The following is a 144,179-nucleotide window of genomic DNA, read 5'->3' on the forward strand; positions in this document are numbered from 1 at the left end:
CACTAGATCTGTTTCAGTAATGAGGAGGGTTTGAACCAGGACTATTCCAAAATTAAACCAGAACTAAACCAGAACTAAACCAGAACTAAACCAGAACTAAACCAGAACTAAACCAGAACTAAACCAGAACTAAACCAGAACTAAACCAGAATGAACCCAGACCTAAAAGAAGTCTTTAGCAGAATGAAACAAGGACTAAACCAGGACCATACCAGGACTAAACCGGTAAACAAGAGAAGATATATTTTTTAATATCTGGATTATGAGCCACGGACAGATCAGATCTTTAGGTGGACCTGGCCTAATTCAACGCATAGTCTAACTCTGTACCATACTTCAAATCAAACGTATCTACCCTGCATTTGTTCAATTACAGGAATCTAAAAATGCATTCGTACTGTGAAAATGGCAAACAATAATAAACATATAGTCACAGCTTTAAAAAAGGCACAATGAACCAGGACAATTGCACTTTATCTCACAAAGATTACAAATGCAGAACATCTTATATAGCACATCTTATATTACAGATCTGAAACACTTTTGTCTTTCAGATAGCACATTTTCTGGTGCGTTGGCCTATTTTCCTCCCCGTTTGCAGCAGGTGGTGCGGAGCCAGCCTTCTCTCAGCTCCACTCTGGACATGGAGCCCTGCCATATTTGTGTATCGTGTATTGATCCTGAGGTACAACCCTTTGGCTGTAAAGCAGAGATAACACAAGTTAGGCATTAACTCCTCATGACTGGGGTCAGTGTGAGCCTCTTTCACATCCCCACACCTGCACACAGCACGTCGAAGGCCTCTGTGCTGGACTCTGGAATATTGATTTTCCTCTATTCACTAAAAAAGGCAAAATGGCGGCGGCGGCGCTTGCACACAACATTTGGCGGTGAGAGCAGATAGAGCAGCCGCATTCCTGTTGACTCCCTCTCCAAGGCTACCGGCCACTCCGCACCTGTCAGACGGACACTGTTTTTGTACAAAGTCTCGTTTTGGCACTTTCTCTGCACACAAAACTCCCCCATTCTCCAGTTACAAGATGGAGCAGACAATAGTGTGTTGTAGGGATTTTCTATGTATAAAATGCACTAAAAATGCAGTAAACGTCTACAAAATGATCACTTTATGTACAAAAGAAGTTTAATAGTAGCAGAAGTTAGTAGAGTTTGTCGAGTAAAGGCACAAGTGGTGGAGTTAGCTCTGGTGTTGATTAAGCAGCAGGCCCATTGTTCTAAGACAGAGGGAGAAGGTGCTCACATTAACACACTACTGCCACTGAAACGTCTCCTCCAGGGCAAGTAACATGGACTTTTAACCATAAGGACAGAAAACAAAATGTGCATCTAAGAAAAACAAACAACACTATTTTAGTTGCACTTTTCATTCCAGGGAACTTCTGAATGCTACAGAGTGAAAACAATGATGCTACAAAGTAACACAACGGTGGTTTGATCCCGGCTCGGACAGTGCAGCCGTGGTATATGTCATAATGTACTCAGTATTGACAGTCAGTCCAACACATTTTTACCATCACAAGGTTTGTAAAGTGATGCATGCTCCTTTCAGTCATATGCACAGCTGAACAACAGTTTGAGCCTAGAAACATTTCTAAACTCATGACTGAAGTCATCGTCTTTGGGCCACAGTCATCTCCATTGTCTCGCTCTAGAACCCACAACCTGAGACATTCAGGAGTAACAATGGACTCAGATTTGCACTTTAGTGACATCAAATCAACAACATCAGCAGCTTTTTACCATCTGTAGAGCCAAAATCAAAAGTATAGTGTCCAAACCAGATTTGGAGAGACCTTTGGAGTAGATTAGACTACTGTAACGGCCGCTCACTGGCCTCTCCAAACGAGCTGTAAAACAGCTGCAGTACATCCAGAACGCTGCTGCTCGGGTCCTGACTAGAACCAGGAAGTATGATCACATTAGTCCTGACTAGAACCAGGAAGTACCATCACATTAGTCCTGACTAGAACCAGGAAGTATGATCACATTAGTCCTGTTCTCAGGTCTCTGCACTGGCTCCTGTGGCTCAGAGAATAGACTTTAAAGCAGCTCTGCTTGTGTACAAGTCTCTCCATGGCCTAGCACCAAAGTACATCTTGGATATGTTAGTGCCATATGAACCATCTCGGACTCTGAGGACCTCAGGGACCGGCCTCCTGCTGGTGCCCAGAGTCAGGACTAAACATGGGGAATCTGCGTTTCAGTTTTATACAGCTAAAATCTGGAACAGACGGTTCTTATTAGCTGTGCATATGACTGAGGGAATTTCTATTTGACTATTTTAGTACTATTTTAAATATATCGTAATGTGATTATTGATGCTTTTATTTTGATCTTTGATTCATATTATGTTGAGATTTTAACTTTGGGTTACATTTTGATAGATTTGAACATTGTCAGAGAAGAGAAGTGGCTCACATCTTTTAACCTTGTTACAACAGTGTTTCCTCGCAGTCATCTTACTCAAACTTACTTTGATTGATTCATACATGTTTGAATAATTCTGTATTATCCTGCATTGTCCTGTATTGTCCTGTATTGTCCTGCATTGTCCTGCAACTGAGGCTCAAGTGCCCAGAAATGTCTGTTTTTCACCTAAAAGGTCAAACTCGTCACGTCACTCAAAGCGCTTTACATCCAGGCACAGGCACACACACACACACACACACACACTGGGGGAGAGGCGGGTAATGTGTCGTGCCCAAGGACACAATGGCAGAATTCAGGTTGGTGGTGCGAGGATTCGAACCGCCGACCTTCGCATCAGAAGCCGAGCGCTCGACCACTGAGCTGAGCATGAAAATGTCACATAGCCACAAAATAACAATTCACTGATAAGGCGGGGCTTATCAGTTCTGCAATTTTGAACAGGAAGTCAATGGACCCGTCTCTATTACTGAGCCGTTTTAGGTACATTTTGCGGTTTACAATAAAAACAATATAAAACTATGATCTACATATGTCACAGTTCAATACTAAGTACCTGGAAAAAGCACAATATGTCTCCTTTAAGAAAGAGACAACGGGCTCTTCTCTCTTTGAACAATCCTGCTGCTAAAAAAACTGATTTAATTCACAATGACTTCATCAGTTTACGCCTTGTGCTCTTTTACCTCTTACAAACCACTAATTACTGCTGTCCATCACCTCCAATGTTGTTATTTCTAATGGAGCCAGGGAAATTAATAGCTGCCACGGGCCCATCAGGAATCTCTCTAATCAGTGCATCAAACGCTTTACAGCCCGAGGCAAAGGTTGAACTGTGCTCCTTTATAGAATTATTAAGTAAGCAATTATGATAACCCTCTGTTTTAAAGATAATGGACGATAAGCTTTGGCTCCAACACTGCAGAATTGCCTTTTGTCGCTCTGCCAGAGGACAAAAATCAATACATGTCCCCCAAACTAAGCTCCCCGTTCTAGCTTTAATCATCATTTTGCCGGCGCAGAATACAAATTAGAGGTATGGAAAAGGTGCTACAAAGTAATAAGTGCTTAGTTGATGGCATTTTATCAACGCTCGTAAACCCTGAATGACTATATATTGATAAAGGCTGTTTAAAGTGTCATTGGAACGATAACATTTGCACTGTAAATGTGGCTACAGTCTCCAATCAAGCTCCGTGTGATAAGGACAGTGACTACAGGCCTGCAGCAGCCGTGTGCGCGGCATGCACCGCTTTACATATTTGTACTGCTAATAACCAGCTAAAGTTACACAAAAATATTGCAGTTGCTAAATAGTAACAATTAGTAGTAGAAAGGACTGCCACCAATAATTATTCAGTAGTCAACTAGTCAAGTGATTATTTCTATTGTGCATTTAACTTTTTATATACATTTATAACCAAATAAAGGTTGAGATATGGTGATTGAAGGCTTCTAAATACAGGATATTTGCGTATATAGTGTTTTATTGAATGAAAATCTGATATTGTTTATCATTTTTGGACATTTTGATTTGATAGTCATTTCGTGTGTGTTTTAGAGGCTGTAATGTCCATATAATTATTGCAATTATCAAATACGACTACAATATTATTATTTTTATTGTCGACTCGTCACGATTAGATGAATCATCGCTGGAGCCCTGGTAGAGACTTCTAATAAAACACTTGGTGAGATAGTATTTTGTGATGAGAATGTATATATATTATGAAAAAGAACAGTCTTATTGGTGGAAGTAGTGGTGAATGTTTAGTACATTCAGTTGTAAGCGGTGGTAGCTCTGTAGTGGTTGTAGTACCACTTTAGTACCTTTAATATCTGGGTGCGTTCACACTTGTTATTTGGTCAATTGAGCCCGTTTTTGTCCTGATGTGGACTTGGTTTAGTCCTTATCTATTCGAGTTCGGTTAGTCCTGGTTTAGTCCTGGTTTAGTCCTGGTTTAGTCCTGGTTTAGTCCTGGTTTAGTCCTGGTTTAGTCCTGGTTCAGTCCTGGTTCAGTCCTGGTTCAGTCCTGGTTCAGTCCTGGTTTAGTCCTGGTTTAGTCCTGGTTTAGTCCTGGTTCAGTCCTGGTTCAGTCCTGGTTTAGTCCTGGTTTAGTCCTGGTTCAGTCCTGGTTCAGTCCTGGTTCAGTCCTGGTTCAGTCCTGGTTCAGTCCTGGTTTAGTCCTGGTTTAGTCCTGGTTTAGTCCTGGTTCAGTCCTGGTTCAGTCCTGGTTCAGTCCTGGTTCAGTCCTGGTTCAGTCCTGGTTTAGTCCTGGTTTAGTCCTGGTTCAGTCCTGGTTCAGTCCTGGTTCAGTCCTGGTTCAGTCCTGGTTCAGTCCTGGTTTAGTCCTGGTTCAGTCCTGGTTTAGTCCTGGTTTAGTCCTGGTTTAGTCCTGGTTCAGTCCTGGTTCAGTCCTGGTTTAGTCCTGGTTTAGTCCTGGTTCAGTCCTGGTTTAGTCCTGGTTCAGTCCTGGTTCAGGACGTGGCGTAGAATGTGGAGAACTGTATTATACATTTAGTACTTTAAAAAGCTGCTCCACAGTATGACATCAAACTAATCTTGTATTTATTCAATTAAACACACCACACACACTTACAACCTTGCATCCTTACTGTGAGCGAGAGCGCCTCTCCACAGATCTGACTTAGTAGTGGGAAAACTTTAACGCTGGAACAAAACCAGAAAGTGACACTTTTCTGGCAGCTCCAGTTTGGTAAAGGCAGCAGTACGTGTGATAGTACAGACTCTGGGAACAAGTTACTGGTGGTGACATGACACAAGAACTGTTGATATGGCAATAGCACTTTTATATTAGCCATTGTGGTGTAGTCGTGGTGACAATGGTGAACGTAAAAGCAAGAGTTGTTGTTGTTGTGGTGAAGGTTTTAATACATATCGAGTGCTACAACTACGACTCGCTCCAACATTTAAATGCTGACTTTGTACAAACGTAATACAAAAAAATATTAATTTTGAGTGTTTTTTTTGTCATCTTTTTAGCTTCACGGTGTCTAAAAGTTTCTGAGTACGTTTGGTAATTTGTCCCGTTGTTTGTTTGTTTGTGCATGTTTTCCAATTTCCCTTTAAAAAAAAAATTAACATTGCTTTTTCAACATTTCAATCCTGCACATTTTAAAGAGCAGTAAACAAATAAAACATCAGCATTATCTCCATGTTGTAATAGTTATGAGCACCGTGTTTTTCTAGTACAGTATTACAGGCGCTGGAGGATCCCTGACTGTGAGAGATGAATGAGTGAGGGACTTGACACTTTGCCCTGATCAATATCAATAAAGCAATCAACACAAGGCCCGTAGGAGCACAGCCACTGATTTATGACTTTACTGTCGGGGTGGAGCCACAGCCATGAGGTTCCACTTAGCAAAAACACAGAGTAACTGTATAGCATTTAAAAACATCTATCCTTTTGAGTCACGTATTTGTAGAAAAGTCTTTGCTTCGTTCGTAGTATTGACTGTGGCTTGGTGCAAAGTGTAGGCAGTTGAAGGCCGCCCCTCCCTCCTCCCTCCGTCTTCTGGTGCAGTGTGTCCAAACAGGCTCCCTGCACTTTGGTCGGGCCTTGTCATAAAGAAAGACAATAAATTCGACGTTCTGAACTGGATGACTTGAAGAAAAAAAAAAAAAAGGGAGGAAGGACAGAAGAGAGACCTTCAGACAGGGTGAGATCAATGCTTCCAACACGGCAAAACAACACAAACGAGAGGCGGAGAGGTTCATACTACTTAAATGACGTTTCTTCAAAAGTACAAAGATACTTTTGTTTCATGTCAAATGTGGTAAACGTATTCCCCCATGGCTAAAACTGAAGACAATAATGAATCTGTTATGAATGACCATTTATCACTTTTGAAAACTTAGTTAGTTCTTATCTTACTAAGCCTGAATCATTTTTAACTAACTATTTGTTTATCATGAAATCAAATTGTGTTCATGCTTTATCATGGCTAATCAAGATGTAGTTATTATACAGTTTTACAAAATATTCTTATAAATTGGTTTACTTTCCTAAAAAACAAAAAACAACAACATTTTAATCATCAATAAATAATGTTTTTGAAAGATTGTAATTGAACTTTCTTCATAGAAATAACGCCCAAATAAATATTTCATAAAAGAATTGTGAGGATTTTTGGGACCACAAAACACTATAAATGATGGTGGGGAAAAAACAATATAAAAATAAAAAACATTTTTATTTGTGTAGCGCAGTTCTGAACCTGTTTTTTTGTGGAGAACACCAATTAAAACACACTTTTAAATAACGTGCTGAATAAACATTTTGTATGTAGAATATTTCAAATAAATACATACATATAAATACATGCCATGTTCCTTGTTGGTGCAGTGTTACTGGATTATATCTAAAATATCAAACTGGAGTTGTTGGATGCAGCGCCCTCTTGTGATAACCACGGGAACCTGCACTTCAGAGCTATGGAAATATAGAAGCAAATATTTGTATTTATATATCTATAAGTTATACTTATATTTAGACTTAGACTAAGACTAGACAAACTTTAATGATCCACAAAGGAAATTACTTGGACACAGTAGCTCGCACATTCCAATGTAGAAACAAAGAGTAATAAATAAATGGTAACAAATGGTAATAAAACACACAACAAAGTCAGATAAGAAAAGCTTTTTGTCTTTTTGTCACACCTTTGCAGAACAGAGCCCTGTCACCACTGACCTTTTACTCTGACGTCAGCAGAGACTCGTAGGACAGTGGCTGTGTTTTCTCAGCACGGCGGGGGGTCCGGCCGGGATCTATCTGCTGCTCGCTGAAGCCTGGAGAACACAGAGGGGCACGTCCCTTGGATTAGATGCCCTCCTGGAGCTGGAGGAGGGACAGGTTTGAGATAGGACCCCGTCTCCGGCACCTCTGCAGCAGGACCACTGTCTGACATGGGACAGGGGCAGAAGATGCAGGAGCAGGGGCAGGAACCACTGTATGACATGGGACAGGGGCAGAAGATGCAGGAGCAGAAGGAGCAGAAGGAGCAGGGGCAAGAGCTGAGGCAGGAGCAGATGAGATAAAAAGATGATGTCATCAATACGTTAAGATGGAAAAACAAATCAAACTTTTTCCCAACATCCACTCAAATGCTATGAATTGATTTGTTGAATAAGAATCAAATGTGTCTGTAGTTTTTGAGAGTGAACTTACCAGAAATAGAGATTCAACCATTTTCTTGTTGGTTCCAAACTTCTGTCAAATTCAAATGATTCACTTTATTCAGGCTGAAGTCAACTGTGATTAAAAATGTGTTTGTAAATGAAAAGGGCAAAGCAGCGACTGAGCAGTGAGAGCGTTCATCTGCAACTGTCTAAAAGTGTTATTTATGTTGATTTTATCCTCAAGTTTATTTATTAATTAATTTTGTTCTCTTTGCTTGAAATAAATAGATAAATCAATCAATAAAAATACAAAGAATAACTGACACTTGAATAATCACATAAATTATTTGCATTTCATATATGTCATTTTTTTGTTGTTGGTACATTTATAATTTTAAAACTGATTTGAATGAGAATGAAGGTGCAAAACATGTTTTGTTCAAATTAAGTAATACAATATGAGCCTTGGCAGTGTTGGAAAGTAACAAAGTACAAAAGTTAAAGTAGTGTATTTAAGTAACATTTTGGGGTATCTGTATCTTACTCAAGTCATTTTTACAGCGATGTTTTACTTTCTCCTCCTCTACATTTTTAAATTTAACTAAAAAGTAAAAACCAGTAGTACTAGTACATTCACGGTGACATTCTGCGTATAAGTTTAGAGTTCAAGCCCCAGCTCTGAGGAAAAGAATAAACAGGAAAGGAAGGAAATCGATTCAAATTACTGCTGTTGAGCAAAAATCACTACATTTAACACTTCTCAAATTTGTGCAAAAGACAAGGACTTTTGGCCCGTGGGCTTCAATGGACAGGACAGGTGAGCGTGAACGGGGGATGAGAGAAGGGAGGACATGCGGTAAATTTCCAGTGTCGGGATTCAAACTCACAACACTGCGGTTGCACATGGAGCCTGGAGCGTGTGCTGCACATTAACCACAGTAAAATACTTTATACTATTAAAGTACATTTTTAAAACCGGTATTTCAGACTTTTACATAAGTAGATTTGTTGATGCGTTACTTTTACTGAAGTAGATTTTTTGATGTGTTAGTTTTACTGAAGTAGATTTTTTGATGTGTTAGTTTTACTGAAGTAGATTTTTTGATGTGTTACTTTTACTGAAGTAGATTTTTTGATGTGTTACTTTTACTGAAGTAGATTTTTTGATGTGTTACTTTTACTGAAGTAGATTTTTTGATGTGTTAGTTTTACTGAAGTAGATTTTTTGATGTGTTACTTTTACATAAGAACATTTTTTGATGTGTTACTTTTCAAAAAATCTACTTAAGTAGATTTTTTGATGTGTTACTTTTACATAAGAACATTTTTTGATGTGTTACTTTTCAAAAAATCTACTTAAGTAGATTTTTTGATTACTTTTACTCGAGTACTTGATCACCTCTTCCACCACGGCCTGTGTCCAGTGTCCGTCAAACACTGTCTTTTGCAGTGTAAAGTGACTTGTGAGGACTTTACAGCAGTGTAGTGATGTCAGTCCCTTAGACCTCGCAGTATAAAGGGCCCCAGTCTCTCCTGTGCTCTTCACTGACAAAGAGAGGAGGGGGAAAGAGGAGAGAGGGAGAGATAGAGCTGACAACATGATGGACGAGCGGGACCCGGGCCGCCGCAGACCTGAGACCGGCCCAGAGATCTGAGCCGTCCACGTTATGAATGGACTAGTCAATGAGCTGGAGCACAAACGGCCCTCGGTTATAATTTGGCGGCGCTGGGGAGATGTCCCGCTGTCACGCCGCTCACCGGGGAGAATACATCACATTATCAGCCGCGAGCAGCTCCACGACCGCAACTTTACACAGGGATTTTCAACGAGCAAGTCAAGTGGACTGAGAGTTCGAGTGCGTCGGCTCTGTGGCCTCTGTGAATCTAAGACAAAGGCAAAGATGTGTCGTTATGTGCTGTAGTTTGTATTTGGCATGTTCTTTTAATTGTTGGATGTACTCTGGGATCACTAAACAGAATATATGAAAAACTTGAGATACTCTTTGATCATTAACATATCAATAGTGTTAACATATCGTGTAGCATATTCCAAGCTCCTTCAGGTGACGTTCTGTTCAAATATGAGCTGAATTTAGAGCCAATTTAATTTACATTTTCGTCTACTTTTGGGTTAGTCCTTGTTTAGACCGGGTAAGGCAATAGTGTAGTCCATTTTAGATCTGGTTTAGCTCTAATTTAGACCTGGAATAGTCCGGTTACAAACCTGGTTGTACTCTATAAGCACTCTATTGTGATTAAAAGGTGCATTATGGAACTTTTCAGGTAGTGTCCAGCACATGCTCGTCTCCGTGGATGGAATGGCGCTTTTTATTTCTTTTTCATTGCCATGGAGACCAGCAAGTGACACCACCAAGTCAATTAACTGGTCAGATCTGTGAAGAGGCGAGCTTGCTCACAGTAAGAATGTATGTTTTTCAGGTTTTTTTTGTGTTTTTTGTTTTGCAATAATTACTGTAGAACATTCTCTGCAAAGCATCATCTCGAGCAGGTGATGGACCCTCACACCAGAAAAGTTACACAATGCATCTTTAAATAAGGGATCACATATTAATTACACGTGTAACAAATCCAGATCCAGATGACAAAGCCGTAATGCAGGTATAGAAATAACAATCTGATACTGTGAGAAACACATAATAATGAATTAAAACAGTCAAGTCTTAACACAAAAGAAGCAGTGGATTAATGCAACAGTCCAAAAGTTGTTATTGCTGAAATAAATTCTAAATAACTGTTTTGTCACTGGGCTTCTCTCTACTGTAATTATGCTTCTTCAGGGCCTTTTTCTGGAATAAAATAGATTTTCTAAAACATGTTACTTTGCTGTGGTGGAAGAACTTATCAAATGTTTTACTTGAGTAAAAGTACAGATATAAGAGAAAAAAAAAACTTGCATTAAAATTCTATACCTAAATGTTGTAATTGTGATTTTAAAAATTGTCCTGTTATTGGTCAACAGTAGCAATTCTAATCAATTTCTCAATTATTCTTTTTCTTTGATCAAATCTGTCACTGGGAACAAAAAAGAACCCCACAAAGCAAATGAAAAAAAAAATAGAAAATACAGATTCCTGCTCTCAAATGTGATGAAATGTAAGAAGTATCCACTAACAATGAATTACAGTACTTTTACTTGTGTACTTTGTCATTTTGCAAAGCTCAGTGGGCAGATTAACACGACGCTGTCCCTCCGTCTCTGTTGGCGTTACCATAGCGTGCTCTCACACACCGGCGCTGACTCATAGGTGTTCGCATTTTCAATTACATTACAGTCCCTCCTCTGCCACTCCGTCCCCCCTCGAGAGGCAGCCGCCGCCCAGCAGGGGAAAAGAAACAAGATGCTAATGTCCTGCTTATACGCGGCTAACTACATCTCGACTCCGCTGGAAAAACCAAACAAGCTCCGGGCTCATTTACAATCTTAAAGCGTTAGGAAAAATAACAGGTTTCTTTGATTTGGCGTGGTTCATTTTTTGTTAGCGCTTTATTCTTGCCATATGCTAGTTTTGAAAAGCACTTTTGAGAACTACAGATCCGACTGTTTGTACTGCATATGTCCACATTCATGCCAAAGAAAATACGATGAATACATTTGTGACAAGTTACAAGTTTTGAACATAAAGTACAAAAAAAAGGCTTTCTTTTAGACAACCGAACAACACTATTTTAAAGCGAATTAGTGCTTCTAGCTTATGTGTTATCAATAAAAGTGTTTCTTTCCTCCAGAACGAGAACAAAAAAACAATGTTAGCAGTCATAATTTTATCCATTTTACAAGAGGTAAGGCAAGTTCTGTCTCAAAAATCATTAGCTTTCCTCCCGAAAACAAGCAGAAGATACAACAAAATATATTCATTTCACAAACAAATAAGACCTACAGTATTTTTTCTTTCTTTTTTCTTCGTAGTAAAACGTTTCTACACATGATTGCTAGGAAGCTATTGCAACACAATAGAATAGCAACAACAAAATATCATAATATTACAAAAACAAACTTACATCAAAGCAAAAATGTAAAACTTGAGGCTACATACAGTTTTAGGAAGGCAGTGAATCTATAAATCCTATTTTTGGGCAGCGTTAAGAAATAATTTATTCTATACCTCTTTCTTTGTGTATTATTAGATTGTACTCTCTAGCTCGATAAAGTTTGATTTTGAAGAGTTAAATAATAAATGGTGCAAACACTTTATCGCCGTACAAGCTGTTTTAACGGACTTTTGGAAGCAGATGGCACTGAAGTCATCGCATCGGTGAATTACAAATTGTACACGCTCGTTTCTGCGCCACGACAACACGCACAGTAACGTTGGTGCCGCGGCCATACTTTTGAGCGTGATGTTTGCATAATGTGGTTTACAGCAGCGGATGTGGGTGATCGGTATTGGAGCGTCGATGGAGTGAAGTCCAAGGAGCTGTTGCGACATGGCGGTCGATGGCGGCCGGTAAACAAAGTACAAGGCGTGGCGCAAAGTGGAGGCAAAGACCGTTTTTTTTTTTTGGACTGACAAGGCTGTTTTAGGACCAAGCATAACATTATGACCAGACGTGAGCATCGGCAGGAAGAGGAGCCAAGCCAAATGAACAGGAAACACTCGTGAGAAGGTATTAAACGTCTCCTCTTCTCATACGGAGACACGCACGCAAATGAATAGAGGTGGGAAATCAAGTTTAGTAAATATAGTTGTGAATAGATGCGAAATTTAAATAGTGAGCGTATCATTTATGGTGGAAAATGCTAGTTATGTTCAAATAACAAATCATGACGTTTCTGTTGGAATCTATATATTGAAACATTCATTTGATCAATCTTGCTTTAAATATTTAGGCAATATTAGAGTCGTCAAAAAAAAAATGAATACCCAGATATTAATTTCATACAAAATCTAGAATATTGATACTGAAAATACATTTATAAGACCTGGATGGACTTTTCCTGATTTGTTTAAAAGGATATAACGCTTCTTAATACGTTTAGTTTTGACCTAGTTTCATTAGTTTAGCGGTTCATATCGGAGTCTTTTTCTGGAGTATTCTTGGCGTTTACGATGTGCATAGTGAACTCGTCATTAGCTGATGGTTGTAATGTTATGCTTGAGGTTTATGGTCTCAATACCAAACCTGACCATGCAAAGTCTCGAACATGTAGTGTAAACGCGCCACACCGTCACGTCAAACATTAATACATTATATCAGCTGGATTTCAAAATACCATTTAAACTGCGGGTGACTTCACCGCAACAGATGCATAAAAGGGAAAAGGGTACGATGACGACGACCTCTACGGCTTCTGCACTTCTGACATTTTAAAGTCTATAGACCACAGTGAACACAGAGGTGAACTGGTAATCCACGATAAACGTCCACGTGTAGATGTGTAACAGGAATCCATCAGTTTTTAAGAGCGGTGAAGGTAAGACCACGGAGATCTCTGGGACAGAGGTGCTGAGGATGAACACGCGTCAGGTCAGGCTGGTGTAGTAGTTTTTTGGATGTGCTCAGTTCAGGTGGAGGAGGGTGAGCTTCAGTAGAGGAGGATGCGGCGCTCGATGGCCTTGCGGCAGATGGGACACTCGCTCATGCGGTCTCCACACAGCTGGCACGTGCCGTGGCCACACATGAAGATCATGTTTTTGAGCCGGTCCAGACACACCGGGCACATGGTCTGGACAAAGACACAGAGGCAGTGTTGTCATGACACTAACATCTCAAACTCCATTTTCAAACTAAGAAAGTGGCTTGATGCTGCAATTACTACACCACAATGGTAGTTTCTTAAAAACACCAATAGACAAAGACAAATAGTATTTTCTTGACTTTGTTTGTTACTACGTGGTCTTAATCTTGTTCTGATAAGGCTCAACTCATTCTACAGTTGTTCAGGAAAGGTCAAAGTTTGTCCTGTGTTATTGATTTGTTTTTGTTATACTTTTGACAACCCGAGTAGGATGAAAACTTAAACTTTGACGGAGCCAGAAACTAAAGAAATTTTGTTCTGCAAAACTGAATTTGTCCAAGAAAAAATTAAGAATGTAAAATTACCCCATACCAGATGTTTGTAACAATTTAGGAGATGTAATTACATCATCCGCTGATGAGCTTTTGTACTCTGCTCAATACTGCTTTTCTGAGATATATGGCAAAAAAAAACTCAGAACTGACTTCCAGAACCAAATGGAATGGACTAGTACCAAAGTCTAAATGTTCCTCTGGATCAATAAGCTCCAGTGCTAACGGTGCTCTTAACGGTGCTGAGGAGTCGCACAAATGTCACGCAAAAGAACAGGAAACGGTCTTTCTTTCATTTGACCGTGAGCCACACGAGGCATCGAATAATTTCTGTGTCTATGTCGCTGTGTCTGAGCGAACTGTCCCACTGGGCGCACTGGGCGGTCGGAGCAGGGCCGACAGGTCACACATGGGACATATCTTATGAAAGCCGTCAGCAAAGAGCTGTGATACACGGGTCGCTATGACGCGTAATCATCACATCATGTCAAAAACATGTAACAGAACACTGACTGACACAAGATCACACGGAGAATAAGCACCAAGAGAAACTGAGTGTTGGCATTTAGCCTATATCATTAAAGCTGGCTACTACATGTCCTACATTGTAAATAATTTTAAAATAAGTTTGAATTAGTTAGTAATAGTTAAACAACTTGCTTATTTGAATTTCATGCATACATGTTTCTGATGGGGAGAAAGTTGTTTATTGTAAATTAATCATTTGTATTTTTTGTCAGTGTAAAAGTACTGATAAGAGAACCGTTAAAGTACCAGATCGATATGGAGTATTGATAAGAGTTGTAGTACTGATAAATCCTTAATAAAATCCTACTACTACGAATGACTGAGGGAAATGTGTCATCATTTTATGGTTTTAAATGGATTTTAATGTGATTATCTATGCTTCTATATTTTTTGTACTGCATTTTTGATGCATTGTTATTTTAATGTACACTTTTTTGAACGCACTTTGAAATACATTTTGTATGAATTGTGCCCTAAAAATACATTTTGATTCCGCACCGCTATTTTGCTTATTGAAAGACTGGACTTGTTTGCACTGAAACTTAAGTAACTTTGTGTCTGAGGCAATCAACAGATCTAAATATTTCGTAAGTGTCATTATATATCTGGTTGTGCAGCTGCAGTTAAATTAAGAATATGCTCTTTACCTGCTCCTTGATGTCCTGCAGCTGCTGTTGGAGCTTCTGAACATCTGCGTTGACGTTTGTGTTGTCTTTGTCTCTCTGTAAAGCCGGGATGTTTCCACTCGCTGCGGGCGCGACAGTGACAAGTTAGAAGTTCATTTCAGATTTTACAGCCTTATAAAATGTACAATAAAATTCAGCCAAAAGCATCAAAATACATCTACGTAAACTAACACGGGCTATGTTTGCATACTGATGTGAGTAATCAGCGAGACCATAATCAGAAAGATATCAGATCGCTGTTTACGTGTCATTATAATCGTATAAAATCGGCAGCCACTGAGTGCAAACCATTATCTTTGGTAGATAAACATGTCTTCTTTAATTGTGGCTGTCCTATGATTCTTTAACTAAATAAGACAACATGGCGTGAACTTTATTGTACCGGCCGGTAGAAACAATAGTAAGCAAACATGCACATTATTCAAAATACATAGGCTTATTATGGTGTAAAAGCAAAAAACAACTTGGGAACTAATTTAAAAAAGTAATTCAAAAAACGCTGATTAAGATGCAATGTATTCTTATATTATCCTAGACGTGTGCGTGCAATGCTACGGGACAATGATGGGTTTAGTCTTACGGGTTGGGGCCAGGGCAGCACTGCGGGGAGCTCTGTTATCAAGAGGGAGGGTTGTTCATGGAGGATACTTACACCAACTTAAAGCCAGATTGTTGGGCTGGAGAAGATCTTGGGACCCCCCTGCCATACTGTTAGAGCTCCCTGCTGAGAATAACCAGTCACATCGTTACAGAAGGAGTTATCCTCACTCACATTTGGCCTAAAGGGAGCAGAGCTACTCACTGAAGCCTCAAGAGGGAGGATCAGGGAGAGAATTTAGTATCAAAGTGAAGCGGTGTTAAAAGGGGGGACAGAGGCGAGGGAGAAAAGTGTGAAAACTGTTATCAAAGTGAGCAGGTTTGGGTTAAATGTTAATGTCACTGAGAAATGCTGTTGATGCTGCCCCTGCATGACAGTGTTTAGTCTGTGCTATACAACACAATGGAATATAAAAGGAAGACTTCAAATTAAGATGGGCTGCACAACATCCAAACTAGAGGGTAAAATACAGCCTGGCTTTTCATTTTGCATTATTATTATATTACCAATATACATTTTTCTATTACAACACACTGCTTTATGTTGAAGGAAGTTCCTAGATCGTGAATTGTTCATTGACAAAGGCAATAAAACTGATTCTGATCATTTGTTCTACTACTGACCGCTAGAGGCTCTCGACTGAGCTAAACTGACCTCTGGCTGGATTTACATTTAAGACTGAACTTTATTCATTACATCCATAGACTTATAAATAGGACATTTTCTCAGAATGCATTTTTCTCCCACATAAAGATCACCCTTAAAGTAACACCAATCTTTACAATGTTGTATTGGGTTTGTTGAAATCTAATTTTAAACTTAATTTTATTTAATTGTATTCATGTGGCCCAAATATGAGCAATGTTCCTTTATTGTTATTATTATTATTATTAATAATATTATATAACAAAATAAAAAACAAACCAAAACAGCAACATGTGAAAAAATGTGATACATTTAGGCCGTAGTTATTTTATTACTTTGTTTACGCATTTTTAAATGAATTATATTGAACAGGGGGATAATAATTAATTTTATTTATATTTTATAAAACAATAATCTAAGTGCGGCGGATCCGTAAACCAAGTAATAAAATAACCGCAGCCTTAAGCTACGTACAGATCGCAGCGGCCTAATTGCGCCCGATGCAGAATTTGAGCGCGTGTACATTTGAAAGGTTTACGCACCGGACGGCGTGCTCGAGCTCTCTTCTGGGGTTGTTGTCGGTGTGGCCTTTCATTGTGTAAAATTGCAGATATCGAGAGTGTTGTTTTCACGTTTTTGGTTTGTTTCTGTCTCTGTATTCCACCGTGAATACATCGTACAGCTCCTTTCTCCCACAAACGGCCACAATCAGTCTTTCGTCTGCCATTGTTGACGAGCAAGGAAAAAGTGCCGCTTCTTGGGGAATTCCACGGGGAATACCAGAAATGCGAGGGGCAATACGTACGTACGTCACTGGAGCGTCAGCTCTGATTGGCTGCTGCGGCGGCTGCTACGCTTCTGCTGCAGAGACTTCAACATATCTGAACGCGTCGCGTAAGCTGCATTGGCCGCCTCGGCTGGCTCATACGCGCGCTCAAAGCGTCGAGAGCGTAAGAAAACGCACCAATCGCGCCGCAAAAACAAAGAAATCGCGCCGCGGATAACGCACTACGCGCTCGACGAGCGTTTACTATAGACTTTGAATGTAAACTGGACGCTTCGGCCGCGGCGGTGTGGAAGCCGCTTTATATATATTTGCAAAGGACAAATATTATGCATTATTTTAATTGTTATTAGCCTTTAGACATGCTCTTGAGTACCTTTAGTTTGACCTCTTTTTTAAAACTAAAAAACTAAATTTAATTTAGATCTCTGTTATTTTCCCCAGGCCTAACTGAGATTTGGTGCCATCTACTGGCTTTACAGGAAATTACACACAGTTTAAGAAGAACATTTCAATGCATTTCAAGTTGGCCTCTCCCATCCTGGTCCCAGCACGCAGTTGTGATTAGATGGGAGAAATTTACAGAACGAGTCTGGCGATGATTTATGGACTTACAAACAGCAGAGAAGATTCTCTGAGCCATGTTTTCTGAGAATGTTTTTGGCGCTCGGAGGGGAGAGGATTTTCTAACCTGGATTCATCAACCTAGTGTGAAGGAAGCGAAATGCACCTCCAGGTGTGTTTTTGATGAGCTCAAAAATCTCAATCAGCACATCTCTCCATGGCCTAGCACCAAAGTACATCTCTGACATGTCAGTGCCATATGAACCATCTCAGACTCTGAGGACCTCAGGGACCGGCCTCCTGCTGGTGCCAGAGTCAGGACTAAACATGGACCGGCCTCCTGCTGGTGCCAGAGTCAGGACTAAACATGGACCGGCCTCCTGCTGGTGCCAGAGTCAGGACTAAACATGGACCGGCCTCCTGCTGGTGCCAGAGTCAGGACTAAACATGGACCGGCCTCCTGCTGGTGCCAGAGTCAGGACTAAACATGGACCGGCCTCCTGCTGGTGCCAGAGTCAGGACTAAACATGGACCGGCCTCCTGCTGGTGCCAGAGTCAGGACTAAACATGGACCGGCCTCCTGCTGGTGCCAGAGTCAGGATTGTTAAAATAGGGCTAAAAACATTTTTGTTTAGCTGTCCATATGTCTTTTCTTTTATGTCTTAAACATGTTTTCCTGTTGTGTGAAGCTCTTTGAATTGCCTTTAGTACAAATTGTGCTCTACAAATAAACTTGCCGTACTAACCAACAAACCAAACTAAAGATTAAACTTAAATATAAAATAGTTTCATTCAAAATCAACTATATCATTACTTTGAAAATATTGTGCAGCCCGGAAAAACTAAACACATTTATCCCAGACAAATGAAAGGTACAAAATTAAAATCAATATTCACTGTAAAATCAATGGAGTAAAAATGAGGAGCTCACTCACTCAAAAATGCAATGGAAAAATAAAACTTTATAAATGTTGATTGTGTAATCTACAGTGTTTTATTGTTGCCACGGTGACACAGTGCTTTTTTTTAACATAATGCAGGCGTGTCTATAGGGTGGTCTGAGTAATTATATCTATGCAATAGTGTTATGTTAATTCAAATGAGCAGCGCTAATAAATAAATCATATGTGTAAAACGTATGACCCTGTAATATTCAACGTGGGCGGCACAGTCATCTCAAAATGTCTTCTAGCTTTTGAGAAATGATTAATACAAATGAAAGGTGCAAAATCCCGCTGCAAACAAGTTTCAAATTTGTAGAAACTTGAAATGTTACGCGGAAAACGACATCGTAAACAATAACACAATGTGCAAAGCAAGATGGGAAAAATGTGAATGCAAAGGAAAAGATGGGAGAAAAGGTGAAAGCAAAAGTAAATTAAAGCAAAAAACGTGTGGAAGATTCACTCACTAAGGTCATCATCATCATCATCATCATCATCATCATCATCATCATCATCACCATCATCATCATCATCATGAGCGGCATCATCCTCCATACCTTTCCCTCCACAGCACAGAACGAAAGGAGTGCGGCGTTCCACCACAGCCCGGCACTGTACGCACTTCTTCATGAGGCTGGCACAGTCTGACGGAGCAGAGAGCAAAGCATTATGGGTCAGAGGGTGAGAAGTAAGAGGGGGAAATAAACACTAAAGGAAGGTTAGGTTTCAGCGGCGTGACATTAGGACAGTTGCTTTAGCTGTGGGGCTGCGGAGATTAATCGTAATAACTGTGACTAATAAAATATTACTTTTTTTCTTTTTCTTAACCAATTCAGTAACTGTTATCTGAACGATACAGACGGTGAAAGACGTGCCAGAGACAGCAGCGTTATTACAACAAAAGAAGGAAAAAGTGTCCTTCAATAATACACTTTTTACACACACACATTTTATGAATATTCTCCACCCAGAAGCCTATTTTTACCTTCGTCCAGTCAAAAACGTATTACCGTATTATCCGGACTATAAGTCGCACCTTTTTTCATAGTTTTGGCCAGCCAACTTATACTTATATTTATACTTATACTCCGGAGTGACTTATAGATTATATTATTTGTTATTTTTACACTTGCAAACACATTTCATACTCCAGTGCAACTTATATATGTTTTTTCTACTCTATTATGCATTCTTTTTTTGGCTGGTGCGATTTATACTCCGGAAAATACGGTATTGTTTGACAAAAAAAATCTAGTTTATTGTTATAGATAAAAAAAATATATATACAATATTCGCTGACTAGTGGAATGCTAAATAGTTATTTGCAGCCCTATAATACACTCAACAATAAAATCATCCCTGGAGGGTCAAAAATCCTCAAAATGGTGTCCATCAAGACAATGTAATTTTACTAAAATATACAAATAGTACTTTAGCTACATAAAATATTGTATAAAGCACTTCACAAAACTGTAATATCCACATTGCAAGAGCATAAAGTGAAATGCTGGTTTCAACTTTGGCCAGCTCACAGAGTTCTTTACATCTCCCAAAATATGTTGTGATTTTTATTCATAATCTCCCTCGTTCTAATCTGGCCTTGTTTTGATCTCGCTTTAATCTCTGTTGATGTTCTTTTGACCATTTGACGCCTTTATGTACTTGAACACACAGTGACATAAAATATTGTTGTAGCCAATAACATTTTTCTTGACACAACAAAAGTAAGTGTACTCACTCTCACAAGCGCACATGTGACCACAGGGCTGGAACAACACGGCTGCTTTTTTGTCAGAGCAGACCACACACTCCTCGATCTGCAAAGATAATTGAACAAAAGCAGATGAGAAACAAGAAACATACTATAAAAAGTACAGTATGCAGAAAATGTGTACAAGTATATAGTCCACTGCAGGATGTATCTGTCCTTTGTCTTCCCAAGTACGTGTGGTGAAGCGGCCTCTTGTCTTTGACTGGTGAACATGGCCATGAAATCAGAAAAACTTATAAATAAATGAAAAAGTAAGGAATGTTTGGGTTTGATAGTATTTTGTCACAATACTCACATTTTAAACTTTTGATACACAATTATAAAAACAATTGGGTCTCAAACTGCGCGGTGTGTTTTGGGGGCTGCGCGGTGTGTTTTGGGGGCTGCGCGGTGTGTTTTGGGGGCTGCGCGGTGTGTTTTGGGAGCTGCGCGGTGTGTTTTTGGGGCTGCGCGGCGTGTGTTTGGGGCTGCGAGGTGTGTTTTTGGGGCTGCGAGGTGTGTGTTTGGGGATGCGCGGTGTGTGTTTGGGGCTGCGAGGTGTGTGTTTGGGGCTGCGAGGTGTGTGTTTGGGGCTGCGAGGTGTGTGTTTGGGGCTGCGAGGTGTGTGTTTGGGGCTGCGAGGTGTGTGTTTGGGGCTGCGCGGTGTGTGTTTGGGGATGCGCGGTGTGTTTTTGGGGATGCGCGGTGTCTGTTTGGGGATGCGCGGTGTCTGTTTGGGGATGCGCGGTGTGTGTTTGGGGCTGCGAGGTGTGTGTTTGGGGCTGCGCGGTGTGTTTTTGAGGATGCGCGGTGTGTGTTTGGGGCTGCGAGGTGTGTGTTTGGGGCTGCGAGGTGTGTGTTTGGGGCTGCGAGGTGTGTGTTTGGGGCTGCGAGGTGTGTGTTTGGGGCTGCGAGGTGTGTGTTTGGGGCTGCGCGATATGTGTTTGGGGCAGCACAGTGTTTGGGGCTGCGCGGTGTGTGTTTTTGAAGCTGCGCTGTGTTTTTGGGGAATCCATAATGAAGTTAGCGCGAGAATTTATGAAGTAAAACAAGAGCGCCTCCTGAGACGTCTCCTCACAGTTTCTTACACAGCGCGTGCTCTTGATGCAGAGCAGTGAGGGTTAAGGTAAACTAGTTTCATTAGTACATATGGTATAGATTTTTTTTCTTACAACCCCTAGTATAGTAATAATTAACTAGTCGTACAATAAAGATCGTTCAAATGACAAAAACGTTTTTTTTAAATGGTAAATTTAACCACTAACCTAGTCCTGTTGATGCCTCGTGTATTTACTGTCATTCTTTACTAGTTTACAGACTCTCCTCTTTAACAGGAGTGTGGCTGTAATAGGAGTTTATTACTCTGCTGTGTTACCATGGAGAAACACAGCACGCCTTCCCCTGCCTCATTTATCTCCACTTTGTTTTGTCCCAAACTTTATTATTTACCATCTTTACTTGCTACTTTAAATGCTACTTTTCTCTGTATATCCTGAGGAATCGATAGCATATTTCAAGATGAATCATGTTGGACGCACTCAAACCAGGTATTTCAGGAACTGTAAAAGTCCACAATTTAGACTATCGATATTCTAAGTCCAGTGGTGGAAGAAGAACTCAGTTTTGTTACTAAAGTAAAATTATACAGGGGGGAAAGTAAGTATTAAGGCAAAAAAATCTACTTCAGTAAAAAAGTATTTCACACAGATTTGAGAACTATTAGAGCTGGGGTACCTGACTTTTTTATGTAAATAAGTACAGTTCGTGTTTTCCCCTGAAGAGTATATGAAAGAGTAAATGAGGCCGCTTCAGCTGTTCACATGTAATAATAAAGTATTTTATGTCTCGTCAGCTGAAAGAAACACTGATTGGCAGCGCTTGGGTGGTCCACTCCAGTTTCACGTTACCGTCTACAAAACCTTTCCTAAAACGGTGCATACACCTCAAGAGAATGCATGTTAACGATGTGCCAATGGGTTTGTGAGAGCTAGGAACTACTTAAAACAGATTTAAATACTTACTTCCTCCTTTCGCGGTGTCAAAATCAAGTACCTCAGGTTTAAAGGGTCAAATGTGGTGATCTTCATGAAAAGAAAACAAAGGCTACTAAATCGATAATTTATCTCTTATCTAGTTGTTCTTATTTATACATTTGTTTGCTCAAAACCTTTAGGCAAAATGTCATCATGAACGTGACAACAACAAAAACATGGTCATTTCCGGTGGTCTCAAACCCTACAGATAAGTACTTTTTACCTTTCAGTTCAGTTAAAACGAAGTGAAGTAGAAAGTAAAAAGAACATTTGGCTTAAGTAAAGTACAGATGCAGGAAAATTACTTCAGTGCAGTACTTTTACTTACAATTATTAAATCACAAACTTGCTCATAACTACATGAAAGAGCTCTTGAATGTCCAATAACTTCTCATTTTGCATTCTTGTTTTTTCATGTGCAGTCATTTCTGGGTTACAGTATAATTCCTGTATAATGTGTATCAGTAGAAGTATATATATCATATACTCATGTCCGTTTTCTGCACCTAAATGCATAACCTTGGAACAATACAGACGCTAACTGGCTAAATGGAGGCACTGCTCTGTCTGAAGCTCTGAAACTCAAGACGGTTCACAGTCTGGGCCGTGTTTTAACAGAATCCGACTTAAGAACCCACTTAGGACAACAGAAGGCGAGTGGATTTATACTGCTAAACGAGACCCTCAGTTAACATTTAAGTCACAAGCTCGTATTTGTCAAGTCGATGTTAGTCCAACGCAAACACTTAAACTGGATGCTCATATGGATCACAGGCTAAAGAAAATGTGTAGTTTATTGTCATTATCATCTGTGTTTGGCGTGTGTGGTCGTACCTTGGTTCTGGACTGGACCTGCTCTTTACAGATGAGACACTTCTTGACCCGTGGCGAGCACAGGGAGCAGGTGGCGATGTGTCCGCACGGCCCAAACAGAGTGTCCCGCTTCATGTCCGAACACACCATGCACTCCTCCAGAGACTCCATGTTGCTGTTGAGAGAGGGGCTGCGCGTGCCCACCTGACTGCTGCACAGGGAGGGACAGAGAGAGACAGACACGAGGTTAAAATAACACAGAAAAGGTAAAAAAAAAATAAAGGAGGAAGAAGCATTTGAGGAAAGTAAAAGGAAATCAATACGGCAGATGCTAGTCCAAAAATGGTGCTGTCCTGAGTCTTGTTGCTGTAACTGTTTTGATACAAACTTTTTTTCATGTACATTCGATACAGGGCTGTAGTACATTAAATAAAGTCTTGGTCGACTAAAGGCGTGCTGGGAGTTCTCAAAACTATTTAGTATCTACAGTATGATGTGACCCAAATGCTTAAAACTTAAACTTAGAAGATGCGACAGCAGAGAAATACTTCTAAACAGTGAAAAGGTATATTAATTATGTGAAAAGGTATATTAAACTCACAATTCACTCCTAAAACTCCAGCTACTTCACTCAATGCCCTCTACATTCAGCTTTTTTCCATACAAATCCTTTCAATAGCAATAAAATAAGGATTCGATTAAATAAAATGTTGGTCAACAAAGACACAATCGACCAATTAATCGATTAAATGACGAAAGGCTTCTCGCTCTAACTCAAATCCTGCCCAACACCATGGTAACAGAAGAGCGAGAAATTAAATATTAGATGTAATTTGAGCCTTGCGTTGTTGCCTATGTGATTACTAACACTCTACTCAAAAAAGAAACCACAACATTTTTAACATTGAGCTGTGGTAATATGCATTAATTTGACGTTATAGTTAGAAAATCCTAAAATGAATCCTAAAAAAATCTGTTTTTAATATTTTAGAGTCAGGCCCAATTAATAAACAGAAACTGAATGTAAGTAGCATGAGTATTTTCCCTTAATATCCACAAGTTTCAGAATAATTAGAAAGTAGGATAATTGCTATAGCGATTACCATATTTTCCGGATTATAAATCGCACCTTTTTAGATAGTTTTAGGCCGGGGTGCGATTTATACTCCGGAGCGATTCATAATCCGGAAAATACAGTAACAATTAAAAACAATATATCTATGAACGGAGAAGGTGTGCATACAGGAATCTGAAACGAATGAATATGAACTATAGTAAGCATGTTTCCATCCGTAAAATGACTTCTTTTGTCTTTACTTGTCGGGGGCGCCCTGTGATGAGTAATTTCACATATATTATTCTTGGGTCACTAAATCGACAGGACGACCGCAGCGCTCTCCTGCTCACCTGCTCTTCTCCTTGTGGCATTTGGCCAGAGCTTTGCAGAGACTTGGATCTGGACAAAGGTCTAGAGGGGACTGGCCCTTTTTGTTACGAATGGTCAGGTCCGCTCCGTTGGCTGCCAGGAAACAGGCGATGGATGCGGCGCTCTTCTTCTCCGCCCCCTGGGTCCCCAAGCCCATGATTAACTGCACGGGACAAGAAACACAGCACAGAGAGGGACATCAGTTTGGGGATGTTTCCAAGGTGAACTGCTAGAAAATACAATACTGTGCAAAAGCCAGAGACAGCTTTATGGGAAAGGCAGGGAACAAAGGATGGGTATTGTAAACTGAATCAAATGGCAGAAAGTAAAATAAAACAGGATGGGTATTTGTAATGTTGCTCGTATTATATTGGCTCATTGGCTCAAGTAGTAGTATAGTAGTATATACGATGGGTATTGTATTGTAAATGCCAGCAAAAGAGTGAAAGAAGAAAAATAATTTAGAGTTAACCATTGGTGATCCTCAAGTTAGGGCTTCAACTAATGGTTTAGTCGTTTTTAGTGGTAGTAAATATTAAGTAGTAAGTAGTAGTATACAAGTCTTGGTTAGTAGACAAGTCAAATTTAATTTTACGTTTAGATTTTTACATAGTTTTAACCACATAAAATACTAGAAAAAAAAAACCGAAAAACTGCATTTGTTTCATTATGTTTTGCTATTATGATTGAATACTTAAAAAAAAAATTGTATTGTCTACTAGTCATGAATTAAATGTTTTCCCCATTAACGGTCGTACCCAGAATAAAACTATTCGAGTTCTTGGGTAAATGCAGTTTCTATTGCGTCTTAAGTCCCTTAAATCTCCAATTTTAAATCCATCTACACAGCATCTGGAAATTATTCCCCCACATTGTCATTATGGGGTAATTAAAAATAATTTTCAGGCAAATATGAATTTAATCCTTTTTGGAATACGGCTTTAACACAACAAAATGTATGTAACACAATTGTATCATCAAATCTACATAATTATTTGTTAGCTTTGCTGCATATCTCAAACTGATTACGACTCTTTCCAAATCCTGGCTCTAAATAATAATCTTAATTCAAACAACATCAAAATCTTCTGTACTTGCCTCTTTTAGTTAACACCATTCTTTACACCTCATTTTAACTTGAGCACATCATTATATTTCTTGCCTCCATTTGCCACAACAATACACGGGTCTTTTGTGGGCTTTTGGTGTAGTCCAGATGGGATTTCTGATTATCCTATTAAAGAAAGAGGTCGCAGGCAATCAAGGAGGTGCTTTCGAATGGCAGTGCAATACCTCGATGCCCACACCGCACAACCCTATTAAATGTACCACCTCAGACGCTCGCGCTTGTCTGGCCTGATTCAAAGCCACTCTCTGTGTCTGGCAATTTGGGCTTCCCTTGTCTGATTGTCTTCAACCAGTAGCTTTTACATCTCGTCTGATGGAGCCACCGGGCCGGCTAATTCAATTCTCGTTTCTGGGAGAGAGTGGGCTATGGGAGAGTGACCCGGCTGCACGTATCTCAATTAGACCAGCTGTCTCTAGTCCGTTACGCCGGGGCAATAGGGAAGTAGACGGGGAACGACGAGGTAAAAAAAAAAAAAAGAAAAGATCGTACAGTTAAGATGGCAGATGGACTAGAAGGGATGCGTTGTTAACGTGAACGCCTCGGGGTTTGACAGGTTCCCAAAGATGTGTTCATTCAGAGCGGTTATGAAGCGACTAAGGCCCGCTTGAGCGCTGGGTGTTAGTGTCAGGTAACTGTCACCGTGATGGGCCTTGCAGATACAATTTGACCACTGAGGCAGACGACAGGGGACTAAGGAGCAGCTGAACTCAAGTCTGACTACGATTTAACAGCGTTTTTATGGACATGTTAAGGGCATTTATTGTAGCGAGACCAGTAGGTATAAACTCTGGGATCTGCATTCACAAACTACAGTCATTTACCATCCGCCAATCATGCTAATCTGTGAAAATTATTCTTCTTATACACTTGATATTTTCATAACTTTACTAACCTAAACTAAGAAATGGTTGAAAATCTTATTTGTCAGTTGTATCCTTAGTCTGCCTTCATTTAGGTTAAATTGAGTTTGCTTTTTTGTTGTTGTATTTAACGGACGTTTTGTTCCGACTTAAACTGGGAATCACAGGGAAAACTATAATTATATGAATGCAGATTATATATCGATACAATTAATAATAGCTGTGTGAAATATACTGTATAATAATTGTTAGCAACTAAGAATATTAAGGACATGTTCTGTAATAATAATACGTTGCATCAAAGATAAATTCAATAGATAAAATTACTACTATTTTAAATAAACAAAAAAACTGCAGTATAAGCTTTCAAAAATGAGATAGCATATTATTATATTAAACTAATCTAAAGAAATAGCAAAAATGGCTTGTCTGATGTTAATAATTATAGTTTCTATGTTTTTTAGTAAACCAGGGCTCTATGCATGAATTGTATGACTACATTTAAATTTTTAATGAATCCGTCGTACTAAACGAATGTAGTAATTTTATGCCAACTGCGTGAGTGCGAATACTGAGGTCTATTGTAAAGTTGTAAATTGGTGTCGAAAGAGTTGCATGTATTATCAGCACTGCATATATTGGACTATGACCCCTTCACCCAAGGACTGCATATGGAAATGAGCTGTTAAGTTACAGTCTGGTACACTCATCTCTGCTTTTACGCTTAATGCGATTGTACAATGTCCTGATAAATACATGAAAGGATAATAGTCCATGGTTAATCCCAGGAAATACTGTGTGGATGTGTAATTTAAAAGGCCAAGTATACGCTACTAAATCCTAAACAGCATTACTTTCAAATTGACAGCAAACTCCTGGCTCAAATTGCTGTTATGTGGTGTTAATAGTGCGTTGTATAAATTATGCATAAGTACAGTGTTCTTGGATGGTTCCCAGGGCTCCACTTTGCTGACGTCCTGCATGTCTTGAAGTTGTCGCAGTTGGGACAATGTGTGATGACGCAGTGCTTCGTGGAGGGGCGTGTCTCCGTCCTTGTCCTGAACGTCAAGTTTAGCCTCCGCTCGCACTAGCAGCTGCAAAGAGAACACATCAATGAAGAAAGACTAAACGGATAACTGTAGACTGTATACGCCATAAAACAATTTTAATTTAATGTCACAAAACAAATGTCAAGTGCTGGTCCACAGTGAACAGCTCCAGTGTGCTAATTATCAGGTGCATTTATTCTTGAGCCCACAAGAGGGCAACGTGGCAATCTTTATCCAGCACAACAGCTACAGACAAGGAAGCTTTTCACAACTAACATATTATATATACTGTGGAGTATTTAGGAAGTCAAAAGATGTTTTTACTTTGTGCAGATCAAAAAGCAGGACTGGCACAAACAATATTTATGTGGCAATGCACTTTGGATTATTACTAAATAGAAAATTATTATTATTAGAGTAATTATATTTTCTTGTAGTTTTAATAAAATTCTTGAAATTAAGGATGATCTTACCCGAACAATCTGTGTGTGTTGGCGCTCTACAGCCAAGTGTAAGGCTGTCTGCTGGTTCACGTTCTGGATGTCCAGGCTGGCGCTTCCCTGTGAAGAGGAATCACACACAGTGTATTTTGATAAATATAAAGAAACACTTTTTTTTATTAAGTCTGTTGAGAATATTGGCTTTGAAAAGTAAACATTCTGTGCAAGTACACTCTCTTTTTTTCATCCAACTGACAAAGTACCATCTTTAAACGCATCCTGCTAACAGTGTTGCATGTGATTGTCATTTCCAATTGCAAACACCTCGGCTGAGGAGATGTGAGGGGGAGATAAGCATTGTGATCAGGCAGTGTGTGAAATCCCCAAGTAATAAAACTGACGGACTGGTGCGCTGGCAGCAGATCTGCAGTGCACCTTGTGTGTGGTGCAGTTTCTGAATAGAAAGCTGAGCCATCAGTGTGAACTAGTCCATTGCAGGGCCTGGTCCTAACACACCCCTCCAAAAGGAAGCAAACGCTCATATGTTGGGGCAATGCACCATATCCTAATTAACCTGCTTCCTGCTTGGTCAGGTGACTTTTGTCATAAACTCCAGTATGGTTCAGTCCTAAGGGACAAAAAACTGCAATTTCAAATGGGAAAAGAGCATACACCTATGACGGCAGGAGAAGATGTGAGGGCCAGCAGCACTAAAGCAGAGCCCCCTGGAGGCTGTGTGAACCGTATGGATTCAATAAAAAAAAAAGCAGTTCTACTCAGTTCAACTGGTCTACAGCTCGCTGGCTGCAGGGACTGCAGTAGGAGCGCGTCTTAATGGTGTGTAGTCAGGAAGATCCAGGAGGACAAGAGCTGATGCAGCAATGCTGGGCCACATAATGAAGGGTATCTCACATTGCATGAATAATGGCATTTGTGTTCTCAAGTCTGTGATTAAACATGTGTTAAAATTAGCCCCTTATGTTTGAAGGTACCTGGTGCACCAGCAGCTCGGCCACCTCCACGTGGTTGTTGAGCGCTGCCAGGTGCAGCGCCGTGTAGCCATCGTCCTTCTTCTCATCCACAATCCACGGCCTGGGCAGTTTGGACAGCAGCACGCGCATCGCACTGCAGAGAGCACAAGGAGAGACATGCAAGTGTGAAGACGGGTCAAGCTATTTGATAAACCCATGTCAAAATTGGCTGCCAAATTTAATCTGTGAGTAAACATCTCGCGCAGTATGTGATCGCCTGCAGCCAGACAAGCTGTTATACGCAAACACATCACAAGGTCTGGGCTGCTGATACGCACTGCATATTCCAATACACCTTTCTCTTTTTACAGCAGAGCAGATCCCATTTTCACACATGGGGACGAGAATACAAAATCAACTTAGGGAGGCGCTGCTCTTAAACACACTCAACACACAATTTACATCAGACTTTGAGGAAGACTGGTATTTTTCTGGAGAAACTGCGCTCTACAATCTCCCACAATGAAGTGAGAAGTGCTTAACTTACTGAGGCAAAACGGTAATTATTCAACATTTACAAGCATTCACTCAAGTACTCTGAGATAATGTAGCAGTCCTGGCATTTCAAAAGGGGAAGCTGATATGGTTTTAAGAGCCCCTGAACTTAAGAGGTCTGGGTGTATCCGTTTTGCTCCAAAGAAGGTCGTATGAAGGACATGTGCAACAACAAAATGGTGCTGCAATTTCTGCAAATGCATCTGTGCATTGGGACACTGGACTTTTCGTATTTTCAGAGATGAGCAAACACAATACGTTATTCTTCATCTGCTTCTAAAGTATTTTCGTTTAATTTCATGGTTCATATAATTTTTCAATTTCTATTTCAATGCATTTTTAGACACAAGAATCAACGATTGAGAGACATATACAACGATATGCAAGCTTGTTTTATCCGGTGGCACAGAACACCAGTGACATTAGTTTACCGTCCTCGAATTAAGAATGTATTAAATTAAAATGAAATACACAGTGTACCTTTCAAACACACTGAAGCCCAGCACTAGAGAGAGCAGTGTTGACCTTGATTAACACTGAGAACTTATGCATAGAATATCTGTGAACTGCGACATGAAGCGCCAGCTCCGATCGGGACACGGCTGAACTGCTGCTACTCGAGCGCTGGAGTGTTTCCGTCCACGAAAGTAGAGTCAAAATGGTCTGGACTAGTGCTGGTATGGACAACACTAGTCCAGACTTCACCGGACTATGAGTGGCCATAGAGGACAAATTGAAAGCACAGTGTTAACTATTAAGACGGTCAAAGAAGAGAAATGCAAATGAACACAGTGTCAGGCTTTGAGGTGGAGGGTAATCAGTGTAGCTGCTTCCCTGTGGGTTTTTGCTCAACCTACAGCTCGTCTGGCTCCTTCACGAGTAATGAAAGTGAGCATCATCAGCAGAGGCTCTGGAGAGCGGCAGAAAAGGGCCAGAGAGAGAGGCAGGGGGCAGGCATCAGCAGCCTCCACTCTGCTGCAGTGATGAACAGCGCAGCACACTGATCCAGCCTCTGCCTCCTCACGCACACACCTGCATCGCTTGCAGCCAACACTTAATGCAGAGGAGCAGTGCTTAACCGCGATAGCAGCCGCGCCCACTCAACCTAATCTAACATTCACACTGTGTTGCTCTTGTTACACTCTTACACTATTTACTTGGATACAGTGGATTCAAACTCTCATGGGGCCTTTTGCGTAATCTCATCTGTGAAGATCCCACCGTGTAAAAAGAGGAGACTTGACATTTAACAAGCTAATTATCCAACACAAAAACACAGGAGAGTCTTGCTTAAGGCAAAGGTATAAAACTGAGGGTGAAACTTTACACTCTAGGGAGTAAAATTACTGAAACAAATTACAATTGAAAAAATTACCATTGTGCTTTGTTCTTGCTGTTCTCAAGTCCTACATCTATTCTATATATACACATTTACACACGTGGGATTGGATGGTAATATGCCATATACGTAGAGCAACCAGCCAATCAGAGCATGTAAGGATTGGCGCCTCCTAGTGCCTGAATGCATCAGAGACATTCTGGGCTGGACCATGGACTCTCTCCAGAAAAAAAGTGGACTAATGGCAAAATGGGTAGACATATAAATATTAATGCCCCATAGTAGCACAGCTGCATTGCAGTTAAGCCAATTGTGTGAAAAGATCAACTGTGGTGTTTTTATTGTTGTGGGTAAGTGGTTTTGGCGACTACTGAGGCTAAAATGAGACATAAGAGCATTTTTGTGAAGGACACAATAAGGGAAGATAAGAGAGGTATGTGTATCAGTAAAGACCATACAGAGACTGTTTAACTGAAGAAGCATTCACATCAAGCCCAACTTACGACACAAGTATTTAACGTGTCCTTGTTACTCGTTAAACTAACCACTCAAAACCACACGGTGTAGAAACTGCTGACCGGAGACCGTGGGTGAGAGGAGGAGGATGCAGAGGTGAGAGGAGGAAGACGCAGCGGAGACAGGAGGAAGATGCAGAGGTGAGAGGAGGAAGATACAGCGGAGAGAGGAGGAAGATACAGTGGAGAGAGGAGGAGGATGCAGTGAAGAGAGGAGGAAGATACAGCAGAGAGAGGAGGATGCAGCGGAGAGAGGAGGAAGATGCAGCAAAGAGAGGAGGAGGATGCAGCAAAGAGAGGCAGAAGCTGCAGCAAAGAGAGGAGGAAGCTGCAGCGGAGAGAGGAGGAGGATGCAGCGGAGAGAGGAGGAAGATGCAGCGGAGAGAGGACGAGGATGCAGCGGAGAGAGGAGGAAGATGCAGCGGAGAGAGGACGAGGATGCAGCGGAGAGAGGAGGAAGATGCAGTGGAGAGAGGAGGAGGATGCAGCGGAGAGAGGAGGAAGATGCAGTGGAGAGAGGAGGAGGATGCAGCAAAGAGAGGAGGAGGATGCAGCGGAGAGAGGAGGAAGATGCAGCAAAGAGAGGAGGAAGATGCAGCGGAGAGAAGAGGAGGATGCAGTGGAGAGAGGAGGAAGATGCAGCGGAGAGAGGAGGAAGATGCAGCGGAGAGGAGAAGGATGCAGTGGAGAGAGGAGGAAGATGCAGCGGAGAGAGGAGGAGGATGCAGCAAAGAGAGGAGGAGGATGCAGCGGAGAGAGGAGGAAGATGCAGCAAAGAGAGGAGGAAGAAGTGTTGAGAGGAGGAAGAAGTGTTGAGAAGAGGAGACAGCGTTGAGAGGAGAAGGGAGTGTGGTGGAAGTGGGTCATCCTGTGAGAGCTCTCCAGAGCCTCCAGAGAGCTCGCTGCGGCCTGTTGTCTGCGGCTGCCATTTGTCATTGAGCGGACGCTGCGTGACGCCCGGAGCTGCGGCTGGGGTGCCTTTGTCGATGCGCGTAAGAGCGTGGACTAAGCGTGAGCGCAGAGGTCGACAGACAGGGCCCTTCTGCCGCCCTGGTCGCGCTGACAGCCATCTGTGAGGTGGCCATTGGCTGTGAGCGGTAAGAGGAAGTGAGGGCTGGAGATGGAAGCTGGGGTTGGACGGGACAGCGCTGCAACAGTCAACACCCAGCACCAGATTAATAGCTGTGCACAAACATATGGTTAGTCTGATGGTGGAGACGTGTTTGGCATATGCTCCGGAGCTAACACAAGCATGGAAATAGCGCATCTCATTAGCCGCATAAACGTGTCACCTGCCTCAGAAAGAAAATGACAGAAATGCCCGTGTTCCCCATTAGACGACCACAGGAGCCAAACAGATTTTTTTCGTTTAGTCTAAAAATGGATCAAAACAACATGAAAAAACGTAAGCATTAAAACACTTTAATAGCGTAACCGAGTACTTTTTCCTTTTAAAGTCAAATTATCGGCTCCTCCAATGTTTTGTCTCTGAAATTAATTGGGTTTCTGTTATTGGATGCCCTTCCATTTAAACTGGGCTGAGTGCTTCTTGCTATTCTGTGTAAAGACGCATATTTGCATCCCACTGACTTTCCAAATACGAAAAGGAAACGCAATCAGATTACGTAAAAGCCCCTAAATCTTGCTAAAGGTGGTACTAAAGCTTGAATAACAGGCAAACTCAAAATAGCATATTTCTTCTGCCTGAACACAATTCCTTCACTTGGCCGGTGCCCTCCTGCAGCGAGTGGCCTCCCTGCAGTGGACATAGTAAATAAACACAGGTAGCAGCAGAGTCAGAGGTGCAGCTCCGAGCCGAGGACAAGAACCTCGGCGGCTCCCTAATAATAATAATAAAAAAAAAAAGCTGCCATTACCATAGCGTGAAGAGAATAATTTCCACTACAATGTGACCTTCCCGGGCCCGGCTGCCTCTACCTGCGGCCCCTGAGTGAGCATGCTTTTATTAAGGACTATTTGCATAAAGCCGGGAAGGGGAGGAAGAGAAGATGGGACAGGGGCGCATTCCTATGATGTTTTTTGGTTATCGCTATAGCTATTGCTGCTGCCTTGAAGGTTGTTTCGAAGACATGTGGCGCATTTCCAAACATCTCCACTGCTGCTGGCTGTCTGTTCATAAATGTAGACAGGGACCTATAAAGGCTTAGCTTTAATTAGCCTTGATTCACCTGGTATTATGGGGTGTCCTGATTCATTGCAATGTAAGTAGAAGAGGCAGGGAAGACAGTCGGAGGAGCCCAATGGCGCGTTAATGTCCCATTGGTTTGAGATGACCCAATTATTTTCCCATGCTACTCTTTGCACTTTATTCGCCGCCGCACCTTGAAAAACCTCCCTATCATTTCTACATACGCCATAAAAGTCATAGTATATATCATTCAATACCAAAAAAAGAAGAGTGAAAAACAAAAGGGGGACATAAATAAGACGCCAAGGACAGGCAGTTTGTAGAAGATATTACTCCGAAATGGTGACTCACGTTGAACAATTGCCGAAGCATCATTGTCAATAAAACAACCGTGTAATTACTCAGATAATACACATGACCTTGGTTACTTCGCGGCCCAAATTAAATCTAATTTTCGAGATGAGAATGGGTTTTAAATTCATATTCGGTGTAAATTACCACATAATATTGCATGAAGTAATAAAGTATTTAATTTGGATGGTTAAGCCATTTACAGGCACTGTTCAAGTACTTTTCAGGCATTTTAGACATAATCTAGCAGTGCAGTATATTATAGCATGGTTAAGTATCATATAATTTGTTTTAAGGGGCTGTTTTTCATATATAACATTTTAAGTGTAATTAAGGAATGGCTAGTTAGTCTAAAAAAGGATAGTTTATTTTTATATTTAGAATGGACAATATAAGTTGCCATTTCTCTAAAATCTACCAGTGCAATATTTTCTTATTTTTTCTTTTAAATATCTTCACCCCTACAGGGACAATTTCCATCTTTTTAAAAGCCAGAGATGATAAGACTAAGAATAATATGGCAGCAGTTTGAAATGGTAAATCAAAATGTGTCCAGAGGTAAAGAATAAAAACATTCCATGAATCAGACAAAGATAAAAGAGTGGAAAGACACACTTTTGGATCATAGCACGGAGGCCCCTGGTCTTTGTCTCGTATTATTACAGTCATTGCACTTCAAACAAGCCACAGAGTGAGTGAAGAAAATCACAGGTGACCTTCCCTGCTGCTACTGCCACAGACTCTGAGGCCACAGAACTGACCACAATACAATACAATACCGGCATCATTACAGCAAAAGCTAGAGAAACACAACACTTTGGGAAGAAAATATAATTGTGATTGTGATTGTATGTTTCAGGATTCAGTCCACAGTTTATATTGCAGATAAAGTGAAGATCAAAAGATGAACAGCTTAACTAATACAAGAAGTCCATGAATTTCTAAACTTGTTTGTAGAGGTTTACACAAGGTTAACAATTAGACAAGACATTCTAAATATTGACAGACCTATGTGGATAGATAAATGGGCCAATTCAAATTGCAATTTTGGTTTGATAGCAATATTGTGCAGCCGTTAAGATATAAAGAGGAAATTATTGTTGTTGTGGCTCTGGTGCAAAATTGCACCAGGAACTAGAACACGCGGACCTGCAACAACTAAAGCACGACAGAGGAGAGAGCGTCGTATTTTAAACTTATGAGTAGGACTGGAAAAGCAGTTTTGTTGTGTCAAAGAGCACAGAGGACCGCGATTATGAAACAGAAAGTCTGTGATGACAGGGTGAAAACTCAGAGGCTGAAGTAAACGGTACACGCAGCTAATGCTAAAGTCTTCAGAGTTACAGCTCAGAACACCAGGCATCACTGGTCTCACTAACAAAGTTTTATTAACAAGTTTCTTAGTTTAAATTATGTGACAGACGCAAATGAATTCATAGCTTCTGTAACAGTCTGGTGACAAGTGCTTGATATATATTCTAACAGAACAATTTGAACTGGTGAAGTGAAATGTTGCTGATTTGGGGACATACTTAGAATAAAGAATAAAAATGTGTTATTTTAAGCAGAAACTCCATATGTGTTATTTGTTTATTACTATGAACTATAACATTTATTTAAAAACAAAAATTGTATGCATTTAAATGGTTAATGGAATATATATATAAAATGTAACGATTATTCGATTAATTGAAGAGAAGAATAGTTAGATTAGTTGATTGCTAAAAGAATTGTGTGATTGTGATAGCGTTTTTTTCCGCATGAGAATGAAGATTACTCAAATAGGCATAAATCACTCTACGGTAAATACAACTTTGAACGGTTTAATGAGAAGGGAAAACAATTATAATGTGGTTAAAAGCTCCTAAAAGTCAATGTTGCAGCATAGTAATAGGGCTTTGTGCCACCATGCTCTCTAGAATGTATAGGTTGGTGTGGAAAAAGTGAACCCTTAACCTTAAAAATCAGTACGTTAAACAAACAAATGCTGTATTCAGGACTGATGCCATGTTACTTAATATTGTACAGTCCAAGTATTAGTTATTAGCCTGTGGCATTTAGCTGAAACTTGCCCTTCTGTGCTCTGAAACAAAACCCGGAGTGTGTATGACCCGTTCAAATGTACGGCTGGTGTCTTCGCGGCGACGGTGCAGAGCGGTAAATAGAGGCGAGGGATTGACTGAAGGTTTTGCCGAGTGCTGAAGATTCTGCTGCTGTGAAGGTCCTTCGATCGACAGCCACTCAGCAGCTGCCTCCCTGTCACTGCGCGGGCCCGCGGTCTGGAGGCTCCATGATCTACAGTCTCACGGCAAAATCCAGAACATTAAATCAGCTCCGGCTCCGCGGCCCGCCTCGCCTCTCGCTGCCCCTCCTCACCCCGCCGCTCCGTCTCTGGCTCAGGGCTGCGCAATTTTGGACAAACGTCTAATAGTCATTTAAATTTTTCTGACAAGCATAGCGATTAGAGGTGTAAAGTATGTTTGAACAGTCCGTGAGGGAAAAAGTGATACATTTTTTGTCATATTGCCCAGCCCTTTTTCCAAGCGTCTAGGAGAATTAATATTAAAAAAGACTTAAATAAGAAGCTCTAAACTAATACAACGGGTTTAAGACAATTTGTAGATGTCAATTCATAGGATGAGCAGGTTTTAGTCATAAAACAGGATCTTTGTCATTAAAATTACGATTTTATTGTTATTACTCTTAAAGCTACACTATGTATACATTAACAGTGGGACAACAATAAAACTCTGCACATATACCACCAATAAACCCCATTCATTGTCAGAAGAAATCATAAATGCCACAAACAAGCTGACATATCCTACTGATAAGCTCGACTTTCTTCGCTGCTCGGCACACATGCGGCGGAGGAAGCCATAGCTGAACGAGCATTTTGCTAATTAAAATCCATTGTTTGTAGCTGGAAATAATGGGGATCAAAGGGCCTTGTATCAGCCACTGCTTTCCCTAAGCACTGAGACAACAGGCCACATGCCCGACAGCCGCACACAAACAGACAACAGGCCATGTGCCCGAGAGCCGCACACAAAATGTCTAACAGCCAACGCGTTAATGGCTGGGCATGAGGCCTGTATCAGTGCATTAAAGGAGCCAATACAATCTGCTGCAAACGTGAACACACTCCACAAAGAGCCACCACTGCACAGATAGTGGAGACAGGCCTCTGTACGCTTCAATGCAACACATTTGCTGTCAAAGTCAAAGGGAATTTGGATAAGTATTCTCCACATGTTGGGACCAGAACAGCCACTCAGAGGCCGGCACAAACACACCAAATGACGCAAGCAAACAGAAATTCTTATCCTCTCTGACCTGTCATAGTGCATTTACATGGAGCTATTGACTTTGGTGTCCGCACGGGTTACCAAGGTAACATGGCCTGCATTATTCAACAGTCAAGTCTGGTTTGAATGTGAACCTCGCCCTCAATGTGTCCCAGCGAGAGGGTTGGGGTCACGCACACCCCACTGACAGACATTAGCTGTGACTGGTCCTTTAACTGTATCAATAAAGCCTGTATCAAAATCTATGTATTCCGCTGTGAGTTTTACGGGTTTTATGATGTTAAAAATGTCCATATAGGAAACCTTGATTGGGGGAATAACTATACAGTAAGTACTATGTAGTTACAGTTTTTCAAGGTGCATAATGTTCCATCATATTGTACAACATTTTACTCATTCAGCCAGCAAAGAAATATGCAGTTTTCTCAAAGCTGCCAGATGTTAAAGCACAATAAAATGTGTGAAGTCATTACATTACTTATTCCAATACATCAAACACATAGATAAACTACATTTGCTTTTAAATGGCGATAGAAAATATTAAAGATGCCTGACAGCTGTGTTGTAGAAGTATATCAGCTCGCTCTGTCATATTTACTACCTGCATCACAGAGGCACTTAAAGTGCCACAAATAAATCCTGCTCTTTCTAGGTTTGGCACTGTGAACAAACATACCATCAGAGCTGTGTGCATCTCAATGCAGCCCTCTTTAGCATGCTATAGTCACTTTCCCAAGAGCTCTTTATGTCCTTGATTCCTGCAATAAAGAGTACCCCCTGCCTTTCTTTTGCTCAATGCCTCATTCTCTTTCTCTCCCCCTCTATCCATCCTCCTTCTCTCACATGTGCTGGTTCAGTATGCCACAGGACAGACACAGCATTACAGCATGGCTGAGTACATCTACTGGCTTATAGCCAGGCTTGGCCCAGCCCTAGGAAGGCGTGCGGGGATGTGATTGGTCACCGGGGGATTGGGGCTTGTACTAGCGTGTCCTCTGGCTGATCCGTTGGACTGGCCTCAGCTCAAAGAGGCGGATACTGGGAGGGCTCAAAGTTTGGGACACTTTTCAATTAAGTCAGAGTGCATGCTCCTGCAGCCTGCTACCTACGCCCACTGAATGTTAAATAGATGGCATCTCAAAGAATATTTTCTCAATTAACTTTAAGTGGCATAATGCTAAGTCTATTTGAACAAGTGAATATAATATCAGACTATATGGAGTTGATCTGCAATTACAGTATACAACTACACAGAGTAATCCTTGGAGTCAAACCACGTGTCAAGAACTCACATTGTATAGTATGATCATGGCGGTTATCCCCGTTTATAACTACGCTCTATATCTTGATGAATCACAGATACGTTCACACACTGAGCTAGTTCATCTCCCAGGCCTCTGCCATCAGACACTATCATATAATTACATACCTCCACTAATGCACCAATGCTCAAGATTCTTCAGCACAAAGATCACCATGTCCTGATAACTGTAAAATTTACCATGAAGTATATCTAAAGCACTCTAGTATCCAAGACGTTTAGTAATGACATGCACCGCTGTAGTACATGGGTAATTCTGCAGTTTTACCGGTACGATGCGGTGCCAAAGGGATCAGAGTAGTTCCCCTGCAGTGTGGGTGAAAGGAACAATAGGCTGCAGAATCAGAGCGTCCCACTGCCACAGGCTTCCCCCTCAGCAGCAGCACCAGGTAGGCCCTCCCTCCCATTCATAAATCACTTTTATTCTTCCAAGCGCTCAACAGCCTCGCCTCTTCAGATGATGCACTGTGTAAAGCGCCGCGGCCGAGGAGAAGGGGGAGGAGGGTGCGTTTTGGGTGAGGAAAATGCAGCAGGAGAGGGAGAAAGTCGCGCAAGTGGACAGAGGAGGGGTTCAAAATGCATTGGACTCATTAGAAGATGCAGTAATCCCGAAGAAGACGTCTGGTGGGCAACCGCACAGAAAGAAGAATTAGGGCGAGCCAGGAGGCCAACCAAGTAGGACAGTTGCTCGAGGAAAACAGTTGACACACAAGAGGCTAAACACGGAAAATATCTAAATAATATAATATGTGAGACACAAACTACCAAGCTATCTGTCAATCATGGTATAGAAAATTGCAAACTAAATTTCAGCCATTGTGTGATTAAGAACCAGAAAAGGACTTATGTTAATGTTAATGTCTGGATACAAACTGAAATTCTCTCTTACTGGTGACCCCCTCTGAAAAAGGTGTAGTCCTCCATAAAATACGCCATAAAGAACTGTCAACAATCTTAGAGAAAAACTACACCCTCTTTTCTCCACTATAAAGAAAGACCTTGAAAAATGGACTCTGATGCTATACTTAAGTTTAAGATTTCAGAGGACAAAGAGAGTGAATCTTTTAAAAAATGGCCTGTGCTTTTAGATGTAGATTTTGTTTTTCTTTTCTAAATATATGTTAAAACGTTTAAAAGTGTGTGCGCCGTTATATCTTTACTTTGCCCCAGGTCGTCCGTGAAAGAGAGGTTTCGAGCTCAATGGGTTCTTACCTAAAAACACACATATTATATTTTTTTAAAGCACCTGGTTTGAGTGGAATAAAACCATTTCAAGATTTTTATGGCAAAAAACTTGACTCTGATTCAACTCTACAACTATCAAAAAGTAAAAGGAGGCTGGGGTTTGCCTTAGTTAAAAATGATTATTTCAGCTCAAATCAGAGGCTCAAAGGAAAAATAGCGAGACTAATGTTGTGCCGGTGGTTCCTGTGCAGGCCTTGCTGGCAGAAGACAAATGGTGCAGTCATTTGGAGGAAGTCAAGAATCCCTGGGTAAAATCTGTGCTTACAACATGGAAGGAGCCTATCAAAACAGACAAACTAAACAAAGATGTTAAAATCTTAAACTGGTTGGCTTATGACCAACTAGACCAAATAGATCTGACCTGAGAATAAAGGTCAGGATTACAAAAAGTATAATTTTATTTTAACCAGATTGTAAAACATAAACACATGAAAAGCTTTGAAATGTTGAAAGACTCATTGGCTTGGAGAACCAGACCTTTTAGGTACTTACAAATAAGGAGTTATTATAATAAATAAATTAAACATAATAATGACCATAGTAACCCTCTGACTGAAATGTTTATCAAGGCTTATAACTCAGAACTTTCAAGGGGAATAATATTTAAATAATATGAATGTATTGCCAATCTGGACAGCAAATCTACTAAATATCCATCCATCTTTTTCCACTTATCCGGGGCCGGGTCGCGGCGGGGGCAGCAGGCTACAAAATATATTAAAAACAAATGAGAAAAAACAATGCTTTGAGAGACAAAAAGTGGGAACATACATAAAAATTTGCTGAAAAAAAAGCATCCATACCACCTTTAATTAAACAGAACATATTAATTATATTAAAATTCTACTGAATATTCACAATATATTTAAACCGTCAACAGTTTTAAACGTTATTGTGATATTATCATCAATCGCAATTATTTTGTCAATGATATCACGAGACAACATTTCAATATCATCCCAGGTCTATATAATGATTAATAAAGCCAAGCGCTAAAGTTTCAAGGAATTTAGGAACAAAAATTTAAATATGGACGTGTTTCCGTAGAGATGTTATCTGCCTTGTCTTAAACTAATCCATCCTGCAGTTATTCAATTACAGGTGATTTTATAGCAAAGACATACTGTACCTCTCAACTATACATAGTGTGAAATACTCCAGGTAAAGCAATAAAACATCTGTCTTTTAAAAACATTGATAGGCTTCATTTCTCTGGTGTTGTTTTGGGTTCAGAATATTGGGTAAGTATTCTCAGTTACTTTCTCACAGAGCAAAAAAATATACTTATTTAGGCCGATTAAGCATTGAGGTTGACTTTGCCGCCGCTCACCCAACAACACAAGATCAATGGTGACTCCAATCAGTGGTGAGTTGGACAGTTTTGGTGAGCTCCACTTGTCGTTCCAATTTAAAAGTCTTTCTGTATTTGTGCCGTATGAATGGAGATACATTTTAAGTGGGGCCCGGGACCGCAGCGAACCGCCCATCGCTACACCCAGTGAAACAAAGCACATCCATTAGTAGACCCTATTCTTATTGATCGATTAACTGCTCAGCTAAACATTGTACCGTATGCTATTCATCACGGGCCGAGGATGTGAGCCATGCCGCAGAGTTTCGGGGGCAGATGGAATGTCGTGGTGTAATTGAGATTAAACTGGTGGGCTGGTCCACTCGGGACGGGCTGGGAGGAGACCCACAGGGGGGAGAGACAAAAATACAAGGCGTTATCAATAAGAGAGTTACTGTACAGGCCATTAGGCGCAGGTACAGTAAGTGGCAGTCGATTCCGCAGATTTCAAAATGCATTAGTTAAATCATAACGGTCATTATTCAGGTCACAATAAAGTGGTAAGAGCTCAAAACGAATAAATGTGATGATTTTAGAAGCGAAATTGAGTCATTTCAATTCAATGTATTCCAAAAAGTACATCTAAATGTAAAGTGCTATTTATCTGGTTGTGTCACTCAAATTTTTCTATATTTAGTCATTTTGATATTATACAGCGTGAAAGAAAGAAAATGTACTATTTTGATTTCCATTGTAAAATTGTGAATTTGCTTTAAATAATAATTCTATCACAGAATGGGTCTTAATATACCAGTTCCAATATTTGTATCTGAGGATTTTCATAGATATCGGTCCAATATTGAAAATTGCAAATAAAAATGTGACTCTGTCACTGCATCCAACAGATCAGTGTGTGGATGCAAAACAACTTTCTCCAGCTGAACTCAGACAAGACTGAAATAATCGTTTTGGGCCCACAGAAACAAAGAGAAAGTGTTAGCGGTCACCTCCAGAGTCTCGCTCTAAAACCTACAAACCAAATTAGAAATCTGGGGGTAATAATGGACTCAGACTTGAACTTTAATAGCCACGTCAAATCAATAACATCAGCAGCTTTTTATCATCTAAAAAACATTGCCAAAATCAAAAATATACTGTCAAAACCAGATTTAGAGAGACTTATCCACGCGTTTGTCTCCAGTAGATTAGACTACTGTAACGGCCTGCTCACTGGTCTCTCCAAACGAGCTGTAAAACAGCTGCAGTACATCCAGAACGCTGCTGCTCGGGTCCTGACCAGAACCAGGAAGTATGATCACATTAGTCCTGTTCTCAGGTCTCTGCACTGGCTCCTGTGGCTCAGAGAATAGACTTTAAAGCAGCTCTGCTTGTGTACAAGTCTCTCCATGGCCTAGCACCAAAGTACACCTCAGACATGTTAGTGCCATATGAACCATCTCGGACTCTGAGGACCTCAGGGACCGGCCTCCTGCTGGTGCCCAGAGTCAGGACAAAACATGGGGAATCTGCGTTTCAGTTTTATGCAGCTAAAACCTGGAACAGTCTTCCTGAAGATGTGAGACAGACTTCTACTCTGACAATGTTCAAATCTAAGCTAAAAACAGTTTTGTTTAGCTGTGCATATGACTGAAAGGATTTTTTCTTTGCACTCTTCTCTTTTGTTTGTGATTTTATTAGTTTAGAAAATCAGTTGGATTGATAATTTTTAATTTAGTTAATTTTATTGTAGTTAATTTTTATCTTTGCACTCTTCTCTTTTGTTTGTGATTTTATTAGTTTAGAAAATCAGTTGGATTGATAATTTTTAATTTAGTTAATTTTATTGTATTTCTGTAATTTCTTTGTGATTTCAATGCATTTTTCCTGCTGTGTGAAGCACTTTGAATTGCCTTGTGTATGAAATGTGCTCTACAAATAAACTTGCCTTGCCTTGCCTTGCCTTCCACTTTTAAATTCCATTCTGAAGAAAACTTAGTTGAGTATACAGAGACAGAGGAGTGTTACACCAGTCAAAGTCTTTGTTCTTCATTGTTCTTTATTCCTAAGCAACACACTTACACTAAAAATAAAATATCTATATTTTGTTGCCACACTTGCCCTACATTGACAGTTGTAGATGAATTGCTTATCAAAACGGACCCATTGTTATACAGTCCTGGATGCATAACAAGGTCTGATAATAGCAGGTAGACACACTTTTGTAAAGGCTCTGATTGGTCCAGTCGGGTCAAGTTTTGAGTAGCCACATTAGCGACAAATCCATTGTACATAGCAAAGGGTCAATTCTTGCAATAGCTATAAAGATAATGTAATTGAAAAGCTATAAATTGTGGTGACAACACATTAATTAAAAGGGCACACTTAAATACGTTATCTCCTGCAAGAAAATGAATATATTTTTACGTGAAAGGGACGGCGTGCGCGTTAAAAGGCTTATCAAATCTTGCTCGGCAGAAGTGCAACGCCACGTCTTGTAAATGTACACTTTGCAACATGGTTTAGGAGGGAGGAGTGCTGTGTAAAAATACATTGTCTCCATGATTGGGAAGTTAAAATTCAGGTGGGGTTAGTAGGAAGACTTATACGCTCACCGCGACAGGAAAGGGAATGAAAAAGAGCGGAGGGCACAGAGGACATTGCTTCTGTACAGTATAGCTGTGCCCCGTGATGAGACCAACTAATTAAACAGATTCTTCAGTGGCCGCGCCTCGGGAAAGCTTGAAAAAGACACTTGAAAATTAATGAGTGCTCAGAATGTGGAGGAAGGCAAAAAAAAATTACAGTGCCGTGAGGTGAGCCTGCCACTTGCATCTGTGCATCGCAGAATGTGGGGTAAATAAATAAAAGTTAAAGACATAATAATGTGTCCTGCTGCCAAGTGCATCCCCAAACTTCTCTGCATTATGGATTCACCTTGGCTCCGTAACTGCTTGAAACGGCTGTTGTTCAAAGTATAAAAGGTTAGCAAACAGAAGCCCCACTACAAACAGCATGGTCCCAGTCTATTTTAAAAAATGTTGGAGAATGAGGTGGTGGAAAGGACATGCTGATATCAGAGGCAGTGGTGCTGAAGGATGTAAAACAGAAAGGGGTAGGGATGGGTGGGTGTGGGGGGTCAGAGTATAGAAGTGGGAGCAAGAGAGACCACTTTATTTGGAGCTACTAAAAATAGATCTGCAAATGACAGTAGCAGGGGCTAGCTGGCCGAACGCTTGCTCTCCTTGCAGACCAGTGGAATCAATAGGCAGCGAGCCATAGGGGAGTCTTCCCGGAGCCGGTGGCCAACAGTTGCTTTGGGGGAAGTGCAGACGAGGGGGGTGAAGCCAGGAGAGGACAGAAGTGGAGAGGAGAGCGAACTATTTTTTGCACTGCGTGACTAAATATGGTCAGCGAGGTAGTGAGACAAGACACAGGAGCAGCCCGGCAACAGGGCCATGGTGTGTTCCAAATGCTTTGCTTCCCACAAAGTGCTAACCGTTTAGCTTAGCGCTCCACACTGAGGAATGAAGCCGCGGGATAGTTGGCCTCTTGGTCCTAATTTGCTGCCAGTGTGTCCCTTATGTGGTCTGTGCCCTTTAAATTCCTCCAACATCTTCCCTGTTCTGCAGGAGTAACCTGCCAGTCCAAATGATTTAACAGCACACTTAAAGCAATCCCATGTCACAGTAAAAATATAGTAACATTATGCATTAGAAATGGCACAATAACATCTTGTTAACTTACATGACAGAAAAGTAGTCATTATTAGACTTGGAAAAATATGAAATTTGGGAAAGAAACTTTTATCTACTAAGATGATATCACACCTGGTTCAAGACAATGGCGAATGCATTTGTTCACAAGGGACTATTAAAGTGCAGCTGTCCTGCACTGCAGCGGTATAGCTCCCACTATCGCAATTGTACTCAGACATCCTGTAAACTGCCTCTTCAAAAGTTCTTCTGAATAATAAAAGCTTTTTAGGAGTGGGCTAAGCTCTGGGGCAGTGCTGCGTGCCGTCGGGGTGGAGGAGGCTGGTTGTTACGCCGTCTCTAGTGACCGGGGCATCCTCCGGCTCTCATCCTGAGCGGCACATGATGAACAGCAGTGCTGCAGTTCTTTTTTTTTTTTTTTTACCCCTCCTTCACTCCCTCTCCCTCTTTCCCCTTTTTAAACGGCACTCCTTTATGCCAGCCTCTTCTCCTTCTGGAGGTACGACTGCTCCTAGTGATGTGGGATACGTGGGAATGCGTGCATGCCCACTTTTCTCTCTCCCCCTCCTCTCGACTGTAGCTCTCCCCCTCCCTCCTCCCCCCGATCATAGGAGCTGATTCAGCGAGTCAGGCGTGCACCCAGCGCACACACACGATGGCTGCAGCAGCTGGAGCGCTCGCTAGGTCATTATGGCTATGGGAATGAGAGGAGGAGCGGCTGCTATTAGAAACTGATCTGACAGGTAATATATACTGTTCCTTGGCTTTTGGATGGAGTTTACCCTATGATTGGTCCACGGCATCTTCTCTTCTCTCTTGTCCCGTTTCTTCCTCGGATGTGATCAGTTATTAACCGCATGGTTTTGTCTCAGAGTCGCAAAGGGGGATGTACTGTTCTGCAGCAGTAGCAGCAGCAGTGGGACAAAACTTAACCAGAGCACACCTTTTGTCTCTGCGCGCCTGTCTTAGAAGAGCAGGAGAATGTAAAAAGTGTGAAGAGGATGCAGGAGGAGAGAAGCAGCTGGGAGTTGCTGTAGTCCACATGGATTTTAGCTGTTTTTTGTACTCTACTCCGTCGCTCTCATCTTCCCTCTCCCCCCTTCCCTGTCTTACTCTTACTCTCTCTCCTGCGCTCTTGTGTTTCTGGCACTGGCCGGACATGCTGCAGCAGCACAGCTCTTTGGCTCATTAGACTTCATGGTTGCAGCCCTGCCGCTGTGTAATGACGGACTCGTTAACTCAGAGCTGCACTGGTGTGGAGACATTCCCTTACAGCCACCACCGCTGCATCTGACACCTGACATCCAGCGCCTTGTCCCCAGCTCCGGGGATTTGACACTCTTTGCTCCATCTTTTTGCCTCTTCTTTGTGGTCCCAAAGAGCCACTGTAAGTTAAACTGAGAGACTGGGAGGTCAGTGCCTTTCTTTTTTTTGACAGGAGGTAAGTTTAAGGACATACTTTTTTCAAGGGAGACTAGAGCCTATTTACGGGATGACGAAGCAGCAGAATATCTTATAGTGGACAGGTCAGAAGTTATGGACGGGGTAAAGCGGATTGAGCAGACACAGCTGGGAGAGGTATATTAGCAGAGCGGTGGGGGGCGAGGGCCAGGAGGCGACAGCACCGGTTAGCTCAGACTAGAGGATGTGTGTCAGAACCACAGCACAGAGGCCAGTGACACACTTTTTTTTTCTCTCAGAATGACAGAGGGACGAGGCAGTGCACAGCGTACTGCAGCATAAACCACACAGGCCAGCTCAGAGCGCCATGTGCCATGCGCTGCTGTTGTCGGAAGGAATTTCACCCCTCACTCTCCTCGGGCGCTTGTGACATTTCCTTAACAGGACGTCACATCTTTAGAAGCAGCTCATCCACCTGCCCAAGCCCATCTCTGTTGTCACCTCTGATATATCTTCAACTCATTTCAACAGCACAGGCACCACATCGCCAATTTTTTTCATTTCAACATCACACAAGCCCATTCTTTCATATTGATTACCCCAAAAGCATTTGGCCTACAGTTAGCTTAGCATAGCCACAGTCAGTTCAGACTTGTGGAATGTGTTAGTCTGGGGTAAAGATTCATTAGACTTACTGGTCAATTCTCACCAGCATGTAAATGGATATTGATTTAAATATCGCCATTTGCATTAAAAGATCTTCTTTAAATACATCACAGGCAGGAGAGCTAAAACTGAACAGAGGAGGAAGTCCAAGAAGATCAAACTACAACGTGAGCTCATAGTGAAACCCACATGGAGACAGGGCCATAATGAGAGTTACCGGTGGGTGGGGGTAACACCAGGACCAATCCACAAGTGCTGAGTGGGCATTAGCGCCTTCATGTGACCTATGGCCTGCCTCTGCGCCTAAAGCCTAAATCCTGCTCACAATAGCTTCCTGTTCCACTTGGATCACCCTGGTTTTCAAACATCAGCAAGCGCACCAGTTAGCCACTGGGGACAGCGTTGACACCAGAGGGCTCGGGACAGAGGGGTACAAATGTTAGCGTGAGGTGTACATGAGCACAGAGGAGCAGAGGCATGAGAGGGACAGGAGGTCTATGCACCCGGGACACAGCCAGCGCTTGCCCGCTACTACAAGGTGCTCTGTGAAGCTGCTTCTCACAACATGGACAAAAGTCTTTTTTCCACACTTGCTATTTTTAACATTTTCCTGGAAAAGAAAAAGAGAAGACCACCTTGCCAGCTCGCTTTGAAGGAAACATTATTTCTGTGTTTGTGGAGGACAGTGGGGTCACTGGGACAGTCTACTATGGTATGGACTGCACACTCCAGTGTAATCAGGGGCGGGGGGACTGGCTTCCAGCCTTACATGGCAAGTGAAGGAAAGCCCTGAGTGTTGAACTGAATTTACACTCAAAGTCACCTTACGGTGCAGGCTACAGTGCAGACTACCATACTTGGGGGAGAAACGGTGAGGAAAAATGTTCTGCTTCCAACTTCCTGACCTTGACAAAAGGTGAGCACATTCATACATTCGACTGCCTCCTTGGTGCACATACTTCTTTATGTACCCATATGAACATATGACAGCTATGGAATGTAAAGAAGTATGTATTCCCCTGAGGCGAAGGTCCACGTCTAAAGGTGTCTGATTGCGCAGAACTGTTTAAGGATGCGTTTCTTGTTTTGAAACTGCTAATACTTGATTAAGGGGTAAAGAGAACAAAATGTATAGAGCGAGAGAGAGAGTGTGTGTGCATGTGGTTCAGCTCATGTTAGCTATACTGTCTCTGGGCAGTCTCACTGCAGCAATAACCGCTGTAGGGAGCCTAACATTCCTCTTCCTACAGCTTCACACCACCAATAGATCTCTCATCCATTACACTTTAACAACTCATTAGACAATTATGTAATTATCTAAAACAACATCAATTCAATCCAACTACTGTGTGAGTGTGAGAGGGTAATACAGTGTGTGGCCAACAGTGAGGCCTTAGGGCAAGCTGTTGTATGTACTATGTGAACAATGCCTCCTGTTTAATTTTAGATCATTTTACTGAATAACTGTCAGTTGCAAGTGAGCTACATGCGCCTTGCTGCTTCAGACCAGTAAACTCTAATCTTTTCCATTGCTCCCACTTGGCTGGGGAAAATAAGCCAGGTGAAGAGGGTCCATCTCGTAATGTTGCCGTGTTTTTTAATAATAAATGTGTTTCAAGGAGCAGGAAATAGTTGCTGAGGGTGCATTTGCTGTTGCTACCACAAATTGGTTTCATCCCGCAGTATCATATGGCGCGTGTGTTTAACAATCTCATGTATTTAAGTGCAAGTGCCCTCCCTTTCTGCTGCTGCCCTTATGCGCACCCCCCCCGCCTCGCATCAACCCCAGTGCCCCGAGCCCCCCCTCCCCATACCCCCTTCCCCTCCCTCTACCCGATTCCTGTTCTCATTGTTCACGTTTGCTATGCTTGCCAAATGCTTTGCTGGGCCGTATGGCAGTCAGATTAGACCATCAAAAAAAGTGACAATGCAGGATCAGGGTCGGCTCTGGCCTGTCAGCCGATTCCAATTGTAGACTTTTTTTGGGACAAATAAAGGCCAGTGAAAATACAGAGGGATACGAGGTGAGGGAGGAGCCGGATGAGAGCTGGTCATATATAGCACTTTAACCTATTCTGAGCAACTGGTTCAAGGCCCTCATGCAAGTTTAACCAGTCTAGTAAACAGCCAATGCACTGCTGCAAGATTGATTTAGACTTGTGATTTAAAAAGATTAAGAAAGCCAACAAGCATAAAACAAATTGACTGCTGGGGCAAGCAAATAATAACCCTCAATGATTAACTATTCAAGATTTTATTACAAATGAACAATACAATAGTGGGTCTAGCGTAGACAATAAAACTTTGTTAAAGTAAAACACTGAACCCAAAGTACTGGCTGCCACTTCAAATTCAATTCATTTTCCCAAATTTCGAAACGTTAGGCCCGCAATCACATTACTGCAGCTGTGTAGCAAGTGGAGTACAACCGCCCTGTTATAATGAAATACAAAATGATTCATTGTGAGCTGATTGATATGCCAGGTATAGGGGCTGCAACCATAAATACTATCTAAGCTGAAACAATACAAACCAACATCCAATCTCTTTGCTTATTTAAAGTAGGAGATGAAACTTATCATGCATGCGATTGTACTGCACTTCTCATGCCTTTTAACAAACGTTAGAGCTCAATTAAATAATACATTTGTAACAAGTGAATAAGAAGTAAAAGCAAAATGGTTAAAAATATGTTATGCAAAAACTGTTAATTAAAAGCAAATTAGCTCTAACTTAAAATTAGGACTTTCAGGGGATTTAAATGTTAATAAAGCTATTTTTCTCAAATGTTGAATTCACACTTGATTGAAGGTAATTAACTTTTGTTAATTAATGTAATTTCTATTATGTTACTATTATTATCTAATTCTCTTAATCATTTGTCTCTGATATCACTGTTAGTTATTTATACTCATTCACAGTTGTAACCAAAGCCAAAATCTTCAAAACCTCACTCTCGTCAATTTGTCCCCGCTCTCTCTCCCTGTCAAGTCTTAAGAGCAGTGCATGGCAGTTCCTCCCCGGCCCTCAATAGTACTGACCTGCTGTCTGAGTGACAAACGCAGCAGATGCTGACATTATCAAATACTCAGCGGCGGCTGTCGGCCCCTGCTTTTGCCCTGTTATGGCTCTTAGACGAGGTGAGCCGCTTGGCCACCTGACTCTGAAGGACTGGCCTGTTTGTGTGGCTATGTTACAAATAGATGTGCCTCTGGTGTGCCATATCAAGCTGGCCTTATGTTAACCTCCATCTCGTCCACATGCTGCAGATCCCTCAGCTGTTGCCGGCCACTCATAGGAAACAGCTAAGCTGTGGTAGAAAGAATTATTAACCATTAAAGATTTGTGTTATGTTTCAAATGCTAAATATTATAATGGTTATTTGTCAAAATGTCCCTGTCTCTTTTAATAGAATGACTGCACAACAGCAGACACTTGAAGTATTACGCCACAGTCCCTGTTCAAACTCTGCGCTCTGCACAAATCAGTGAGTCGGCCCTAAATGAGTGACTTAAATGAATGTTGGGACCTGACAGCCACGAGTGGAGCTGCAGAGAGGCGTCTGTGGACGTGCCGTTACATTTGTCTATTGGCCGTCTCAGTGACCGGAGCGGTGCAAAGCTTACAGCAGCGCCCATCTGTCACAGCCTGTAATTGCTTCATGACTTCGGGACATTTGACTCAAGTGCTCTGCCACAGATTATTATTATCCTTTTCTCAGGGAACAATTTTTCTCACTCTCTGGGAGGGGCAACATAAAACTTAAAAAGATAGCAAGGAGGATAAATCAGCTGCCTGGAAGGCAGCAAAGGAAAAAGTTGGGTAAGGCCGATCGATTGTATCTGTGTGCACAGGTTATATCTGAATGAATAACAAGATGCATTTCTGGCTTGAATGTCTTTAAATGATACTTTGTCTTCTACAGTGAGGCAGTGCAAGTGTGTACCTCCATTTAAACAGATTTTTGCTCCACCTCTGCCACAAAGATTACCACAATGCTTTGCTAAAGCTGGTAAAATGGAACCAAATCACCTCTTGAATGGATTTGGTCCCCTTCAACCAGCTGTAGCTATGCTTTGATGACTACAGGAGATGCCTTTTATTGGAATATCTGCCATTATTTGAAGAAGGTCAAAGCCAGTGGCCTGTAACGTGGAGTGATTCCTGTGTTCAATGTCCTGTTTCCTCTCAATAAAAGACGATGGTAACTGAAACTTTTCACTTGTGCCGTGTCCTGCCTGAGTGTTGTGTGCCACTAGAGATTAATATTCTGACCACACAGTCTTTTGCCGTTTCAAAAATAGCAGGGGGGAGACTCTATTTCAGAGACTCACATGTCACTGCCAGAACACACAGCTGTCTTTCTACGACACCTTTTAAACCAACTGTCACTGGAAGCCAATAGTCAATTACACTGTGGGTGGGAATAAGCAAAAGCAAGCAAAAAATTCTAATGATGCGCAGTGGGGGAAGGCTAACTTTAGTGAAGAGATGCTGACACAAAGAATGACGGAAATTACAGTTTAGGGAATAGAAAAAAAGACACAGAATACAGTTGTTTTGAGAGAGCACAATGGGCTTAAATACACACTAAAGCTGCTTGGTCTGAGTGTAACTTGGCTTCCTGCAGAGATGTTGAATGAGAGGAGGGAGACAAGAGCCAGACGCTGTGGACTCTGCAACTCTATGCACAACTCACATGTAGCGGTAGGAGATATATTAGAAATAATTAACATATTGAGTGCATTGTGTATATAAAAACTATTTCAAAATGCTGCAAAAAAGGGCAAATAATCCCAAAAATAAAAATACATATTTTTGTCAATGTTGCCGACTGGTTATTACAGGGCTTAAGTATTTGCACCATCATAATTTATAGATTTCAACTTTTCTCACACTTTTCTGCACATCAACTGGGTTCTGGTCTCTGTCGCATAACTTTTAGCACAATTGTAATTCTTATAAGTGTAATTATCGTTGAATCTAAACACTGTCTGAAATGTCAAAACCGTACAAGACAACTATAGAAATATACTGAATATGTTAGGTATTTAAATCAGTGCAAATGTTACGAGCGGCCTATTTGTTGTGACAGGATGAAGCATTACATTGGGGCGTATTGAGATATAGCAAATTTCACAGCGCTGCGGGGAGGTGTAGCATTATTACCATAAGTGCTTTGAACTGTGCTGTTGTAATATTGTGTGTTTGTATTAAATGGAAGCAGAGCAATATACAAGAGAGCGAAGGAGGGCAAATATTCCAAGGAGGTGACACGTAAAAGGGTACGGAACCGCACTAGCACGGCTTGTTTGGAGTCTGTTTATGAGTCACGGGCTATTAATCGTATTGTTTACAGTATTGTAACAGCTACTGGCTTTTCACCGCCCCGGGGAACGAACGAAAGAGAGACGAGGCAGGCAGGCAACCCCCTCACAGTCCCAGGGCTGCGGTAAACACACACAAGCAGCTCGCTCGCTCGCTCGCCCGGATGTCCGAGATAACCTTTTTCGGAGCAAATTACCCGCAACTGTAAAAGTTAACAACTGCGGGTCTAATTTATGAGGATACACGCTTGCACCTTGTACGGCGGCGGCGTGTGAGTAATGAACAAAATGAAATATAACCCAACAGTGTTTCCAGCGCGGTTGGCGGAGTTGATTTTTCCTCACCGTTTGGGAACTAATGCTGAAAGAATCATCTATCACCAATAGTTTCCCCTCTGTATCTTCCTAAATTGTCTGCACCTCGGGGAGACCCACCCACTCTGTTACAACAGCCGAGCACGTAATGCGCATTTAAAAAGCTGCCACCGTGGAGCACCTCATGTGCTGGAGTCAATATCAAACTAAATTGTAGTCATTTAAAAAGGTAGAATTGCTGTGGCGCTAATAAGAAAATATATAGTTTTTTTAAACAATGCACTGTGGTCATTATTTTGCATTTTTGTTATCAGCAGCCGCAGCGCAGAAAAGCTAACTAGAAGCGTTTTACATTAATTACTTAAGCGTTGACGACTCGTGTTTGGCATGCAAAAAATGTGTTCATTAACAGTGTACTGCTCTCCGTTAAGAGTGATTGAACAAATGATCTTTAGTACAAGTATAGCAGTGAGGTTGTTCAAAATACACACAATTTAAAAGGCAATGGTTTCAGTCTTATAGCAATGTTTTTACAATAGGGTTTAAGTCAATACACATGACCCACAATCTAATTTATATGCCCTTCAGCTTTTTTTACCAGCTTTTCCAAGACAACCATCGTCAGTGCCTGGTTTCTGGAAATATGACTCAACAAAAAGACCTCATTTATTGCCCTTCAATCGCCACAACTTGCTCCGCACTAAAAACAGACCAAACCAAGGTACTGGACTCAGGCCTGGGGAAAGATTTTCCGGGGCTTTAGGACTCGTGCGCCGTCTTGCTGATATTGTGGCAGCCCAAGCGTGAAATAAAAGTAAATGGGCAGACTGGCGAAGGCGACATACATCTTGGTTTCTCTGAAGGCGAAGAAGGGGGGGACGTAGAGTGGACCGGCGCACACAAAACACGACAGGACCTCTGATTCACGAAAGAGCCGACCCCAGCACTTTCCGCCAGCCAGTCGATGAGTCTCTTAGCAGACTACTCCTTTACATACCGTTTAGTTTGCACACTGGCATTTCACTCGCATTATCGTCAAACAGTTATTCGGTTTTAATTCACTTGTATGTGACTTTTACTAACAATTATCTATTATGGTTCAAGAGCTTTGCATTAAGCAATACAACAGAAGCTTAGTCACTTTTGTCACTGAAGATTACAGCGGCTGAAAGTGCTGACCAGCTGGCCAATGCAGGCAGAGGCCCTTTTATGTTTTCACTCGTATATTTGTGTCATTGCAAAACATTTTCCACATGAGTGTTATCAGATAGAACTATGCCTATAGAATTAGATTTAATTATAGAATTTTAGGGATCATTGACTCGAGAAAGGCCTGCCCGGGGGAAAAGCGGAAAGCTACTTCTGTAAATGGCAAAACATCCTGAATGTAAGTGATGAGGGCGAGAGAGTGTACAAGGCGAAGGAATGTCAAGAGATTCTTTGATTAATGTATATTCTGAGCAATTATATTGTGTGTAATCACAATTGCTGATTTTTTAAAGAAATAAAAAATATTCATTGACCATTTTTGAAGTCTATTTATGTCACATCAACTTTACCAGCTACATGAAATCAAACTTTCTGAACGATAAACCAAAGATTTCATGCAGTTCATAAAATTACAACATATTAGACAAAGACAATTTGGTTGAGTCATTATTCAACCTGATGTTTCTACTCACAGGAATTGTAACAAAAATGACATAGTGAAATACCTAGCTAGGAGATTAACTTTACTACTTAAATAGAGATGTAATAACTTCAATAAATGGCATAGCAAACCCTGAGGAACAATACAGGAGTATATGACAAAAGGAATACGTCAGTGGCTTTAAATAATCTATTGTGTGGCGAGGCAGAGGTGCAGCGCGGGTTTGGCCAGGCGCGTGGCAGGTGGTCCGCAGCACTCTGACCTCAATCCCATTTGTCCCAGCGCCAACAGAACGAATAATAGTGAAGGACGGTGACATTTCTACAGCCACAAATATCCACTAATGCACACAAGCTCGTCCTGATAGTAGAGGATGGCAATAAATAATTTACAAGATAATATCGAAATTGTAATTGTGCAAGTTAGAAAATTGTCAAAAAGCTGAAAAAGAGTCTGTATAGATTAAAAACAAAAGAAACTTGCAGAGTGATTTTCAACTAACAAAAAGCTGAGAAAAGCGCTCAAAATCTTTAGGATCTTGTACAAATAGAACTGTGCCTACAATGTACGAGTAAACCGCGTCTTTATACGTGACATGAGAGATTAAACTGTCCAGCCACTCCCAAAACTCCAGCTAACTCACTTCATACTTCCTCCGTTCTGCTCCTTTGAATCTTCATAAAATAATGTTGACTAATAAAAATGTTGGTCGACTAAGACACCGTCTGTTCACTTTATGTATGATATTTGAGCCTCAACAAAGACATTTACAGGCGTGTTCTGGCACACAGATGCTAAAATATGACCCACCTGATAATTGTCATTGAGTGAATCCCCAAAAATATTTAACAAAAATGCACACCCATTTTGGTTTAATATCTCCCACAGCTATCCCTGCAAGTAGGGAGAGAAGAAATAACACGATTTAACAATAATTCAGGATTACTGAGGCCCAGACCAAACAACAGGGAAATATTTCACCACAAATGACTATAAATACCATAAATAGCAAGATCAAAAAGTACTTCAGGTTTATGTTGGACTAAAGATTGAAGTAAAAATACCTTTGCTTCTAAAATAGTCACTATTACTAATGTTCTTGCACTTACGATTATATTGTACCCGAATAATCACAATTATCGATTAAACAAATAATGTAGACATCCCTCAGTGCAAGGTCAAAAAAATGACACCCACCAACTAATCAATTATGAAACTCGGCACGCATTCGAGTAAGTATTGATAATGTAAAAACATATAGGCCTAAACAGAAATAGGAGCCGGCTATACACGAGTACACTGAAGCACGCCGTGATCGCTATGCACAGGAAGCAGCTGCTAAGTTATCTCCAAATGGCTCCAGTCCATAAACGCGTGCCCCTGTAATGTCAGCATCCGTCTCGTGAACACAACCCCCGAATGATCAACTTGATACAGACGGCCCTCGCTCAGTCAGCACTCGCAGATGAGAGACGACACAAAACAGCCAGAGAGTCGAGAGGAACCTGCCGCGGCCAGAAATAGCGTCGGCCAAGGACGGGGAGCACCGACTGAGCGGGCCAGCCGCTCGGGGGCCGCCCGCCGATCGCGACACAGCGACAGAGCGGCGTAACGATAAAGACAAGTGACAAATGAACTTCAAGGGCTATTAACTGCGCTAATACAGGAAATAACATAAAACAGATGCTTTCAGGACCTCAAAGGTAATCCCACATCGTTTTAAGTCCAAACCATCTGCTGAGGAGGTGCGGCTACTCTACAGGCCTTATTCTACTTCAATCAACGTCGAGCTAAACAGACGTCCCCAAAACCGACTTGAGCCCAAGATTTATTACGTTTTGTGAGTGATCCACCGGCAGAGGGGGGGGACGTACCTGGGGTTTCCTCTGAGGGCGGCGTGATGCAGGGCGTTGAAGCCGTTGTTGTTGGTGATTGTGACGTCGGCACCGGCCTCTAGCAGCACGGACAGCATGTCATCTCTCTTTTTGCTGATGGCGTCGTGCAAGGGTGTGTCCCCTTCAGAGTCCTAGAGATGTGAAATGTGATTCGTTTAAACCAGAAAGGGCGATGCAAACCATTATTTATTCACTATATACAGTTGTCGCCAGTAGTTTTATTATAATTACCTGCAGACTTGGATGGCAGCCAAAGTCCAGCAGCGTTTTGACCACCTGCAGGTGACCCTTGTTGACGGCTATATGTAAAGGAGTTTGTCTTCGCTTATTTCTTGCATTCAGATCAGCTCCGCCCCTTTGCAGCACCTCAATGACAGATCCCTCATCGCCGAAGGCTGCGTGGTGCACTGCCCGGTCTCCATCTTTGTCCTGAGTCAATGACATTACAGCAGATTAACTCACAGTTGGGTCTCTAACCGTTTTATTTACACCCACTGACAAATACAATGCATTTACAATGTGTAAGCAGATTTCATTAACTTCACAAACCTCAGCCTCCAGGTCCACACTCTGTTTGAGCAGAAGCTTCAACACGTCCACATGACCATTCTGACTGGCTGCTTGCATGGCAGTATGTCCAGCACACTGCCCGTTCACCTAAAACAAATGAAATGATCACATTATGAATAAATGCAATGTCATGGACAAAGCTCATATTTAGACCTACAGTCCTCTGAATTGGCCGTGTAAACTGATGGAGCATTGTATGTGTGGATTTGTATGCATGGCTTTGTGCGCATGTTTCATCACCAACTGCAGCACTGCAAAAACTCAAGAGCATGAATATTAATGCGGAGTCCTTTGGGAGTCTCGAGACATCTCTTGTCCTGGCAAGCAGATCACTTGGTCTGGCTCAATGCGCTCAGCTTTAAGCAAATAATTCCACTGAAAGGCAGTGGGGCAGCTGGCCAGCTCTCACCAATGACACGCACGCACTCCCTCCCAACACCCGGTGACGACAGGTTTTTAGTGCAGACTTGACGTAATGGTCACTTCTCATCAGGAACATGTCCTTTAGCAGAAGGGCTACACTGGTGTTCAGTGGAGCTGGGGTCGGACCTACACTGGTGTGGAGAGCAGATATGACCCTGCGCTCAGAGTGAGGTTTGTGCTGCAGTGCTCTAATGCTTTCTGTTCATCCCCTAGTCCGGGCCAAGTGCTGTTCTGATGAAAAAAGAAAAAAAAAAAACGGGAGTGGGAGGATCTTCCCCAGAGATCACCTCAGTACCGCCAGAGTACGCCAACAAGTCTAAGGGTCTGAAATTCATATCTTCCCTATTAAGTTACATTGTTTCCGGACATTGCGATCGTTTGGATTCACTTACATCCACGTCGGGTCTCTTCAGGATGTCCTCCACTTTAGCTAGATCTCCGTTAGCCGCTGCCTTTACCAACTCCTCGTTGATGTCCCCGGACTCCTGTGTCTCAAACAGCTTTTTCAGCAACTGGGACAGACGCTCTGGCCAAAGACACAACAGACAAAAATCAGTGTGTCGTCATGACGAAAACAAGCACGAGCACAGACAGAGCAAATGTGGTTGCACGGCCCCCGTCTGCGTTGCATGTTGATGTGTGCTGTACCTCCAGAGGCGTTGCTGACAGCAGAGCCGGAGGGAGCAATCTTAGTGACAGCAGCAGGATTGTACGTCCACGAGGTTCCACAAACTTCGACCTTTAAATCACTGTCAGAGTAGATTTGCTGCACGCGCCCAACTTTGCCCAGGGTCTGTTGATATACGGTGACAAAGGGATAAGCAGCATGAAGATTTACATGTCAGAATTTGCTTATGGCACATTTTGAGGTAAACACTTCAGAATGCTACGCTAATCACAATCTGAAGAAAACAAAACACACTGCACTGTTATTTTAGTTGAATGAAAGTTTTTTTTGTTCGAATTAAGCTTTAAATTATATCAGTTTCTTGTGGTTTCAGAAACTCACAGTATTTAACAAAACGGCAAATAAATGAATATACTGTCTGTAGCCATTATTGAACATAACATTTGAACGCTCTGAATAGAAGAAGCCTCAGCAAGACCCACCGGACTATTTAATAACTCACGATAATACAATTTTGATTCAACAAAATGGAATAAGGTTAAAAACGTTGAGCAAGAAATGCATCTCCATCATTTTCTAGTGGCCAGATGAAGAATGCGGCGGCGGATGCTTTCCAATCTGAATGACATCATGGTGATTACAGCGACATGACACAGGGCTGCTCAGACTGGAGCGGGACTGTCCTGACGGTGCCATCAATAACACAGACTGCAGCAGCACCAACGGCAGCACCAGCAGCAGCGGGAGGCCGGCAGCTTTGGTTAGTGATCAAAGCTACAGCCCATCTCAGGGTTTTAAGGCTCATTAGCTGCTGAAGGGGGCCGCTTTGGCAGGGACAAGTGGCATATTGGAGGAGACCATCGTTGCATAACCCAAGGCATGCTGGGCAGCTACAGATAAACTTCATAATAGGTGAGGAGTAGAAGTCTCAGAGCGAGAGCCATAAAAGGATTTGATGAATCATGTCAATAAAAGAGCAATATTTCTGTACAGAATCTGCGGCTGCCACAGCAGCGAGCTCGGAAAAATTGGAAACTACAGACTGAGACCGTATAAAATGATTAGAAAAGAAACAATGCAGTGCTGATTAGATTTAATTCCTATTTTCATAAAGAATAGTAGTTGTGTGTGTTTTCTTACAGGCAGCATAGCCTCAGCCCACTCTCCATGTCCTCTCTGTAGTAGCTTGATGCGATCGATGTCGTAGCAGATCTGGACCAGGTCCCCGACCATGAACTGCGAGCTGCCCCCCTCTGCCCCCGCTGCCACCTCGCCACTCCGCACCACGTTGGCCTTTGTCAGAACGGCAGGATTGAATGTCCATCTGAAACGAGTACAAGTGATGGGATCAGACAGCGGAGCAATTCAAACAAACTTTGTGAGGAATTGTACCAGACAAAACGTACAGTGGCAGGAATATTTTATCAATGGCAAACTTGATCTAATGTAACAAGAACACTTTTTTGTGTTTATTTAAAAGAAAACCATTTAGCTAATTCAATTATGATTCTTTTAAGTAAATGATTAGTTACTATTTGCTCTGTAACATACTAACCAAACATTTCATGTGTTCAATTCCAAACCAATACTGCAATTTCTGTTGTATGGACATTTATCTCAATAGATAATACAACCTAATACATTATTACAACAGTGTATTTATATAGCGTTTTTGCACCTTCAACATTCAGGTTATTTGTTTATAGGCTGAGGCGCAACAGGTGGATCTGGGGGAGTCTGGGCGGGTCTGGGGGAGTCTGGGCGGGTCTGGGGGAGTCTGGGCGGGTCTGGGGGAGTCTGGGTGGGTCTGGGGGGGTCTGGGGGGGTCTGGGCGGGTCTGGGCGGGTCTGGGGGAGTTGTAGTTATAAATTCATAATTGTATTTTGCAAGAACAAGTTTGACTTTCCGTGTGTTTTGCATCTTTTTCCATGGGTATGAGGCTGATTAACATCAAATAAAAGACATTTTGTAGCTTAACATCAGCAGAACAAGGCTTTGTGGCTGTAATTTCCCCCAGTGGTCCTGATCCACCCACGCATCTGTTTTTTCAGAGCCTGATTCTTAAACCTAACCAAGCCCATTGCTCGCTGCCTGCGCCCCAAAGTAACGCTTGGAACACTGACAATAGGGAAAGAGGAGACTAAAGCTTGTGCAGCTCTATACACAGAGAAATTGCTATGAGGGTGAAAACAGTTCAAAATCAGTGATCAATACAAAAATCACAGCCAGCTGGATCTGCAGATCAGACGCACGCACTTGTCGTGAATAAAAATCTACTGCATGTCACAGCGCCATAACCAAGCTTGGCTGAAACAGCAAATGTTTTGGAAATCCCTTTGCGAGGTACTTAAAACGGGGCCGATCGGTTGGAGACCCTGTTGTAAAGGGACTGCAGTTACAGGACATGCTGGTCGTGTGCCTCACCTGTTTCCACTGGGATACTGCACCACGATGTCATGGTCTTCATCAATGCCGCACACTGTGCCGGTGGTGGTGAGAGTCTCAAACATGCCGTCTGTCCAGCCGCCGTGACCGTGCTGAAGAGACTGGACAATTTCTAGGTCCAAGTCTATGTTGACCAGGTCCCCAATCTGAAGACCACCAGGATTCCTGTTTCCATTCTGTTCACCTGTAATGGCAAAAAACAGTGAATACAATTTAGGGTCATCACAATAATAAAGTTTCTAATTTAGTGTTGATACTAGGGAAAAGGCTCAATACTCGCTTTGGCTTCCACAAAAACAATTAAAACACAAAATAATTTTAAAATAACTTAAATATGCCAATGTGATCTTACACTAGTTTCGGGTGTAGATCTCTCAAGTCTAACTTTAAAGGCCGTGGCTGGAGAGCCGCGGCGCGGTCAAATTGCCGCGCAGTTTCAGGGACCACGGCATTTCCCTTATAACCAGTTATAGCCTCATGGCTAACCTTAACCCTAACCTTAACCCTAAACTTAACCCGGCGCGGTATAAAACGGCACTAAAACGCGGTCAAATCGCGGCGCAGTTTCAGGAGCCACGACGCGCGGCCGGCACAAAAATAACATGGCAGTTTCGTCCGCGCGCCGCGGCTCTGCAGACACTCCCAACTTTAAAATACTACAGGACACACCCAATCATAAATACTTTCTGATGAGTATGTTTCAATACTAGTTTCAGTATTGATTATGTCTGAGGATTGACATTTTTGAAAATGTTAGATACAATTTAATATTTTCTGCTGAACTATTGTCGTTGTTTAGTCTAGAGCAAGTCTATAATATTACTAAAACAAAACTACAAATGTAGTAAATGTTTTATTGTCATTATAAGGAGATCTGTCCTCTGCATTTGACCCATCCTTCAGTGCTGCTGGGGCGTCTCCTCAGGAGCAGTGGTCACTGCAGTGCAGCACTCGAGGACACATCTCCAGATCTTTGTGCTCGGTTTTGTTAGGACTACAGCAGCTGGAGGAGTTAACCTATTGTGCATGTTTTGGGTTGTTGGGGGAACCCGGAGTACACGGAGGAAAAACCCCTTTCAAATGCATCTTTGATGCATCCAATTAAAATAAAGGTCTTCGTTTAACTAAAATCTAAACATCTGGTTCAGTCTACATTATGTCACAGCTTAGTCATTACTTGTTGTTACCAGGCAAAAGACTTACGGGCTATAAAGCAAATATTGTGGAGTCTCGAGTATATGACCTATGCCAAGATCAAACTTTTAGAAGACAAAGGACTGTATAGTGCTGCCATCTAGTGCCCAAAGTCAACCAACTACAACTGAGGATCCCCTAATGCCCTTGAATTCACTGCACCAGCACATAGGTGAGAATTGGTGCAATATAGACGCTATAGAAAACGCACAGTTACTTACCCAACACAGGACAATGATCTCTGTAGAAAGAACCTCCTTTGGCGTCTTGGACACACTTAAGATCCGACTACAGGGAAACGGATAAACACAGAAATTCAATTAAAGTGGAGGCTTAATCCTGGATAATAAACGTGTACATATATGACGGCAGTATTGATGTCGCCGCATGGATGGGCAACAATATCATAACAGTATGGCCCAAGGTATGACGGGACAATGAAATACGGGAGTGCTTCGTATCATTTGTGATGACTCAGACGCAGAGCCCCGGTGAAGTTAGAGGGCAAAGATGATACTCGCGCACATTCCTCTGCACTGAAGGAGCACTGAGTGTCCCAACAAACCAGGAAACTCAATAAAACGGACAACTATGAGATGATTTAGTGCATTAAGAAGCGGTGAATTCAAAAGATTGCTTAAATAATAGGTGTCCATTGGAAAAGAAGAGTATTTCGTATTGTTTTTTCATAGACTTGGCAGGTTAGTATCATAAAGGTCAAGTTGAGGATAGTCTCTTTATGCTGCAGACAAATATCTAGAGCTGGGGAATCACAGGGTCCCTCACTATTCGCTACGATACACAATACAATAAACAAGATTATTGATTTATTGCTTATGATATTCTGCTTTATAACATATTTGTTTAACAACCACAAACTATGGATTGCACAAACATACATTACAATACAGTCACAAACGTAAAATACACCCACTTTAATCATCGAAACTGTGAATATGTCAAATGTATTGTATAAACAGGCTCCCTTTCTCTAAACAGGCAACATAATTGTAGCAATGGCACACAATTATTTGCCAACAACTATTCATCGATACAGCAGCCCACAATTTGATACTATACCAAATTTAGTAGAGGGATATATCAACATTTCGATATTTTAGCACACCTAAAAACACCCCGGTTACAGTCAGTTTTACGTCTTGATGATTTCATATTTCAACATTTTGAGTTCAATCATGTCACAAGAGGTTGAATCTATATAGAAAGACTTAACAATATGGCAATTATTGTTTTGGAGATATTGTCTAAAATTAAAAAACATCTTATTTCTGCTATACTTGAGCTGTGACATTTACAGGCAGATCAAAGCGTATTTCTGACACAATATGGTCAAAATGTGGTCAAAATGTGGTCATGGGCTGTTGGCCTTTAGTTGTTTAATCGCTCAATAGGGTTATAGCTGACAATTTTATTTTAGATTATAAGGATATGGAGAAGGAATGGAGTGAAGCTGAAGATTTGGTAGTGAATCATGAGTTTAATCTTCCTTTTACATGTTAGTAAGAAGTTCTTGTGAGCTTGGGTCAGATACATGCTCGAATCTGCCAGTTTCACAGCACTCCTTTCATGGCCCTGATATTGTGTGAATACTGTCATTGAGTAAATACAATAAATATACATATCACCCACCCCCAAATTGTCAATACTGTTTGATTGTCCGTGTCCTCAATTGTAATCGCTCATGTCAAGACTACCTTGATTTATTTATTAATTAAATACATACAATATAACTCAAAACGTAATGGTCCATTTGTTAAAAAATTAAGAAATAGGAAGTTTTAATGTGATGAATAAATAAATAAATAATCGACCTGCGTCAATATTTGCGGGTTCTAAACCCTTAAACTTAACCCGTGAGCATATGCCATATCTGTCTGTATGAATATCATTGGATTTATTACAATTACAAAGGCAAAATCTGCTGCGCAATCTTAAAACACCATTGGTCTCTTTTGTGGGAAGGGCAAGGTCAGGCTCAACCAATGGGATCGCCTCTTTTTATTTGAGACGCGTGTGTGGCGTGTGGGCCCCCCCCCGCAAGCTCCTTCCCCAAAATACCAGAAGGGACAGCTTTCGCCTTTATCATGCAGATGTCTTCCTCTTCCAGCTGCCCCGAACAACTGCGCCCCTCCATGCAGCCCGCGTGGCCCAGACAATACAGCAGAGGCAGATGAAAAGCGGGACGCACAAAAGCGAGCTCCGAGAAGTGTGTGTGCGTGCGTGCGTGTGCAGAAACGAGGGGGGGTTACACCGGACTCACCATTCCCTCGAAGCCAACCCGGTACAGGTTTTTGGCACCATTGTCCCAGAGCACATAGGCAGCGCTGTGGGGACTGGCTGCGCTCCAATCCTGGATCTCAGTCACCTGCAGAGAGAGAGGAGCAGAAGCGCAGGGCGTTAGCTAATTGATTTGTTTTGTGTCCTGTGCTAGTAAAGACAGCGAATTGAATAAAGGATTTGATACGACTTGGATGCCGCAACTGTATGTACGCGGCTGCAGGTGTTTGTATTGGAGGCGGCAAAAACAAGAGATACAAACGTTAATCTAATTTAGTAAGCTAATCTTTTCTACAGTCTATCAAGCTTACACGTTTGAGTGACAACGCGGAAGATGGGAAGAAAACAAGCTGGCCAACTCGACAATAGGAAATGTACACTCCCAGGTTTAAAATTTCACTTTATTTGGAACTGTCTCCGACTCACAAAGTCCCCCATTGTAATTCTAACAAAGGAACACAAAGGTACTTGGCAGGCTTAAAGGAAAATCTATACATAATACCATCTGCCGCGCTACAACACTTGTATCTGTTGGATTCCCAAAGTGCTGTGAAATATTAGAAATAGGTATTGCTTAGATCAAATGTTATTAAATGTTGATTATGAGGGATGCAATTAGATTTTGTTTAAGATCCTACTGCTCTGGAATGTTTTCAAGTCAATGCTAAAACTATTGTTGCTTTGGTTTGTTGTATGTGAAAAACTTTAAGATTAGTAATTAAGGCTTTCTAACCAAGTGTATTTGATGAGGCAAGTCTAGCAACAAAAACAAGTTCAGTCAGGAATGTTTTATATCTGCAAGAGTGTTTTGTATCTAACCACAAGTGTCAACTGGATTCTGCTAAAGATTCAGATGAAGCCATTTTAGACTAATTATGGTCTATGGCAGCCTTGAGGATGATCAATGTTATCTTTTTGATGAATTCAGGGAGCTTTCCTGCATCAATATCTGTATCTATTTTCTATTAAGAGGACTTCAAACAGGAAAAGTAGATTAATGATATGGACTGCCCCAGTGTATTCTTTCAATTACAAATCATGTTTCTGTCTATTGTAATGTTTGATCATTTGGGAAGGAATAAAGCAATGTCTGTGTCCATACGAAAAAACGTTAAAATGATCTTCAAACACATATAGAAGAGTAAATACAATCACATAAAAGTACAAATGCAGCAAAAAGGGCAAGTCACTGTCACTGCTGAATTCTACCTGAGGCCCCTAGTTACTAAACTAGACAAAAAAAACAAAAAAAAGCCGACAAGGAATGAATTGAAAATCTAAGCACCTTTGTCACAACATTGCAAAAGAATGTCGAGGGAAGAACCACAGTAAAGTAAATGAAATCTTTAAATAAATGTGTTGCCTTAAGTAAACACTGAACCAAATAATTAAATTATATTCCAGGACCCGTCCAGAGGTAATTGATTAATGGGCCTGAGGAGGCATTATTCACACTATTCAGGCAGTATATTCATGCTGTAGGACACTCAAATGTTTTTGTGCACCACATATTGCTTACAGCATCATAAAACCGTAATGAGATATGCCATTAAACAACAGAGGAAAACGAAGTCTTAAATTGCCTAAGGGGACTCTTAAATTGAATACTCACGGGTCTGGACCCGAGTCAAAATAAAACGTCTTTACGACACTGATCTTGTGTTAATCTAAATAAGCAGCGCTAAGCAACCTCAGAGATGTATTACCCTAAGCCATGAATTTAAACCATGAATAACCTGCAGTGTCAGCAGTAAAGCACGCACCAACAATGACAAATATCTGGGAAAACACGTCTCAAAAGTATATAAAGAATGATTGTACTGTATGTACTGTAGTGTGTTAAATGGAGATTAGCTAAAATATTGAATAAAATGAATATGAAGAAATGCATTTCTAACATTACAATAGAGTAAGAAATAGATTTGTTTGTTGTACGGTCCACCAAAAGTTTTAACACTTCACATACTGTTTATAAAAGGGAGTAGTGTGCACTCACTGTTGAACTCCATTTTTAAGAGCTCAATAACTTAACCATTATTATTACTATTATTTATATTATTATTAACGATCCTTGCAAATAAAACAATACAACTCTGACTGTAATCAAATAGTTTCATTCACAATCAGCATGTGTTTGTAGTAAGTAGGGCTGCACAATATTGAAAATGTTTACAATACAATAACAATAGTTAAGTGCTGTGATAATGATATTATTACAATAACTTAATACGCTCTTTGACACAAAAATTATACCAAGACACAGATGTACATGCCGAAATTAAATCAAGGCTAATCAAGACTTAATAATGAAAACCATTAATAAAATAAGCCTTTTTTTAAACGTTTTCTTCCAAATACAGGGCGTTTCTGTCAGAGGATACTCCCTTGAGGTCAATATTGTGATATCAATACTTTCTGCAATATGTTGTGCAGTCCTAGTAGTGAGTGTTTTTGTGACTTGCCGTACCTTTCCTCTGCGCCCGTTGCCACCATCCTGGTCTTCCCACTGCCAGTCCACTCCTCGCACCACACGGCCTCCGCCAAAGATCCCTCTGGCTGTGATTTTCTTAGACTTTCGACGAGACTCCAAAAGCACTCTGCCAACACACGAACGTATGTGTTATAAAAACACGTAGTCTAAAATGCAAGTCACAAGTATAAAAGGTCATTTTACTTGCAATAACAAGAGGTGGAGCAATCGACAGGCAACTAATATTTTTGTGAGTGAAGCGTGAAGTGATTTTTCCTTATACAAATGTTGGGGCAGACTAAACAAGAGTGTGAAGTTAAGTTACTTCCTTTTCCATAAACCTTCAGTTCTGCAATTATGGTGTGGGCTCGCTTTACCCGACACAAAAACAGAACGATCGTTCCAGAGTATGTCATTTGGGTTTGGGGCCAACACTTTGTTGTTTGAGTGTCTGGTGGTAAGTAAAATAAAGTGTAGCAGTGTGACATTTTGAAAAGGTCGGCAGTAATACCCCTGCATGGATTTTCATTTAGAGCTAGGGACACTACATTATAAAAGTCTTATGATTATTGTATTGTATTTAGTATTGACACAGTAAACCAAACAGCAGAAAAATCCTTAATTCATTTTCACTCCCATTGTCTATCGAACTAAATCAATGAAAAAGTATAAAGTAAAAAAACTTTACATTTAGGTATACTTTTCAGAAATAATTACTTAATTTTGCTTCTAAAATCCTCATGATTATTACACAAAACAAATAATCCTGACATCCCGGTTTAAAACAAACTTTAAAACGAACATAATCACCTTAAATGAAGGCATAATAATTGCTATAAAACATCTTTCACATATGGTAGATTTGTAAACATTTTAGACCACTAGCGTTAACTTTATGTGCAGTCGTCATGCATGTGTCAAGAATATGGGAAGGAATTAGCACAAAGTTGCCAATCACATTGCGCTTGAGGTGAGAAAAACCATAAAATGCACACGTTAAAAACAAGTTAATGTAAAACACAATGAAAAGCAGCATTAATCTTTGCAAGGCCATAACTTCACCTATAACTTCCTAACCGCAGTGTGCTGTGATGTGTGAGCAGCTGAATAGTGTCAGTTTAACTAACACTAACACTTGGGGTTCAGATCACACCCCCTCAGCATTTAGTAAAAGACTTTAATGTGGGGTAACAAAGCTCTTCACCACAGTGTCAGGGCGGTGCGGCTGGAGACCATCAACATCCATTGTTCTTTATGAACGTCTGTCTCCCAGGGAAATAGAGTCACAGTCAGTTGAAAAGGCTGCCAGCTGTTAGGCCATGTGTTCAACCACTAGTCTATGGTGTCTGGCTCAAGCGGACTTTCAGATATGCATCGTCATAACCCTGAATGCTCCAGGCTTAGTCAAGTAAAATTGCAGAAGTTTAAAGCCATTACAGAGAAACATTAGGTTTGAAATTTCACAAAGCATGGCAGAGGAAATGTGTAAAGCGTATTCTCTGGTAACTGATGTTCTTCTCTTGTGATAAGACAACAAAAACATTACAAATAGAGACAACAGAAACCATATCCAGGAACCATTTCATAAATGTTTTGATGGTCAGTTTTGTGACAGATCCTAAACAACACAGACTGTAACAAGGCCAAAGTGTTGCTTGGCAACAGAGGCTGGCAGCGAGAGATACGTTCAATCGGAGGCTCACAAAATACAACTGCCAAATGAATCACAGAAATAAAACCAAATCAACATGGGTTTGTTCAGCGGGCACCTGCGTGAACATCTAAATCTAATGCACAGACGTACCTCTCACTGCCCGGGGTGGTGATCCTATAGAAGCGGTGTCTGAGGTGATGCTTGTCTCCATGGTAACAAGTAGTGCACAGGTCGTAATTGGTGCATTCGGCACATTTCCAGCGAATCCCAATAATGGGCTGTTGACGGCAGGTGTCACACATGGTTCCGTCATGCTTGATACCTAGAAAGGGAGTGGTGTTATGTAAGAAAAGACACTAATTTTATATATATATATATATATATATATATATATATATAGAGTTGCATGCTTAAAACATTTACAGAAGAAAACAAAGTTAAATTGCGTTGAATGTAGAAGCAACAGAAAACAAAGTGCTCTTATTCATAGGGTTCAACATTATGAGGACTTTTGCCATTCAGAAGTGACAACAATCCAAATGTTTCCATCATTTTGAGACCCATATATTCAATTCAAAGATATATACATACAAAGCAGTAGTGAAGGCTTTGGGCCTTTCATCAAGTTGAAATAATATCAACAAACCACAGACATTTGTTTGTCTCCTTTTACATGACACACAACAATCAGTGCATGCATGTGAATCACTAAACACCGCGTGCAAGCCATTTAAAAGAACTTCCACATAAAGTTCAGCTCCAGTCCTTGGCGCATCAGGTGTAGGAGTACCTGTAGGAGCGCTGTCCAGGATCCTCACGTCGTAGGCTCCGGAGCAGCGGTAGTTTGCAGCCGTCCCGTTGTCCCAGACCACCACCACCTCCTCGGGGCTCTCAAAGCTCCTCACGGTGCCCACATGCCCCTCTCCCCCGTCCTGTTTGCCCCACTTCCAGTCGGGTCCGCGCACCACTCTGGCACCAACTCCTTCCATCATCGCCCGGTTGTTCCTGCCCGTGGTCATTTGCAAAACGTGTATTTGCGATGCCACAGGAATTCGGCAGGCTAGTGTTGTGTGCTAGCCAGCGACTGTTGCGCCTCGGGACAGTTTTAACACACACACAAGTGCGCGGAGAAACCAAACAATACACGGGGATTAGCCTGTTAGCAGCAGTAGCCTGGTCTCCGCACCTACAACAACACGGCGGTGGCAGAAGTGTGTCCGCGATCACGCTGCTGATGCATCATAGTAAACGAAGCACCGTTTCCATGTTCTGCGCGGAGTCTGATCGGCTGTAGGCTCTTCTCCACACGGGGCGGAAACCTATTCAACTTAGCAGCGGGCTAGCGAGGCGACGTGTTAGCTAACTAAAGCACAGTTAGCAGATGCACCTCTTTCTTTTGCTCAGATATACAATGTGCGGTTGTTGCTTGTTGCTGTCGGGTAAAGTCCACCCGATGGTCCGTGTGTGAGCCCGGGGTGTTTCTCTGGAGCTAGCTCAGGAGAAACGCGTCGCCATTGTTGTAAATAATCGCTTAGACCCACAAGCAACAACTAAGGCTAGCTCCTCCTGAGCTGAACGACAAAAGCCCGAAAACGAATAACTGGAACAAACAGCACGAGCCGCTTCCACTGCGCATGCGCCCTGCGCGTCAAGGCCCTGTACAAGTCCAACAGAACTACATTTAAACTACATTTAAACTACATTTAAACTACATTTAAACTACATCTAAACTACATTTAAACTACATCTAAACTACATTTAAACTACATTTAAACTACATCTAAACTACATCTAAACTACATTTAAACTACATTTAAACTACATTTAAACTACATCTAAACTACATTTAAACTACATCTAAACTACATTTGAACTACGTTTAAATAAACTACATTTAAACTACATCTGAACTACATGTGAATTAAATGTGAACTAAATCTAAACTACATTTAAACTACATTTAAACTACATTTAAACTACATGTGAATTACATTTAAACTACATTTAAACTACATCTAGACTACATTTAAACTACATTTAAACTACATTTGAACCACATCTGAACCACATGTGAACTACATATAAACAACATTTAAACTACATTTAAACTACATTTAAACTACATCTAAACTACATGTGAACTACAGTCAAACTACATTCAAACCACATGTGAACTACATGTGAACTACATTTAAACTACATTTAAACTACATTTAAACCACATCTGAACTACATGTGAACTACATGTGAACTGCATCTAAACTACATTTAAACTGCATCTAAACTACATTTAAACTACATCTAAACTACATTTAAACTAGATTTAAACTAGATTTAAACTAGATTTAAACTAGATTTAAACCACATCTGAATTACATGTGAACTACATGTGAACTACATCTAAACTACATTTAAACTACATCTGAACTACATGTGAACTACATCTAAACTACATTTAAACTACATGTGAACCACATCTAAACTACATTTAAACTACATCTGAACTACATCTAAACTACATTTAAACTACATTTAAACTACATCTGAACTACATCTGAACTACATCTAAACTACATTTAAACTACATCTAAACTACATTTAAACTACATTTAAACTACATCCAAACTACATCTATAAACTACATTTAAACTACATTTAAACTACATCTAAACTACATTTAAACTACATTTAAACTACATTTGAACCACATCTGAACCAAAATTCTTGGAAATATGTCGGTGTAATCCCTCATTCGTCCAGGCGTGTTCCATAGTAGAAAAAGCTTCAGTTGTAGTCATCTGGACTCAGTTTGAAAAAATAGACGTTTCGACTCTCATCCAAGAGTCATTGTCAATAACAGAATTTAGGTCGAGAACTCCGATATTAATACTGTTCTGTGGTAAGACCCACCCATTGGGCGGAGCCTTCCTGAAGTAGCTACATTTAAACTACATTTAAACTACATTTAAACTACATTTGAACCACATCTGAACCACATGTGAACTACATCTAAACTACATTTAAACTACATCTAAACTACATTTAAACCACATCTGAACTACATCTAAACTACATCTAAACTACATTTAAACTACATTTAAACCACATCTGAACTACATGTGAACCACATTTAAACCACATCTGAATTACATGTGAACTACATCTGAACTACATCTAAACTACATTTAAACTACATCTAAACTACATTTAAACCACATCTGAACTACATGTGAACTACATTTAAACTACATGTGAACCACATTTAAACTACATTTAAACTACATGTGAACTGCATGTGAACTACATTTAAACCACATTTAAACTACATTTGAACTACATGTAAACTACATTTAAACTACATTTAAACTACATGTGAACCACATTTAAACTACATTTAAACTACATCTGAACTACATTTGAACTATATGTGAACCACATTTAAACCACATTTAAACTACATTTGAACTACATGTAAACTACATTTTAACTACATTTAAACTACATCTAAACTACATTTAAACTACATGTGAACCACATTTAAACCACATTTAAACTACATTTGAACTACATGTAAACTACATTTAAACTACATCTAAACCACATTTAAACTACATCTAAACTACATTTAAACTAGATTTAAACCACATCTGAACTACATGTAAACTACATTTAAACTACATTTAAACCACATCTGAACTACATGTAAACTACATTTAAACTACATTTAAACTACATTTAAACTACATCTAAACTACATTTAAACTACATCTAAACTACATCTAAACTACATTTAAACTACATTTAAATTACATTTAAACTACATCTAAACTACATTTAAACTACATCTAAACTACATCTAAACTACATTTAAACTACATCTAAACTACATTTGAACTACGTTTAAATAAACTACATTTAAACTACATCTGAACTACATGTGAATTAAATGTGAACTAAATCTAAACTACATTTAAACTACATTTAAACTACATTTAAACTACATGTGAATTACATTTAAACTACATTTAAACTACATCTAGACTACATTTAAACTACATTTAAACTACATTTGAACCACATCTGAACCACATCTAAACTACATCTAAACAACATTTAAACTACATTTAAACTACATTTAAACTACATCTAAACTACATGTGAACTACAGTCAAACTACATTCAAACCACATGTGAACTACATGTGAATTACATTTAAACTACATTTAAACTACATTTAAACCACATCTGAACTACATGTGAACTACATGTGAACTGCATCTAAACTACATTTAAACTGCATCTAAACTACATTTAAACTACATCTAAACTACATCTAAACTACATTTGAACTACGTTTAAATAAACTACATTTAAACTACATCTGAACTACATGTGAATTAAATGTGAACTAAATCTAAACTACATTTAAACTACATTTAAACTACATTTAAACTACATTTAAACTACATTTAAACTACATGTGAATTACATTTAAACTACATTTAAACTACATCTAGACTACATTTAAACTACATTTAAACTACATTTGAACCACATCTGAACCACATGTGAACTACATCTAAACAACATTTAAACTACATTTAAATTACATTTAAACTACATCTAAACTACATGTGAACTACAGTCAAACTACATTCAAACCACATGTGAACTACATGTGAACTACATTTAAACTACATTTAAACCACATCTGAACTACATGTGAACTACATGTGAACTGCATCTAAACTACATTTAAACTGCATCTAAACTACATTTAAACTACATCTAAACTACATTTAAACTAGATTTAAACTAGATTTAAACTAGATTTAAACTAGATTTAAACCACATCTGAATTACATGTGAACTACATGTGAACTACATCTAAACTACATTTAAACTACATCTGAACTACATGTGAACTACATCTAAACTACATTTAAACTACATGTGAACCACATCTAAACTACATTTAAACTACATCTGAACTACATCTAAACTACATTTAAACTACATTTAAACTACATCTGAACTACATCTGAACTACATCTAAACTACATTTAAACTACATCTAAACTACATTTAAACTACATTTAAACTACATCCAAACTACATCTATAAACTACATTTAAACTACATTTAAACTACATCTAAACTACATTTAAACTACATTTAAACTACATTTGAACCACATCTGAACCAAAATTCTTGGAAATATGTCGGTGTAATCCCTCATTCGTCCAGGCGTGTTCCATAGTAGAAAAAGCTTCAGTTGTAGTCATCTGGACTCAGTTTGAAAAAATAGACGTTTCGACTCTCATCCAAGAGTCATTGTCAATAACAGAATTTAGGTCGAGAACTCCGATATTAATACTGTTCTGTGGTAAGACCCACCCATTGGGCGGAGCCTTCCTGAAGTAGCTACATTTAAACTACATTTAAACTACATTTAAACTACATTTGAACCACATCTGAACCACATCTGAACTACATCTGAACTACATTTAAACTACATTTAAACCACATCTGAACTACATCTGAACTACATCTAAACTACATTTAAACTACATTTAAACCACATCTGAACTACATGTGAACCACATTTAAACTACATTTAAACCACATCTGAATTACATGTGAACTACATCTGAACTACATCTAAACTACATTTAAACTACATCTAAACTACATTTAAACCACATCTGAACTACATGTGAACTACATTTAAACTACATGTGAACCACATTTAAACTACATTTAAACTACATGTGAACTGCATGTGAACTACATTTAAACCACATTTAAACTACATTTGAACTACATGTAAAATACATTTAAACTACATTTAAACTACATGTGAACCACATTTAAACTACATTTAAACTACATCTGAACTACATTTGAACTACGTGTGAACCACATTTAAACCACATTTAAACTACATTTGAACTACATGTAAACTACATTTTAACTACATTTAAACTACATCTAAACTACATTTAAACTACATGTGAACCACATTTAAACCACATTTAAACTACATTTGAACTACATGTAAACTACATTTAAACTACATCTAAACCACATTTAAACTACATCTAAACTACATTTAAACTACACATGAACCACATTTAAACTACATTTAAATTACATTTAAATTAGTAGAAAAAGCTTCAGTTGTAGTCATCTGGACTCAGTTTGAAAAAATAGACGTTTCGACTCTCATCCAAGAGTCATTGTCAATAAAAGAAATTAGATCGAGAAATCCGATATTAATACTGTTCTGTGGTAAGACCCACCCATTGGGCGGAGCCTTCCTGAAGTAGAAAGAGTTGTTTGTTTCAACAGAAACTTCCCCCTTGTATCTACCGAGCTAGCCTACATTTAAACTACATTTAAACTACATTTAAATTACATCTAAACTACATTTAAACTACATCTGAACTACATTTAAACTACATTTAAACTACATCTAAACTACATCTAAACTACATTTAAACTACATTTAAATTACATCTAAACTACATTTAAACTACATTTAAACTACATTTAAACTACATTTAAACTACATGTGAACCACATTTAAACCACATTTAAACTACATCTAAACTACATTTAAATTACATCTAAACTACATTTAAACTACATTTAAACTACATCTAAACTACATTTAAACTACATGTGAACCACATTTAAACCACATTTAAACTACATTTGAACTACATGTAAACTACATTTAAACTACATTTAAACTACATTTAAATTTCATTTAAACTACATCTAAACTACATTTAAACTACATCTAAACTACATGTAAACTACATGTAAACTACATGTAAACTACATTTAAACTACATCTAAACTACATTTAAACTACATCTAAACTACATTTAAACTACATCTGAACTACATGTGAATTAAATGTGAACTAAATCTAAACTACAGTTAAACTACATTTAAACTACATTTAAACTACATGTGAATTACATTTAAACTACATCTAAACTACATTTAAACTACATTTAAACTACATCTAAACTACATCTAAACTACATTTAAACTACATTTAAACTACATCTGAACTACATCTGAACTACATCTAAACTACATTTAAACTACATATAAACTACATTTAAACTACATTTAAACTACATCCAAACTACATCTATAAACTACATTTAAACTACATCTAAACTACATTTAAACTACATTTAAACTACATTTGAACCACATCTGAACCAAAATTCTTGGAAATATGTCGGTGTAATCCCTCATTCGTCCAGGCGTGTTCCATAGTAGAAAAAGCTTCAGTTGTAGTCATCTGGACTCAGTTTGAAAAAATAGACGTTTCGACTCTCATCCAAGAGTCATTGTCAATAACAGAATTTAGGTCGAGAACTCCGATATTAATACTGTTCTGTGGTAAGACCCACCCATTGGGCGGAGCCTTCCTGAAGTAGCTACATTTAAACTACATTTAAACTACATTTGAACCACATCTGAACCACATGTGAACTACATCTAAACTACATCTAAACTACATTTAAACCACATCTGAACTACATCTGAACTACATCTAAACTACATTTAAACTACATTCAAACCACATCTGAACTACATGTGAACCACATTTAAACTACATTTAAACCACATCTGAATTACATGTGAACTACATCTGAACTACATCTAAACTACATTTAAACTACATCTAAACTACATTTAAACCACATCTGAACTACATGTGAACTACATTTAAACTACATGTGAACCACATTTAAACTACATTTAAACTACATGTGAACTGCATGTGAACTACATTTAAACCACATTTAAACTACATTTAAACTACATGTGAACCACATTTAAACTACATTTAAACTACATCTGAACTACATTTGAACTACATGTGAACCACATTTAAACCACATTTAAACTACATTTGAACTACATGTAAACTACATTTTAACTACATTTAAACTACATCTAAACTACATTTAAACTACATGTGAACCACATTTAAACCACATTTAAACTACATTTGAACTACATGTAAACTACATTTAAACTACATCTAAACCACATTTAAACTACATCTAAACTACATTTAAACTACACATGAACCACATTTAAACTACATCTGAACTACATTTGAACTACATGTGAACCACATTTAAACCACATTTAAACTACATTTGAACTACATGTAAACTACATTTTAACTACATTTAAACTACATCTAAACTACATTTAAACTACATTTAAACTACATCTAAACTACATCTAAACTACATTTAAACTACATTTAAACTACATTTAAACTACATCTAAACTACATTTAAACTACATCTAAACTACATTTGAACTACGTTTAAATAAACTACATTTAAACTACATCTGAACTACATGTGAATTAAATGTGAACTAAATCTAAACTACATTTAAACTACATTTAAACTACATTTAAACTACATGTGAATTACATTTAAACTACATTTAAACTACATCTAGACTACATTTAAACTACATTTAAACTACATTTGAACCACATCTGAACCACATGTGAACTACATATAAACAACATTTAAACTACATTTAAACTACATTTAAACTACATCTAAACTACATGTGAACTACAGTCAAACTACATTCAAACCACATGTGAACTACATGTGAACTACATTTAAACTACATTTAAACTACATTTAAACCACATCTGAACTACATGTGAACTACATGTGAACTGCATCTAAACTACATTTAAACTGCATCTAAACTACATTTAAACTACATCTAAACTACATTTAAACTAGATTTAAACTAGATTTAAACTAGATTTAAACTAGATTTAAACCACATCTGAATTACATGTGAACTACATGTGAACTACATCTAAACTACATTTAAACTACATCTGAACTACATGTGAACTACATCTAAACTACATTTAAACTACATGTGAACCACATCTAAACTACATTTAAACTACATCTGAACTACATCTAAACTACATTTAAACTACATTTAAACTACATCTGAACTACATCTGAACTACATCTAAACTACATTTAAACTACATCTAAACTACATTTAAACTACATTTAAACTACATCCAAACTACATCTATAAACTACATTTAAACTACATTTAAACTACATCTAAACTACATTTAAACTACATTTAAACTACATTTGAACCACATCTGAACCAAAATTCTTGGAAATATGTCGGTGTAATCCCTCATTCGTCCAGGCGTGTTCCATAGTAGAAAAAGCTTCAGTTGTAGTCATCTGGACTCAGTTTGAAAAAATAGACGTTTCGACTCTCATCCAAGAGTCATTGTCAATAACAGAATTTAGGTCGAGAACTCCGATATTAATACTGTTCTGTGGTAAGACCCACCCATTGGGCGGAGCCTTCCTGAAGTAGCTACATTTAAACTACATTTAAACTACATTTAAACTACATTTGAACCACATCTGAACCACATGTGAACTACATCTAAACTACATTTAAACTACATCTAAACTACATTTAAACCACATCTGAACTACATCTAAACTACATCTAAACTACATTTAAACTACATTTAAACCACATCTGAACTACATGTGAACCACATTTAAACCACATCTGAATTACATGTGAACTACATCTGAACTACATCTAAACTACATTTAAACTACATCTAAACTACATTTAAACCACATCTGAACTACATGTGAACTACATTTAAACTACATGTGAACCACATTTAAACTACATTTAAACTACATGTGAACTGCATGTGAACTACATTTAAACCACATTTAAACTACATTTGAACTACATGTAAACTACATTTAAACTACATTTAAACTACATGTGAACCACATTTAAACTACATTTAAACTACATCTGAACTACATTTGAACTATATGTGAACCACATTTAAACCACATTTAAACTACATTTGAACTACATGTAAACTACATTTTAACTACATTTAAACTACATCTAAACTACATTTAAACTACATGTGAACCACATTTAAACCACATTTAAACTACATTTGAACTACATGTAAACTACATTTAAACTACATCTAAACCACATTTAAACTACATCTAAACTACATTTAAACTAGATTTAAACCACATCTGAACTACATGTAAACTACATTTAAACTACATTTAAACCACATCTGAACTACATGTAAACTACATTTAAACTACATTTAAACTACATTTAAACTACATCTAAACTACATTTAAACTACATCTAAACTACATCTAAACTACATTTAAACTACATTTAAATTACATTTAAACTACATCTAAACTACATTTAAACTACATCTAAACTACATCTAAACTACATTTAAACTACATCTAAACTACATTTGAACTACGTTTAAATAAACTACATTTAAACTACATCTGAACTACATGTGAATTAAATGTGAACTAAATCTAAACTACATTTAAACTACATTTAAACTACATTTAAACTACATGTGAATTACATTTAAACTACATTTAAACTACATCTAGACTACATTTAAACTACATTTAAACTACATTTGAACCACATCTGAACCACATCTAAACTACATCTAAACAACATTTAAACTACATTTAAACTACATTTAAACTACATCTAAACTACATGTGAACTACAGTCAAACTACATTCAAACCACATGTGAACTACATGTGAATTACATTTAAACTACATTTAAACTACATTTAAACCACATCTGAACTACATGTGAACTACATGTGAACTGCATCTAAACTACATTTAAACTGCATCTAAACTACATTTAAACTACATCTAAACTACATCTAAACTACATTTGAACTACGTTTAAATAAACTACATTTAAACTACATCTGAACTACATGTGAATTAAATGTGAACTAAATCTAAACTACATTTAAACTACATTTAAACTACATTTAAACTACATTTAAACTACATTTAAACTACATGTGAATTACATTTAAACTACATTTAAACTACATCTAGACTACATTTAAACTACATTTAAACTACATTTGAACCACATCTGAACCACATGTGAACTACATCTAAACAACATTTAAACTACATTTAAATTACATTTAAACTACATCTAAACTACATGTGAACTACAGTCAAACTACATTCAAACCACATGTGAACTACATGTGAACTACATTTAAACTACATTTAAACCACATCTGAACTACATGTGAACTACATGTGAACTGCATCTAAACTACATTTAAACTGCATCTAAACTACATTTAAACTACATCTAAACTACATTTAAACTAGATTTAAACTAGATTTAAACTAGATTTAAACTAGATTTAAACCACATCTGAATTACATGTGAACTACATGTGAACTACATCTAAACTACATTTAAACTACATCTGAACTACATGTGAACTACATCTAAACTACATTTAAACTACATGTGAACCACATCTAAACTACATTTAAACTACATCTGAACTACATCTAAACTACATTTAAACTACATTTAAACTACATCTGAACTACATCTGAACTACATCTAAACTACATTTAAACTACATCTAAACTACATTTAAACTACATTTAAACTACATCCAAACTACATCTATAAACTACATTTAAACTACATTTAAACTACATCTAAACTACATTTAAACTACATTTAAACTACATTTGAACCACATCTGAACCAAAATTCTTGGAAATATGTCGGTGTAATCCCTCATTCGTCCAGGCGTGTTCCATAGTAGAAAAAGCTTCAGTTGTAGTCATCTGGACTCAGTTTGAAAAAATAGACGTTTCGACTCTCATCCAAGAGTCATTGTCAATAACAGAATTTAGGTCGAGAACTCCGATATTAATACTGTTCTGTGGTAAGACCCACCCATTGGGCGGAGCCTTCCTGAAGTAGCTACATTTAAACTACATTTAAACTACATTTAAACTACATTTGAACCACATCTGAACCACATCTGAACTACATCTGAACTACATTTAAACTACATTTAAACCACATCTGAACTACATCTGAACTACATCTAAACTACATTTAAACTACATTTAAACCACATCTGAACTACATGTGAACCACATTTAAACTACATTTAAACCACATCTGAATTACATGTGAACTACATCTGAACTACATCTAAACTACATTTAAACTACATCTAAACTACATTTAAACCACATCTGAACTACATGTGAACTACATTTAAACTACATGTGAACCACATTTAAACTACATTTAAACTACATGTGAACTGCATGTGAACTACATTTAAACCACATTTAAACTACATTTGAACTACATGTAAAATACATTTAAACTACATTTAAACTACATGTGAACCACATTTAAACTACATTTAAACTACATCTGAACTACATTTGAACTACGTGTGAACCACATTTAAACCACATTTAAACTACATTTGAACTACATGTAAACTACATTTTAACTACATTTAAACTACATCTAAACTACATTTAAACTACATGTGAACCACATTTAAACCACATTTAAACTACATTTGAACTACATGTAAACTACATTTAAACTACATCTAAACCACATTTAAACTACATCTAAACTACATTTAAACTACACATGAACCACATTTAAACTACATTTAAATTACATTTAAATTAGTAGAAAAAGCTTCAGTTGTAGTCATCTGGACTCAGTTTGAAAAAATAGACGTTTCGACTCTCATCCAAGAGTCATTGTCAATAAAAGAAATTAGATCGAGAAATCCGATATTAATACTGTTCTGTGGTAAGACCCACCCATTGGGCGGAGCCTTCCTGAAGTAGAAAGAGTTGTTTGTTTCAACAGAAACTTCCCCCTTGTATCTACCGAGCTAGCCTACATTTAAACTACATTTAAACTACATTTAAATTACATCTAAACTACATTTAAACTACATCTGAACTACATTTAAACTACATTTAAACTACATCTAAACTACATCTAAACTACATTTAAACTACATTTAAATTACATCTAAACTACATTTAAACTACATTTAAACTACATTTAAACTACATTTAAACTACATGTGAACCACATTTAAACCACATTTAAACTACATCTAAACTACATTTAAATTACATCTAAACTACATTTAAACTACATTTAAACTACATCTAAACTACATTTAAACTACATGTGAACCACATTTAAACCACATTTAAACTACATTTGAACTACATGTAAACTACATTTAAACTACATTTAAACTACATTTAAATTTCATTTAAACTACATCTAAACTACATTTAAACTACATCTAAACTACATGTAAACTACATGTAAACTACATGTAAACTACATTTAAACTACATCTAAACTACATTTAAACTACATCTAAACTACATTTAAACTACATCTGAACTACATGTGAATTAAATGTGAACTAAATCTAAACTACAGTTAAACTACATTTAAACTACATTTAAACTACATGTGAATTACATTTAAACTACATCTAAACTACATTTAAACTACATTTAAACTACATCTAAACTACATCTAAACTACATTTAAACTACATTTAAACTACATCTGAACTACATCTGAACTACATCTAAACTACATTTAAACTACATATAAACTACATTTAAACTACATTTAAACTACATCCAAACTACATCTATAAACTACATTTAAACTACATCTAAACTACATTTAAACTACATTTAAACTACATTTGAACCACATCTGAACCAAAATTCTTGGAAATATGTCGGTGTAATCCCTCATTCGTCCAGGCGTGTTCCATAGTAGAAAAAGCTTCAGTTGTAGTCATCTGGACTCAGTTTGAAAAAATAGACGTTTCGACTCTCATCCAAGAGTCATTGTCAATAACAGAATTTAGGTCGAGAACTCCGATATTAATACTGTTCTGTGGTAAGACCCACCCATTGGGCGGAGCCTTCCTGAAGTAGCTACATTTAAACTACATTTAAACTACATTTGAACCACATCTGAACCACATGTGAACTACATCTAAACTACATCTAAACTACATTTAAACCACATCTGAACTACATCTGAACTACATCTAAACTACATTTAAACTACATTCAAACCACATCTGAACTACATGTGAACCACATTTAAACTACATTTAAACCACATCTGAATTACATGTGAACTACATCTGAACTACATCTAAACTACATTTAAACTACATCTAAACTACATTTAAACCACATCTGAACTACATGTGAACTACATTTAAACTACATGTGAACCACATTTAAACTACATTTAAACTACATGTGAACTGCATGTGAACTACATTTAAACCACATTTAAACTACATTTAAACTACATGTGAACCACATTTAAACTACATTTAAACTACATCTGAACTACATTTGAACTACATGTGAACCACATTTAAACCACATTTAAACTACATTTGAACTACATGTAAACTACATTTTAACTACATTTAAACTACATCTAAACTACATTTAAACTACATGTGAACCACATTTAAACCACATTTAAACTACATTTGAACTACATGTAAACTACATTTAAACTACATCTAAACCACATTTAAACTACATCTAAACTACATTTAAACTACACATGAACCACATTTAAACTACATCTGAACTACATTTGAACTACATGTGAACCACATTTAAACCACATTTAAACTACATTTGAACTACATGTAAACTACATTTTAACTACATTTAAACTACATCTAAACTACATTTAAACTACATGTGAACCACATTTAAACCACATTTAAACTACATTTAAACTACATCTAAACCACATTTAAACTACATCTAAACTACATTTAAACTACACGTGAACCACATTTAAACTACATCTGAACTACATTTAAACTACACCTGAACTACATCTAAACTACATTTAATCTACATTTAAATTACATCTAAACTACATTTAAACTACATCTAAACTAAATTTAAACTACATCTAAACTACATTTAAATTAGTAGAAAAAGCTTCAGTTGTAGTCATCTGGACTCAGTTTGAAAAAATAGACGTTTCGACTCTCATCCAAGAGTCATTGTCAATAACAGAATTTAGGTCGAGAACTCCGATATTAATACTGTTCTGTGGTAAGACCCACCCATTGGGCGGAGCCTTCCTGAAGTAGAAAGAGTTGTTTGTTTCAACAGAAACTCCCCCCTTGTATCTACCGAGCTAGCCTACATTTAAACTACATTTAAACTACATTTAAATTACATCTAAACTACATTTAAACTACATCTGAACTACATTTAAACTACATCTAAACTACATCTAAACTACATCTAAACTACATTTAAATTACATCTAAACTACATTTAAACTACATCTAAACTACATTTAAATTACATCTAAACTACATTTAAACTACATTTAAACTACATGTGAACCACATTTAAACCACATTTAAACTACATCTAAACTACATTTAAATTACATCTAAACTACATTTAAACTACATTTAAACTACATTTAAACTACATCTAAACTACATTTAAACTACATGTGAACCACATTTAAACCACATTTAAACTACATTTGAACTACATGTAAACTACATTTAAACTACATTTAAACTACATTTAAATTACATTTAAACTACATCTAAACTACATTTAAACTACATCTAAACTACATGTAAACTACATGTAAACTACATGTAAACTACATTTAAACTACATCTGAACTACATGTGAATTAAATGTGAACTAAATCTAAACTACATTTAAACTACATCTAAACTACATTTAAACTACATCTGAACTACATGTGAATTAAATGTGAACTAAATCTAAACTACATTTAAACTACATCTAAACCACATTTAAACTACATTTGAACTACATGTAAACTACATTTAAACTACATTTAAACTACATTTAAACTACATTTAAATTACATTTAAACTACATCTAAACTACATTTAAACTACATCTAAACTACATGTAAACTACATGTAAACTACATGTAAACTACATTTAAACTACATCTGAACTACATTTAAACTACATTTAAACTACATTTAAACTACATTTAAACTACATCTAAACTACATGTGAATTACATTTAAACTACATTTAAACTACATTTAAACTACATTTAAACTACATCTAAACTACATTTAAACTACATTTAAACTACATCTAAACTACATGTGAACTACATTTAAACTACATTTAAACTACATTTAAACTACATTTAAACTACATCTAAACTACATTTAAACTACATCTAAACTACATTTGAACTACGTTTAAATAAACTACATTTAAACTACATCTGAACTACATGTGAATTAAATGTGAACTAAATCTAAACTACATTTAAACTACATTTAAACTACATTTAAACTACATTTAAACTACATGTGAATTACATTTAAACTACATTTAAACTACATCTAGACTACATTTAAACTACATTTAAACTACATTTGAACCACATCTGAACCACATGTGAACTACATCTAAACAACATTTAAACTACATTTAAACTACATTTAAACTACATCTAAACTACATGTGAACTACAGTCAAACTACATTCAAACCACATGTGAACTACATTTAAACTACATTTAAACTACATTTAAACCACATCTGAACTACATGTGAACTACATGTGAACTGCATCTAAACTACATTTAAACTGCATCTAAACTACATTTAAACTACATCTAAACTACATTTAAACTAGATTTAAACTAGATTTAAACTAGATTTAAACTAGATTTAAACCACATCTGAATTACATGTGAACTACATGTGAACTACATCTAAACTACATTTAAACTACATCTGAACTACATGTGAACTACATCTAAACTACATTTAAACTACATGTGAACCACATCTAAACTACATTTAAACTACATCTGAACTACATCTGAACTACATCTAAACTACATTTAAACTACATCTAAACTACATTTAAACTACATTTAAACTACATCCAAACTACATCTATAAACTACATTTAAACTACATTTAAACTACATCTAAACTACATTTAAACTACATTTAAACTACATTTGAACCACATCTGAACCAAAATTCTTGGAAATATGTCGGTGTAATCCCTCATTCGTCCAGGCGTGTTCCATAGTAGAAAAAGCTTCAGTTGTAGTCATCTGGACTCAGTTTGAAAAAATAGACGTTTCGACTCTCATCCAAGAGTCATTGTCAATAACAGAATTTAGGTCGAGAACTCCGATATTAATACTGTTCTGTGGTAAGACCCACCCATTGGGCGGAGCCTTCCTGAAGTAGCTACATTTAAACTACATTTAAACTACATTTAAACTACATTTGAACCACATCTGAACCACATGTGAACTACATCTAAACTACATTTAAACTACATTTAAACCACATCTGAACTACATCTGAACTACATCTAAACTACATTTAAACTACATTTAAACCACATCTGAACTACATGTGAACCACATTTAAACTACATTTAAACCACATCTGAATTACATGTGAACTACATCTGAACTACATTTAAACTACATTTAAACCACATCTGAACTACATCTGAACTACATCTAAACTACATTTAAACTACATTTAAACCACATCTGAACTACATCTGAACTACATCTAAACTACATTTAAACCACATCTGAATTACATGTGAACTACATCTGAACTACATCTAAACTACATTTAAACTACATCTAAACTACATTTAAACTACATGTGAACCACATTTAAACCACATTTAAACTACATCTAAACTACATTTAAATTACATCTAAACTACATTTAAACTACATTTAAACTACATCTGAATTACATCTAAACTACATTTAAACTACATTTAAACTACATTTAAATTACATCTAAACTACATTTAAACTACATCTAAACTACATTTAAATTACATCTAAACTACATTTAAACTACATTTAAACTACATTTAAACTACATCTAAACTACATTTAAACTACATGTGAACCACATTTAAACCACATTTAAACTACATCTAAACTACATTTAAATTACATCTAAACTACATTTAAACTACATTTAAACTACATCTGAACTACATCTAAACTACATCTAAACTACATTTAAACTACATTTAAACTACATTTAAATTACATCTAAACTACATTTAAACTACATTTAAACTACATTTAAACTACATCTAAACTACATCTAAACTACATTTAAATTACATCTAAACTACATTTAAACTACATTTAAACTACATTTAAACTACATCTAAACTACATCTAAACTACATCTAAACTACATTTAAATTACATCTAAACTACATGTAAACTACATTTAAACTACAAAGTGTTCAAACTAAGCTTTTCACGTCACTAATATGCAGCTTTGTGACACATATTCATGTGCAATTACTGTCGTGATCACATGCGATGGTATTTATTTATTTATTTGTTTTTAGCTTTATTATTTTCCCCCTCCATCCCTTGTTGGAAAATGGGAGGTTTTGTCTATGGGAGTTTTTGTTTATAAGAGATCTTCTACTGAACTTCCTATAAGTGATCTGTTCTTTTCTTCTGTATCTACCTCTGTATCTACCTGCGTTGCAACAATGAAATTTCCCCATGTGGGACAATAAAGGAATATCTTATCTTATCTTATGATTGACACACGCGTGCTAATAAACCAGACACATGATTTGCATACAGAGATGATGTACTGTTATAATATTGACATTCTCACTGTCACAACTCTGAATATCAAGTGACTTTAAACTTGGGATATTATAATGCAGTGAGTAGACAGTTTGTAGGCATTTATTTTACTTAAAACCTCAGTAGCCTATCCATATAGTATGCATACATAAATATGTTTTACTAACTTATGGCTAGATATTAAAACTGAAAGAAAACAAAGTCTACAATGAATAAAAACATAAAATAATAATATATGCCTAGCATAGATGATATAAAACCATTACTAAAACAAAACAAAGCAATATATAATTAAATTAGGGGAAAATAGTAACCTTTGTGTGAGCTAAAGTGTCTCCAGTGAAGCGGGCTCCAGGGAGGTTGTCATAGCTGTATATTGTGTATGATTATCCTCTAAAGAGCAGGGGAGCTCCCAGAAGCTCTCCAACCTTTTCCATGTAACTCCCCAATGGATTTAGGAATTGGACATGTAATACTGAATTATTCAATAATAATCAATAACTGAACCATAACATTCCTATTACCATTTTATATATACATAAATGAAATGATTTACATAATTGCCATGTCATCTGGGGCCTCCACTCAAAAAGTGCCCTTTAGAAAGAAAGAACAAAAGTTTGTTCACCCCTGGCCAATGACTTTAAAGTCATCTTTATGAAGACAAGAGGTGGCACCACCAGGTCAAGTTGGGCTAAGATCCGTGGAGAGGCGACACAAGAATGATGAAACATTTGCTTAAATTCTGTATACTGTAAACCTAAATGACTGAATAGTCACATAATCCGAAGCAAAAACTCGCATTCCACAGGTCTTTGGCTGGGACTGTGGTCTCCAAGCACTACTCTCCTGTTCTGGAATATCTTTTCATTAACTGCAGACCATTCTACCCTCCACTGAGTTCACCTCATCCATTCATTCTACTGTTTACATTCCACTAGATCACATCTCCTTTCACACCGTGGCCCGAGCTGCTGTGGGCTCTTCAGATCAGGGGCCATGGTTCACGTACAGACAGAGGCTGAAGCTCTCCAAACCTGTAGTGAGGACTTCAGTGGGTCGATGACGCAGTGGAGGAGCTACTATGTGTTTGGACATAACAGACTGGGAGGTTTTCAAAGCTGCCACAGATGATGAGTGCACAGACAATGTGACGTCATACATTCAGTTCTGTGAAGACATTGTATAATAATGCAATCCCTGTGGCATCAATGAATAAATAAAGGCTGTGCCGGGACAAAAGAGGGACCGGTGGTGACCCTAGTCGTCCATGACATTCGGTGCCACCACGCGGCGCCACCACGCGGGGCCACCACGCGGGGCCACACGCGGGGCCACCACGCGGGGCCACCACGCGGCGCCACCGAGTCTTTCCTTGTCCCTGTGTGTGGTGAAACAGCGCCCCCTGTCGCCGCTGCGGCGCACCTCCGCTCTCAGGTCCCCTTGACTGTCTCCTTCATTTCAGTCTCGCACTGCAGAGTCCAGTTGAGCTGCCCGTCTCCCTGAGCAAAGGGAAACAGGGACATTGCAATGATCTCCCCGGAGTTCAATTTCAACATTTTGACCCGGGATCTGTCATATTATGTGGAGAATCAAGTGAAAGTTGGACTCTTCGGCTCTGGTGTCGGATTCTCGCTGGTGCTGGGGTTCAGCGCTGCCTACACCTGCTACTATTTACTATCAGTAGCAAAGGTAAATGCATGTGTCTTGTCGTATTTTGAGAGTTGTAATCGCAGTCTGTGCAGATTTGTGACAGTTTGCATGCCCGCTGTGTCTGATGCACTGCAGTGTGATGATGGGGAGGTTGCATTGGTCCAGACCGGTGCTAACGCGGAACTGCACATGTCTGATGCCGAGCGCCAAACAGACATCATTTACTCTGAATACAACTGAAAATATGAAAAATAAGTAGATGCAACTGGACGCTTTCGTATATTTGCTGGAAATAATCGTAGTGGGTAAAGGTAATTTATTCGGGTGGTCACTTGTGGCTATGCTAACATTAAACACCGGTGTCTTATGCAATACACAAGCATCATTTACTAAGGACAGTGTTATTACAATGTTATTGTACTTATTTAACTATTCATGTTTTCAAATCTTACTATGAAATGATCATATTTATCCACTTCTGTCACAAAATACTACAACAAAAAACGAAAGTGATCATAAACTCACAACGATTAATTGGAATAATCGTGGATAGTCGAGTATCAAAACCTTAAATTTAATGTTTATGTAAATGTGAAAAAAAAGATCAATTTTAGATTTTCAATAATGCTTTTTATTTGTAAATATATTTGATCAAAAAGCCTTCAGTCATCATAGTTTTCTTTGGTTTCTTTTCTTTCTTTAGTTAAAAAAGCACCCTTTTTCAAAAGCCTAAATGTACGGTAGAAATAATAGTTTGATTAGTCGTCTAGTTATAGCCTAAACCCCAAAAAATTAAGATAGAAAATGGCCATAATGTTAGCACTGTATTGCAACCTTTGCTCTGTTGTAAAAACATGCTATACGTAGTTATGCCATATACTAAGTCCAGTCCCAAACTGCACATGTCATGACGAAGTGGCCTAAAGTCAAGGTCTACTATGCACTTTGTGTTACATGTGTTATTAATCCTGTCTTTTATCCTGGATGACTGGGCTATAGGTCAGGCTTAGTAATGGTCTTATTCGTCAGCTACACTTGACTGCTCTATTTCTTACTCAGCATTACAACTTCAATCCAATGTGACCCAATAAATCTTAAATTAAAGAATTAACTATGAGCAAAAGAAATAGGGCGCTAGAGTGTGCGACAGTAATACGCTTCATCATCATTGTACGCCTGTCAAGAGTGGAATGTAATGTAATTTGCAAGCACTTTATATTTTACAGAAGCCGCAGCTCATCTCCGGGGGTAAAAAGTTCTGCCAGTTTCTGAGAGATCATTGCCCTGTTGTGTCAGAGACCTACTATCCAACGTTCTGGTGCTGGGAAAGTCGAATTCAGACTCTACTAAGACCATTTGTCACAGCCAAACCCGGAGTTGTCTACAGAAAGTAAGTGTAACTGTAACTAAGCCATATTTGAATTTGAGCGTTGAAGTAGACTAGGCCGTGGCTCGTGACAAAAGGGATTTAACTGTATTATCAAGAATAAAGTATGTCCGCTAAGCACCACACTGCATGTTTCTTAATACTTTCACAACTGCAGGGAAATATGCTTAGTCAGGGCTCAACGCGCGAAATATAAAGGGATCTTTTGTGTAGTCAAGAAACAAATGATTGGACTGATTTGCATTGCAGAGCTTGTGTACACAGTCTATAAACTGTCATAATGAAACTAGAAAAGGGACATTATTTCTATTCATAATGATACATATGATAATTAACGCTTGCAAATTGGCAAAAAAAAATTAGTAATTAGTATTATACAGTTTATTTTGGCCTTTAGTCATTCAGTCGAGTAATCGGTCAGTGGTGTCTTCGTAATCGACCAGACTTTTATTAGTCGACTAATTATTTTATTGGGAATATAAACATGTATTGGAGCAGGGGAAAGGCGAAGATATAGGATTAGTTAGCTGGAGATTTTTGAGTGAAGTGTGAAGTTTTTATGGGCTAATATTTTCAGTACAAATGATTATTATTGGGGAGTTTTTGAGCGCCTGAATGCCGTCTTGTGTGTGCTGTTTGGTTTGAGGTTTTTTAGACTACTTTTAGACGACTAATCAGTTCTAAGACTAAGAATTTCTTTAGACGACGTCAGTAAATTAAAGAAATATTAAAAATGACCTCAAAAAGAGACAGAAATAAAAAATAAAAAAGGGTATAAAGTGATATTTCTACTGTTTTGTTGTCACCATTATGTTAAAATATTGTCTGAATGAGATATACGTTTTCGTCCTCAAATCATTGATCTGGTTTAAACTAATCTGGCATCCAAGAACGATTGTAGTTTCAACATGAGCATCGTCGCATTAGTATAATTATTTGGCCCTCACAAGTGCATTTGTCCCCTGTCTCCTCAGTCAAGGAGACACATACAGTACGTATTCCCCTAATGCACAGGGGCAGCATCCATCTCACAAACTGGAAAGAGTGATGGTCACATTTTCTAAGGTTATTATCACATTTCCTATGGGGACACTGGACCTCGCTCCTATAATGAAGTCACCCAAGGTTGACACAAGGACAAGTTCTATTTGTTGTAGCAGGGCAGTTCAGGTGTAATTCCACACATGTCATTGTCCGAGCTGGTCATTTTGGAGAGGCCTTTTTCTCGTTGCCCTCGGGTGTATATTTCACTTTGGTTCTGTAATTTCAGGCGGGAGACAGTCCTACTTGTCTCTGCTCTTTCAGTGTGTGGAGTTCTGTAATGCAGCAGCAGCAGCAGCAGCAGTGGCAGCGACAGACTGAATGACCTCATCTGCCAAAAGCAAAGCATGCAGCCAAAAAAAAAACAATAGCCTGTTAGAATCCTCTGGTGCATTGTGCTTCTTATCTGTTTGGTCTTGTTGCTAAGCACTCAGATAAAAACGGGTACTAGAGAAATGTCGGAGAGAGCTTGGACTCGCAGTGAATCTAACTCCAGTGACACAGAGGAACCAGAAAATAAGAACGGAAGGCTTATTATTTATAGGATGTATCATCAGAAATAGCCGGTTTGTCATCTGTGATTCTATAATCTATCACTGACCCATTTTTCTGTCTCCAAACAAAAAATGTCGATGGATAAATTGCTAGTTCTCAAAAACCTACCTCAACATCTTAAGAAGGGACAGGACACCACGCACTATGGCACACAATGAGAAATGTGCTTGAACTGCATGCCTGCTTTTAACAAGAACCTATAGAACATTCCTCCAAACACGTTCTGTTTTTATCGTGGTGTGAAATACCTTCACAGTCTGTTATCATTATGTACTTTTCACAGACACAAATAATGTTGAATTTGTTAACATTATATTTCTTATCTGTTTTCTGTTACGTATTAGCCTGTTTTAGCTCTATTGTCTTGTCTAGAGCTGATCTAAATGACATGTTTTTTTATGACAGCGAGATAATGGCCTGCTCTTGACCTCTGCGTTGCGTGTCCCGCCTGTCTCTGCAGTGAGCTCATTAAGGCTGCAGATGGAGGACAGATCTCATTGGATTGGTTTGACAATGATGACAGCGCCTCGCACCTCGACCCGTCCTGTCGACCCACCGTCCTTCTCCTGCCCGGCCTCACGGGCACCAGCCGAGAGTCCTACATCCTGCACATGGTCCAGCAGAGCCGCGAGCTCGGATACAGGTGTGTGTGGTCCTGGAATCAGGCCTGGGATGAGGGGAAGCACTCTTTAAAAGAGCCCCGAAACACTTACATAATGTTAGGCTCCAGTTTAATGCTATACAATACTCAAGCACTCCTATTACCCTTACAATTCTGCTTGATCAAACATACATCAATCTAGGTCCACACCCAATTCACTTCTTTGCTTATTATTACTCAAAAATAAGCAATACAATTCATTAAAAATAATTCTCATCTCATTCTCAATCAAATCTAAATAACTACTAACTATTATTTGGGAAATCAATAATCCAGACATTATTCTTTTGATAAATCTATTAGTTGTTTGGACTGTAATAGACCTGTGAATATGAGATTTGTACAACATTTGCTAAATTAAATAAAAGTGATGCTGCCTGAGAACATCTTCATTGTTTATTTATAACAAAATACTGGTAGTTTTTTTATTAAAACACAAATTTGTCTCTCAGCACATGTTTTTTCAAGCCTAGGTAAAGTTCAGAAAACAAATTAGTTGACAATTATTTCAATAAGCGATTAGTTGTGATTGATCGAATAGTTTGTACCACAGCAGAGTATAAAATGCCTAAACATTTAGACCAAATATCTAAAACTGCAAAGTGCTGCATTTTTATCTATAGAAAATCCCCATAAAGCTACTTGACCCTATAGATAAAACGCTTAGGTCAGAAACACAATTTGATACATGCAAGGCTTAGCATCCTGTTACACAAAGTACTGCGAGTCTATATATTACAAAATAACAGTAACTGCATCTCGGCACTGGTGCGGGATCAGGTGGGGTGAACTGCATTACAAAGTGGACATCTAAGCTCTATGTCAGGGGCCGCTTTAGTAAATAGCCAAACGAAGCACACGCTCTTTGCCGACAGAAGCACTTTCCCTGCCGTTCCTCTTCCTCCAACAGGCCGTCCCTCCGCTCTCCGCATCCGCAAACGTCAAACTGATATTGTAGGGGAAAGTCAGCATCTTCCATCTTCCCGCCCCTCACCCCTGCTCGTGGTGTCTCTGTCTGTGTAGCTTAATCAATTAGAGCTTATCCTGGTACAGGCTTTGCAGCTTAGGCCATACCAGCTTCCAGTCGGTGCTGCAATGTGTGCAACGCAGTGCCCCTCCGCTGCACCCTCACCCCCCACCCCACTCCAGCTTACCCAGCCGGGACAGTCTGCTGAGTAAACACTGCAGATCAGAGATGACTGGGGAGAAATCATGGCTGTATATGGTCCTGGTGGTGTCGGAGATGAATACAGGCTTGTTATAAAAGTGTTTATTTGGTTGTTTTTGATTAGACTGAGGTGATGTCACACATAAAGGATGAAACTGATAAGTCATTCTCGTAAATAATGTCCCTGATCTCAGTATACAACACCAAAATCAACAGATTAACAATATACTGCTAGATCAATTTCCCTGTCCATCAACTAAATATTATAAGCCTTCAGAAAGTTAATTTACTGGAAAACCAACAATGATAAAACAAGAGAAAATAATATACCCCTGAGATTAAAATGAAATATGTAAATCTTTACTATTCTTTGCAAATAATGTATATAACAGGGGTGCCCAAAGTGGGGCCCATGGGCCAGACCTGGCCCTCCCAGGGGTCTAATATGGCCAGCTAAGGGGTGCTGAGATTGATCTATTTGACTACAGTTTGTTCTGAAAAGACTGTAAAGGAGACAACATCATCTATTCCCCTAAAAACATTTAATCATCAGCTCTATGCAAATAAACTCTTTAAATGCAACACAAAATTAGGTTTGGCTCTTGGCACGCTAATATGTATGAACACATATTAAGCCCACTGAGGAAAACAAAAACATTTAAACATTTTGGCCCGCAGAGGAAAAAGGTTTGAGCACACCTGGTAGAGAATAATATATTTTTGAATAATCTGTGTAGAATATGAAGCATATGCAAAGTTATGACCATCTTTGACTGATGTCTGCCCTTTCTCTTTTTTGTTCTGATGATATCATATCTCTGCTGTCTTATCAAATAGACTTGTTTATAGTTTTAGTGTTAAAATATATGAAAACATAAAATATGTTAAAAGTAATAAGTAAAAACAGACAAACATTTCATGTAGAGTTTGGCAATAATGACAACCGGCCCATTGTGTTAAAACAGTCATTTCTGACTAATTGGCATATTTGAATAGTTACGAAATCGAAAGATGGAGAGATGGAGAGTCAGTGATGTTTGATCATCAATTATTTGTTTGTTTTTGAATTGAGGTGTTCACAGTATGTAGATGGCAGACTTTGTAGGGAGAATGTTTATTGTTTTACGTATCAAATGCCCCTGATTAATAGTTAATGTTCTTTAAATAAATTGTAAAAGCCCTTTTTCTTTTGTTTTTGAAAAGACCAAAAATAAATTGTGATTATTTTTTTCCCCATAATTCCTCAGCTCTATATTTGAATCATATTTTTGTCTTTCTGTGTTTCAGATGTGTGGTATTCAACAACAGAGGGGTGTGTGGAGAGACCTTGCTGGTAAGAACAAGTGTGACGTGTAGTGACGCAAAACATTTTTTAATGAGTGATGGGAAACTGGGCCCTGGGCCAGAGCCTATTACTTGGCAGTCCGGAGTTGGCTCGCGGGCCCCCTATTGGAAACCCAGGGTTCAAACTAGTCCAAATTACTCAAGATTTCACCTCCTGCATCTTAATGCACTGTATTAATGTGTGTGTTTTGGCTGGCCCGACTCACATGTTTGGGTCAGAGTCTGGGGCAGATTCTGTTGTCACCCAGCAGGGATAAAGTTTCAGGCAGATCTAGTATTTTAATGTCGAACCAAAGGAATTTGACCTTGTGGAGCACATGCTGTTCTGACACCTGGTTTAATCTGTTCCCTTACACTCTGTGGCTCGCCACTCTGCCAACAAAAGCACCCTCCGCTTCCTTCTGAGATGCCACAGAGATATCCCAGAGTGCATCACTGTACCGTGCAAAAGATTTAGAGAGGTTTAGAGGCTTCAGTGAGAGACTGATCCACCCTCGCTGTGTGAAGGAAAGGTTCCGTAGGTCTTTCCTTCCTGCTGCTGTCAGACTTTATAACAAAAACTGTTAGTACTGAACACTCGCAATACTGACCTAACCATGTGCAATTCTGTCATATGTGCAATTGCTGTTGGAATTCATGTGCAATTGATGTGCAATTACTGTGAAATTCATGTGCAATCTATGTGCTGTCGTGACACATATTCATGTGCAATTACTGTCGGGATCACATGCAATGGTATTTATGTATTTATTTGTCTATGGGAGTTTTTATTTATTTATAGGAGATCTTCTACTGAAAGTGTTTTTCAGACTTCCTATAAGTGATCTGTTCTTCTGTATCTACCTCTGTATCTACCTGCGTTGCAACAATGAAATTTCCCCATGTGGGACAATAAAGGAATATCTTATCTTATCTTATCTTATCTTATCTTAAGTGACAATGAATGTACAATGAACAAAAATACACAAAAAAGAAGGTAAAATACAAACTAAAATCAGCATAACATATACCTCTGCTAAGGCGACGGTCCTACTGCACGTTTATAAATATTAGTTTTCTTGAGCCACAGGTATAGCAGGAATTTCAGCATTAAAGTGTGAGAGGAGGTAGTTATTGTACCCCGAGACAAACATGTTGGCACGTCGCTAGTATTCACATGCATGGACTTTGCATGGACATGGTGTTGTCACTGCTTTCATTTTTCAATTCTATTCAGGAAAAATAACGTTGGGCACCCCAGCTTTAATAGATTTCACAAGTAATCATGATTTTACAAATAGAGTGTGTTAAATAATTATATACAATACATAACATATGGAAACGTAGTAGACAGTGTGATTAAGTATGACCCTTCATGTTGGCCCAATACTCACTTTTAATAAACTTGATTAAATCACTCTAAAGCAGTTCATGATCATCATCCATGGTTTGCTCAGTGCTGCTACAGTGGCGTAACTCACAATATTCCTTTAAATGTGTGTCAGCCTTAATCAATGGCTGGTCTGTTGTGAACTATTGCCACCTTTGTCCGAGTTCATCCAGTGAACACAAGGACACACAAGTCCAGTGTTGCCGAGTTTGATTTCGAGAGACCAGAACGACAATGTCAAATAATGTGTTGTGTGATTAGAGGTCTTTTTTTTTATACAGCTTTACCATCGGGAACATGCCATACTCCTATGATAAAGTTTTTGCACATTGTGAGAGTTTTCCCTGGCTATTAAATGTGAACTGCCTGTTTTCTAAGTAGGCCAGTGCGTCTAAATGACCCGCAGTGTGCAGGATGCCCTCTGCCTCCGTTTACGCTAGTGCCCCAGATATACTGTACAAAGGCATTACTGGGAACAGCTTGCTATGGAACGCTTACGTTGTCTAAATATTAGGCCTTTTCAGTGCAGTGGATTAATTAGATAAACTGTGTGCAGATGTCGCCGTGTGGTCTCCGGAGAATAGTGGAGAACACGAGCTTGAATTTTAATGAAGGCCATTGAAACTCTGGAAGTGAACAGAATGCTGAGAATTAGCCTTTACAAATGGAAATTGTTATTTTGTTTACCGTAGTACAAAGTGTATTATGTACCACGATGGAAGCACTGATATGGTTTAGCACTGGAGGTAATGAGAGGAGTCGATAGCCTTTAGCGCAGTGTAAAGACTTGTTTTTTCTTTTTAGTCCTGTGATAATCGTGGTTTAAGGGTTCGTTATGTTCAGATCCGGTCTAGACTTGGGTCAGTTCTAGTTTTCGCCTTTGTTGGATCTAGTTTTGACGTTTTGACACCTGATTTAGTCCTGGTCAAGACCGCTTTTAATTCATGTTTTTTAAATCTTACATTGTTTCTTGTATTTTCTTGTTCAGGATTGTTTTACTTTTCTGGATTTTAACAATTTTGTAGTTATTCAGATCTCACTTAGCGGTAGATGGTAACTACAGCATCAGCCTTTATTCGCACAAGCTTTTATTGCTGAAAATATCTAGAAAAACAACATGCATTCATCTGGACAAAGCAAAAACATCTGCATCTAAATAATCAGTCTTATACCAGTGGCACGTTTTTTTATTATCGCATTGTAAATCTGAAAGGTCCAACGTTTTGCCATTACCACTACTTGTAATTGAGCCTTCGTTATAGAATTTGAGTATGATTTCACCATGTTTTATCTCTCACTTTTGTCTCAGACGCCGCGGACGTACTGCGCTGCGAACACGGAGGACTTGGAGACCGTTATTGAACACATTCAGAGGACGTATGCAGCTGCTCCTCTCATGGCGGCTGGAGTGTCCATGGGCGGGTAATCAAGCCTCACTCCCCCATCTCTCCACTTTCCACATCAACACACACACACACACACACGCACACACATGCAAATACACACGCACAGCAGGCTTTCCAACGACCTTGTAAAAGAGCAGGACAATTTTAGAGAAACTGCAATGGCAAGAAATCAAGGTTGTCAAAAATAATCCCAAACCCAAATACTATCAATACTAAAATGTGTCAATACTAGAAAAAAAACTCGTAAGTAGGACAAAGTTTGACATCTCCTCAACTAGCATTGGACCATTGGTAATATTATTGCACCTCTGTTTATTTTGTGTTGAAAATAAGGTTATGTTTTCTAATAAAGGATTGTGTTTTATCACTATATTGAGTATGAGATGGGCCGATATGGGCTTTTTTGGAATTGATATTGATGTCTTGCTGTTGTGGCCGATTAACCCGATATTTTTCCAATATTTGCCGATATATACCGATACATATTTGACCATTTACCAGATTTGTATCCACAGAAAGGCCTACAAATTAAGTTAAGTTATAGTGAAGTTCACAAATGAACAACAAGATGTATTGATCTAGGGTATAAAATAATTGGTGATTGGCAAGATTGTGTAAATATACAAACATATTTTACCCAAATACAGTAGCTCTTCGATTTCCAAGAGTCTTTTTTCAAAGAGACAAATCTGCTGCACGGAGGACAAACTGGGAATGACACATGGACACACAGACTGGGCCAGTGTTTTCGATATCAGACCCATACGATATCAGACACATACCGATATCTGCAGAAATCCACCAATAATAATGATATACCCCTTAATTTGAGTATTGAGTACCGAGCCTTTTCCTTAGTATTAAAATGAAGTTTGAAATGTTAGTATCTGTGACAATCTTTGGGTATTATCTGCAGCTTTTGTGATTTCCAGCTATTCCGTTACAGTTTAGTTTACTCTTTCAGCCCTTCTTTGTACATTAATCAACTCTTTCATTTGACATTAATATACCGTATTAGTCAATTAGTTTCAACTTCAGTCCCAGGATTAAAAATATATATAAGTGAGGACACTAAGACATTACAAGATTATAAATAATTGGGTAATTGCCATCTCTCGGTTCCCAATTTACAAATACATCAATTAAACCATTAAACAATCCACAATTCCCGCTTTCTTTCGCATGAGCGTACAGTCAATGCCAGGAAGCAGATGATTGGTTGCTGTTTGAGAAAAGCAAAAAGGAAAAGGAGAGGAAGTCATTTTGTTGTAAGTTGCAGAAAAGCTCTTGTTTATTCATAATTTAGTGGCTCACAGTCATTGTACACTCTAAGATATTGAAGCTAGTGGAGGAACCAGCTGTTTTTGTTCAACAACTTCCTCATAATCTTTCTACAAATAACCTGAGGGGACAAACTAATCACTGCAGGAGTGAAGAGCACTTGTGTTTCTCTGTTTTATTTTGAGCACCCACTCTTGTCTCGTATGAATATTTCAAAGTTGAATTGCTACATACTTGCCGGGCTGGTTGCTAGGCATTGCTCCTTAAGTTTGCTGAAAGGGCTCATCAATTTTGCATTTTGGCCATGTCCGAAAACAGCCTGTGTTAGTGCCTTTATATTTTGCATTTAGCTTTATTTAATAAACCAACTTACTATTTACTGTCGTTAGTGTTGTATTTTTAATAGTTCAACATATAAGGCTGTGTAATATATTGCATATTTATTGTCATTTAAGTTTATACTGTGTGAAAATAGTATGATTCAAATATCGCAGTTGCTGGTTTCATATGATGTCAGAATATTCTATCCATGGGTTTCAGCATGATGAAAAAATTAGATTTTTTTTTAATTTATCTAATTGAATTGAAAAGCGTTATTAGATTCTTACTTTAAAGTAAAAAAAAACCTCAATTTTCGAGAATTTACATTAGACTTCTACAAGAGAAAGAGAAGAGAAAAACTATTTGCCACAGAAAAAAGGGGCACACTCTAATATTTGTTTTGATTACTGCACACATTTTCTGTTTCAATAAACCTATTATTAATATTAAAGCAATATTAAAAGATTTATTTCATTCGATTGTTGCAGTATTTTTCACACAGATCTTGTTTTGACCCCTCTTACTGGGGGTCAGATCTGGAGTAGATTCATCTCTGCTTCTCCTTAGATGTTTTCTCTGCCTGATGCCAATTATTTGACTCTTCTCAAACAAACCGACATCTTTTCCATGACTGCGGGATTTGTCTTTCCACATAGTTGTTTCAGAAATGAGAAGCCACTCACTGCATCAGTTGTGTTTAAATACCTTGTTGCAGCTGGAGGCTCGTACCTTCTGTATTTGCTTAGTTAAATCTAAGTGGTGACTTTGTTTTTGGACAGGCAGTGTAGAAGAAGCACCCACTCCTCCTGACCACATTCTATCTGCAAATTGATGCGCGTCAGCCTTTCTGTCTGTGTGAGGAGGATTTCTCCTTCACTGTGGTTCTTCCCGAGGTTTCTACTTTCTACTTTGCATTTTTTCTTTGCTGAGAAGGCAGATCCAAGGACAGGGGATGCTGGGACATTTGATCATTTACTATGAACATCTGTTTGTCACGGTCGCCCTTCGAGGCAACTGCTGTTTTGATTTTGGGCGTTACAAAAATAATTGAGTTGAATTAAGACAACAAACAAATAAAATACATGCAAAGAATATGTTGTTCATGAGCATTTTTATCAGAACAATTTAAAACTAAATAATATATCTTTTCAATGGCGAAAAGTCCTCAAAATGTCACAGATAACAGGAAGCTGAAACCCATTATTATAATAGTTAATGCTAATTTCTGATCTTATGTTATGAACGTTGGCTCTTTCCCCCTTCTGGGAGTATGACATAATCACACACTACATTCTGAAACTCACCAAAATATTCTTCATCTTCATCTCATCAAGTATTCTTCATGTCCTGCAGCACTCTCCCGATACTTATATTACATTGTTGCTCCTTTTAGGATGATGCTGGCAAACTACCTGGGTCGTAAGGGTCGTGCGACCTGTCTGAAAGGCGGCGTGGTCTTCTCGGCCGGCTGGGACGTGTTCGAGTGCACCGCTTCTCTGGAAAAACCTCTGGACCGATTCCTCTTCAACTCGTACCTCACCAGCTGCCTTCAGGCCTCCGTGGACAGGTCGGCTTTAGGAGACAAACTAACCTTAATGAAATGCACAGCTATTATACTTATTTATGTCAGTGTTAGTTTATGTCAGTGTTAGTTTATCAGCTCATTTATTTTTCAGGTATTGCAATAGTGCGCTGACATATATTACTGTATTTTATGACGGTCAAGTACTTAATGTGCCAATTTGACATTTTGATTGCGTTATTGCCTGGGATCCAGAATGCACACTTCTCTAATTCTTTATGAAGAGTGAGGCCGGTCACCTCTCCCTCTGTCGAGTCAGACTCAAACAGAACCGTGCAATTAGATTTGTTTCTGTGACTTATGTGAATCTGTCATCACCATCATCTGCCATTAAGCACAAACTCGAGCTTCACTCTCCTCAGATTAACAGTTTGAGGCTTCGCTCAGTGACCGCGATGTTTTCAGTCTTTTCTTTTTATTTCTCGTCAGCAGAACTATTTGATTTTGACGTCCCCCGATTGGCTGATCCACCTGTCAGTCACGCCCATCTGAACTCTGGGAGATGAAAACAGTGACCAGACACATTGGGGGGGACATATGCCTGACTGACATTTTATTTTCATAATTTTCCTTTTGTTTTTTATCTTTTCAAAGTCTGTTTGTTCCGTACGTTTCTTAAAAAAGATGATTTAACACAAAAAGAAAAGGAAAGAAAACAGGGACCAGACTGATATCGATCTCTGTATACAAACTATACACAGAGACATCATTCTGGTGACCACCCCGGATCAGGCTGGACTGGTCTGCCGTGGTTGGTCTCGGTCCAATATGGTCCAGTCCAGTCCCGCTTTTCTTTGGACAACTTCAGCACCGTACTGACCACTGCCGACCAGTCTTTATCCCAGTCCAAACATCACAATTTGACCAAAAACAGGCTCAAAAATACAACAAACTCAGCTCTCTCACCTGGACTTTCCAAACCTGCCAGTGGTTATCGTTATGCTTGATTCATGGGTTTCAGTCATGAATTTTCTTATGGTAGACGCCAATTTAAGGACAATTAGACAATTCAAAAGGAAGAATATTATATCTCTCTAAACCTACGGATATTATACAGCCTGTGTGTGGAAAGTTGTACCTGAAAGCATGACCTCTGTAAACTTCTGCTTCTATTTCTGGATACCTTTAGGGTATTCGCCGCAGCTCTCATTCATTTTTGTCACAGCCTTGTCAGCATTTATATAGACTTCCTTTTACACAACTCATTTTACATGACAGCTGATGATGACAGTTTTATTTTTATCTGCCCCCCCCAGACACAGACCTGTGCTTGAGAAGTGCTACGACATTGATCACGTAATGAAGGTATGAACTTGTCTTTACGCCAGATTAAATGTATTCTGAAGAACAGCCAAGATCAATGCATTTCATATTTACTCGACAGGCTAAGACCATTCGTGAATTTGACGAGAGGTTTACGTCCATAATGTTCGGTTACCCCACAAACGACGACTACTACCGAGATGCCAGTCCCATCCACAAGCTGACGTCAGTGCAGGTGCCACTGCTTTGCCTCAACGCTGCCGATGACGTCTTCTCCCCCAGTCACGGTGAGGCCTGCACTTAAGAAAGGTTTTTTACTTTAAATTAAATTGAATTGAAATGTATTGTATTTATTTGTTTATTTGAATAGGGACAATGCACATAATTCATATTTCTGTAAATGTATTAGTTATGTATGTGTATGTAACTGATGAAAATAGAGTGTTTATTTTACCATTATTATTAGTAGTAGTATTATCTTGTCTTATGCTAGCTGTTTTTTTATTTTTATTTTTATTTTTCCTTATTAGGAAATGAGAGGTTTTGTTTATAAGAGTTTTTGTTTATAAGAGTTCTTCTATTAAGAGTTATCTGTTATCTATTAAGTTATCTGTCCTTTTCCTCTGTATCTACCTGCGTTGCAACAATGAAATTTCCCCATGTGTGGACAATAAAGGACAATCTTATCTTATACAGCAAGCTCTACTTTGTAGTCCCCAGGCAAGGTTTAAAATATCAACAATATACAAAACATAACATTTTAAATGTACGGACAGACAGAACATTGTTACGATTATTATTATTTAGTTCTCACAATTAAATTATGCCAGAGCGCAGCAGCAGTGGCTCTACTGCAGTGTTGTTGTGTCCTTAGGCAGGACACGTCACATGAGTGAATTTGTGTGTGAATAAGGGATAATGGTGGTTGCAGGGCCGAGGCACAGATTGCCAAAAGTCTGTTTGTTCTGTCTGTTTCTAAAAGAGAATTTAATACATAAAGAAAAGGAAAGAAAACAGGGACCAGACTGATATCGATCTCTGTATACAAACTATACACAGAGACATCATTCTGGTGACCACCCCGGATCAGGCTGGACTGGTCTGCTGTGGTTGGTCTCGGTCCAATATGGTCCGGTCCAGTCCCGCTTTTTTCTTTGGACAACTTCAGCACCGTACTGACCACTGCCGACCAGTCTTTATCCCAGTCAGTCTGCCCCAGGGCAATTGTAACTCACCAAGTTTGTACTGAATGAATAATACATGAACTTTAAATTGATGTATTATTAACTTGTACTGTACAAACACAATAGACTTTGCATGTTCTCCTTATGTCCGAGTTTCCCCTATTGAACAAGGCGAATCCTTCAGAATGACTGTAAATATGACTCCAGCCTCACAGTGAGAAAGTCAGGGGTTTCATTCCCTGACCAGTTGTGTTCCCCTCGAAGGAAGCGTCTGGGATGAGGGAAGTCTACCAGTCCCTGCTGCACGGATGTATGGAACAAACGAGATTTATTTTGTCTTGCAGCGATCCCGGTGGAGGCGGTGAAGCAGAACCCAAACCTGGCGATGCTCATCACGTGTCACGGCGGCCATATTGGATTCCTGGAGGGGCTGTGGCCGAGGCAGAGCACTTACATGGACCGAGTTTTTAAACAGTTCGCTAAGGCAGTTATCGAAGAGGGCAACCGCCTCCAGGACCTCTCCTGATGTCGCCTCATCCTCCAGTTTTATTTCTACTTTTACACTTTCACATTCTATTTCTATAGGTCATATTGCATTCCTATGAGTTCTGTTTCCGTTTGTCTTTCACATAAACGTTACTCAGCTTCGCGCTCTCATTCCATCTTATTCTCATGTTGCCTTAACATATCCCTTAATGCATCACAATCTAATCACTTTATGTTTAAAGCCTGCAGTATTTTGATCCTAGCGGGACTGTGTACTTCCACTGTTTTGGTTTTAACATTTCTGTCCTTTCTTTTCTGCCTTTTTTCATCCTGGCATCAAGCAAAGATGTATGTATTTATTTGAAGCGCACAAATTGTTAAATACAGTGCTCATAGTAACAATTTTGAAATTTTGAAGTTGAAATCCTGTAAATGAAATCAGGAAAACCCCATTGCCATGTTTTTATTGGGTCTTGATTGTGACCCCAAAAAATGACTTCAGTCTCTAAGCATAGCTGAATCTGTGTTCAAAGTTTGAATAGCAACCAAATGTATTTGTGCAATTATATTAGCACTTTTTAAACACTGTAAAACATCATACCTCATGCATTTGTTCATTATTGTCCAATGTAATCTAGTTTAAGTCACTTTTTGCCCTTGTCACTGTGTGCACCTTTCCACCTTTTTAAACTCGCTAAATAGGTCTATAAATGTAACAAATTAATGTATGACTTGTAAAATTGCACCGTTTTAATTTATAAATCTAACACCTCCATTAGTATGATGTAGAAACGTTTGTTTTGAAGAAAGCTACAATTGAAGGTTACAAAGCCATATATCAATACATTTGATATAAATTAAATTTGTTTAGTAGTTCGAGTCTAAAAGTTAAGTTAATTTCATTCATCAGATGTCGAGAGAAATTGTCTAAAAATAAATCTTAAAAATGTGTTTTTAAATTGTAATATGTCCTTGTTTAAGTGTTTGGTAAACCATGATTACAATTTAATACCTCGGATATGTTGCTCTTTGCAGGTTCAAATGGGTTCCATTTTAATTTGGTTTTCCTGCTCTATGCAGTCTTGGTGGTTCTAGTTTAGCCCTAGATTAGTTGTGGATTATTCCTCTCTTAGCACTGGCTTGGACCTGGTATAGACCACAGTCATTTGAAAGCCAAATATTGTGTGAAGCTGTACTTTGCATGAAATATTGAGAACAATTCTGAATAACACAGCTTTCACTTTGGATCTAATTACTAAAATGAATGGCCTTTTTCCATTTTAATCATATTCATAGCTGTAGCACTTAATCATTGAATGTTTCCTTTGTGAAAAGGCCAGTACTTGGCTCTGTATCTGAAGTCTGAGGATGCCAGATAAACAACATGAAGGCATGAAAATACTATGTCATAGGAAGGAAAAGCAGCACACTAGCTTTGACACAAAATCCATATTATTGAACTTTTGATCTTTTCTGTGTGATGCTTGTTCCTGATTCACTTTTGCCAACAATGATACAATGACTGACTATGAATGAGTTGGCAATAAAGAAATGTGTAGAAAAGGACTTAAAGATTCAGTTCTACACTTTAAATAAAAGGTGGAGTGCAGTGCAGGTCATATTTCTAAAGGTAGAATTTCCTGTTAAACCATTAAAATGCAAATGTTTGACCTGGCACATGATTAATATCTTGTAAATACTGGGACTATCCACATGAAACCAAAACTGGCCCTAAGATTATTTTTTCTCACTGTGGCAATACTTGAACGCAGCCTTGGGATCAAACTAAGCCACAAAATCAATATATTGAGATTGCAAACCTAATTCCTAACAATGGTGTTCAACATTTGTAGATTTCCTTTTCTAATAAAGTTTGTATAATATTTAGGTAACCCCTGCCCAAAAACCTCATGATACAGGATACTCTACTAAACTGCTTTAACAGCATGTGTCTCATGTTTTCAACATCAAGCACAAAAGACTGGAGACGCTGCATTCATGACAAAAAAAAAAAAAAAAAAAAAAAAAAAACTTGTTAAATGGCAAAACATTTTAAAAGATCAAAACACCACAAATGCTACTATATGCACAGCAGTATATTATGCTGTAATATTGAATAAAAAGATTTACTGCATTTCTGTCACTCATTTTGTGGATTTAGTGGTAAACTACATATTTACAATCCAGCTAAAACGTATAGCACTCAATATGATCCATGCAGGAGGACTATCTAACAAGGTTCCAAATGGCCATATTGCCTTTGATTAACTTGTGCCTTTATTTGAATCATTAAAACAATCTTTTGCCATCAGTGAGGTGCAGTGACCTAAAGTAGCACAGCTCAAGGTCAGTGTGCTGTGATACGGGCGCCCTCTAGTGGTGAGCTATGGGACAACTCCAGAGCTGAGAATTGCTCCTTGCCATTTATAAAGTCTAAAGTTTAAGTCAACTTTGAATTAAGCTATGGGGCTTCAATACATAACCCTTTACCAGAAAGTGAGAAACACAATAGAAGTCAGCCTTAGTTTAAAAAACCCTTTATTACAATTATTAAAAAACAGTATTGAAGTAGAAAAGTGCTCTTAAAACTCCTGGGACTGCACATCTTTGCTCCCACTGACTTCCTCCTCTTCCACTCTGCTGGACGCTTTGGTCTTCTTGGGGAGCAGACTGGCCTGAATATTGGGGATGACCCCTCCGTCTGAGATCGTGACCCCGGACAGCAGGCGGTTCAGCTCCTCGTCGTTCTTCACGGCCAGGAGGATGTGGCGGGGGGCGATCCTGCTCTTCTTGTTGTCCCTGGCCGCGTTTCCCGACAGCTCCAGGATTTCCGCGGAGAGATACTCCAGGATCGCGGCGAGGTAGACGGCCGCGCCCGCCCCGATGCGCGGCGCGAAGTTTCCCTTTCGGAGCAGCCGGTGCAGGCGGCCCACCGGGAACGTGAGCCCGGCGCGCACGGACCTGGACGTGACGGGTTTGGTGGGTTTGGGGGCCGCGGCCTTCTTTACACGGCCAGACATCTCGGATCTGCAGTTGTGAAAATTATATTCATGCATTGCATTAAAATAAAATGAATAAAATGGGCCCTTTAGATCCATGGACCTTTTCATGAAAACAAGCAGCTAGTTCCTGTTGCCTTAAAAATGTGGAGCTCCACTTCCTGCCGCATTTATTCCTTATGGGGAAGCATGTCGGTGTAATCCCTCATTCGTCCAGGCGTGTTCCATTGTAGAAAAAGCTTCAGTTGTCATCTGGACTCAGTTAGAAAAAAGAAAAAAAGTAGACGTTTGACTCTCATCCAAGAGTCATTGTCAAAAGAATTTAGGTCGAGAACTCCGATACTTATACTATTCAGTGGTAAGTCCAGCCCATTGGGCGGCGCCTTCCTGAAGTGGAAAGAAACAAACAACTCTGTCCACAAGAGTCGAAACGTCTAATTTTTCTAACCGAGCCCAGATGACAACTGAAGCTTTTTCTACTTATGGGGAATTCGAAAAGTCTGGATAAAATAAAAAAAAAAAAAATAGTTAAAGCAGAGAGCAAGTTATAGATTGACACTCACAGGCATGTTAAAACCTTTACATCAGGGGTGTCAAATTTTCACCAAGGGCCGCATTTTGAAACTTAACCGGGCAGAGGGCCACAAACAACTTTAGTATGTCGAAATTGTGTGAATCATTCGAAATTTTGCATTTGGCGTAATTGCGATGAGCCGCCACACCTTTAATTAGACCTAGATTATTAACATTAGGTTGGTATAACATCAATATGCCTGAATTTTCCCAATTTCACAGTAAAAAGTACTAGTTTGTTTTTTGGGCAAACATAGCAGGAAGCTGGAGGGCCAACAAAAATTGGTCTGAGGGCTGCATTTGGCCCCCGGGCCCTAGTTTTTTTACATGCTTCACCTATGGACAGTTAAACGTTCATTAAAAGTGAGTTTATAGCTAAGCCAATGCGAATATACAATAAATGCAATCCATAATGTTAGACTAAGCGGTTTACAAAAACACTTGACTTTGCATGCACTTTTAGCAAGTGCATCCGTTTTACATTTGCCTTTTCGATGAGACATTAACACCTTCAAAACATGAAAGTTTCCTCCATAATGTAAAGGTCAACATGCTGCCAGTGATAAGGTCTGTAACTTGACCTCTGCAGTGCCATTTTTATCTTGCTTCATTTGATCAAGACTTCCATCTCCGAGAGAATGAATTAGACAAAAAGTGAAGATCTTTTTATAGCAACTGGAAATAGCCGGGCGCTGTCATGAAGTTAATTCAGTAGCTCCATGTGAAAAGGGTTTATTGGATGAAGTTTAGAACAAAAAACAAAACAAAACCAGAAGCAGCAGATGTGGCATGAGGCAATTCCGTAACAGTTACCTAGCAACCCTATTGTAAACAAGGGCCAAAATGCATTAAAATTACTTTGCAAATTATAACTTATTCCCAAAAATTGCTTTTGGATCATTTCAAAACTATCAGAAAATTGTCGCGTGGCCGCTACATTTTGATGGAATGTCGCCCATCACAGGGGGATTCAGTGTCACCTCTCAGCACTAAATCCTGAAAGTTTTATTTCCCCTTACAATCTGCTACTTAACTGACTAAAACCATGATAAAGTTACCTCAGGTACAATTGCATCAAAGTCATTAACCATAGAGCGTAAACATCATCATGTTAACATTTCTGTCCAAGTTTATCCAATTACCCAAGAAGACACAAGAAGCTTGACCCACAACTGTCCACACATCCCAGTTTGAACCATTAAAACTACATGAAGTATAGCCCATTTAAAATGTGGCTCTTTGAGATTTCCTTAAATATTTTCCCCATTGGCTTCTCTGGGGTAAGACTTGCCTTCGGAATAAAATAAACTAATGTCTGCTCGGCAGGCACTCACTAGGCCTACAAACCTCCACAAAAGGGCTTATTCTCAATAAAGACGCAAATAGTCCTTTAAAAGAACATCAACTGTAACTTAGACACTGCATTCACACAGACACTTCCACTTACCTGTGTGAGCCAAAAGAGCGGGTACAAGCAGGAGCCCACAGTCTGTTTTTATAGTGCTCATTGACTGATTGTTCGCACCTGGCACTGCGCATGCGTGCTCCAGCAGCAGGGGGCAGCAGAGGACATCACATCCTGCAGTTTTTGCACTTAAATCATTGACGTGTGACTAAAATATTCTGGAAGACTTAAGCTTTTCTTACAATATTTGACCATCTTTACAAGTTCTACTAAAATGCACATAATCTAAATCTAGAGAGTGATGCCTCAAGATCATGGACTTTTATATGATTTATAAATAAGGTTGTTGGGTTGAATACATTTTAAAGGTGCACTATGTAACTTCTGGTAGGGGGCTGCCAGCTGCTCGTCTCCATGGTGATGTAACTGCTTCGCTTAAGATAAGAAAACACAACTCTGGCAACAAAAATAATATCAACACAAATTCTTCAAGAAACGCACATGTCGTTTTATTACATTCATAAATTTCAACAACAAAAGCATGGCCCTAAGATCATGTGTTCACAATCTTCAAACACAAATACAGAGTGAGGTAGATCACAGAGATACCAAGGCTTCCACTGGGCTGCAATGTAGTCTAGACAAGATTGTGAAAGCAAGTTGCATAATAAGTGTTAATATATACAAACAAGACAATATTTTATGGGCAGCTGTAGATCGATTCGTATGACACATTGGGACCTAATGTGTTGTTGTGAGAAATATATTCTTTTGATGATGACCTGAATAGTGCAAGTTCACATTTCCCACCCCACTAACATTCATCTAAAAGGAATCATTCTGGGCCGTGCGCGAGTGGTTTTGAACAAAAAGGGACACAGCCACTTGTAATAAGCAACATGCAATATTACATTATTATGATTATCAGTCCAAAATGTTCAATAAATAAGAATACAACATGGACTTTTTCCAACACAAAAAACGTGATCAAGAAAGTTTACAGACTTTACGGTAAGCACACATCTAGGTAGATTCTTCTTGTCTTGCACAAAGACTAAAACTGGCAAAAATACACAAAACATTAGAGGCCCTTCATTGTAAAAGGGATGATACAATATATTAGTAATGTAAACATTTTTAAACAGTAGTCCAAAATGAAATTATTCCATTTTGTTTTATCTATTTTCTTTCCACAGTTTCTTCATTTTTGTTGGTCCAAAAGACTTAAGGGACTTCAGTATCACCAATAAGGCATTTTCTTTGGACAACCCTGTGCAGAAAATATAAAAACATTTCAAGTACGCATTTGTGTGACCTGCTGCTCTTTTCAGTACCAAAGATGGCCCTTTTTTCCATCATTCTGATTGCTTTTGTCAATACATTTGGCAGTGATTGCTGTTGATTGATTGACTAATGCTTGATAAAAAGTATAAACCTTAAATGAAGAATTAGAAGCACATAAAACAAGCCAAAGAATTGTACTATGACGCATGGTTATGTACTAATACTACATTAAAACATACCAAATGTTATACTCTCAATATTAAGAAGCAAAGATTAAATCGCATAGTGACAAGCAAAAGGTGCAGCAGAGGATGTCTTTGGTATCAACTTAAATTAAAACACGACAAAATATAACACGGTATAAAGGAAACAATCTCTTCAAAAAACGTCCCTTTCTTCTTCTTTTTAAACCCTGAGATAAAAATACATGTTCAGGAGCGCCCCGAACACGCAATACAATCGTCAATAGTCACATTATCATTTTTGCGGCTTTGATTACATGAAATACAGGAACAAAGCCGTGATGCTAGTGATGCTCTTTCATCATAGGACAGTTTGTATAATTCTTAGAGCAACAGTCAGCCATGGCTTAGGTCCACACGCTCGGTTCAGATCTTCAAATGTGGCGTCCCGTTAAAAAGTACAGGGGTCGGTCCTCGCTGCAGTTGGCCGTTTGGAACTCGTCTCGGAGCCGGAATTGCCACTCGTCCTCCAGCTCCAGCCGAACGATGGTCTGTCGCAGAGAGTTCCGGTCCTGGCAGATCACACACAGAGTCGCGCCTGGGAACAGCCAACCACAGTGTCAATAAGGACTCAAAGGTTTGGTTGGAGGTTACATCATAGGTCAAGTTTACCTCAAATGGAGGGGTTAGACAAATAATAATGGACCAATTGCTTGTTTATAATTTTACAACATTGAAAATAAGACAATTCTCAGCGGTGGCAAGGTTCATTACTCTCATTACTCTGAAGTCTATCTACAAGGCAAAGTTTGAATATCAACTTTGAATTAAAGTGCTGTTGTTACTTTAAAAAAGAAGCCCTGTAAAAGTAAACGAGTTGAGTTGAGTGAAGTGAGATGACCTTTCAGAAAGTGGAATTTCTTGAGGAGTCCAGAGACGACAAAGGAGTCGCTCAGGTACAACAGTAGCCCACTGAAGACCAGGCCCTGATGCTTCAGGTTGATGGAGTGTGGACGAGAGTTGATGTAGCACACAGAAACCTGAGGACAAAAACATATATAAGGAATTGTTTACTTTCAAAATAAATAACAGTTAATTATTAATTAAGAGCGTAAAATAAAGCACTATTTGTGGCTATGCATCTGAAAATATTCCTGAGAGTGGTTACTTTGGGGCCGATGTTCAGGTAGCTGTCGATGGACAGGACGGGGTTGGCCCTGTTGTGAATGGCCATCGGGAAAAGTCTGTGGCTGCAGCTCTGGAGGAACTTCTCCAGGAGGAACTGCGCCGGAGCGTCCAGCAGCGTCTGCTCGCTGTCGGGAGCACACACGTACTGAGACGGGCTGATGAAGGCCGGGTTCTGCATCTCCTGACGAGCAACAGACAGGTCAATGAAGGTCCTTTTGAAATCATTAGCAAAAAAACAAATCAACAACAACAATTTACCACAAGTTTGGGTTTGACCAGGAAGTCCTTGTTCCCTCCGACTGGAATGTGCTTCTTCATGAGGCTGAAGTTGTTGAAGCGACAGAGCAGCAGTCCACTGCTGTTCACTCTCAGATTAAAGTCCACCTCCTCACAGCTGTAGCTGAAGGACACACACATCATGTTACAAGGACAAAGCCTCAATGTACTACAGAAGAATCTAGCATCACAGACTCTCACCGGTTGAGGTCGTACTGCACGTTCTGTGTCAGGTCGACATTGAGCAGAACAAAGTCATGGAGGTGGCTGCGGCTGAAGGGACAGTGCGGAGCCCGGAGGGACAGAGCGCTGCTCCACTTCCTCGTCCCGCACATAGCATACAGCGAGATTTTAGGGGTGTTCTCCATGTGCTGCAGCGCCAGCTTCAGAGACACGTTTGTCAAAACTGAACCTCCGTCAGGCGTTTCACTAAAATACACAAGACAAATATGAGACAGGTGTGCTATAACTGAGGTGTGTCTGGAGTAAATCCCTCTTCCAGTGACATGTCCTGTGTTTGCAGGTCGCTCTCACCTGCGCTCTCTCACAGGCTGGTAAGCATTCCACAACACACAGGAGTCGTCCATCATAACGATGAAAGGCCACACGTCCTGCCTCTTCACGCCCTGCTCCTCCAGACGATTCCTCTCCAGCTCCAGGTTATGGTACGACAGCTCTTTGATCATGAAGCGCGCTGCACCTAAAACAGCAGCAACACTTTGTTTTATCACTGTTTGGTGCAGTATGTCAAGTTTTAAGATAGTGTCAGCCTTGCACTTTTGTATTTGATCTACTTCTGACACACAAAAATTACATTGATCTGGACTTCCCTGAATAAATCCAATTTGGATTAAAAAATGAGACCGCTATTAGTGGCTTAATATGGCGTATGATGATGTGTGTAATCACCGTTACTTGTGGAGGGAAAGTAATAATAGGGCTATCCATTAAAGTGCATATATTATTGCAACTTCTATGCAGCAAATGGCTGAATATATTGAGATATTGAGATTGAGATAAACTGAGTTTAGGACTATTTTTGGGAAACTGCCACTCAAGTAACTAGTAACTGGACGTAACATCTGATTTATAAGTATGTAGTTAGAAGGACAATATGTTAATTCATGCAATCAATTGTGGAATTTAAAAAGAACAAACCACAAAATGAGAAAAACAAAAATCATATCTAAATGTAATATTGTCTACATAGAGTTGCCAGATACTCAAGTAGGAATAAAAGTATGCAGTCCATAAAGCTATGCAGAGGAGTAGAATTAGTTTAAAAAGCGACTCAGGTAAATGTAAATGAGTACCACCCACTTCTGACTTTAACCTTTTTGTAGAACTTGTGCTTAGTGGTGAAAAATGAAACCCAGAACCTTTATGTAACCTCATTGAGTTGCATAGATGTCATTTACCAACTCCAGCATTGTTGAACATGGCCGGCAGGACGAGCAGGATGTGGTTGGGCCAGTATTTTCGGTACAGGGCCATTTCAAAATGCTTCACCACCAGAATGTGCAGATGACTCTTCCCCTCCATCGCGTGGAAAAGGTTCAGTAAACCGTGCTCCTGACGTCCCGTAGTTGGAGTAAATATAGGACTTTTCAACAGGTCCACGTCCTTGGGTCAAACATAGAGGTATTAAATGTTGTCTCCTACTTGATATTGGACAGAAAGATGTGTTAAAAGATGTATATGATCAGACTTTATTCATCGTTACCCTGCTGGAGATGAGAGGCAGGCGCATGCTCTCCAAGTGGCTGCCCTGCTGACTGAAGACAAAGTGCTGCTCCTTGGATTTGGGAATGACAAACTGAAGCTGGACCTCTTCACCCAACATGGAGGAGCTGAAGGTGAAGGCGTGGAAAATGCACTCGGACAGCTGCGGCAACACACATACATACATTATTATCACAAATACACCAGGATTAAGCAATTTCAACAAGCTGGACTAGTCTGGGATGTTTGAGGCGTTTATTTAGAGTATAATGTAACACAAGCAATTAAGGCCATATTCATGTGCATATAACTGATGTAAATAAGAGTGTTTTGTTTACTTACCATTAGTATTAGTATTATTTAGTCTTATGCTAGCTATTTTTACTTTACTTTATTTTATTTTTATTTTATTGTATTATTGTTATTTTATTATTATTTTATCTTTTTTTTTTCTTTTCTTCTTTATCTTTATCTTTATCTTTTTTTTTTTTTCCTCCATTCCCTATTAAGATATGAGAGGAGTTTTGTTAATAAGAGTTTTTTCTTTTGTTCATAAGAGTTCTTCTATTAAGAGTGTTTTAAACTTCCTATAAGTGATCTGTCCTTTCCTTCTGTTTCTACCTGCGTTGCATCAATGAAATTTCCCCATGTGTGGACATTAAAGGCTATCTTATCTTATCGTATCTTATTATAGAACAAATATTTCAGTGTTGTTGTTTTTTTTTAACACACAAAGATTATTTGTTCCATAATAGGAACAAAACAACATAAAAATACTACTATTATAGTAAAAAAAGATTATTATAGTATGAGAGTTAATTTGCAAAAAAAGTACACTTTGTCTCGCAGTGTTTTCAATTGTATTTATTTTAGTGCTACATATTTTTTAATGTCTTACTGATCAAATCCCCTCAACTATAATGTTTTTACTAATACAAGCAGAAGATGACATCAAAAAGGGAAAACAACACACACACATCTTCAAAACGGACATATCTGTTTTCACTAATGAGCTCTTCACATGTATATTTTACGAGTATAATTACGGTACTCGGATATTTTGCAGCGTAACCTCAAAAGATATAGATTTTGTTGTTGTTGTTGTTTAGTGTTTGTTCCGTTTACCTGAGAGGAGGGGCTTTCTTCACAGTAGTGGTGGCATTGCTCACAGTGATGGAACACGTTGTGAGCTGCAAACCGGCTCAGACGAATGGATGTGGTCTGTCGCTCAGCTGGACTTTCCCCATCTTGTTTTATATCTACATCAAAAATAGCATTAAAGCATTTATTCTCCTCAGTCTGGACAGTCACTCGACTCATCGAGACATATATTCAGGTGCGTATTTCCTCAAACCTGTTAAGAGCTTTGGCATCTTCTCTGAGTAAACAGGACTCGCCTTCGTAAACTTAGGGTCGCGTGGAAAAGAGTCAAAGGAAAGCTTGCGGATATCTTCAATGTCAGGCCACAAGGTGTTCCCGGGACTTGTAACAGTTATTTCTAGTGAAAACACAGCTCTGACAATTAAGTTACTTGTTCGATTTGGTTCGCAACAAATCTGGCTTCACTTATACTGACCTTCTTCGTCCTCGACCTCGTTCTCGTCGTACACGTCCACCTCCAGGAGTCGGATGAGCATTTTAAAGAGGATGCGGAGGAACTGCAGGTAGGCACCGGTTTTACCCACCTAAGACAAAAAGAATGGATTAAAAATAAGACTCTTACTCATCTTATATAAAGTGTAGGTTATATATTTACTATTTGCTCAATTTATGTACCGGTAGATGGTTAAACATGGAGAAATTCCTTAGTCCTTGTGAACGATATTTGTTGTTTATCGAGTGAGAGAGAGGATTTAAGGGGAACTTATGTTTGATAGACCATGTGTGCAAACGGAGAATTGTTTGTAAAGTAAAGAAGGGAAACTCTGGAATAATTGTAGAGATGAGCGTAACAAGTTACTTCGCCCCTTTCGTTTCAAGATGATTTGAAGAGATTAATGATAGAACAATACATAAGGGAAAGTGTAATGATTATAATATTTGCTGGTTATGTTTTGTATGTTTTGATTTATATGTCCAGTAATGTGATGTGTTTTTGTTTTTTGAAGGAATGACAAGCTTTAAAAGACAAAGATGATGCATTATTTGTTTTATATTAGCCTTTAAACATGCTCTTGAGTAGGTTCAATTTGGCATTTTATGCTTAGAACCAAAAAAAAGTTGATAAAAACAACATTACAGTTTCCCACTAGACTAACTGAGTTTTGGTGCCATCTACTGACTGCAGAGGGAATTATACAGGTTAATAATGAACTGGTAAGTCTTCACAGCGATGTTAGTAGCCATGCAGTTGTGTGCAGTACTGATCATGATTAGATGGGAGAAATGCACAGAGTGAGTCTGGGCATAATTTATGGACTTAAAAACAGCAGAGAAGATTTTCAAAGCCACGTCAAAGATGGAGAAAACACAGTGTTTTGACGCTCGGAGGGAGAGGACTTACTATCCAGGATTTATCAAACTAGTGTGAATTAAGCTAAATGCCACTCCAGGTATGTTATTGATGAGGGAACAATGTCAGAACATGGTTAGAAGCTCAAAAAAGTACATTTTGTCCTTTAAGCTTATACCGGCTCCTGGTTCTTATAGACTATTTTCATTCTTGATCTGTTTGTATGAAATGTTTCCTCTTTATGTCCAGTTGATTGACATAATAAATTGAAATATTTATAAATTTGTATATTTGTACCTTAATAAATATTTCCTCTACTATTATTATCCAAATTGTATTACTGTACTATTTGTTCTTCTCTGGTGCAGTTGTTTAAAAAATATTGTGATAAACTTGCAATATACTGTCCAAAGTTTTGACCTTTAACTTGGCCTGGTGCCACTTTTCCGGGCAAAGTAATACTATCTCCATGAAGACAAGCAGGTGGCGGACACTCCCACAGAAAAGTTACGTAGTGCTCCTTTGATGAGTGTATTTGTGAACTCTGTTGAAGTCATTTATTTCTCTTGTGGGTCATTAAAGCTCTATATTGCGTCTCTTACCTGTGGCGGTCCACTCAGCAGCAGTCGTCTCTGGTGTGGCACTGTGGGGGCTTCGTGGTCTGCGTGATGCTGCCTGGCTGTGGTCCACTGTCTGTAGTACATGCTCTGCTCTGCCCCCTGCAGGTTGGCGGTGACGAACGGCCTAAGCGGGCTGCTCCAGGTCACATCGGCGTGGGGCAGAAGAGAGAAGGAGCTGAGCTGGCTCACGGACTCGCCGGAGAGCAGGTTGTAGGCGGCCCGGGACATGATGACGGTGCGAGGCAGCACTCTGGAAGGTTTGGCGGGCCGCTCGCATTGGGTCGACTGGCTTGGCTTTTGAGTGGAGGAAGAGGAGGGAGAGGAGGAGGTGGAGGAGGTGGAGTAGAGCGAGGGAGGCGTTTTGGAGTCTTTGGAGAGCAGATGGCTCCCGAGAGAATCGCACTCCTGTTTGAACACGGTCTGAGAGCCCATCTCCATCGTGTTGATGTCCGAGGGGCCGCAGTCCACAGGGCAGTGGGACGTCGACGGCTTTGGGAAAGTCTCTGCGTTATCTGAAGAACTGACTCCATTTTCCACCAAAGAACCTGAGTGTGGCACAAACATGAGTCAAATCTTTATTTACAGAATCAAACTTGGATGAACGCTTGCATTCAAAACCTCAGATGGATGAATACATGTTTAGATAAGGAAATAGTTTGATAGAAATATTGCCAGAAAATCCAGATCCAGATGTCAATGACTGCTAATTTTGAGTTTTTGTTTTTGTGATTGGGTCCACACAACACACTTTATTATAATTATGGATTGTGTCTTTCTTTATGCTGTATAATAGAATTAAATCACAAGTTTGTGTTGCTATTATTGAACTATTGAACTCTTTTATTTCATACGACCCAACCCAAGCCAACATTTTGATTCCCTTTCAAATCACTAGCATTCTTCTTTCAAATCATAGATGTGAATCACTGACCGGAGGCTCTGGTTGCTGCGCTGCCGTTGCTCTGAGGTCGCTCGAGCTCGTCTCCATCGTGAGTGGGACCCTTCTCTCCATCAAACGCAGGGGCCATGGCTTTTTTTGGATCCCGCACAACACTTGAGGACACGTAGGTGCAGGCCAGGCCCACCTCCTGCTCCAAAGCTGTGCGGGTTAGGTAGCTTGAGTCGATCAGGCGAAGATCACAGTATTTCAAAGATCTAAAGAGATAATAAGGCAACTTATTAGTTACTTTAAAAAAAAAAGTGCAGTTAGGTAGTATTTAATGATAAAATACTATAATTAGATACTACTGCAGTACCATAACATTTCAATGGAAAAAAAAGGTTACCTGGGGAATGTCTCTCCAAGTGGGTCCTTGCCCGTCAGAATAACAATACAAGGGAGTCCCTCAAGATCCTCATAGATTTTTGGGGCCCAGTCATCATTTTCATATCCTCTCCATGTCTGAAGGACAAGATATGGACACACTTACTTTCATACTTTATGTCTAAAGTGCACTTTCTGAAACACTTCATTAACTTATTTTTGGCTCTGAGCACTGACCCTGATGCGGTTGGCGTACACTTTGGGGAGGCTGAGCTCGGAGACGGGACTACCCAGCAGCACGGCGAAACACAGGGACAATCCCAGTTTGTCCCGGACGTCCTCCAGCCGCTCGCGGGCCAGCATCGCCAGCTGCAGAGAGGGAACCCTCACCAGCAGCATGTGGCCCCGGCCTTGTGAGCCTTCTCTGCTCGGGGAGTTGATCAGGTCCTCCACCATGGCCAGGGTCTCAGGGGTGATGTGGTCCCGCAGAGACGGTGACGAGGTGAGCGCCATCATGGCCTCAGTGTACTGCTGGATCAGCAGGTAACTGCGGATCACCATACTGTGCAGGTGCGGGTGTCTGAGGGAGTGAATGATTAGTGAGTTAATTTATTAATTTACCACCAGCCGCATAATCCATTTAATCATTTGAGCACAATATACATTTACCTTTCCAGCAGAGTATAAACCATTTTCTCAAATGCATCATCACAGCGCAGAATAGGACTGGCCACACCCCACTGCAGGGACTTGCTGTAGTCGCTCAAACCAAAGTAGAGCAAATCCTTTGGCAACTGCTCCCCCTGCTGGACAAGTGGAGTATGAGCTTACAAAGCATAACTTTAACTGACAAGAGTAGTGTAAAGTAAAGTAAAGTATACTTCTCCTCACCAGGCTTTCATTGGTGGGCCAATGGACCTCGTTGTGGATACTGATACGGGACTGGTGCGTCTGCAGAGTGTATGGGAAACAGCTGACTTGCAGCACGAGCAGGTTCATGGCTGTGAGGACTTCAGGGCAGTTCACCACTCGGTCAGCCAACCCCTGCAGCTCCCCATGGCACACAGAGCCCGACAGAGCACTGCAGAACACAGTGTACCAGATTAGCAACTGGGCCAACTTCATTCCATAATATTTACATGAATATTTAGTCTCCTGAAGACATGACACATCCAGCAATAACAGCCCATACAAATTAAATCAAATACATTTTGGTCAGATGTCTTCACAAACATTTATGTTTATAAAACTCTCCAGACATAACATCTTAACACCAGACACAGCAGCGTTACCGTTGTGCTTTTACCTTGTGAGATCAACATGGGAGTTGTCGTGAATGAGGACAAACAGAGTGTAGGGGTTCTGTTTGACTTTCCTCATGAATGCCTCCATTTTCGCATGGACATCACCATCCAAGCGCACCACATACTTCTCTGATTTCTGATTGGCTTGAGAGCTTTCTTCAACTCCAAGGTCCACAAGCACACCTGGGGAAAACAAATTGGGTTGATTCATCCTTGAGTATGAGCCAGTGACCCAGAACATTATGGTTTTATGGAAGAAAAATGGAAAACAAAACGTCCTTGTACCTGATTGTCGGATTCGCTGTGCCGTCTGCTGCACCAAGATATGAGAAGGTGGAACCAAAATAAGAAAGTCCACTTTACAAAACCTTCCCAGATCAAGGTTCTGTGTGCCTGAGTCAGCGATGGAGCAGACTTGAGATAAGAGGCTGCGTGCCACTCTCAGCTGTGTTGGATAGATCTGGAAGATCTTGTTTAATACCTCTTCTGATGGACAGACAAAAGAAACAGAATGATTGTTAACTCAGATTTTTTTGGTGCCATTTATCATGCCTGTCTATTTATAAAAGTGTTATCTGTCGAAAACGGCCTGGGGGCAGTCTAACCTCTGTCGGAGTGGGGCGACATGCTGGCAGCCTCCTGAGAGTGGATGTGGTCAGTCACGTCACCCTGAAAAGCCAGGCTGCCCTGTCCCTTCTGTTGGCGCTGGTACCGCATTAGCTGCTTGTCCAGATTGTCCCCTGAAACAGCAGAACCCATGGTCACACACAAGAGGAAACATCAAACAACATATCCATTTAACAGAACGACATACGAAGTGCATTCTGCGAATACTTTTTTGTCACCTACTCACCAAGTGATGTTGTTTTAAAGTGAGACGCCAGCACACTGACTTTGCCTGTGATGAGCTCGTAGCTGATTTCCTTCAGAAACTCATTGGTTGTCAGCATGCCCTCAGCTAAAGCACGGCCTTGATATTTTCCTGTGGTAATCACATTGGGTGAGACATCTGAATCTATTGCAGAACATTATTAATAAAAGTAGAAAATGCAAAGCTTTTTACCCAAAACAAGTACGCAAAACTCGCTGCCGCTCATTTTGGAGGCACATACAATGACTACATAAGTGGGCAGGCACTGGTGGAGTGGGCCTTCACTGAGAGTTCGCAGTGACTCTGAAATGCCCTCTCCCAAGGAATTATGGGTAACCACAACTTGGACGCTGCCACCTGAAACGCTCGCCTCGAGCCGAGCCAGCCAGGGCAGCTGAGCCGGGACGATGGCGGGACCACCAGGGCAGCACAGCATGGCCTTTAATACAATCTGCTCCAACTCCTCTCTCAGGGGAATCTGATGAGGACCTGAGCCAACAGTGACACCAAGAGAAAGGACAAGCTATGTCAAGTGGAATCATTGTTCCCTCTTTAATCTAAAGACCTGAATAAAATCAGCACAGTAGCCAATATGCTAGTAATAATAATACAACAACTTCCAAGCAATAATATCAAACAAATAAAAAGACCCCAAACCCTATGAAAGAAAAATTTACATTAAATGTAAGGCTGTGATTTCAATTATGACTCTTATTTGTTTATGAGCACAATTACTAGCATTTGCAGATGGCTTATAATACCTTATAAATACTAATAAGCTATTAACCAAAAGTTATAAACTAAAAGTGCAAATAAACCATGTACAAAATGTTTGTAAGAGAATGAATAAGCTGCTTATTAAAATAACCACTGAATAAATGCTAGTATGTGCTTATAATAAACAACTGGCGCTTACTAATGTCTCATAAACAGAGTAATAATTGAAATGCTTTAAAATGTAAATAAAGAAACTTATTTTAAAGTCTTGCCAATTTTTAAAATTGTATTATCAGATTGGGATGCAATCAAAGCCACTTTTCAAATTTAGGCTTTAAACAAACGTGTTCTACAACATTATAAAATATATGTTTGGTCTATTTCCTCTACGGGTTAATTTTATCTGAAGAAATCGTTTGAAATAAACATTATTTCAATTCTCAGCCAAATGATGATGATTAAAGTTTTTGCCATAATCAAGCAGCCTTAATTACAGGTCAATTAAGAAGAAGAAGATCAGCTTAAAGTCACACAATTTGCAGCTAAAGATTAAAAAGAAAAAACCTCTAATGAATTTGGGGGTCCGATTGTATGAATTGGTAAATAAGTTATCAAATCAGTGTGAACGATATAAATTTGAGGGACTTACCTAATCGCGCCAGGTACTGCAACGTGAGTAAAATCATGGTTTCCACACTGAGGAGTTGACCGCTGCTCAGGCCCATCATCTCCAAGTTTTTCTCCGTTAACTGGCTGCTCTTATAGCAACTGGTCAGCAGGGGGCTCACCATTATGTCTCCCACATTTCCATAGAAATAAGGTAAAGTGCCATGCCCTGAAATGAAAAGTCTGATTAGTTAAGTGATAAGCAATTAAGGAATATGATTTCAAATGTCGCACCGATGAGTATGACAGGGCGAACTCTAGAAGAGTTAAGGAGGTTGTCCGGGACGATGACGGTTTCTCCTGCCGTTACCGGTTGTGGCTGAATAACAACAGGAGCAGGAGCCTGATGCACTGACACGGTCATAACAGCACCTGAGTCAAGAAGTAGTTTAGTCTATGGTCATTAATGCAACTAACAATAATTATAGTATTCAACCAGTCAAACAATTATTTCTATTTCTATTTAAAATACATTTGAACCAAATTAGAGTTGAATCCGGCTGGCGTACATTTTGATTTAATAATGCCACTTGTCATGAGTCTGCAGATAATAGTCCAGAAAACGATAATCAACTAGTTACATTTGTTCTGATTAATTGCTGCAGCCTTGATTACATTTATATAGTAAAATGGATTGAGGTTGTTCAGTATGTTTCAACAAATACAACAATGATTACAGGGAATAGGCTATTTTCTAATCATGTCAAACTCTCCATTAGCATTGCCATGGAGATGACGGCTGAATCATTCCCAACGATTCATGCACAAAACTAAAATTATGCAAACCAAATATAATAAGCTTCTTACAGCTCTTTAAACAGTGCACTGACAGACAAAAGCCATATGCACTTCACACTGAAATGAGCTTAGAGATGAGTAAATGACATTAGAAGGTCAAGTGAAGGCGGGGCTTACTGAGGCGACTGAAGACTACGTGTAATGGGTTCAGCACTGACCTGGAGAGCAGACTATGGGTCGAATAGCGGGCACGGGCAAAGCTGTGGGCGGCACAGGGACCAGGGAGCTCGGGTGAGCGGGGTGCCAGCTGCGATGCCGCTTCTTTGGGGGTCCGCTGTTCATGGCAGATGATACTGGAGAGAACAGAGAGAGTTTATCTAAAGAAATGCTAAATATTATGCTGTCTTTTAATAGTCAAGATACTGTAAACTGGGAATGATCACACAATATAGAGCGTTTTCTTTTACACTCAAATATGCTTTACAAGACAAGGAGAAACATGGTATAGAGACAACAGTAGTCCTTTTATTGAGATTAGCAGCAGCTACTTTCATGGGGTCTGTCTTTAAAATACACAATGTTTTATTATTATATTTGTGACAAATCAAAAACACATATCAAGCATTCCAATCAATATTTTCAATACATAAAACATATAAGTCACTCGCGACCCCGAAAGGGAACAAGCGGTAGAAAATGGATGGATGGATGGAAAACATATAAGTTACAGGTATACGCATTGTCATTTATAGAGTATCCATAAAAACTCTTCTCTAAATCCCTTAAATTAGAGTTCAGTTAGATAAGATTAAAAGTAATCTGTTAAATTATAACTAAGACAGAAATCTAAGTTTAAATGGTATGACTAGATATGTTTATAAGTTAAATAATTGGTTAAACCTTGATTTTAAAGTGTGTCGGTGAACACTAGTGTGCCTTGAGTGGCAGAAAAAAAATCCAATTTGAGTGAAGTTCCCTGAGCAAGAAAAAGCACAAAAACAGTATTGCAAAATCTTAAGTGATTTTAATACATTATTTACATTTATTTAATCTAATTGGAATCATTTGATCACAGTTTCTAAGATCATATTTTAGTGGAAGGGTTGACGCAGCTTCTCATCGTTTCAACAACAAAAAGTGTAATGCCACTCAAACAAACAAACAAAACACTGGCTAAACACATTTGAAATATTTTGTAAAAAACTCCATTATGAGATTTCATTAGAGCATTCATGTCTAAATGTTACTGTTTTTTTTTTGGGACAATGTATATCAATTACATAAGTAAATGAATTGGATTATGATCCAAGATCCAACAGGGACTCTTTTATGAAACAGTCCCTGTATTCTTACCTGGGCTATCCCCCATGTCTGTGGAGCGATACACCTGCCCCTGAGGCCGGAGGGAGACTGGGGAGGGGCTGAGCAGAGGCGGGTGGGCATCCACCATGTTAGTCGGAGCACTGACCCTCAAAGCTGTGGGAACTGAGCAAAAATATTCAAGTTTAACATTAATGTAACTGTGACCAAGCACATACTGCCCTCTCGATGTGTTTGAATGGGAGGACATGCAAACCAATCACAGTATCTCTACGGCAATATACTGCTTAGTGTGCATTTAATCACATTTTAATCAAGATTCAGTCATTTCTACTTGATGATCAGTTTTGGGCTAGGTCCAGTAAAAGCATAATGCTAAATGCTAATGCTAAAAACCTAGTATTTTAGAATTAAAATGAAGCATAAGCATAAACTAGTTTTGTGTATAGACTTGTAAATGATTTATTATGTACAGTATTTGTTCATGTTTGCTGTGTTTGCACAGAGCAATCGTGTTTGTGTGTCGAGCGATGAGATGATAGTAGACGATAGTTTTTGTATCTTGTCCATTTGTGGTTTAGAATTGTGTGTGTTAATCCCCTGCTTCCTTGGTCCAGCAGGACACAAATTAGCTTTGGCTATAATCCTGCTTTGTTTGTTTTGTCATTTACCTGTTCTCCCTTTCTTAAATTAATAAAAATACAAATTGTCATCTAGGCTTAAATGTATTGTTTTGCCCTATGGCTCTAATGCAAACTGTTCAACGAAAGGTCATTTTAGGACTCAAACCTGGGAGACCCTTGGGCAATATTTTTCCTCATGTCCTAATTTGACATTCATAAATCCTAGTGCCAGCGTGAGCGCAACACACTAAGATATTGATTAGTAGCTGTAGCCTTTCCACGTCAATATCAACCTTGTGAAGAGGCCAATGGGTAGCAAGGCCTTAAAAGTCATTACAGCGTTCTTTCCTTGAGTAGTGATTGATGTGCAAATATGAGCGCGCACACAAAATGGATGTGTGTGTGGCGCGCCATCGTCATTGTGATGTCAGCGTCACGGTCAGTTGCATGTGTTTTGACCACATCGTTGTATCAGCACATGTATGTAAGGCTTTCCACAACACGGACAAGCCATGTCACGTACAAGTAAAAGCAAACGATACAAGCAGCACTTATATTCTGTTATATGAAAAGACTGTAATGGGTTATATTCAAGGACACAGCGATGATAGCGTGGTGAAAAAGAACGGTCCCTTCAGGTAAAAATGTGTAACTACAGGTAGATTAAGGATACATTTGTTTAGTACAAGGAAGTTAATTGTTCCATTAAACTGGTAGCTTTATAACTTAAATGATGTAAATATTTAGCTTGTAAAGTAAATAATTTCTGAGCTTACATTCGTTATATTCTAGTTTACATCAAAAGCCACTTACTGTTGCCATAGTGACTAACAAAACAAAAACAAAATATGTAATCTTTTGTAGAAAAAAAGCCCTCAACATCATGTATATAACAGAAAGCTGAAATAAAGTATTAGAATTGTCCACATTTAGCTAACGTTCAATTATCCATCAATCACAATGGACACAACTAGGTGGCGCCACCAAGCCAAATTACTGGTCATGTCTGTGGAGAGGCAACTTAAAAACATGCGTAATTCAATACACGCAAAATAGATACGTTTAATGTCATGCAGTGCAACACAATGCTACAAGAATGTGCTCAAATGTGGCAGTAACCCATGTTATAATTTTTCTCATATATTTGCCTGTTCTAGGCACTCTTCTGTCGTTATTACCTATGGGCAGAGTCTTGTTCCCCGGTGTGGATGTGAGCGGTTTGATGAAGCTGCTTTCTCGACTCAGGTCCTGACTGCTGTAAAAAGATGACGGAGGATGTGCTTGCCTCGCTGGAGGAGAATCTGTAAGTTTGACAAAAAACACACACTCAAGAAATGGCCTGTAAATAATAGCTTCTGAGTCTCGCTGACCTCTTCAGGAGCAGAACGCACTGGGAGGTTGTAGTCAGGGAGATTTTGGGAATGAATTATGCCATAAAGGGAGCTAGGAGACAGCGCTGCCGAACAGTAATGTGTGATGAGAGCGCTGACAGCCGGCTTTTGGGTTTAGAGGAATAATCAATAGTATAATAAAAGTCAGGGAGATTTTCCAACCAGAGAAAACATGGACAGTGAGCCCGATATATTAGAAGAGCGTCTTCATGATACTTGTGGAGGTAACGGTGGTTAGCCTTTGCTCTCCGAAACGTTCTTATAAATAGTTCCACCATTGGATTTGATCAATGTCAGATATTGATTACTCATTACCTTTAGCAGTAATATCTATGAAACTAGTAGGTAATTGCTGCATAGGCCACACGATCACAAGATTGTATAAGGATGTAATATTTAGACTCAGACAAGGCAAAATATTGATCAGAAAGAGAGCTTGCTTACTTACACACGTTAGCGCACAGATTACTATACGAGAATAGATCCTAGTAACAGACATTGTGTTATAAATGCAAAAACGTAATTTTTGCATTCAGAAAGTTTGAATTAATAACACTGGTCCCATGCTATTGAAATAATAATGTGTAAACAGTAATGAGTGAATTCTTGTACATGCAATTATCGTGAATAGTTGTGATATCATGATGTTTCTTCTCACATTATTCCTAACTCTAAAAAATGTTAATGCGTGCCATCCCTATTACAAGCGTCAACGTCCAAAATTAGGGAACAATAAAAGAAAGTATATGTATATGGTATATGTTTTCATACCTGACAGTGAATGGGGGGAGGAGCTGTGTCCATTGGTAACTCCATTTTCTTTACTGCTCAGAGAAGAGGCCGAGCCGGGTTTGGACGTGGATGCGTTGTTGGAACACTGACGGGTTTTACAATCTAATGAACAAAACAATAAGTAAAGGTGATTCATAATTGATGTAATATACAATGCTGCATACAAAAACAAACGGTTGTTTTTTTTTCTTTTATTGCATGTATTTTAAGTACAGCATTGTATTAGTTAGTATTTTGAATTCATATAAATACATTTCAATCAAATCAATCATTTTTTACTACAACCCATACTTTTTAATGTACAAAAAAGGCCTCATATATACGTTTACCTTTCCAGCAGATGAGGGGTCCTTTTGACAGAGCACCTTGCAAGTTCTTCACCAGGTAGTATTTTAAGTGCTTCTGCTTTTTGGGCTGCGTAGATAACTTCAGATTGATGTGATTTGAAAACTCTGTGAAATATCGGAAACCCTTCTCTCCACAGCCCACACAGTTTCCAGAAAAACCTTTAAAAAACAAACAAACGGACAAGTTCAGTTTAAAAAGTTAAACCTGAATTGGACACAATACAGAGTATAATGTAGTGATTTGGGTTTTTTCATGGCCAACACTGATGTTTTACTCCTCTGCTGATATTTGATTTGGGCCAATAAGTAGGGACAATTTTCATAATTTTCCCTAAAATATATGAATATATATTAAACTACAAACTCAGTTCTGTCTTTACAGTGCATTGCTCTGCATAGTTATTTTTTATTGGGAGAAATAATATCAATAACAATTTTTTTTTAGATATCTACTGTTTTACTACTAACCCATATGAGAGCGCATTTTGTGCTGTACTCTCTTTGTACTAAAGTGTTTTAAAACAAAGCTTTATATTTTTCCTTTAAGCAGTTATTCGACCCAAACAAAATATTGGCCTGTTTGCTAGAGAAAATCAATAGTTATTTTAATACAATACAACATGCTTCACAGGACAATAAAATACAACACAAAGCAGGTCATCATACATACGAAGAAAATGACAAAAAGGGCACACACACAAAAATAGCTGAAATAAATGTCCTAAAAAGTAGTGAGGTGTAACAAGTGCTATAAAAGATGATACTGATGGTGCAAGCCGAGGAGCCAGGGCCAAAAAGGCTCGGTCACTCCAGGGGTGACATGTCTTTTAAAGCCAGTGAGTTATATCACATTTGCTTAGCTTTATATCACTTACCACCTGCTTCTTCTGGGGTTCACACGTCACTGTGATTAGCTTAATTTGCCTTTCACTCACTCATGACAGAGGAGGAGGTTGTGAGGAAAAGGATATGGTGGGTGGGTGTGTGTGTGTGTGTGTGTGTGTATGTGTGCGTGTGCGTGCGTGTTTGATAATAGAGCTTTTAAAACGCACTGAATCATAACTATCTCACGAAATTGGCAGGTCCTTATTTCATGTATGCCCAGCTCTAACTACCCTCTTCTGATTAGTCCTGCTTTCAACACAACTTATCAGAATCTTTCATGCGTTTCAACCAAGATCTTAAAATAAACCCAATTGCTAGCTGTCTTATTATTTCTTATCACAGACTCTGGGAACACACTGACCTAAAAGTGCATTTTTCCCATTCTCGTCGGGCAGGAAGCGTCGGTCCACGGCACACACCAGCACGTGCTCCGGGACGCTCGGGGACTTGGCACCGACCAGCTCGAACCCCGCCGGGATATCTATGGGCTCTGTTGCTATGGAGACCAGCCGGAGGTCCTTACCGGCTTGACAAAAACCTGGGGACAGAGGTTGTTTTTCACGTGGACAAATAATAAAACATTAAGTAGAAAGTTTAAATACTATTACCACTACTACTACTACTACCGATTGTTTTCTTTAAAAAGGTGCACTGTGTGAGGCTCTGCTTTTTAACTATTTCTAACAACAATATTTGAAATAATGAGCGGAGCTGAAAGATTATGGAAAGATACATTCTTACAATCATTCTAACAAGCATTGCAACTACAATTAGATTAAATGAATGTTCAAAATTTTCAATTCAACCATATTGAGGAGTGTAAATATTTGATTGAAGACTGAAGTATGAACTGCTAAACTAATGATTTTGCAGAGAAAATTATGTTATGGTGCTTATTGCAACAAATACAAAAATCATATTAATTTCGGAATAAGTTCATCATGGTCTAATCTACAGGACTAGTAGGTTTTAGTCTTAGTAATTTATTAATTACAACCCTTCAAATTGTGATTAGCCCTTTTTAGTAGACTATACACTGCACTCACAGGGGCCTCTACACACACAGCTCACTGCGGGCGAAAAAAATGATTTCAAATCATTATTGATCAAATCTGACTAACTTAAAGTATTTATGGACTAATATTGTTCATACAAGTTTCATTTCACATAGATCACATGTTAAATACAGAAATGGACCTGATTATTAAGCTTTTTGCTCTTTTTACTTCCTCAAGCTAAGGTAAGCATTGGTAAGTGATTTTACACCATAACAGTTTATTTATTAATGTATTTTTTATTAAGAGTGGTTTATTAATGCCAAGTTGTTGGAGTTGTTGGAGTTGTTGGAGTTGTTGGAGTTGTTGGAGTTGTTGGAGTTGTTGGAGTTGTTGGAGTTGTTGGAGTTGTTGGAGTTGTTGGAGTTGTTGTTATTGCGACTCTTGCAATGCATTGTGGTCCATACTGACAGGTTTAGTGACTGTACTGTACAATACTTTTCAAGGAGCATTTTGAGAAATTTTGAGTACACTACTTTGTCACCTGCTGGACATTCAGATTCTAAAAATGACCACCACTATTTAGTGGCCTATGGAGGAACTAGTGCTCACTGGGTTCTTACCATCCAGAGTGCAACAGCCGTCGGGGGGCGGGGCCTGGAGGTACGGCAGAGGGGGGCTGCTGCTGCCCGATTCATCGTCATCGTCCATTTCTTCCATATCGTTTGACGAGTGCCCGTTTATATCATGGTTTAGCGTCTCTGCCCCAATCGGCTCCTTTTTGGGCTTTATGTCTACTGAAAAAAACTCGGGTTTTAGTGTATTAATAAAAATTATTACAGTTTGCCATTTTAATGGTGACTGAAAATTACTTTGTCCAGATGACAACCGCTGAAACCTTTTCTATTGCACTAGTACACAAGTACTACCACATCAAATATTTGTCTTTGGAAGAACTATTTTAGAGATAAAATGTTCCAAAAATGGATCGAGACAAAACATACACTGATAAACATAAACTCATTATTAACCTTGGATTAAGACTAAACAGTGATCTACAGATTCATTACTTTGAGAGCACATAAACCTTTAAAAAAAACTACACCAAGAAGTCTTTGCGACCACCAATATATGAACCAATGTCCTCAAAACATTTGTCTTTTTAGTTACTGAATACTGTACATACATACAAATACTGTATACTGTTGTATAGGACATACTTATGGATTACAATTTAAGCTAGCCCAATACAACGTGCATTCAGTACTGTTTAAATGGAGTGTGTGCTTTTTGCTCTTACCCTCCACGTTTCCAGGATACGGCTCGGGCTCGAGGTATAGCTGTGTGAAGATGGGCTGTGGGTCTATGCTGCTCGATCTCAGTGAGGCCTCAATAGAGTTATGAAGAGCCTCTTCAAACCGCGCAGACTTCAGCTGGCCCGCGTACGAATTCCCCATAATTACTATTTGAGATAAACAGAGGGAGAAAGACAGAGAGTGAGAAGCCATGCTTACGTAATCTTGAAAAACACAATATAAAGCACCACAGTTAACACATTGGTATGGCTATAGTATGATTTTGTAATTAAGAAAGAAATGTCAAAGAATTTTGTATTCATTATTCAATTCAAAACACAAAATAATAATAAAATAAATTAAATTACTGACTAAGCCATAACAGTAAATCAAAAAAGAATAATATGCTTGAACATTTACTGAGATGTCCTCTTTTCTTTTTCAATCTTATGGCATCAAAATAGAATATTTATAATATTTTTTTTTTCAAAACTGGACACTGTCCACATACACTCCACATTCTCAGAACAGCCAAGACCAAAGGCTTCTTTCTGCCAGTGCACTCTCATGGACTCCTGCCCTGTCATCAATGCCCCCTTCACACCTCTGTCCACGGTGGGACATCTGCCGGGGTCGCCCACCCGTCTTTGGTGACGAAAGGCAGCTGGACAACCATGTGTCCTCAAAACCAAGCAAAAAAAGACAAGAGAGAAAGGACAGCCGTACAATCTCTAAATTAGCCAAAAGAGCTGTCTCCAACTACTCCTTTTATCGCACGACTGAAGAACTCCCATTTGTGATGTGTCAAAACAAGTCAGGAAATGTAGTTTGAATCCAAGCCAGCAATAAAAGGCAGGTCCAGCAAAGAGGGGTTCCACAGGCATGTCCTGAGGTGCCTCCTGTCTGTGTCCTTGGAGAGTTCATGCTGAAGCTGTTTGAGAAACACATTCCTTTTTTCAGGATGATTTAAAACAGCTGTTAAAAAGCAACAACTGAATATATCCACGGTGTAATATTAGCCTTGAGGGGATCTGTACAGACAGTTATATGTGAGAGAAATTCTTAGGTTGGGCAGTGTGTAAGTGCAGTCTAGAAATGATGTTTTACTCACAGGATGGATCAAAATAGAGTTATTCATGAACCTTATTTTGTCAATACACGTTGGTGTGAATCTGTCCACGCCTGGACAGGTTCCAGTGGCTGTGTTTACCTAACAACCTTCAGCCCAGACAAAAGACTAGATTAACAGAGCCCGACTGTGCTGTCGGAGATAAGGAGCTTAACAGACTGAGCTACAGTATTTCTTAACTGATGGAGGAAGGAGCTGCGCAGAAACAAAAGGGACAGAGTCAGCCTCAGGCCCCTGTTGGACTGAAGAGGCTCCAGAGACCTGACCCGCCCATTCAGAGGTTTATCATTAACCTCGCTCACGCCGGATGTGGACAACACTCTGACCTCGCATCACCTGCATAAGACAAGACCCTAAAACAAACTGCTGTGGTGGGACCGGTCACCTGACGGATGTGACTCAGGTAGAGCAGGTCAGCTGACGGGACTGTGCTGCACGGATGGATGGACTTAAAGAATAGATGACCAGGAAGAAGAGTTTAAGATCAGAGTCTGAAAGAGGTCATTCTGCTCCTCTGTGATGCAACAGTTAGTGAGCAGTTGGTCCGGATCTGCTTGTGGGTGGCATCACCAGATTGCATGAATGTGACCCTAGGTCAAAATAAGGCCTATCTTCACCAGAGCATTTGAGACGACAAAGAAACTCAAATAACAGCTGACAGCCAGAGATTTTTAATAGAAAATGTAATTTGGAAACTCCTTACGTTGTTGTTCACAGGTGTGAAGGGACTCGTTGACCTCTGCTACATGCTGGGTCACCGCAGCACAGAACCCTCAGAGAGGGCACAGGGCGCTGAGACCTGAGGAGAGAAATCATCTGATTAGCTCTGTCACACACTCACGTCTATTCAAAATAAGTAAAGGAGGGGCATCTGTGTGACTGTGTTGGTGTTACATAATGAGTGCAGCAAAAAGGGTAATGTTTCCAGAGGCCAGAGGATCTGGTCACTTCCAGCATGAATGAGCGCACTTATGACCCCTCCAACATTAAGAGGGGTTCCATCATAACAAATGTGGCCACTATTATTAGACCACAAAGCGTTATTTGATACCACCAGCCCTGGGGCTATTTTCATAAAACACAATTGAGTGTTTTAGTTTGCTGCCTTTCAACCCGCACATGGGCTGCAGTCTTGTGAATGGATCTGCTTGCTACTTTGACCTTTTGACCAAGTATTGTTTAGCCTCTGAGGCACTGATACAACAGAAGCAAAGTTCCCTCAAAACATTGACTGTCCAATCTCCTCGTCATCACTTGTGACTGTGAGCTGTAACCGGAGAGCTGAGCCAGGGTCCAAGTCCTCCACCGACCAAGTGTACACAAGCACCTGGTTCAAATGCATTTAGGGATCACACTGAACCTTATTTTGTGAATGATTAGCCAGTTTGACACAGCTTATCAAAGTGGGGTCTAAAATGTCAAAGCTTCCATGCAACACTGACTTTTTCCCACCACTATTTGTGACTCAAACAAATACACTGAGCAGTACTGGAATCGGTTTATGAAGAATGAATGATTGAGTATTTAAATATTTAAGATATTAGGGTAGTAAACAAAATGACTTGTTTAACAGTAACTTATTCATGGCAACAGCTCAAATTGAAGCAACATATTGATCGTGTACACGCAAAGAAAGCAAATCAATTGTAGCATTGGCAATATGTTTTTGTGCAAATTACACAGTGTGGCAGGTCAAATTGTATACGTTTCATACACTTATCTTCTGTGAATGTAGTGGGAGACAGACAGAAGGCAATACAGTGGTGGGACCAGCCTGAGGAGTTTGTAAAATAGCCCTTTTTTCTCTAATGACTCCTAAAGACATGCTTAAGCTGACGGGGCAGTTTGGCTTCTCCCCTAAAGCCAAACTAAATCTAACGATAACGGACACACCTTTGTCACATAGATACTAAAATAAGTCAAATGTATCTGCCCGTGCATGGACAGAGACAGTAAAATGTCACATATCGCACAAAACTATGAATATATGTGATGTAGAATTCAAATCTAAAAGCCTTTTACAGTAATCATTTCTGTGCTCTATTCAAGTGTTTTGGCTGGAGTATCCCATTGGCTAGTTACTTATCTCCTCCTTTGTTACTCACTCAACTGTGAAATTCAATTGCAGGACTTCCAACATACAAAGAGAGTTTGAATTAACTGTACTGTATAATCATTATTCAGAACCAATGGTAGCAAGTCATTAAAAACATTTAGTTATATTTGCTTAAAGCTTACAGCACATTCAAATTTGGCTAATTGAGCCCTAGATTTTACAGTGCTCAAACTGGATATTCAAACTGGATAGCCTCGAAACCACAAGATGTTAGTGAAATTCGGATACACATCTCGGATTGGTTCACCTCATTGTTATGCCGTACCATTTAAAAGTCCTTACCAATGGGGCCAGAACGTTTAACATTAGAAAAGCCACTGGTCACTCAAAGTCAATGCCCAGCTGATATGAGAAACACGGGGGAAGGGAGGAAGGGGGAAAGGCAAACATTTCCACATGTAGCTTGAATTCGATGCCAAAAGCCTATCTCATTATTGTGTGTGAGCTCCAACAGCAAGACATTTACAGTTGCAGGTACCTTCCATGGCGCCAAGACCAGGGATGAGCGCTTAAAAATCCCCAAATTGAAATGTAGTACAATCCAAATCCTGTATGGGCTCGGCAGGATAGTCCTTTTTAGATAATAAATCCCATGGGTGACAAGTGAGTGGTTAATATCCAGGCGCAGAACTCCCTGGAAGGTCTTGAGGCACCTTTGTCATGATAGTCTTCCAAGCAAACTGGGATTCCCACTTGGAGAGCACCAGAAGCCCTGCCTCCCTCTCTCTCTCTCCCCCCCTCTTTCTCTCTCTGTCCTCACTCCCACACAAACAAGCCCCGCCCCCGAGCCCCTGGTCACCCGTGGTCACCCTGCGCCACTCTCCTGTGATGGGCCATTTGCCAAAGGGAGGCCAGGGCCAAAAAAGGAATATAGCACGAATTAAAATGACTTTAATTCAGAATATTAACACTTATTTCTGCAAGATTATTCGGTTAATCGATAAAATTAAATTGTAAAATATTTATATACATCATAATTAAAATAGTAAAAAAAATATGACTTAAGTAATTTTTATCTGGCCATTTATGTGACAAATTAACTTTTTCAGTTTACATTTCATTCATTGAAGTTTGATTTCCTAAAGATGGCAACAAATGATACTCTATTAGACTTGTGAATGAACGGTAACAAAGAAATTCCCGGATCGGTTTGGTCATGGTGTGAATCATTATAAAATTGTGATGTTTCTTCCCACAATAATCATAACGCTAACATTTTACATTTATGACATCCCTCATTTTGACTGAGTTTGACATGAATACTTCACTACAAACAAGATTATTTAGTTAGAAACAAAAATGAAGCACACGTTTTCCTACCCCAGAAGCAAATCATTTAGACTAGAATTTAAACCATTCAGAAACACGTTGAAACAAGTTAACTCATCTGGCTCCATCAAATTAAGAAGTGTAAACTAGTCCAAATTAAAATCAATACCCTGAGCTTACTATGCTGCAGTGTAGTGGCGGAGCAGGGCCGTGGTGAACCCACCTGGGTCTCATTTGTCTTGGCCGGGCCGACTCCCTGCGGTGACAGATGCTCTTGGGGTCTGCAGAGTCACGGGGGTTCAAAACAAAGAGGTCGCCCACAGCTCCACACCCGCCCCGCTGCTCTGCCACGCGTCACACAGGCGCGCCCCGACTTCAGGATTTCCGAATGGTGACGATTGTGTGGAGATTGTATTCAAGATTTTAATCAATTTCGCAACTGGCTCGATATCAGAATCAGAATTTAATGAGGATTTATTCATCCGCAAGTGGAAATTCTTTGTGTTACAGATTAAAACAGAGATGAAAAAACTGATAAAAAATAAAAAAAAAAGAACAAATTAATCATCAGTTTCACAAATCTTCCTTTTTAACAGGTAGTCCCTCCGGTAAAAACTGAATTAATTTACATTTAAATATTCAGTTGTATTAGAAGAGTAAATATAGCTATATATATAGCGCATTATGACTGAAAGGATTTCTCTCTGCATTCTTCTCTTTTATGTCTTATAAATTCATAAATTATTTATGAAATTTCCCCATGTGGGATAATAAAGGATTATCTTATCTTATCTTATTTACATGTTACCCTTAATTTTATTGTATTTCTGTAATTTTTTTCTTTGTGATTTGAATGCATTTTTCCTGCTGTGTGAAGCACTTTGAATTGCCTTGTGTATGAAATGTGCTCTACAAATAACTTGCCTTGCCTTAAAGGTGGTTAGTTTAGTTTATTCTTTATTTGTCAGGGACCAAGTACACATTGATTAATCTCACAAAAATAAAGTTTAAATCTTTAAATCAATTAATTCAGTGTCAGGTTTTTCAACAGTAAAGTTTACACATTTTGATACTTTCAGTCTTCTGACGAGTAAGAAATAGTCCTGTTTTAGGATTGACCCCTGGCTGTGCTGTTACTCCTGCTGTAAATACCAGGAGCTCATCTGGTCAAAATAAATAAACAAAAAGCGACCACAAATCAACCCTCCAGGAACATGTGCGTGTGATTCTATTATGGACTGGGCCGTTTCCGTCAAATGGAGCTGGGTAACAATGGTTAAGGTATAAAGTGGTTGTAATTTGAGGCATTTGAAATATGCTCTGGTCCACTTTGTGACTATGTGAGATCCAGGCGCGAACACACGACAACTGGAGTCTCACCGGGCACGGTAACATCTGCTGATCAACTGGATCATCAATCACAGATCATTTAGCGGGGTGTGTAACCATGGAAATGCAAAATGAAGGAATAAAAACTGAAATTACTTTTTGCACAACAGAAAGTGGTGCCATTATTAAACCCAGAAGATTGTCGTCAGTTGAAATCAAATCAAATCAAATCAAATCAATTTATTTCATCAATCACATTTGTAAACCATAACTTTGGACTTTTCTTCCCAGTTATATATGCCTTGCTTCTGAAATTATAGGTTAGAATGTAAGTGTATGTAATTAATGACAATTTATTGACCATTCATTAATTAACACATATTTTTTTCTGCAGAAACAATCAGGATAGATAATAATGTAGAAACTTTTTGTGCCACTGACACAAATAACACTAAAGCTGGATTATCCTTGTAAGGATTTAGGGATTTAGTTATTAGTCAGCATTTTTAATGATGACTAAGAGATTAATTAATTATTCAACCCTCAACGGCAGCTATAAAATGTTATTGTAAAAAAAAAAAAAACTATCTAGTGCAAAGAAAAGAACACATGATAAAAACAGTTTCATCCATCATTTATTGAACAATAATTAAAAGTAATAACTGTTCAATCAATGCAATTGTTGAGTTTCAATTATAAGACAAATGTGAAATGTCTAAAAAAGTAAATGCAGAAATATCACCTTTCATCCTCATTTTGAAAGTTTACAACATACATTTTTTAATTTTCTATTTTTAATCAGTTCTTTTTGTAAAATCTTTCAACTATAAACAATACACTCGATATTGAAATTTTGCATATTTTCAAAACAACATTCACGATTATCTAAATGAAGATAAATTGCCCACCTCTAACTTCAAACACAATCATTATATATAAGTTAATTAATACATTTACAAAATACATTGCTTCTTAGTTATACAGTTGGGTTAAATGAAACGTAATAATCAAATCAATAAAAGCCTTTCAGCTGTTCCATCACATCCTGTTGCAATGAGCTCCTTCTGTGCCCTCGTTATAAAACTCTCTCTGCTGAAGCACAGTTCCAGTTCATTACCGCAGACACGGTCAACAGTTGTTTTAATCAGTGTGTGTGCAGTTTTTGGCACCTCCTCTCCAATGGGTATATTAGGGCCCGTACCGTGTGAGGGACAGAGCTATAAACCTCCACTTCAGCCAATCAGAGGCTCCATTAGCACATCAGGCTTCTAATTCCACCCCATCACTGACATTTGTCTAAACATTGGGCTTGAGTTTGACTGTGAAATTTGTCTGGCTGTTGCTTTTTTAGACCACACATGGGAAAGGGTCATTCACCTTTTTTTTTTTTTTTTTTTACAGTAGAGCCAAATTATACTTCATTAAATTGGTGATAGTGAGTCAATGAGTGGAAAAAGCTGTATTGTAAGCGACAAAACTGAGAATGATCTTAATTTCACTTGTTTTAAAGCTGCAGTACACCGTTTTTCTCTTACAAGTTGGTTTGAAAACATTTCCTCCCCAAAAAGTGTGTTGTAAAATTAGATTCATCAGGTCGCTTCAGCTGTTTTGATCTAATTAGAAGACATTTTATCATTCCCAAAGTTGTAAGAAAGCCATGTGACTTTGATATATGACAGTGGGCCACGCTGGTTCACTTTTCCGTCAGAAGAATTAAAGAACTACAGTATAGATAAGATTTAAATACCAACTTAATATGAATCCTTAAAAAGCATTTACTGGATATAATAAAACCAACAGCTTGCTTACTTAATGTATTTTCCAGGCCAAGAACAAACGTTGGACTGACTGAAACTAAATGTTATTATTTTATTGTTTCTAATAAACCTTAACTTATGGTATATTCGACAATGAGTGCCCATTGTGTAATGTTACACCATAGAGCCAAAGTACATTCCTAATTTATTAATTTTGTTCAATAAAGCGTTTTCTGATAGTGTAATGTATAAACATGCTCCTTTAGATCAAGTGTTAGAATTAACTTGACACTTTTGATGGTGTCGGCTCCTCCTTGAGCCGACACCTTAACGTGGTGGAGGGGTTTGAGTGCCCGAATGATCCCGGGAGCTATGTTGTCCGGGGCTTCATGCCCCTGGTAGGGTCTCCCAAGGCAAACAGGTCCTAGGTGACGGGTCAGACAAAGATCGGTTCAGAAGCCTCTTATGACGACGACACGAACAAGGCCGTTTACGTCGCCCGGATCGGCGTCACCGGGGCCCCATCCTGGAGCCAGGCCTGGGATGGGTGCTCCATGGCGAGCGCCTGGTGGCCGGGTCTTACCCCACGGGGCCCGGCCGGGCACAGCCCGAAAGAGCGACGTGGGGCCGCCCTCCCGTGGGCCCACCACCCGCAGGAGGATCCATAGGGGGCCGGTGCAGAGAGATCTGGGCGGCAGTCGACGGCAGGGGCCTCGGCGACCAGATCTCCGGACACAGAGACTAACTCTGGGGACATGGAATGTCACCTCGCTGGGGGGGAAAGAGCCTGAGCTTGTGCGGGAGGTTGAGCGATACCGACTAGATATAGTCGGCCTCACCTCCACGCACAGTTTGGGCTCTGGAACCCATCTCCTCGAGAGGGGCTGGACGCTCCACTTCTCTGGTGTTGCCCGCGGGGAGAGGCGGCGGGCTGGTGTGGGCTTGCTGATAGCCCCTCAGCTCAGCCGCCACGTGTTGGAGTTTACCCCGGTGAACGAGAGGGTCGCGTCCCTCCGCCTTCGGGTGGGGGACAGGTCTCTCACTGTTGTGGCGGCCTACGGGCCGAACAGCAGTGCAGAGTACCCGGCCTTCTTGGAGTCCTTGGGAGGGGTACTGGACAGTGCACCGACCGGGGACTCCGTTGTTCTACTGGGGGACTTCAACGCCCACGTGGGCAATGACAGTGACACCTGGAGAGGGGTGATCGGGAAGAACGGCTTCCCCGATCTGAACCCGAGCGGTGTTCAGTTATTGGACTTCTGTGCTAGCCACGGATTGTCCATAACGAACACCATGTTCAAGCACAAGGGTGTCCATCAGTGCACGTGGCACCAGGACACCCTAGGCCGGAGGTCAATGATCGACTTAGTTGTCGTGTCATCAGACCTCCGGCCGCGTGTCTTGGACACTCGGGTGAAGAGAGGGGCAGAGTTGTCAACCGATCACCACCTGGTGGTGAGTTGGATCCGCTGGCGGAGGAGGAAGCCGGACAGACTTGGCAGACCCAAGCGCATTGTGAGGGTCTGTTGGGAACGTCTAGTGGAGCCCTCTGTCAGTAGGGTATTCAACTCGCACCTCCGGGAGAGCTTCTCCCATGTCCCGGGGGAGGCTGGGGACATTGAGTCCGAGTGGACCATGTTCTCCGCCTCCATTGTTGATGCGGCTGCTCGGAGCTGTGGTCGCAAGGTCTCCGGTGCCTGTCGTGGCGGCAACCCCCGAACCCGGTGGTGGACACCGGAAGTAAGGGATGCCGTCAGACTAAAGAAGGAGGCCTATCAGGCCACTCTGGCTTGTAGGTCTCCGGAGGTCATCGACGGGTATCGGCAGGCCAAGCGAGCCGCGGCTCGTGCTGTCGCAGAGGCAAAAACCCGGGCCTGGGAGGAGTTCGGGGAGGCCATGGAGGAGGACTATCGGTCGGCACCAAAGAAATTCTGGCAAACCGTCCGGCGCCTCAGGAAGGGGAAGCAGTGTCTCACAAACACCGTTTACGGTGCGGGTGGAGGCCTGCTGACCTCGACTGGGGATGTCGTCGGACGGTGGAAGGAATACTTTGAGGATCTCCTTAATCCCTCAGTCACGTCTTCTGAAGAGGAAGTAGAGACCGGGGACTCGGAGGCTGGCTCATCCATCACCCAAGCTGAAGTCACTGAGGTTGTCCGCAAACTCCTCGGTGGCAGGGCTCCGGGAGTGGATGAGATCCGCCCTGAGTACCTAAAGTATCTGGATGTTGTAGGACTGTCTTGGTTGACACGTCTCTGCAACATCGCGTGGCGTTCGGGGACCGTGCCTCTGGACTGGCAGACCGGGGTGGTGGTCCCTCTGTTCAAGAAGGGGGACCGGAGGGTGTGTTCCAACTACAGAGGGATCACACTCCTCAGCCTCCCGGGTAAGGTCTATTCCAAGGTACTGGAGAGGAGAATCCGACCGATAGTCGAACCTCGGATTCAGGAGGAGCAGAGTGGTTTTCGTCCCGGTCGTGGAACACTGGACCAGCTCTATACCCTCCATCGGGTGCTCGAGGGTTCATGGGAGTTTGCCCAACCAGTCCACATGTGCTTTGTGGATCTGGAGAAGGCTTTTGACCGTGTCCCTCGGGGTGTCCTTTGGGGGGTGCTCCGGGAGTACGGGGTCCGGGGCCCTTTGCTCAGGGCTGTCCGGTCCCTGTATGACCGGAGCAGGAGCTGTGTTCGCATTGCCGGCAGTAAGTCAGACCTGTTCCCAGTGCATGTTGGACTCCGCCAGGGCTGCCCTGTGTCACCGGTTCTGTTCATAATTTTTATGGACAGAATTTCTAGGCGCTGTCAGGGGTCGGAGGGGGTCCGGTTTGGGGACCACAGGATCTCATCTCTGCTGTTTGCAGACGATGTTGTCCTGATGGCTCCATCAAACCCGGACCTGCAACATGCACTGGGACGGTTTGCAGCCGAGTGTGAAGCGGCTGGGATGAGAATCAGCACCTCCAAATCCGAGGCCATGGTTCTCGACCGGAAAAAGGTGGCTTGCCCTCTCCAGGTGGGTGGGGTGTCCTTGCCCCAAGTGGAGGAGTTCAAGTATCTCGGGGTCTTGTTCACGAGTGAGGGAAGGATGGAGCGTGAGATCGACAGGCGGATCGGTGCAGCGGCTGCAGTGATGCAGTCGCTGCATCGGACCGTTGTGGTAAAGAGGGAGCTGAGCCGAAAGGCAAAGCTCTCTATTTACCGGTCGGTCTACGTTCCTACCCTCACCTATGGTCATGAGCTTTGGGTAGTGACCGAAAGAACAAGATCGCGGATACAAGCGGTCGAAATGAGTTTCCTCCGCCGGGTGGCTGGGCGCTCCCTTAGAGATAAGGTGAGGAGCTCGGCCACACGGGGGGAGCTCGGAGTAGAGCCGCTGCTCCTCCACGTCGAGAGGAGCCAGCTGAGGTGGCTCGGGCATCTGTTCCGGATGCCTCCTGGGCGCCTCCCTCGGGAGGTGTTTCAGGCATGTCCCACCGGGAAGAGGCCCCGGGGAAGACCCAGGACACGCTGGAGAGACTATGTCTCTCGGCTGGCCTGGGAACGCCTCGGGATCCCCCCGGAGGAGTTAGAGGAAGTGTCTGGGGAGAAGGAAGTCTGGGAGTCCCTGCTCAGACTGCTGCCCCCGCGACCCGGCCCCGGATAAAGCGGCAGAAGATGGATGGATGGATGGATGGACTTTTGATGAAGTGTTGTAATTTACAATTCTAGCATAAAATGATGCCTTGACTAACTATAAAAAAATATGTACATAAACGTTCAAGTGTACGTAATTTTTTGTGTACACAAGAAATCATTTGGTAATTTTGGATGTTATTTTTACAGTACTACAGTCCTAATGTTCAGAGCAACTGTTACTAGCGAGAGAAACATGGCACATCTACAGGCAACGGTTTAACCAGGATTAAATCAAAAATTGACTGTAGTCTTCTACTTTTACAAAGAATCATATCTGATTTATTTCCTTCCTTGCTCTTTTCTATAGTTTTGTTGTATTTATCTTATCAAATTCACAAAATATATATTTTGATGTAATGTGTGATGTCACAACCTCCATATTGGGTGTTACACACATGATGGAAATGAGTGCTGCAAATTACACTCTGAAGAAGATGGCTCAGAGTCGCTACACAGGGGAAAGAAATCAGCACAAGCTATTTTTAAATCTTTTAAAATAATGACTTATCACAGACAAAATATAGGCGTCTTAAAATGTTATTGCATGAAGAGTGCCTTGGCTTTTTCATTTTTCAATGAGCACCTTCAACCTTGATTAACTTAAACATCTCCTTGAGCATTTTGGAACGTTTCTTTTTGGAGCAATGTTATTTTTTACTGTGATTAAAATATTCATGAATCACTCTAAATACTACTTACAGTGTGTAAATGAGAAGGAAAAACAATTATAATATGCTTAAAAGCTCTTAAAAGTTGATTTTTAATTATATTTCTCCTTTACGTCTGCAGCGAAAGTCTTTATAATTAAATAAAAAACGAGGAACATGTTATATTGAACAATAGACTCTGATTAAAGCAATAATAACTTGAGTGGGAAAGGCTCGACTGGGCGCAACATACATTAGTGAATATGATATAATTCGAGGCACAAGTTCAACTGAGGGAAAAGAGCTGTCATTGTGATTTATGCCCGAGCCCCTGACTTTGACACAAGCACTCTTAAATAACCCATCTCAGGCGGAGATAATGTGTAAACCTGGCATTTTCTTTGGCCTAAAAAGACTTGTGCAGGAAAAACAAAGGAGTGTGGATTGAATGGTCGCCCGCCCCTCATCCCCGTCCCTCACCAGTGCATTGAGCGCCTGTTAAAGTCCCTGACAAAAGGAAGTAGCCTGGCCACGGCCACCTGAGGATGCACGGGTCATGTGGCAGCTGGGGGAGATCTTGGGCTTGAAGACGGAGGACAAGATGGAGGGAGGAGGGGCGAGAAGAGCCGTCCCAGGAGAATGCCAAAGCCCTGCGTTCACTGACTCAGCATCTGCCAAACACATGACTGCTGCCTCAATCACGGCCTAATCAACCGCTATCTAAGCCAACAGCTGCTTTGGCTTTACCGTCACCAGTAGGTGACAATAAAGCTAAAGGACATTCACTCAATGCTAATTCAGGTAAATTTGCATTGTTTGATGAAAAAATAATACTAAATTAAATATTGACACATTCCACAATTTTTGTCTGACCATTTAAAAAAATAAGAAATCCTCTATTTGTCCTTTGGAAACGCAACATTATAGACCATTCGCTGTGTGTACAAAAGAGGCAAATAAGAATTGAAATGACAAATATGTTACGATTAAAATATGCTTGAATCAAGAACATTTTAAAATGTCCAATGCAATCTTTGTTGTTCAGAAGCACAACAAAACTTGTATGTGCATCTGTGGTAAAAGATATTAAAGACGTTTGAGCAACAACACTAAAAAACCCTCCTTCCCCCTACTACACTAGAGTAAAAATCAATTATTTTTAATTGGGCATAATTATTGGTTTAGTAGAGTTGGATTATGTTGAAAAACAATACATTTCTTAGATGTTAAGATAAATAAAATAAATAAAATAAATAAAATAAATAAAATAAATAAAATAAATAAAATAAATAAAATAAATAAAATAAATAAAAACACAAAAACACAAAAAGAAAACTGGAAAAGTTTAATACTGATTGAATTTATGACTGTAATTGTAGTAATTGTCGCAGTAAAACCTGTTTTATTATTGTTATTTTATTGTTCGCAGTGTCATCTTTTGGTGATATCCTCTGCACTTCACCCCTTACAAACTGACAAACGAAAAATTACGACCGATACTGTCCACAATGTGAAAGTTCCCGCGACAGAACCAGCCAGGTCTATCCAGTCACATGGTGTCCTCGACGCCCAAGGGTGTCAGGACTCGCACTAATGTTTACTATTAGGGTGGCAAATCCGCGATCTAATTTCCTTATAAAAAAGCCCCTCAACTTTCCCCTCCGGCCCCTCCCCGCCTGTACTGGGGACCGCCTGCTGAGCTTGAAGTGCAAATCGCTGTAGTGAGGTTAGCAGATGAGATGAGGTCACGCCAGGGCCTTTTCCAGTAAGCCACACAAACAAAGACAGCATTCCTACCAAATGCCATTGCTGGAGTCAGAGTAACGCAGTGTATGGAGACATAGCAGAGGTGGTTTGTGGTCAATGCTGTAAATAATTTGCTCTTTTAGGTATTATTCAAAATTCAAGCTTTTTGGAACACTGACACAAACACACTAAATATTTACAGTATAATGCAAAGAAAAGTGTTTAGGCGAGAATGCTTGTCCTATAGAATCAATAATGAAAGAGAGCTCAGACCGCATATAAAATATTAGTAAATGATAGTGGTGGGCTATATATCCAAATGTAGATAAAACCGTGAATGCTGTTTTGATGATATGCAAAATTTTAATAACAGGTGTATGGTTTATAGTACAAAACGTACAAAAGAAAATGAAAGAGAAAAGTTGTTTTGTAAACTTTAAAATAAGGTTATAAGTATTTTAATTAATTTTGCACATATTTCAAATTTGTTTGATAATTAAACATAAATTAGAAAATATGACATGTTTTAACACATTTATGTCTGATTGGCATAATATTGTCTGTCTATTGTTACCTGGATACTCAAATAAAATAAAGATTTTCATTTTTCAATATTCAAGCTTTTTGGAAAACTGATACAAACATTTCACGTTTTTTTGCAGGAAACTATTCACCATATAGCCAGAGTTAGTGAGAAAAGCGTGTCCACTGCCTTAGCAATGAACATGTCATAAAAAAATGTTGTATCTTTTGATTTGCAAAAGTAATGAGCTCTGACCACATGCAAAATACTACTAGATAATCTCCAAATTGTGTGACTAACTTAATGTAATTTAGTCAGGGGCAGGTCCAGACCAAACTGAACGACAATTTCAAAGGGTGTAAATGATACTCTTCCGGACTGAGATCAATAAAGATTGTTTTTGACACCACCATCCAAATTGATTTCAGAACTATGTACTTGGGCCTCAAAACACCTGCCATGGACACAATAAATGGATACCATTGGAATAAAAAAAAGAAAAAAGGACGACTCAAACTGCACCAACAATCAAGGACTGGACTCATTTGCTGGACAAGATGTCTTGATATTGCTGTTTTGTTCTCTGTCATGTCCTCCGCTTTGTGTTTTATGTGTTTAAATAAACTAATCAAACATGATACTCTTCCATTAAGTGTCATTATTAAACCTGACTCAAATGAGAGGGCAAACGTTAAATGAGACTGCACCCCCAAAGACCTGAATCTAATCCTCGCACAGCTTGACCAGTTAATAAGACAGTAAAGACTGCTATATAATCATGGAATGTGTGTAGATACTTGTTATACATTTCCAATAACATTGCTGGCATCCTGATCTTACTGAATGCATTGCCTGTGTGTCCTTGTGTGTGTTTTGGGGATTATCAGCGGACTATAAACTGGGGTGAACCAGGGTTTAAGTCCTGCAGTGACCAGAGGCATCGGGGGCAGGGGCTGCAACAGAGAGCCTGGAGGAGGGCAGGACAAAAGGAGCATTTGGGCAGATGAAGAAGCCATCATCATTAAGCCACAGGAAGTTTACTGTCCAGTTATAAAACTCATTTCAAGATTAGAGGCGAGTGCATGTGAAAGGGCAGAGCGGAGCAGAGAGCA

General features: G+C 39.5%; 4 protein-coding genes and 1 long non-coding RNA gene across 15 annotated transcripts in view; 2 read left to right on the plus strand and 3 right to left on the minus strand.

Moving 5' to 3' along the window:
- Positions 1–11,516: 11,516 nt before the first annotated feature.
- mib1 (MIB E3 ubiquitin protein ligase 1) lies at positions 11,517–69,178 on the minus strand. Of its 7 annotated transcripts, none has more exons than XM_072440898.1 (22): positions 68,356–69,178; positions 67,716–67,887; positions 65,909–66,038; positions 63,425–63,529; positions 61,365–61,431; positions 59,929–60,133; positions 58,645–58,828; positions 57,525–57,669; positions 57,269–57,402; positions 56,433–56,540; positions 56,115–56,312; positions 55,863–56,014; positions 28,863–28,995; positions 27,904–27,990; positions 27,317–27,475; positions 24,374–24,555; positions 22,988–23,177; positions 20,109–20,187; positions 18,928–19,014; positions 15,488–15,556; positions 14,797–14,897; positions 11,517–13,277 (listed from the first exon to the last, which is right to left on the minus strand). In XM_072440898.1, the coding sequence occupies exons 1-22, from the start codon at positions 68,582–68,584 to the stop codon at positions 13,137–13,139; spliced, it is 3,057 nt and encodes a 1,018-aa protein (XP_072296999.1). In that variant the 5' UTR covers positions 68,585–69,178; the 3' UTR covers positions 11,517–13,136. The 7 variants fall into 7 exon arrangements, with proteins under 7 accessions (XP_072296999.1, XP_072296998.1, XP_072296996.1 ...); XM_072440897.1 differs by having other exon boundaries at positions 15,488–15,559; XM_072440895.1 differs by having other exon boundaries at positions 18,838–19,014.
- LOC140356136 (uncharacterized) lies at positions 46,048–50,909 on the plus strand. Its single transcript, XR_011926058.1, has 2 exons — positions 46,048–47,611; positions 50,621–50,909. It is a non-coding gene; the product is annotated as an uncharacterized lncRNA (long non-coding RNA).
- An 18,514-nt stretch (positions 69,179–87,692) lies between the features above and the next one.
- Positions 87,693–104,623, plus strand: abhd3 (abhydrolase domain containing 3, phospholipase). Its single transcript, XM_072440901.1, has 9 exons — positions 87,693–87,959; positions 89,147–89,310; positions 91,364–91,546; positions 94,020–94,065; positions 96,755–96,867; positions 99,847–100,020; positions 101,292–101,340; positions 101,420–101,585; positions 102,827–104,623. Exons 1-9 carry the CDS (start codon positions 87,798–87,800, stop codon positions 103,006–103,008), a joined length of 1,239 nt encoding a protein of 412 aa, XP_072297002.1. The 5' UTR covers positions 87,693–87,797; the 3' UTR covers positions 103,009–104,623.
- A 927-nt stretch (positions 104,624–105,550) lies between these two features.
- LOC140355679 (histone H2A-like) lies at positions 105,551–105,991 on the minus strand. Its single transcript, XM_072440338.1, has one exon. It carries the CDS (start codon positions 105,986–105,988, stop codon positions 105,551–105,553), a length of 438 nt encoding a protein of 145 aa, XP_072296439.1. The 5' UTR covers positions 105,989–105,991.
- Positions 105,992–108,429: 2,438 nt separating this feature from the next.
- greb1l (GREB1 like retinoic acid receptor coactivator) overlaps positions 108,430–144,179 on the minus strand; it is a 54,285-nt gene continuing 18,535 nt past the window's right edge. The window contains exons 1-34 of one of the 5 annotated variants that reach the window (XM_072440907.1): positions 132,601–132,781; positions 130,710–130,805; positions 128,883–129,044; positions 128,206–128,376; positions 126,949–127,125; positions 125,685–125,861; positions 125,335–125,457; positions 124,351–124,473; positions 122,583–122,714; positions 121,448–121,582; positions 120,726–120,863; positions 120,475–120,660; positions 119,301–119,597; positions 119,091–119,219; positions 118,843–118,977; positions 118,523–118,720; positions 118,240–118,420; positions 117,825–118,014; positions 117,603–117,736; positions 117,171–117,513; positions 116,956–117,071; positions 116,601–116,824; positions 115,652–116,214; positions 114,174–114,282; positions 113,952–114,095; positions 113,723–113,856; positions 112,599–112,760; positions 112,294–112,498; positions 111,410–111,575; positions 111,077–111,304; positions 110,858–110,999; positions 110,580–110,780; positions 110,313–110,451; positions 108,430–110,009 (exon numbers count right to left, since the gene is read on the minus strand). In XM_072440907.1, coding sequence (XP_072297008.1) covers positions 109,846–110,009; positions 110,313–110,451; positions 110,580–110,780; positions 110,858–110,999; positions 111,077–111,304; positions 111,410–111,575; positions 112,294–112,498; positions 112,599–112,760; positions 113,723–113,856; positions 113,952–114,095; positions 114,174–114,282; positions 115,652–116,214; positions 116,601–116,824; positions 116,956–117,071; positions 117,171–117,513; positions 117,603–117,736; positions 117,825–118,014; positions 118,240–118,420; positions 118,523–118,720; positions 118,843–118,977; positions 119,091–119,219; positions 119,301–119,597; positions 120,475–120,660; positions 120,726–120,863; positions 121,448–121,582; positions 122,583–122,714; positions 124,351–124,473; positions 125,335–125,457; positions 125,685–125,861; positions 126,949–127,125; positions 128,206–128,376; positions 128,883–129,039 — 5,823 coding nt within the window. In that variant the 5' untranslated portion in view covers positions 129,040–129,044; positions 130,710–130,805; positions 132,601–132,781 and the 3' untranslated portion in view covers positions 108,430–109,845. Of the gene's footprint in view, positions 110,010–110,312; positions 110,452–110,579; positions 110,781–110,857; positions 111,000–111,076; positions 111,305–111,409; positions 111,576–112,293; positions 112,499–112,598; positions 112,761–113,722; positions 113,857–113,951; positions 114,096–114,173; positions 114,283–115,651; positions 116,215–116,600; positions 116,825–116,955; positions 117,072–117,170; positions 117,514–117,602; positions 117,740–117,824; positions 118,015–118,239; positions 118,421–118,522; positions 118,724–118,842; positions 118,978–119,090; positions 119,220–119,300; positions 119,598–120,474; positions 120,661–120,725; positions 120,864–121,447; positions 121,583–122,582; positions 122,715–124,350; positions 124,474–125,334; positions 125,458–125,684; positions 125,862–126,948; positions 127,126–128,205; positions 128,377–128,882; positions 129,045–130,709; positions 130,806–132,600; positions 132,782–144,179 lie in introns of those variants that run through there. The other 4 variants (XM_072440906.1, XM_072440905.1, XM_072440903.1 and 1 more) reach the window with 4 other exon arrangements.

This window comes from Eucyclogobius newberryi, unplaced genomic scaffold (genome assembly GCF_026437365.1).
Source record: "Eucyclogobius newberryi isolate DKJ021-1_F unplaced genomic scaffold, fEucNew1.0.hap1 SCAF_12, whole genome shotgun sequence".
NCBI classification, from domain to species: domain Eukaryota; kingdom Metazoa; phylum Chordata; class Actinopteri; order Gobiiformes; family Gobiidae; genus Eucyclogobius; species Eucyclogobius newberryi.

Coding starts and splice junctions, on each gene's coding strand:
- LOC140355679 (XM_072440338.1), bottom strand. CDS start 105,988: ATGTCTGGCCGTGTAAAGAAGGCCGCGGCCCCCAAACCCACCAAACCC.
- abhd3 (XM_072440901.1), top strand. CDS start 87,798: ATGATCTCCCCGGAGTTCAATTTCAACATTTTGACCCGGGATCTGTCA. Junction 100,021..101,291: donor CTTCAGGCCTCCGTGGACAG/GTCGGCTTTAGG, acceptor TGCCCCCCCCAG/ACACAGACCTGTGCTTGAGA. Junction 101,586..102,826: donor CGTCTTCTCCCCCAGTCACG/GTGAGGCCTGCA, acceptor TTTGTCTTGCAG/CGATCCCGGTGGAGGCGGTG.
- mib1 (XM_072440894.1), bottom strand. CDS start 68,584: ATGACCACGGGCAGGAACAACCGGGCGATGATGGAAGGAGTTGGTGCC. Junction 27,476..27,903: donor AACACACACAGATTGTTCGG/GTAAGATCATCC, acceptor TTCTCTTTGCAG/CTGCTAGTGCGAGCGGAGGC. Junction 20,188..22,987: donor AGGTCCAGTCCAGAACCAAG/GTACGACCACAC, acceptor TTATCTTTGCAG/ATCGAGGAGTGTGTGGTCTG.